This window comes from Glycine soja, chromosome 19 (genome assembly GCF_004193775.1).
Source record: "Glycine soja cultivar W05 chromosome 19, ASM419377v2, whole genome shotgun sequence".
Classification (NCBI taxonomy): Eukaryota; Viridiplantae; Streptophyta; class Magnoliopsida; order Fabales; family Fabaceae; genus Glycine; species Glycine soja.
The window spans coordinates 39,801,980-39,946,158 of record NC_041020.1 but is presented as its reverse complement, the minus strand read 5'-3'; the positions used below and the strand labels follow the sequence as shown (position 1 = coordinate 39,946,158).

The following is a 144,179-nucleotide window of genomic DNA, read 5'->3' as shown; positions in this document are numbered from 1 at the left end:
TCGCTTGTTTGTAGTATATCCAACACAATGCAAATTAGGGAACATGTCACCTGCATATTGATACGTACCCATCAACAAACACAAGAAGCGTCTTCAGTATATTCAAATTTCAAATGTCGATTGACAAGAGTCAATAGTAAAAAAATATCAAACTATAACAATAATTTTTAGCTATTTCTAAATTGAATAATTTTTTTATATAGAATTATCATTAGTTAAAATTAATCTTATATCAAAATTTAAATAATTTATTATTAATTTTAAATGTAACTTATATATTAAAAAATATATATTTATTAAAAATAAACATTTTTTAAAGCTAAAAAAAATAAAAACAAACATTTATACCTTGTAACACGCGATAAATTACTGGAATCGACGACGGTCGCTTCGGCGCCGATTGCTTCAAAACCAACTTGTTCGGCAAGTTTCGTTCCGCCGTCACTTCAAACGCCATGATAAGTCCCACCGACAAAGTCCTCGTTGCCTTCTCTGGTGGCCCTTCTTCCAGGTCAACACAAACCCAATCCCCTTTTTGTTGCTAAATTTGTTTGATTTAATTTAATTCGTGATTTGAAATGTTGGGTTAATTCAATTTTGGTTATTCCATTTTTATAGAGGGTGAAAAAGTGTGCTTTATTTTGTTTAGGGTAGCTTTGCAATTTGTGCATGACATGCAAGAGAGGGCTCAGAGGAACTTTGATGCGAGTAGGGATCGGTCGTTGCCGGTTTTTGGTGTTGGAGTTGTGTTTATTAATGAGAGTACCGTGCTGCCGATTCCTTCTAATGAAATGGAGGAAGCGGTTGGAGTTGTTAGTGAGGTTGTGTCGAGTTTGGCCACACCGAGGAAGGAGTTGCGTATTGTTCCTATTGACACGGCTTACTCATCGGATTCTGATGATGGGAAGGAGAGGATAGCCAAGGTAGTGATCCGACGGGAAGGGAGGATGTGTTGCTCTGTCTGCGAATGTTGGCACTGCAAAAGGTTTGTTTCTGGATGTCGATGTCGTATTGTTGTGAATTATATCTGTTTGAAGCTTGTTAACCCATGTTTGCTTGAGAGTGAGTTTGTTTGAAATTCTTTTTGGTTGTATAGGTTGCTTCTGAATTTGGGTATAACAGGATCATTCTGGGGTCATGCATTTCGAGGATTGCTTGCCATGTCATTTCAGCCACTGTGAAGGTTTGTTATTGGATTTGACTGAGTGACAGTCATTACTGTTATTAGGAGAGAATTAAGAATTTTCTGTCATGACTTGCGAATCAGCTTGCCAAATTGAATGTTCTCCACTCCACAACATTGCTTGCTTTTTGGATTTTCTCATGTGGTTTGTCTAGTTTATCTTAAAGCATAATATTACAAGAGTTAGTTGTTGAATTTATAAGCATACTTTTATTTGCATCTCATTTGTTGCATTAACTACCCATATAAACATTTTGTGAAGTGGATAAGAGACATTTTAGACTGTTAGAAATTTTGTTTTAAGGGGTAAAAGTATCCAGTTGCTGTGTCTACTGATCAGGAGTATCACTGAATGAACTTTTGCGTTTGGTTAGTACAATTCAATTGCTAGATTTCATTTATTTGAAGAATATAATATATGCCTGAGCTGCTATCAAGAAGCTTTCTCTTGAGTCTTGACTGATTCTCAATATAATGGGAGTGAAAATGCATGTTAAGTGTTAACTATGACAATTTGAAGTTTTGAACTGAGTAATCTTTGAGTTCAAGGTGACACATGAAATCGGCAAATCTTATAGCTTCCTCATACTTTTTCAAGTTAAGTTTTCTATAAGTATGTGGATTTTAGGATTTGTGTCTACATTGCTCTTGTCTCTCGATAAAATCAAATTGTGTTGCTTATACTGTGTAGTATTCCTTATGACCTTATCTATCTATCTTGCTCCTCTCTCTTTCATTCTGCTTAAGGAATGACCTTGTGTAATCGATTTTCATGTCCTTGTTTTAACAGGGTCAAGGATACTCATTACCTGCAGATATACAGTATGTTGATGCTAGATGGGAAGTTCCTGTTGTGCTTCCTCTGCGTGATTGTTTTGCCCAAGAGATCAACATGCTATGCCGCCTTGATGGGTTTGTAGTCCTCTAGATATGTCATAAACATGGAAGAGAATAAAAATTGGCATTTTTGTTTGTTCTGTTTTATGTTTTGTAAATTTCACATTATTTTTCATGTATGATCTTCTATGTTTATCTGACTGAATTATATAAATCTTGCGGAATGAATGCGTATCGTCTCTTTTTGGAGAGCAGTCTAAAGACTGTAAAGTTGTCTACAGATCTGTGCTCTAGCATTAATGGCCTGGTATCATCTTTTGTGGCTTTGTTGCAGGTATAATTTTTTGTGCTTCAACCATTTGATATATAGTGGAGACATTTAATGATATGTAAGGAAAGTCAGTTCTGACCTGTGGCTGTGGGTGTTTTAATTTGAGTCATTGGCTTTTTATGACTCCTCTCTCTGTCTTTTGCATCAAGTTCTCTCACTGAATATATCCCACATACTCAGTGATTATGTGTATGTGTATGTCTTTAAATACAATCAAAGGACAAATCTTGCATACTTATTGTGGTTCAGAATTTGCATTTGCAATGTAATTGTAGAGCACACTATTCTTTTACAAGGTCAAGAGGTTTCTTGATAGGCTATGATTTTGCACATTATGTGGCCTAATGCCTGCTTCTTTAATGGAATGGATTTTTCCAGTGTGCATACTCAATATAAAATTATAAGAGCTCACCCTTACGTGTTGAGATATAGGGCCAATTTGTTTAAACTTATTTGTCGAAATAAGTGTTTATTTTAATAAAATAAGCAACTTTTTGTTTTTTTGGTGTGTTTGTCTAAAATGTTTTTGCTTAAAAAAAACAGTTTTGTTCTGCTTATTCTAAGAAGCAAAATCTTATCTACTTAAAAAAGCGCTTATATAAAAGCACTTATTTTAAAGTTGCTTTTTTTAAGTTTAAACAAACTCACCCATAGAAGAAAACCCATCTCCAGAGAGCACAATTGAATAGAAACCTAAATTTAATCAGAAACCTAAATTTAAGCAGAAAGTCACTAGTTGAATACCTGTTTTGCAGGAAGAAAACCCATCTCGAGAGAGCTCAATTGTAAGAACAGCTGGTAAACTTACTCCCTTCCAATTCAACAGGATTCCAGAGATCATTGATAGTAATGTTCCTTTGACAACTCGAAGATGCCAGAAGAGATATAATCTCAAATCCAATGAATCTGTTTCCTCAGAATCCTTCTGTCCTCTCTGCAACAGCCCACTCGACAAGAGTGAGATTGTTGATTGGAGTAATATTGATAGCCACAGAAGTAGTGATATTTTTTATAATACCTGCTGTTCAAGTTGTCGGTTTCAGATACTTCCAAGTGATTCCACAACAATGGAACAATTTTATATGGATTTTCCTCAGTCAGTGGTCAGCCGACCAAAGCAAGCCAACAATGGTAATTTGAGTCTGCTAAGGTGAGTATCTGATTTGCTATCAACATCAGTTGATTGTATTTCAAATTTTGCAATAACTCATTAAGCCACTTGGACCTTGGCCACTGGCCTTGTTGAAAACACCAACTTTACTATCATATCAATGTAATATGTTTTCTTATAGTTAATTTTGCTAGTATATGTTGTTAAATGGAAGCATGGTAAAGGAAATTACATGAATATCAAAATTTTGGATTATCTGTTTCTTTGCCTTTGCTTGTATAGTCAAATAAAATGGATCCTTTTGGAAGCTTTGAGTCCATGACTGATAGTAAATTTTGAGGAAATGAAATTCCTGAATCAAATTGTTAGAAATCAAATTCTTTGACTATAATCGTGGAAATGACGTACTTTAATTTAGGTCACATAGTCCAGTTTTTGGGGTTTCTTTTACTGGTAAGGGGTTCTTTCACTTGTTCAGGCTTTGGTTACACTACAATTATGGAAATGACATACTTTAATGTAATGTTGCTTTTCTTCAGTGGAATTGCTTGGGTTATGTTCAATTTTTGTAATTGTGACTATGGTTTTCTTTTAAGTATCAAGTATGCTTGAAATTTTATGGTAGGAACTTTATGTGTCGACCTTTCTTCAAGACATGACATCAAAGGTTATGTGGCAATATACTTGTTTTGAGGGAACAAATACAAGATTGCCTGCTTTCAGACGGTGAAGATAAAACATAGGGCTCCTTTTGTACATTGAGGCTCTCTGTTGAAGGGATAAATACTGCTTGTGGTAATTTTAGTTTACAGTTAGTGACTGTGAGAGGTTTCTTTTGGCCTTTGGCTATACAAAAAGTGTTATAGAGCACTGAGATTCACTATTTTTTTAGAGCATAAGCATATTTAAGCAGGGATAGATGAGATAACTATTTTTTGTTTTGTATCCTTGGCAATTCTAAGAGAGATAAAGTTGAGTCCGGATACTCGTTGGGGGTATCAAGGTTATTTAGATATTGCTTTAGCATTTATTTGCGTCTATTGTATTTTATGGGAAGTGTTGGACCAAAACAACAGTAAAGAAATTATTTTGCAACTTGTGACTAGTATATATGATATTGTTTTACCCCATGTAGATGTTTCATGTCCGCAGGTGTAGTATTTGATATGTTCTAGATTGTCAATTTATCTCCTAGTGTATGTTTGGATTATAGCTTATTTTCGGAAAAGTGATAGTATATTGTCAATTTATATTTGCTTGGTGAGAGTTTTAGAAAAACCATTATTTCTTAATAATTAAGCTATACTAAACATGCTATTAGTCATTTGAATAGTTTTAAACAGAAGCCGTTGTCGGATTGTGCTAATCGTAAAAGGGGTAACCGTGAGTTAGAAGTTTGTGGTAATATATTAGCTTTACTTCAATAAAACTATTTTTTTCAACGAAATTGGCAGGCTTATCGTTGATGGGATCAAATAGTAAACTATAAATATTTTTTTGTCTAATTTTAATTCAATAAATCAATAGGGACGGCTATGACATTTACAACCAAAACAAGTACTGCAAATTTTTAATTTTGTTGCCGATGCTTAAATAAATTATTGTCTTTTTAATGACCACAAACTCCTTTACATAGCAACAAGAGGAAAAATAGGCACTGAGCCTGTTTTTCAATTTTTTTTATATATTTTTTAATAAATAGAAAATACTGAGGAATGTAAATAATTGTCGTGATTGAAAAGTTATTCTTATAATAACTGTTGTAAGTGTTTCTAGGATTTGTTTAAAGATAAAATAGTCTATAAAATTGCGTAAACCAAATAGTTGTATCTCTTTTATTATTATTATATATGTGTATTATATTATATAAAACTATTGAATATAATATTATGAAAGAGTATATGTTGGGAGAAGTTGAAAGAAATCCGTGTTTTAAATAGATTATTATTTTGAAATATTAGCGTCTTGTTCTGATTAGTTTGGGTTAGAATAACTAATTGCTTTGTCTGATAAGAGGAAAAGGAATAGGTGAGAAATAAAAAAATGAAAATGAAGAAGTTAAAAATAGGCAAATGGAAATAAATGAAAAATAAAGTGAATTTAGAGGTATTTGGTTCTAGAAAAATAAGAATACATAGAAATAGAACAAACTCAAATAGTGAGACAACTAATGAGGTAGGTGAGTGGATGTGATTTCAAGAAATGATGAAATGTGAAAATATAATCAAACACAGGATGTGGGTGGGTTCACCCAACATTATGAACTGTAAGTATGTGTAGAATTATGATGTAGTGCATAATTGATAATGTCATCATGAAAAATTCAATTATAGAACCATTCTTTATTTCTTCACCATTTCCTAGTCATTTATGTGTGGAAATAAATTTGAGTGGGATCCAACACTTTTCTTTTATTTCTTTTTACCTTGTTTCATGTACCTCATACTCTCACTTTTGTTGCTCCCTCCTACTTTCACACTTCCTCCCCAATGGATGCGTTTGTTTTAAGAGAATAGTAGAAATTGGATAGAAATAAGAGACGAATTATGGATTCATCTGACAATGCGAGATGCAAGTGAGAGTCAATCAGTAACATAATATTGTGCAAAATTGATTATATCATCATTTAAGATTAGATTTTAGAGTCGCTATGGTTTTCTTAATCATTTCTCGCCACTTTTGCGTGAAAATGAATTTGAGTGAGATCCAACTTTTTTTCCACCCTAATTCTATATATTAAACTCAAGTTTGCTGCTACTTCCTTTTTTCACGTCTCCTCGTCAAATTTTTTTTCATCTCTTCCCCACCAAATACAGTGTATACAAAAAAAAAATAAAAAATTGAACAAGACTGAATAATTGAAAACCCAAAATGTCCCCAAACCTATAGTGAAACGGTGCGTTAAGTCTTCTCCTCCTCCCCGAACAAAAAACACTGCTTATAGGAGGACTGGGATCGCACTTCAGAGGAAGTCAAGAGTAACATTAATTAGGGCACAGAACAAGCAGCATTTTGAGCTTTGGGTATTTATGAACTTCTCTCTTTTTTTACTCCTTGTGAAAAAGAATTTTCAGTTTTGCTATGATTGACACTTCAAGAATTTTGCATGTCTTGGTAGGGCAAATTCTGCAAGTTTTGTAGATTTTTTTTAACTAATTTGATGATGTATTTGGCTCTTGCTCTATAGAATTGTTAGTTTATATTTCTAATCTAGCTTCAGCAGCACCATACTTATATACTGTAACCCTCAACCTTCATTCCTGAGCTAAGAAGTTATTTTGAAGTTCTGAGTATAATTCAAGTAAACAAGGTTTTAAATTGCAGTTGCAGTTTCATCATGATCCTTGATATTGTGGGAAATTGTGAACAAATGCAGCCGAATCATCCGTAGTTGCAGTTGCGGTGACCCTAAATCGTAGATAGTTTTTTAGATTCTTGTAAGTAAATAATACTGAATTGTTGAAATTGCATGCTTACATTTCTAAATTCCTGGTTTTTAGATTTTTGACACGGTTGCTTTTCCTACAGGAAATGGGTGAACTATGTCATTCACGTGCTCCATTAGACATTAATTCCAGTGGGAGTGAGGAAAACTTGGTCTCTATTTCACCAGAAGAAATTAAGCTTGAACCCATTAGCTTTGATGGGAATGATGCTTGTCCTGTGCCACGGCCTGGAATGGTATTTAGTTCAGAGGCTGAGGCCAGATTGTACTACACAAAATATGCCAACCAAATGGGCTTTGGCATCATGACTAGAACCTCAAAAAAGGGACGTGATGGCAAAGTTAAATATTTAATACTTGTATGCTCTGGAATAACAAGAAGTGATGCTGCAAGGAAACAGTATTGTGCAGCTAGGATCAATTTGACTTTACGTAAAGATGGAACCTACCGAATTAATTCAGCTACTCTTGGTCATAGTCATGAATTGGGTTCACATCATCTACTCTCAAGTGATATTGACACGAGGGGTAAAAGGACATTGGATCAAGAAGTTGTTGACATGGGTGTTAAGAGGATATCAGACAAAAATGAATGCAGATACTACCTTCAGAAAGAAAGACATTTGATTGGGGAGAATGGAGATGGTGAAGCCCTTCAGAAGTATTTGGTGAGGATGCAAGAACAAGATAGAAACTTCTTCTATGTGATTGACTTGGATGATTTCTTCTGTGTGAGGAATGTTTTTTGGGCAGATGGAAAGAGCAGAGCTGCATATGAATCGTTTGGTGATGTGGTGATAGTTGATACTACATGTCTTTCTAATCGCTACAAAGTTCCGCTTGTAACTTTTGTTGGAGTTAACCATCATGGGCAATCTGTACTGTTTGGTTGTGGGCTGTTATCGTATGAAGACTCAGAGTCATTTGCTTGGTTGTTTCAATCATTGTTGCATTGCATGTCTGATGTTCCCCCTCAAGGAATCATAACAGATCATTGCTGCAAGACCATGCAGAAAGCAGTTGAAACTGTATATCCCTCCACTCGACATCGGTGGTGTTTATCAAATATAATGGAAAAACTTCCCCAACTAATCCATGGATATGCTAATTACAAGTCCTTAAGAGATCATTTGCAGAATGTTGTATATGACACACCTACAATAAGTGAATTTGAGCAGAAATGGAAGAAGATTGTGGAGGATTTTGACCTCAAGGACAATAAATGGTTGAAAGAGTTGTTCCTTGAGAGACATCGCTGGGCTCCTTCCTTTGTAAGAGGTGAGTTCTGGGCTGGAATGTCTATTAATCCACACAATGAAAGCATGCATGCATTTTTTGATGGATATGTAAGCCGGCTAACAACTCTGAAGCAATTTGTTGATCAGTATGATAATGCTTTGCAATATAAGGCTGAGAAAGAATATGTAGCTGACATACATTCATCAAGTAACAGTCAAGCTTGTGTTACCAAATCTCCAATTGAGAGGCAGTTTCAAGCTGCATACACTCATGCCAAGTTTCTGGAGGTTCAACATGAATTTGTTGGAAAGGCAGATTGTAATGTGTCTGTTGCCTCTGATGATGGTTCTATTTTTCACTACAATGTCATTGAGGATGGGATAATAGATGATAAGCCTAAGGAATCCGTGGTTGAAGTCATATATAACAGGGTTGATTGTGATGTAAAATGTAGTTGTCACTTGTTTGAGTTCAGAGGCATACTTTGTAGGCACTCGCTTGCAGTACTATCACAAGAGAGAGTGAAGGAGGTCCCCTGTAAATATATTTTGGATAGGTGGAGGAAAAATATTCGAAGGAAGTATGCTTATATCAAAACCAGCTATGGTGTTCAGCATTTTGAACCTCATGTGCAGAGGCTTGAACTATTATGCAATCAATTCAACAGTATTGCTGCTGTTGCTGCAGAATTTGAGGATACAAGTTCTTTTGTAAAGGATAACCTATGTAACTTAAAGGAGAAGCTTGAAGCATGGACAACCTTATTGAGGAACTCATCTCAGGTGGATGTAGAGAAATGTAATTATATGATGGATTGGGAATGAATTTTTGTAGGATAAAATAATATTTTAACTCATTTAATTATGATAAAATTTGATTTTAATCTGTAAAAAAATTCTGTAAAAAATTATCTTGGTTCCAGTTCTCATAAACTTCAGAATTTTGAAATGTATTTAATGAAGTAATATGTATTTAAACGTGCGAGGTACATTGTTTCGGATACATTGTATGTTATTTTAGAATGGTGATTAACATAACTTGATTGTATGTAATGCTGTTATAAAAGTTATGATAGAGATTATTTCTTAAAAAATAAAATTTATTAAAGCTATCATTGATCAGACATGTTACTAGCACTAGATTATTTTAATTTAACTATTAATTTTGAGTTTAAATTTTAAATATATAATTATGTTAAATATTTGAAAAAGAAATTGTAGCTTACTTGCTCAAACTGATTTGTCTTCCATGAAAAGGAATGCTTATAATTTTTATAAAAAAATAATTTATCAAAATTAAAATTACATTTAATCTAGTTTTTATGTACATACCACGAGTAATCTTATTAATTCTAGACTAATTATAATTAAAAGTAAAAACTGTGAGTCGCTATTATAAGAGTTTTAGAAATTAGAAAAATAACAATTAAAATTTTTAAAATAAAAAGTATTGTTATTTTAATTCCTAACATATACAGCTTACAATCGTTATATTCCTTAGTATGATTAAAATATTTCAATTTTAGAGATTTTGAGGTATAAAATTTTATGACAGCGCTTTCTTAAAAAGTTGAAAGCATAATTTAAAAAATTAAACTGATCATTCGCCTAGTTGAGATACTGAATTCATGAGATAGTTGAATCACTAAGAGGGCAAAGCAAAAAAAAAATAATAATAAATAAGCTACATATTTAACCATAGAATTAGACAGACCAAATTGAATCAACAACTGGATTTAATTAAAAGTATTACTAATCTTATTTTTTATATTCTTAATTAAAAATATTATTTAGAAAACATTCAATATTATTTCCTAAAAAAAAAAATTAAAGCTATATATTTATACGTCACCTTTGGTGTACTATATTTTTAAGTTGTATCATGACTTTTGTAACCTTCACCCTATGCCTGTAAGATGAGGGTTTGGGATTGTTAGTGGGTCTAGTTTATAATTTTCAAAATATTATTACATATAATGATAATTTATAACTCTTTATTTTAAATTAATTATTTTTAAATTTAAATATTGACAAACTTAAAACCAATTGAAAGGATCAAAATCAAAATTTTAAAATTTAATATATCAAAATAAGTCATATTAAAACATAATAAATCATTAGTAACGATTAAGCTAAATTTTATAAACATACACACTCGACTGCTTTTATACAACTTGGATCGCCGTTAGCAACTGTTATCTCTTCCCCTCCTCCTCCTCCTCCTCCTCCCCCGCCCTCCACATCCCCTTCCTCCGACCCTCCTCCGGCCTCGTCCTCATCGCCTTCGACGCCACGTGGAAGCACGCAAGGGAAATGGTGAGCGCCAGCGAGGAGTTCCTTAATGAGTTCGCAACTAGGGTTTGTTTGAGCGTGGATGAGAGTGCGAGTGGCGGGAGCATTTACGATTCCGAGTTGATTTATTGGAAGGAGCCTTTTTCTGGGTGCGTGAGTACCATGGAGGCGGTGGCGAGGGCACTATGCGTGCTCGAGCCCAATGGGCTCGAGACTGAAGAGATGTTGATTGGGGTTTTGAGGGAAATGGTGAGGTCGCAGGCCGGGTTTTTGAAGCCTGTGAAGTCCAGGGCCCAAGTTGTTGAAGAAGAAGGCTGAGGGGAAGGAGAAGAGTGAGGATTCTGATCAAGGTTAAGTTTTTAAAAACGGTCAGCGACCGTTATTTCAAAGTTCTTTTTAACTGTCTGCGACCGTACTTGTGACCACATCGGCCACATTTGTCCGTGATATCAACAAATCTGACCAATACTTAAAACCTTATTGGTCATCTCCCAGGTTACTTCTACTTGTAATGTAATATTAGCATTTGGATTTGTGGTTTTATGTGGTGACTAGTGACTCCATTTTTTTACTTTTGGAAATAAGTAATAACTCTAGATGTCAATAGCCTAACTAAGTGTTTCGATGCTTTTCCATATGGATGTTTGATTAAAGATGTATTCTAATGCATTGAGAGATTTGGTACTGTGGGCTGAATATATTTCATAACACTGCATTACAAGATAGTTGAGGCCTATATGCGTCATTGTGAAGGTCTCAAACAATTTGCTGGTTTCTTGTGTTCTCCTGAATTTCAAATGAAGTCTGTATATCGATCGTTTGAACTCAGATATATGTGTGTATTATTTAAATTTAAAAGTCACAGTGTCTTCTGTAATATCTGGAAAGTGGTGGAATATAAAAAGGGAAGAAAGGAGGAAAGTTTGTAGATTCTATCTTCATTAGTGAGTGCATGCTTTGTAATGAGGTAATTTGATTTTAATTTTCTTGTCTGTTGTTGATGTGTTGATAGAAGCCTATAATTTTACACAATAGTTTTGAAGTTCCATATTACTCTTAGAGACTAAAGTCATCAATTTCTTGATGAGGAACATTTTTAAAACACAAGAAATGCTGTTCAAAACTATGGTATGTGTTGAAAATCATAGAAGACAGAAGCTTACAAAGGTTACAGAAAGCTATAATTTAATTACAACAGAATACACAAGGTCCAATATCTTGTACAAACATCAAATACCATTTATTGTTAATTACAACAGAATACACAAGGTCCATGATTTGCTAATTAAGCCTCACCTTCGTGTTTTTACACCCAGAAGAAATAATATTAATAATCATGAACAGTTCCACTTCTGTTATCAGCCAATGCTGTGGATTGTACTTAGAAAATGCATTACCATTTTTTGCAAAAGAAGCCATACATCTTACTACTCATCATAACAAATAAACAATTTACATTCCCATTTGCAGCAATAAGCTATCAAAAGGCAGAGTGGATTCACTGGCCATGCATACTAATGTTGTAGTTCATCTCATTTTGAAGTGATACATATGTTTATAACATGAATAAGATTCATGTTCAAGTTATATATGTACTGAAACTCTAGAATCTTCATTGTTTTTCAGTTTCTTCATGAAGCTGGGATTTCACTTGCAAGAATTGATACAGTGAGAATATGGGCTTCTGGGACTAAAGTTGATTTGACTAACATAGTGTTCCAACCATTTGTTCTCTTTTGTGTGCTTTCCTTCAACACTTATGAATGCATATGACTTCATTACAATTCAAGAATAGGAAAGGAAAAAAAAAACAAATTTTGCTGATCAGAATTAATAAGAATGTGAAGAGTAGGTTAAGACATGAGAGTTGACTACTGACCGCCGACCATTTTTGACATGCAAGACATCCACAGGTATTGTCTTTAACTTTCTACTCATTATAATTGTACATTCCTTCTGTATATATTTCCATAATACCAAAGACTGATGGGGTGCTGGGCAACCTTCCTAACTTATGCCTTGTTTCACTCTTCAATCTTCATATATCAATTTAGGCATGCAAAACTTGTTCTTTTGCTTCTTGTTGTCGAACAAGGGATGAAGTCATCGCATTTATAGATAGTTTCAAACTAGTTTTGAAGTAAAGAAAATTGGAGAGAACTGATCACAACGATCTATCTATCTAATATATATATATATATATATATATATATATATATATATATATATATATATATATATATATATATATATATATATATATATAGAGAGAGAGAGAGAGAGAGAGAGAGAGAGAGAGAGAGAGAGAGAGTTTTATATATAACTTGTAATATTGTAGGTTAATTACTCTGTAAGTTAATATTTTTCCAACAAAAAGATACAAGGAAACCAATTTGCACTGTATAAGTCAAAATCAACTTAGTCCCAAATGCCCAGATTCTTCTCATCACTAATCTACCACATAAGATGCCAGCCATATTCATCATTTGTCAAAAAGAAAAAAAATATATATTAACTTCATGAAGTAGCAAGGGAACTGGTTTCTTAAGTATCCCACCTGGTACACTCTTGATGGGATGAGGATCTCTCATTCATAACAAACTGGGGACTAAAAATGAGAACTAACTGATAGAAAACTATAAAATGATACCATAGTTGATCAAAGATGGGTCACCGGTGTTTGCTATCTGCACCATCATAGAAACATGTCACGAACGCTGCTTGTTACAATCACCAGCGGATGATTGATATTTAAAGCTTGGTTTCCATGAAGGCTCCAGAATAGCACAGCAAACTATAGAAGAACTAAATTATACGCATTGGGGTAATCTGAGGATGACTCAAGCTTTAGTTCCATTGACATCAGAACTATTTTAATGGTAAACAAATTGCCAAATCCACCCATTCCTAAACACTTGAGCTCCTCCCGTATACTGAAAAGTTGGATCATTACTAATATGATAATGGGTTTAGTTGGATTCATTTGGATTTGTTACCAATGTGTATGGCTTAGGTTTAGGAAGTTATGATGTATGTGGAATGATGACTCTATTGTGGGTTTTTATAATGGTTCTAGAGCAACCGGCATCCTCTTGTGTAAACCTAACCAGGAAGCGAGGTATAATCTAAATCAACCTTTGAAGGAAAGGAATCAAGGATACTTGTCCAAAAGGAGGTGCTTTTGTCTTCATTTTTTAAGCTTTGTAAGGATTCATAGCTCAAAGATTTAGCAAAGTCTAAAATGTGATAAATTTTTCCAATGCTATTTTTCTTAAGGACATACCCCACTCGTGTAGAATCGGGTATGTCGTGACATACATGGCTACATCTTTTTTTTTTAATGTAATTAGTGCTTGGGTTCACGTGATGCACGATATAAGTTACCGATCTGTAATTATAATTTACGTCTATCTATCTGGTTAAAGTTGTCACATCAACTTTTGAAAATTTTATCTTTTTAAAATTCTTTTATTTATTTATTTTATTTGTAGGAATTGACTTCATGGAAATTCCTCAACTATTTGAGTTTCACCCCTCCGTAAAATTCTTTTAATTTATTCTTTCGTTGAATTTTCTTTCATTAACTTTTCATTTATCTTATGCATATGTACTTTGACTTTTTGTATTTTTAGCCTTTCAGTTTTTTTTATTAATTTACTAACTTCAATTTTTTTCTTATCATGAAAAATCAAAACAGAAATTTATAGGCTAATAGAATTTAAAAATAAATGACAATAGTAATTAATAAACACTTAATGAATGCACACACACATAGGAATATTAAGAGTGTGCTTGGAAGGAAATATGGAAATAATATTGGAGAGAAATTTTTTTTTTTTTTTAATAGAATTCACATTTTTTATACTTTACTTTAATTCAAGAAAATTTCTTATATTTTCATCCTTTCTTTTTCTGTCCTCTAAACCAAATATATTATAAGTATCACTGAAACTAGAAAAGGCCCCTTGTTCTCTCATTGAATATATACCACCTTACTTATACTTTTAGTGATGTCTCTCACCTTAACAATACTTTAATGTTATAGTTAAGGACTTAAGTAGAAATACAAAGCTTAAAACAAAATGTTGAACACTTAAGAGTTTCTACATAAGTTAGTGTTTTGTGCTTAATATTTTGGCTGTATCATGTAATTGATATTAATGATGCCTTACATATAAATATAATTAATAATTATGGTTTTATTTTTCCATGTACAAATTTCAGATAGTAAAGAGATTATTTGATGTTAAGGTGCAACGTAGCACCTAATAAATATATAAACGAGTCAAAGTGTTTTGTTTTTCCCACACGGGTAGGTTTGGCTGTCTGGAAGAGAAATAAAAAAAATGTTTAAATTAAAATAGAGAGAAAGTGGTCTGAGACCCACATTATTTTTAAAATTTTCCCCTTAAATAGTGACTTCTCCTCCACAACCAAACTATCCCTAAGAGTTCCCGTCTAAAGAAAAGGAGATACAAAGTATACAAATGTATAATTCTAATTTTTCACACCTTAATTTTTACGTCTCCATTGTATCACTCTTTATCTCTTTAATTTTCCATTACTTATCATTTTTTATTAATTTTTTTCCCGTCTTTTCCTTTCAAATGTGTTGTATACACCTTGCAAGGCTGTTTTGGTTGTTGTAACACAATTTCATATTACAAATATGACAATTGTTTTTTACTGCACAGATATGAGAAGTTTTAGTAACACTGATTAGTTTTTTTTTTTTTTTACAAAATTACGAATACAGTCCATTAAACAAAGAGTGAAATATATTTAATTTTGTGATTTTTAATAAATTTTAACCAATAATAAAATATGTATTACAAAGAGTGTATTGCTAGCATCTCAATATACATATTGTCAAGGACACAACTTACAAGAGAAATGCTCATCTACATACAATACTATAACTGTTACTGTTATTTTCTAACCAAACTAAACATTTCAATTCAGCAACTGTAATATCAATTTCAATTGGACAATATCACACTGAAGACAAATTATCAGTTTGATGTGAATCAAACCACACAAGTTGAAGTTGCTCATTATCTCTTCCATGCATATGGCCAATGTGGTGCCAAAGAAAATTCTTGATAACCATGATCACGAAAACAAAAGCATCGGCAGTGAAGGCATAGATTCCCTCTCCCTCCAAGCCCAAGTGCAATGTTAAAGTCAAAGTGGCATCAAGCAGAGAGTAGTGATGGCCAGGCTTCAATAAAATGATTATGCAAAGGGAATCAATAGTCAGAAAAGCACAAGTTAACCATGCAGCTACCTCAGAAGATCCATCTTGATGATGCTTCTGTTCAATTCCTGAAATGAGAAGGGACATGATCCTCATAACTACAAATTCTCCAAGAGACTTCAAGAAGAAATGGTTCTTGAACTTCTCGTATGCAGATGTGAAGAAGCTGAAGAAGAGAAGGAAAATCACAAATAGAAAGTGCACAACAGCCACAGAGAAAACCAGAAAAAGTGCATAATTATGGCCATCACTACTAACATATGTTTTGTAAAGCTCGGTTTCCATGAAGAAGCAACATGCTAACATGAAGCTTATTAGACTCACTATGAAACAAATTATACGCATTGGTGTCATCTGAGGATAGACATTTTGTGCTAACCATATTTGGGGTGGGGATGGAAAAGCAATATTATGATTAATAATAGCCCTCCAATAGTACTGTAATACTTGCCTAAAAGTGATAAGTGTTTGGTTTAAATTATGATTTTGTGGCATGGGAATGGTATGACTATTTGATGATACACTTGAAGCTGTTATATGGCTTTGAAAAGTGTTTCCAGTGTCAGGTGGAATGTTTATTGTAGAGTTGAGTTGTAGTGATGAACTTGACATGTATGAGAAAAAAGGGACAATAACAGGATTGGTTATGTATAATATTTAGAGATTTAGTGAAAAGGTTGTGGGGGTAATCGATGAAGGAAAACACAAGAGTATTATTGTGGAGGTTTCATCTAGACTCGTGCTAAGGGTCTTATAGTTGAATACTTTCATGCTTTCCAAAGCAAGGCATAAAAGAAGTTAAAAGAATAAAGTTTTCCCTGGTTTGCTTAATTTATTGATAAAGAAATGCATAAGGATGAAAGCAGCTGAAGAAAGTAATCTCTCTTTCTTGATATATGCTCTATGTCAGTGTTCACATTGGAACAAGTATCACTAGGTATCTAACTTACTGAGATAGTAGTAATACGAAGCAAGTGCAAAACCTTGCATTGATGCTAACACTACTAAAAAAAACAGTTTCTACAACACTTCATCAACATCGGTTTAAAAAAATTGTTATCAAAATTAACACAGGGACATTTTTGAAATTAAATCCAAATTGTCCACATTGGTTATCAAAAAACCGTCGTGGAAAGAACTTTTCAACATCGACTTGTTGTATAACCGATGTTGAAATGAGATGGTCAACATCAATTTATTTAAAACCGTCATTGAATGGGCTTAGATCCTATTTACTCTCTCAAGCCCTAACTTGCAGTGTTTATCTCTCTCATAGAGGTTGAGAGGAGCGACACCACCAAGCATCCTCGTGAGGAGCCCGCAACGCTCACTTGCTATGTGCGTCGCCGCCATGGCATCTCCAATGACGACAATTACAAGGGTGAGGGAGTGTAAGGTGAAACCGCGGGAACCTGACGGATCTCACGAAGTGGATCTTTTTGGAGCGAGAGGCAAGGATGTGGAACAATCCTGACCATTGGAGGCCTTGCATGATGTCGAGGACAATGATGTGGACGTGATCCTCACCATCCAAGCTTGGAAGATTGTAACATCCCATTCTTCATAAAATAAAATAAAAAGAGTTTTATTTAAAAATTAAATAAATGAGAGAAAAATGTTTTTGTTAATTAAAATAAGGATTTCATAGTGTTAGAAAATAAATAGAGTAAAATAATATTTTAGAAAATAAACAAATATTTTAATTGGTTATTTATTTAATGAAAGAGTAAAATAAAGTTCATTTTTATAAAATAAAAAAATAAAAAAATAGAGTAAATAATAGGCTCAAAGTATCCTAGTTATAAATAGAGACATATTAGGTCAGTTTTTACATTTATGATATGTTTGGCTTTCTCTTCCTCCCAAATTCATTCTCCCTCATTCCTCTCTTTCTCACACACACCCAAATTTATTTTAGTAAAACTACAAATCTAGACTCGTTAACTGTCGGATCGTCCTAAAATTTGGACACCACCTTCGAAACTCATTTTTGCACATTCTCACCGTTGGGATTTACAAAACAATGTCTGTAGAGAGAGATATTCCCCTCGCACAGAGACTATGAAATTAAGGCTCCAATCCATTCTCTGTCTCTCTAACGCTTGAAAATCCTAGCAGAGCAACCAAAGGAAAAGCTTGAGGAATCTTAGAGAACCGCTAGAGACGTCGCTATCGCTGTCGGACTACACACGTGATCGCACTTAAAGGTAAGAGATGAGTTTATCGCAATGAGATTAGAATAAATATGTGTAGGGATTCTTAGAGTATCAAATTGGAGTTTATTTTGGGATGTTTACTATATGATAATTTTTCCTTTATGATTATAATCACGAGATTGTTATGTTTGACAAGCCAATTGATGTCCTAATATGAATTGGTTGATAAAATTGAGTGCTCTTGGTGTTTTCGTGTTTTTGAACCTATAATTTTGATATGATTATGTGAAATTGTTTGAGGGATTTTGCTCCCCATGTTGTGAGAAGCATTTATGTATAATTTGTTTGTGTTTTGCACAAGATTTACTAAATTAGTGTGATAATTAGATTATTGGAAACATACACACACATGCGCGCACACGCACATGCACACACGCATACACACACATGTGAATTGTTAAAATAAATTAGGAATTAATATTTCAAATAATAAAATTAAATTGAAGGAAATTAATATATTAAGACTCAACGATAAATATTTTCAATGCATTTTTTAGTGTAATTATTTATTAATTCTTTTTAATTGAAAATAATATAGTTTGATTTAATATATGCATGTTTTGTGCCATGTAAATATTAATATTGCATGATGTTTATATGATTCATGAGGTGTGAAAATATGTTGCATTGAGATTATAATATTGTGATTGAGATTGAGTGTATGTGATAAATTGAATGTGTTGAATTGTAAGATACGTGCGTATTGATATTTTGTATGCATTGAGTTGTGAGCTTTGAACCATACAATCACACAACTGAAAGACCTTTTAAGGGTTATAATTTAATGCACGACGAGTATTGTGATGAGATCCATTGTGGAAACCCAACAAGTTGAATCGCTTTGACGTGCGACGAGTTAAAATGATTTTGAAAACAATTGAATAATTGTGTGTATTGTACAGTTCAAACTCCAGTGGCACATATATATTTTTAAATGTCTGTGTTTAATGAGATGATTAGTCACATAAACATAACATATTAATATTATTATTGTGTGACATGTATATGATGCATGAGGCGTGATAACATGATGTCTTAGGATTATGAAACTGTGATGAACTGTGTGTAAGTGACAAGTTGAGTATGTGTTTATTGTGAGATCACACGTGTATTGAGATGTTGTATGCATTGAGTTGTGAGCTATGAACCGTACAATCACATTACTGTAAGACCCTTTAAGGGCAACGAGTTAATGCACGACGAATATTGTGATGGGATCAACTGTGGGAACCCAACGAGTTGAATCACTTTAAGGTACGATAAATTAAAATTATTTTGAAAATAATTGAGGAGTCATGTGTTTTGTATAGTTCATAGATAGATTTTGCGTGTTAAAATATTTTTTGGGTTGGACCTAAATCAGGAGGGAGAAGCCCTAACGAACTCTTCAGAGTCTAGGCCTTGGGAGTAAATACACCTAGTTTGAGTGCTCCTTTAAGCCTATGTCGATCCCACATGATTAGAGTATTTTCACAAAATAGCATGACCCTGATTGGTCTCCCTATGATTTTATCTAATGAGAGTGACCTGACTTACCAGTGTGTGATTTGCCTTGTAATGTACTATTACGCCTCCGACAAGGTTTTTCATTACATGGTATCACATTGCATATAGGATTGAGTCTTAGTGTATATGTTGCATAATACTTGTATAATGATCATTGTGACTTGTTACATGATGGTGAGTAATGAATTGTGTAAGTGTGAGATGTTTTGTTGTACTTGAGATGTGTTATTTTGAACATGTGATTAATGTGAAGGTGTGGAATGTAATTTTGTGATTAAATCTTTAGAACAAGTGATGTTACGCAATGAGTGGTAAACTGATGTGAATTGTGCTAAGTTGAGCTTGTTATACTTATATTATATATGTGTGTGTCTTCGTTTATCTCTATCTGTCTAGGAAGATGATAACTCACTCCCTGTGTGTTGTTTGTGTTTAGATCATGTGATAATCTTAAACCTTGTGTTTGTAGGAGTAGATGATTAGGTGGATGGCTTTAAAAAACCTTATACTAGAGGACGCTGAGACACAATGTTATGATAGGATGTGACATTGAGGTATGAGTTTCTGTTTTAACTGTGATGTTTTAAACATGTTATTTTACTTTATTTTATTTTGTTGCTTAACAGTTATTTTGTAAACTTGAACGTCATTGTTTTGAGCGAAACTATTTCTAAGAAGTTTTATTTGACAACAATGAAACGAATGTGAATCTTTTACCCATCTGGATTTACTTACAATTTTATTGAATAAAATTGATTTAATTAGATTTCGTGCTTTATATGTTTTTTTTATTTATATGCATGTTGGGATAAAAAGTGTCACAAAGATCGCTTGATTTAGAGTGAAGTGTGAGAACTTCACTAGCAATGACACCGAGTTGTAGGATTGGAACACAATGTAGACTCATTGCAACTGAGTTAGGGCTACCGATTTTGCGGTCAGTGGCAAGTTGGAGCCGATGTTGGATCTCACCACGGGTGCCTGCGAAGTACGAGCACTGACACGCTATGGCAAGGTCCCGTACAGCGACAAGAGCTCCACGATCTCCGGTAATACTAATAGCGTTTTTGTGAAGTTGTGCTCTAGTAGCAAAATTTTTTTTTTTGCCTTTGGTATTAAATTAGGACTAGTATGCAGTATACAGTAACCAAAAAAAGTTAACTTTGATTTATTACCTGTGATTTTTTCCAACTGTTTTTTTTTTTTCAATTATATGATGATATATCATTAACTTTAAGTGTTTATAATGATCAAGCAATATATCAATTTGTAATAGTAGAAAAATTATTTGAATTGATTCAAACTAATTTAAAGGAAAATAAAATGGTGTTTCATTTCTCACCCTATGAAGATTTGTAAAGTCCGCTATACATATCAAATTAGTGACCCATTCCGTGCAGTTATAAATAAAATGAGAGGATTGAGCCTGATGAGAAGATTTCATCAATAGGGAACTAGGGATTATGGGTTTGGAATTGGAGAGAAATTGATTAAAGTTTAGTGATAACAAAAATTCAAATTATGAAATGGAAAAGAAAGTAATTTTTTTGTTATAGAACTATTGAATCTCTTGTCCATGAGACAAAATTTATCTGTCACAAAAAGGCAGCCTATATATTAAGCTGGACGCAACATTTTACCTTTTAACTTATCTTCTTATGAAATATATACAAAATGAAAAACAAAATAAAAAAACATATCTTAATTTGCAATATTCTGCGCGAGGCTAGAGTTGTGGTCAGTAGGCCATTGCTGCTACTATGAAGAAAGCAAAAATGCCACAATCCACATGATCTGCTGAGTTAGTGCTCTTAAAGCTGACTTAGTTGTCACTATGAAAATACTCATTCATTGTTAAATTTTAAAAGGAAAAGTTCATGTTTTTTAATGAGAAAAGTTCATGTTTTTTTAATGAGAAATAAGTTAGTAGTATTTTTTTTTTATGAAATCAGTAGTAAATTGATCGATCATTTTTAATACATTTATTATGACTCTGTATATTTGGATTTAATTAGTCTTTGATGCAAATCTTAAATAATTATGGGGTTGACATTTCCTCCTTATTCAGGGCATAACCCGAGCTCCAAAAATGATATTGAGATGATCCCAGTGCCTATTAAAAACATATGCATTTCTCACGAAGAGGTCGATCGTGAGCTAATTCAGCCTAAATTATGGATGAATTTCAACTATATTTGCAATATTTGAGGTGGTTATATATATGACTAAAATATTTTTAGTATGAAAAAATTCAATATATTTTTTGTCCTCGTAAAATTAACATGTGTTGTTTTTGGCTTGGAGCTAGGTTTGGACAAATCTAAACCTAAGTGTCCACTAAAAATTGGACACTTGGAGTTATGTGTTTTGCCTCGATCTACTCGAGCTATGCTTGATTAGTTCATGGAATACTAGATTTGTAGGGTTTGGGTGAGAATCATAGTGGGAGTGGGAAGAGGTGTTGAGGGCGCATGATGTTGGTGGTGATGTAGGCGACCTCAACGGTGTGGCGGTTATAGCGAAGGAGGAGTGTGGCTAGGTCAAGGGGTTTGAGGGTGGTGTTTTGTTTTGGTGGTGGTGGCGCTAGGGTGGTGTTTGGTGGTGGTTGTTATGGGTTTGGTTGGCGGCGTGACGATCATAGCAGAGGAGGAGCGTGGCTGGGTCAGGGGTTTTGATGGTGTTCAGTTTTGATGGTGGTGGTTGTTATGGATTTGGGAGAAAGGATTTTTTTTTTTTTTTGCAAAAAAAAAATCTTATAATTGATAACGATTTTTAACCCCCAAAAATTATCCTTTAAAATATAAATTAACAAAAATGTCACGTAAACTCATATTTATCTAAGTTTGACTCCGGGTAAAAAAGAAACAACACATTTTAATTTTACAATGAAAATAATATATTAAAAATTTTGTAAAGACGAATTTTGAATTTTTTTCATATTTACTGGGATTAGAAACCTATTTTAGCTTATATATATTGGCATTGAAAGAAGTTTGACAAGTTATAACCGTGGAAAGAAGTTAAACATTTATTTTATTTTCTAAAGTCTTAAAATTAATGATAAAAATATAAAATCATTAAAGTTTACTGCTAATAATACTAAAATTTATAATAAAAAAATATCCATGAAAGACTCGTCCATTGAACTTCGGGTTAAAAAATTATTTTTATCAAGATGTATTACACATTTAATCTCTTAAAATGGGGTATAATTTTGAAAAATAAAAATAAATTCAAATATTTCACAAAAAAGGTTGAAATTTACCATAAAATGAAAAGTCTTATTCAGAACTCGTAGCCATCTAAAACCAATGTAAACTTGATTTAATTGGACATCAATATCTACAAACACATACATATATAATTTAATTTGCAATGGACTAGCAAGATCATTTAGGAGTGTTGGCAATCTATTAATATGAATGATGTCCAGAAATCGGGTGAATAATGAATCATTCATATTTTTAACAAATGCATAAAACTTATTCAAACTATTAAAATAGAAAGAAAAATTATTATAAAAAACCTCCTCTCGGATCTTAGGATAAATAAATTTGATTAAATTAATGAGTCTGTTTTTATATTATTTCAGACTATATTATATAGTTCTTTTATTTATTATTTGTGAAATTTATTCCTCACATGATATTCATTAAATTATGAAATGGATTTTTATCTATCTCTAGATTTGAGATAAATGAAAATTTTATACATAAAATCTTTTTAATTATAATCAATATCTTATTACTAATAATTCTAACAATTTTGAAAGAAAAACTAACTTACTAATGATTTTATTAATCACATTCCACAAACTTAGAGCTGAAACAAGGATGAAGAATGGCCAGTTTTTGAAACCAAGGCAATAAGAATGTCTGATTTAGAGGTATCAGGAGTACCAAATTTGAAGGCACTCGATACCAACCTGTACACATCATCTCACACTGTCGTCCAAAACGTCTTGTATATGACAGTGTATGTGTGTGTGTGAGCTGGCTTTGTCACCCTTTCTCCCTTTCAATTATAAGGATTCAGGTATATTTGATATTTTTTTGTTTTAAAAATTAGTTTTTAAAATAATTTTATGTCACCAAGTAATTAATAATTTGTCTAAAATTTATTTTGTATTGGAAATTATTTTTAAAATTAAAAAAGTAAAAAAAAACAATATTGAGAGACTTCTATTTTGTAGTTCTAGTTCAAAGGCATGAGTCATCTGAATGCTGAGATGATGTAGCATGTGATGAGATAGTTTGGTGTGAGAGTTTTGAAAATTTAAAACATTTTTTTTAAAAAGAGAAATCAAAAGAAACAATAATCTTAACTATATTACTTTTTATGCTCATCAATAGAGGTAAAAAAAATAAATTATGAGTGTAGGTCGATTAAATGACCTAATCAATCTAAACCAAACTAAAGAAAAAAAATGAGTTGGTTTGAACTATCAATTTGGTTAAAATTTTAAAATTATAAACTTAGTGACATTTGTTCAAGTATTAGTTTTGGGTACGTGGAACCCTATCAACAACCAGAACCTATACCATTTTAGATTTTCTTTTTAAATTTGTAATTCTATAATTTTATATTATATAATTCTATAATTTTTACTTTTGAACTTATTCATTAATTTTGTTTCATTTTATTATAATTTTTTATTTTATTATTTTATTGACTGGCCCTATGACTAGACGACTCAGATCAATCTAAATGTAATTAACTTGATTTGAATCTATTTATAAAATAATATGTGAAAATTACTATTCAACCTTAACCAATTAACATTAATTGATTTAGATTTAAGTGTCTCTTAAACCCAAACCAATTTAAACCGTGACTATCCTTAACTTACCAAGAAATGTACGTCTATTAAATTTTTTATAATTTTAATTAATTTCTGTAGTCCTAGTGTCCCACCATGCACCATTGCTCTGCTGTCCCTCTCTTACATCGAATATGATTTGGGCCATACACGTATGTTGTTGACCCACGAAACTCTAGAAATATTAACAAATTAATCTCATGTATCATTATATGAAACCTTTCACATTTTATATATAAATTTATTACAATAATTAGTAGTCATCAACTCATCATTGTCATCTAAGCCCCATGAGACATATATGCTTTTAACAAGGATCAGTTTCAGGCCTAAAATATATAGATAAATAAATAAAGGCCTTAAATATTTTTTTAATTTTTGCCATATACTTAATTTTTATATTTCATCCTTGATAAAATTTTTTAACAAACCTATTTTTTATATTTAAAATTTTTTATTTTAAATATCTGTCATCAATTAAGTAATAAAATATCCATAAAATATTTGATATCCATCAATTAAGTGATTAAGTATCAGTAAAATATTTGATAATATAATTTGTAATGACGGAAGGATTATCCGTATTTAAAGTTTGATTTTAAAAATATAATAAAAAAAGTTTAATTTTTTTTTAAAAAAAAACATGTTGACTTTCACGTCTTCCCCATGTGCGCGACCTCCAATCAATGCCCACCGCGCGCCAGCCCTCCACCAAACCACCGTAAGCAACCAAATCTGATCCGCAACGCCTCCGACCGCCATAATCGCGAGCGCCACCACCATTTTCTATCAGATTTGGCCACACGGACCATCACGCCGCTGCAACCCCGTCCTTCACCTACCAGGCCAACTCCATTACCACCACCTTAACGGCTTAACCCACCCAAACAGCACCCACAAGTTCAGATCTGAGCCAAACACCAACACCCCACCCAACCCCTTCCACCAATCATAATTGTTCAGAATCACAACAGAGGAATTAGAACCAGAATTAGAAATAGGACCGACCAAGTTTGAATTTTGAGCGTAACCCAAAATCTGATGAATGGTGTTCGAGATACCCAATTGGTTCCTCTCCAAGGTTTCAATGTCAAGTTCGGGTCTTTTGCAGGATTTCCCGGAGGGGTCGCCGACACACGCGGTGGTGCCGTAGATGAGCACGAGAGCGCGGTGGCCGCAACGACAAAACTAGGAGAGGAGGATGAGGCCAAGGAGGTTGTTGAGGTGGAGGGACTCCGTAGCGGGGTCGAAGCTACAGTAGACCTTGAGGGGTGGCGGTGTCAGGCACACGCTGCGGAGCGCGTCACTGGTGATGGACTAGACCAGACTGCGCTCTTCGACGTTTGGAATGAAAGGGCTTGTGGCAGCGTTGCTGGAAGCTGTGGTTGTGTTGGGGGCAATAATGGGAGGTGGGACCGACGAGGAGGTTGAAGGTGTTGGAGGGGTGAGGGGGGTCGTAATCCACTGATAGTGGGGGTTTGGGTAGTTTATAATAATGCTGCACATTTTATTTTTCAAGTGAATTAAAAGATATTTCATAAATAATTCAATTCGATTTCAGTCATAGAAACAGTTTGAGTTCTGAGCAAAGAAATATTTTAGTTTAGTAGTCTTGAATCAGTCTGATTTAAATTTTAAAATACCGTGTACCAAACTAAAAAAAATAGTTTGACTTATTTGATTTGTGTTGAACAAAACTTGGTTTGCATGAAAATCATGAACAAAACTTGGTTTGCTTGAAGTCTAAGCTTTAAACTCTGTCAATACAAAAATAATGTCGTATGCTCACCTTTGGAATATTAAATTTAGCTAATCAATTATCAGTTAAATTTAAATTTTTTACTTTAATTGATTCCGACAGGTTTTAATCTTTAAAAAATTTAAATTTAATTTTAAAACAGATATGGACAATTTTTTGAACATTCACATATTCACATATCTGTTATTAAATATTTAACGAAAAAATAATCAAACACAAAAATTAAATATATACTGGAGATAAAAAAAAACATAATTAAATCATATATAAAACTAAGAAAAATAACTCATTCTTGTTGGCAAAGTGTTCTATCAAGAGTTGTAAGTAGTAACCCAGATTCGTCACTTCTTGTTCCAAGTGAAATTTAACACGTTCACATGATCATACATGGCACTCACCTTTCGATTATCTGAGATTAATTTAATTGATTGTTTTTACAAGCTTAAAAAAATAGTTTGTTCCGATTTATTTTTAACAAACGTACCATTGTATTGTTTTGACTTCTATTTATTAACAATATCATGAAAGTCAAATAATTCGTACTTCTTGCAGTTAATTTCTTTGTTACCACGACCCTGAACCTGCAAAATGCAAACCACACTTCAGAGTTGGTGTTAAGGCATTAGTGTAAAAATATTCGTGTTACGAAACCAAACCAATGAGAACTTTTACCTTACATCCAAAAAACAACACTATTAAATGTTTAACGGCAAAGTTAAGAAAAACAAAAAAATAATGAGAAAGCCCCATGCCACCAGTAGTTTATCTTTCCATGTTTTTTCTGTTCCTTCCCTTCTTTTACTTCAATTCTGAGTTGTGCCAAGAAGGGAATTCATCCCTTTAAGCCCAAGTGACTTACTATAGTGTCTTGGTTCGTTTATTTGGTGGTTCAACTTGTAGTTTGAAATATGGTTTTGCTTATGTAGATAGACTATAATAGTCAAGAATCTTATGTTAACTTTTATCTTTTCAATAAATGCGAGTTTAATTCCATCCGATGCTACTAAAATCCTACGGCAATCCTCCATAGAAAAATTTCCTGACACTCACAGATTAGTAGCATCAGACATAATTAAACCCACGTTTAGGCCTATATAATAATTTTCGAGATAAGTGTCTACTAGTGTGCAACTTCAACATGCCATTGGTGCATATCTCTCCGTTCTACAACATTTTGTGACTAACAAAGGAAATCTGTTTTGATTTGGTAAACCATGTCACTGAAGGAGAGGAATATTTCAAAGCAAATATATAAGCAACATCTAAAAAAATCCCAAGGTCATATACTATTTTCATGTGTTTATTGAAATTTTTTCAAAAAAGGAAACAGGAATACAGATGGACAGCAAAAAGTTTCTTGCCAGCCAATGTGTTGTTGACACTTGACAGTACAAGATTATCTACCTTTTTTTTTAATATTTTTTGCCCTTTTACTAGTTTTTACCACTGTTCCAATTTTATGACCGATGAACTGATTTTTAGATCCATATGTTTGTCCAATGTCAAGAAATTTTGTGGATTTAAATGACAATTCATTGTATAATTAAGCAGTCTTTAGTCAATACACATCAAATTACTTTATGACTTTATCTGATGTATTCCTTTAAACATAAAGAGCTACATTCTTTGCATCTTTGACCCCATTTGATTTTTGTGGTCTGGAGGTATCTCTTCCAACTTCGTGGTAGACCCTTCATCTTTTTTTCCACTTTTCTAGAATCCCTCACCTCTGGTATCCTACGTGCCAATATGCTCAGTCCTTTTATTTTTAGAGAGGTTTATTGATCTAACCAACATTTAAAAACTAAATAGAACAAAACTACCTTTTTACTTGTCTATAAGATTGATAAGATTTTTTTTAATGCTGAAATTCATTTAAGTGATTGATTTCTTCAAATACATGTTTTTTCATGCGTACAAACTAGGGATTAAACTCTTTATTACATGTTTAAGAGATTAAATTATCTACTAATCATGTCAGCTGGTGATTAATAAGAAAAATTAAATTACAAAAGAATTACAATTTTTTTTCTCAACCGGATAAATTCGTTAGAGATATTGCTTAATTTTTCGAAACAGTGGTTTTTCATGCTAACCGGTAATATGCAAAGTGCATAGATAGTAAAATGGTGATTATTTCTACAGCTATATATGGCACATTGGTTAGCCAAATCGTACAGTATTTTTAACATAAGCTGATGTACTAGTCTTATCAATTAATAACTAATAACTAGCATGTCCTTTGAAAGGTAGGTTATTAACTTTCATTCAATACATTGATAATGTAAAAATGGATATAGTTGGTGTTGAATCATTGACCAGCAAAAGTTCAATTTCTTTTTTGTTTGACTAATTTTCTTGATCTTAAGAATTTTTTATTGTTTTTTGTACAGATTCTGATCTAATACAAGTAATATAGACAAAGTTTAATTTATATACACTCGTCTAATAAAAATTTACTTTATCGTCGCAACATGTTAATAAATAGAAAGATGTAGTCAAATAATTAAATTTTATTAGGTGTATATATATAAAAGAAGGAGTCAAATTATTTCATGATAAGATTTTTATATTTATTCTCCTTGATAACTTTTTAGGGGAGACTTTGTGGTCAACGTTTACTTAGAAAAGTATATTACATATTAAAATAAAGTTGATTGATGAAATATTAAATAATTTTTAAATTATATGAAATTTTATATACATGACTTCTTAATGTGAACTCTCGTTACCAACGGTTGAATTAATGAAATTCTATCAAGAGTGTCTCCTCATTCTATTACTTTTGTCATTAAAAAATTAATGAAATTCAATATCTGAAAAAGGATTTATTAAATAAGCATTACTTACTCATCAAATAAGTTAATTTTTCTCAGCCACTGCAGGGTTGCTCTGTCTCATAAAACATTGTCAGTACACTAGCAGCTCCACAAATAACTCTCACTTACCAAATCTGTAAAAACTTTAAACGCATGAAAATTTAATTCAGTAGGTTTTATTAGGCTTACAATAGCCAACTTGAACCCTGCTTTTATCCCCCCCCCCCCCCCCTTTTTTTCGTTTTTCACTAACTTTTTATTGTCATTGTTCATTGAGCAATTAATTTCATCTAATTGGATGATGACATGATTGTTAAAAGGTTGAGGAGCAACAATGGGAGTTCTATTGGGTGAGTGCTGGTCTATCTTACTGCTTTGAGAAGTTCAGCGTCTTTATATGCAAATTAGATAGGCAATTCTATGTCACAACAAAGTAAACCTTCTATCTTCTACACCTTTGATGTAACTTGACTATGCAAAATTATCTTTAGACTCTTCCTGGCCTTTTAAATTGGTGAAATTTCACCTCCACATGCGATTTTCCTTTATGTTTCAACACGTTCTATCCTTTTTTTTTTCTACACTACATGTATTTTCACTAGAAATAATTCTATTTGAGTTGAATAAGACCATGTTTTATCTAATTTCATTTAATCTATCTAAGACATTTATATTCATTTAATTGGGTCTGCATCAGGGGTCCATCATTCAACTTAATAATAAATTTTGTCTATTAACTATTCTCAGAATTCATTTGGAAATTTAGTGAAGCAGTCAGGTTTATTCATCTCACAGAACTTGCCAGCTAAAGAATTGGTGGAGAATTGACTAACCAGTCCAAAACCAATAAAACTAGTGGTGAATTAGTTAGAATTTTTTTTTCTATTTTCAACTCAATTAATAAACTATTTTGAGGCAAATGAAGTTTCAATATAAATTTATAAGAGCCTATACATGAGACTCTCGTGTAAGACATAAGATGATTTGTTCGGTTTTAACTTTTATGTATGTTGTGAACATGAATCCTCAATTCAATATCTTAACTTTTACTCATTTTTACAAATTTTAACGCGTTAAGAAGTTTATTTCCTTTTTTATGCAGCAATACAATAAATTTCTATACCTCACTTTTTGTTGTATTTCAGTAAGTTCTTAATGTGATATTTCATAATTGATTATTATTTACCTTTTTAATTAATTTTTTTATTTTTACATGTCATATAATATGATTCAATTGTAATTAAAATGTCATAACTATATATATATAAGGAATAGAAAAAAAAATCTTTTAATTCTAGAGAAATTAAAGTTGAAACTGGAGTGGACTCTTTCTAACCATACTAAGTAATCTGTCCAACTGGCAATACATAATATTACAAATACGTAACACTGTTAAGTCGTTATCGTCTCCTAGGAATGTTAGTAACATTTTTATTATTATTAATTAAAATTTATTAAATAAAGTAAGTTTAAGTTATTCATTTTTGTAAAATTTTTTTGCTGAATTTTCATTTTTTAATAAAAATAACGTAATTCATTATTATTTGGTAAATTATAATAAATAATGTAGATAGACTTAGAATCTGGTAAGAAAAATTAATACAAATGCATTGTCATTTGTCCCCATAATTTTTTTTACACATTTAATATAAAAGTAAAAAGAATCCATCACAGTTACAGTTGGTGAATACATATAATAATGTAAAAAATATTTATTCTACGAATACATGAATTATTTATTCATAAAAAAATACTGAGAAAAAAATAGTGATACATCACTGCTATGACTTGAGCAGTGATAATAGATAAGGAGAGAGAGGGAGAGAACAGTGACACATAGTAAGGAAAATCCAAAAAAGAATCCATGTAAGCAACTAGAAGACCAAAACTAGCGGTTGCGCGAATCTTTACCTTAAAATAACGACTTTGCTTCATGCGTCTTATGTAATAAATAACAAATAACTATAAAAACCTTCTCTCCTCCTAGCTTCTTGCTTTCTTTTTTCTTCTTTTTTTATTTTTTTATTTTACACACTACAAAATTTCCTTGTTACGTTTTCTTTTTCATTCGTTTCACCAACTTGGCATTGGCCTTTCATGTCATAATGGTTTCATTTTCATCGTCGTCATAATTCATCCATACCCTTCTCTCTGCAACTCTGAATTGTTTCAAATCTCAAAAGGCTATAAAGAAAGAAAGAAAAAAGTTAGAGAGAGAAGAAGGCCACTCACTCACTCGCAGGCACAGCAATAATTCACACTTTTCTTTCCAACAAGTATCTTCTTCTCTCTCTCTTTATTGCCAGCTCTGCAACCTTGTACTCCCCATACCTTGTTTCTTCTTCTTCTTCTCTCTCTCTCTCTCACAAACCAAACCATCCTCACGCATTGAGATCTCAGGTACGTCCATTTTCTCTGATGACTGTTCCTTTTTTCTTCTTATGCTCAAATGTCACCTGAAATGCTCTTAATTTCTCAGCCTTGGTCTCGTGCTGTCATCGTTTTTTCTGACTCAAGTGTCTTGGCTGCTGATCTGGGTCGGTCCCATATTGTGGTAACTTTGATGGGTTCTTCTTGTTTTTGCCTTTTGTTTTTGTGATCACTTTGGTTTTTGATCTTTTGGGCACCACCCTCTTGTTTTGGTATTGGTTCACAGTCTTCAGCTCTTTGATCATCTGTCTCTGATTGTACTTTTGGTGATCTCGCGACTGTGTCTATTTGTGATGACATGCATTGTTTTGGTTTTGTTAATCAAGCTTTGATCAATGTCTTGTTTTTTGTTAGCTTTTAGATTGACTGAGAATTGGCTAAATGAGCATCAGATCTTACTTAGTATTCAACTTTGTAGCAACTAATCAACTCGATCCCCTACACTATGGTCCAAAATTCTTCATGTGTTTAAGCTTAGTTGCAGTGTTTACTACTTCATTGTCGGCTCAGAATCAGATCAAGTATGTGCTCAAAATTCCTTGATCTTTGGTAAAAGTTATTACGTGAACAGTTCTTGTCCAGTGCATAGCCATCGCGATCATAAATTACTTTTCGGCTCTTAGATAGCTTCACAGATTTCAGAAACTGAAAATTTGGAATGCTGAATCCATTTGGCTATCAATGGCTTGGACTTGATTTTAGGCATGCTGTATGGTGGAGCAAGCAGTGACTGAGCAATATATTAGCTGAACTCTTTGCAGTAATTCACATATAGAGCACTTCAATCTGATAATGCTGCTGCCAGTTTGCAGTACACACCTATTTGGAGAAGTGGACAATTTGCAAAGAGACATGGATGGGTTGCTGTGCTGAAAATTATACAGAAGTAATCTACACTTGGATTGATAATCGATATGAAAGGGACACTGGACTTTTTCTATCTGTCTGTTTGTTCAACAGTTAAACTTGAACAATATTGGATTGATATCTTTATAAATCCATTTAGTGGTGAAAAATGTGTACATTGTAGTTGTATACAAGGTGACAAGTTGGATTTAATCATAATTTCACTAAGCAGGGTAGACAAGGTGACTAGAAGGATATCTTGAACAATATTTTAGAAAATTGAAAAAGGACATCTCATGTATTGAGAGCATTAGTATTCAGATTCATTGTATAAGCTAGTGTCTAACCAAATCATGTAATTATAGTAATTAGGAAATTTTGTTAATGTATTGATTTCATCAATTCTATACAGCCAGCCTATGCTGTGTAGCTGAAACACACAATTTATTGCCTCTATCTCTTTTTCTATGTTTACTCTCAACATGGTATCAGCTTGGAGGGAGGCAATCTTCAATCCATGTTTCAACTGTGGTTTACTGGTCTCCCTTTTCTGTGTCGTTTTTCCAGCTAACTCCTCCTTCTCTGCTGTCTTCACTCCTCAGTCCTCTTCTCCAATGACCATTCTGGTCTTCATTTTAAATCCAAATGACTTTTGCATAAGGGTGTGTTAGACATAACCCGTTCATGATCCTTCACCTAACATCTTGAGCTTTTGGGATAGTTGGTTTGCAACATCATGATCCCAAATAGAATGGCAGGCTAAAGCCTTATATGATGATAGTCCTGAAGTAAGCTAGCTTATGAACCAAAAAACCAATTAGTTGTATTATAGATTCAGTGCAAGTATAGGACTGTAACCTTCATTTGATAGGACTAAATTGTATGTTCTAGTTAACTAATATATTCCCACAGATAGGTAGGTGTTTAAGTTGTGGAGATGATTTTTCCAGTTATAAGTAGTTAGTTTTGCTTTCTTCTGATATACAGCATAATGACGCTGCTCAGTGTGTCCAATCAAACTTCACATTCTGTTCTATTTTCCTTGGCTGAACCCCTTTTGGTTGAACCAAAATATACCATTTTTTAACACCGAGTCATGTTTTATTCTATTTTCATAAGGCACCAAAAGTAGAATAAAACACCTATCCCATTTTAATGGGTCTACCAAATGCTACTGCAATTGCTGCTACTTCTGTTCTCATGCTTGACAACTATACATGATTTTCTCTTGCTAAAACATTCTTAAGTCTGTTTCCTCTCACGCAATGGATTACTTTGGAATTTGTAGGTGTTAGCTGAAAAGACAGTATTTTAGAAGGAATTTTCAGCCATGTCTAGTGCTACAAAAGTGTTGGATCCAGCATTCCAGGGAGTTGGTCAAAAAGTGTATCCTTAATAAAAGGGTGATTTATAAAAGAAATCGTGAAAATTATAATTTTTTCATTTAATAATAAAGAAAGAACAGTACTTCTAATAGAATGATCAAGCACTAGCACTATGTAATTGATATTCAAATATAAGCATTATTGTTCTAGTAATAAAGAAAGAACAGTACTTCTAAGAGAATGATCAAGCACTAGCACTATGTAATTGATATTCAAATATAAGCATTATTGTTCTAGTTATATTATTATAAGTTGGATATATTATCTACTTGAGGAGTTTTAGACTTAGCTTTTTGTAGAGGCACTGAAATATGGAGGATTGAGGATTTTCAGCCAGTTCCATTGCCCAGATCTGAATATGGGAAATTCTACATGGGAGATTCTTACATCATCTTGCAGGTGTGAGCTGTATCCAATATTACCTCATATGTGTTTATACATTGCTAAACTTTGTGACTGTATGAAGACACTAGAGGCTGAATGCTGTGGAAACAGTTTATGTTTTTCTGTTTGGGCTGTGAACAATAAAATTGCATTTTAGTCCTTGTGAGATTGAAACAAACAATATAATGCCAATTATGGTATTGAAATTCTAGATCAAAGAACATACACAGTATAATAGAGAAAGTGACTTCTATCCACATAGATCTCAAAAGGGTGACTAATTTCAACTTATAATTCTAGGTGAACAGCACAGCTTGTATGATATATATAATAAGATAAATAAGGAAACCCTTAAGTCTTTAGCAGAACCCCTACTCTTACAAATGATAGTCTTCAATAAAATTCCAATATTGAGTGGAGATATATATTTCTACTTTTTGTTTTAAAAGTATTGGGTGTTGATTTCAAGTTTATTTGCAGACAACACAAGGCAAAGGAGGTGCTTATTTGTATGACATTCACTTCTGGATTGGAAAGGATACAAGTCAGGTAAGTTTGGACTTCACCCTCCCTTACTTCCAACCTCTCTCTTGTCCCATTCAGTTTTTCTTCATAGAACGCAAGAGGTAACTAAAATATTGAACCCTGTAATATAATGTTTTTAAGAAAAGTTATTGTTCCAAGTTTTGTGTTTATGTTTCTTCCAGTTTCACTCCTTTTCCCTTTCATTTTCTCTTTCTGGTTCTAAAGTGAGTTTATATATGATGGTTCACAATTTGGAAATTCTTGAACCAATATATTTGGATGGAAGAATAATCTCTATTGATATGGTGATTTTCCATTTAGGATGAGGCTGGAACAGCAGCCATTAAAACTGTTGAACTCGATGCATCTCTTGGAGGACGTGCAGTGCAACACAGGGAAATTCAAGGGCATGAATCTGACAAATTTTTGTCCTACTTTAAGCCATGTATAATTCCATTAGAGGGGGGTATCGCATCTGGATTTAAAAAACCTGAAGAAGAGGAGTTTGAAACACGTTTATATGTATGCAGAGGAAAAAGAGTTGTCAGAATAAAACAGGCACAATGTTCTCTATTCATGTACTTTTCAAATTCAGTGCACATTCGTTGCCTAAAAATGTGATACAAAGTTTTGCTTATGCAGGTCCCTTTTGCACGGTCTTCATTGAATCATGATGATGTATTCATCCTAGACACTCAGAATAAGATTTATCAATTCAATGGTGCAAACTCCAATATCCAGGAAAGAGCCAAGGCTCTGGAAGTTATACAGTTGTTGAAGGAAAAACATCATGAGGGAAAATGTGACGTTGCAATTGTTGGTAAGGGCAAAAGGCACATGTTTTCCCATCACTTGATGAAAAGCCTACCATGTGATTTTGAATATATGATCTCCAAGTGTGTATTTTGATTTGTTTGTGACTATAAAAAGGTGTCCCACATTGCAGATGATGGCAAGCTGGATACTGAGTCAGACTCAGGTGAATTTTGGGTTCTCTTTGGTGGTTTTGCTCCCATTGGGAAGAAGGTAATTAGTGAGGATGATATCGTTCCAGAGACCATTCCTGCTCAACTCTATAGGTATAGCTCCATAAATCTTCGTGATTGCAACTCAATAAAATGAGTAGAAAACTGTATATGATCAATTATACTTATCTTACATTTTAAAAAGGGATATAGGTAATTTTTGTTGGATCAATACTTCCTTCAGGAATTTTTTTTCTTTTCTTTGTCAATTTCATTTCTTATCCTCCCTTTTCTATTTATCACCTTAGAATATAAAATTTGATTTATCATTGCATTTTAAGCAGCAGATGCTGGTGCTGAGAGAAGTGCGTTATGTATTTTGTGCTGGTTGTGAATGTATTTTCTTTTTATGAAACATAAGAAGATATATTGATTGAAACTAGGGGGTTTGGAATTCTTCTCATTATGTCTGAAGTTGAAGATGTCATGTCCTTGCTGTTTGCTGGCTGATACTAGGACTGTGATTATTTTCTGCTAGATATATAATTTTAGTCTCTCTTTTTTTAAACTTTTTTTCTCCTTAATACTTTTAGCAGTATAGATTTTTCTTTTTTAGTTTCTGTTTAGTTTCTCTGTTTTATGATGTGTGCACTATGCATTTGAGTTTCTTAATCTGGAGGATATGACCTTGTTCCTGCAGTATTGCTGATGGTGAGGTCAAGCCTGTGGAAGGTGAACTTTCAAAATCACTGCTGGAGAACTACAAATGCTATCTATTGGACTGTGGTACTGAGGTATTTGTCTGGGTTGGCCGGGTAACACAAGTTGAAGATCGAAAAGCAGCTTGTCAAGCAGCTGAGGTAATGCAATTGCAAGTTCCATTTCTTCATATGCTGGTTTGAAGTGGAGTCATTAATGTTACTGATATGTTCAGGAGTTTGTCGCAAGTCAAAAAAGGCCGAAATCTACAAGGATTACCAGAATCATTCAAGGTTATGAGACACATTCTTTTAAGTCCAACTTTGATTTTTGGCCATCAGGATCTGCTACTAACAGTGCTGACGAAGGAAGAGGAAAAGTTGCAGGTGGATATTATTTCTTCTCACTTGGAATTTGGCTTGGCTTTTTTTACCGATCATTCATAAGAATGGTATTTTTTTTGTACTGCCAGCTTTGCTGAAGCAGCAAGGTATGGGTGTGAAAGGGGTGACAAAAACTACCCCAGTTGTTGAGGACATTCCACCTCTGCTTGAAGGAGGTGGAAAGATGGAGGTGATTTTGTAATTTTTTTAGTTAGTTTCTTACCTCGATTAAATTATGCCAGCTAACATTAATGTTATTTGATATTTCCAGGTATGGCAAATCAGTGGAAGTGCTAAGACTCCCTTATCTAAGGAGGATATTGGTAAATTTTATAGTGGAGATTGTTACATAGTACTGTACACTTATCACTCTAGCGAGAGAAAGGAAGACTACTACTTGTGTTGTTGGTTTGGAAAAGACAGCATTGAGGTCATTTCAATCCCTCTAATTTGAGATCAAAATATGTTGTGATAATTGTAATAATTTGTTTGCATTCACTTTATAGCGCTTACCTTATTGTTAAGACTGGCCTAGAATTTCCATGCTTGGCCAAAAATATTATTTCTTAGAGTGCTTTTAATGTCAGTGGATGTGATAACATTCTGTATATAGAAAAGCTCTACCGGGGAGTAGACTATGGAATTTTCTTGGCTTTATTAAATGGCAATAGTATAAAGATGATCAAAATATGCTGTTTCAATAAGCATACTTTATATGAAAGTGTCAAAGTGGATGGCATTCCACATCAAGCTAGCAATATGATGAGTCTTTTGTGTGTTGTGTGTTGTATCTGTGAGCTACTGCAATTGGTTGCAACCTGATATGACCTTCTGAACTTTTTGGGATGAAAATCCGTATCTTTTTTTCTGAATCATATAAGATTGAACTTGATTCTTTGGTCAGTAAAATTACTTAGGCTGAAAAATAAGATTGTTAAAGACCAGGGATCTATAAAAAGAATAAAACTAGCTTGTTACCATGTTTGGATCAAAGAACATAATGAATTTACTAAACATGAAGATTCCTAGCAAGAATATGTGCTGAGAAAAAAAAAAAGATAGGATGTAAAGGAAATCCCTTTTTCAAACTAATATAAGTATGGATTTCACTTTGACAATCCAATCATTCTGTTCTTTTGGAATTAATGTTTCTTTTCAATATCTTAATCTTGATCATGTTCTCTAAGAATTATATATCTTCCATGACTCATATCTGGATACATAATGAATTCCACACTAATACTTAGCTTGCAACTTACTTTCATACTAATAATAATCCAACTCATTGCTGTCCAGCTGCAAAACACATGATATAACAACCTGATTTGGTATTTCTTATTTTTCAGGAGGACCAAAGAATGGCTATTCGATTGGCTAACTCAATGTTCAACTCATTAAAGGGTAGACCTGTTCAGGTATCCGTAATGTGATATTATGTTGGGGATTTTGCTTGGAAACTCTGTATAATTGTAATAGTTTCTCGCAGGGTCGCATATTTGATGGTAAAGAGCCACCACAGTTTATTGCCCTTTTCCATCCAATGGTGGTCCTCAAGGTATCATTTGCAAAATCCAATGCTATTTTTATTAACATATAGAGATTGTCTGAAGTTAATTAGGTTACCTGACTTGTGTCTAACTCAGGGAGGCTTGAGCTCTGGTTACAAAAAATTTATAGCAGATAAAGGTTTGCCGGATGAGACATACGCAGCAGAGAGTGTTGCACTTATTCGGATTTCTGGAACATCCATTCATAATAATAAAGTGGTGCAAGTAGATGCAGTATGTTCCCTTTAAAAGTTAACTTATTCATTTTTTCCACCGTAGTTATTTTTGTAGGGCTACTTTCTCTACTAGCTGACAACAATTATGTCATTCTTGTTCAGGTGGCAGCATTGCTGAACTCTACCGAGTGTTTTGTCCTGCAATCTGGCTCAGCTGTTTTTACATGGCATGGGAATCAATGTTCCCTTGAGCAGCAGCAGCTTGCAGCAAAAGTTGCTGAGTTTTTAAGGGTAGCTTTACTATATTTCCTGCTCACTTTTTTAATTTGTTCCTTTCTGTTTTGTAGGAGTTTTTATCCTCTCCGTAGTTGCACTTCACCTATTTTGTGCATATATAAAAAAAGTTTCTGAACTAAAGGGTGTTCCACTGAATTATTCAAGAACAATCATAAGTTAAACCATAGCCAGGTTGTCACAATCTTATATGAGTCAAACACCAAGTTCCTAGTTTCTGGCAACTGGGATAGATTTACCTTTCAGGGAAGAACTCTTCTAACAAGAAAACTTAGAAAATTTGTGGAAATGGCTTTCATATTTCTGTTGTTAAACATTGTTCTTACATTTATATAGCATTTGTTACATCAAGATAAAGTCATTCAAATGGGCTTGGGATGACTATATTCTCGGGATTGTACTAAAGTGCATCACTTGCAATGGGCTAACATGTGGCTATGCATCACCTATTTCTTTTTCACCAGTATACTAATGATTTTTTTAACATTTAGGTTAATTCATACTAGTTAAATTATATGTTAACATATTACACATCTATGTCCAGCCAGGAGTTTCTTTAAAGCTTGCTAAAGAAGGAACAGAAACCTCAACTTTCTGGTTTGCACTTGGAGGAAAACAAAGTTACACCAGCAAAAATGTCACTAATGACATTGTCAGAGACCCACATTTGTTCACTTTATCTTTTAATAGAGGTAAAATTTCTTGTGTAGTACTTCTCTGTATAAAATTTTGTTATAAGATAGCATATTTGTTTACTGATATTTGAATGTTCTGACCAATTATTAATTTTGTATCTTCCTTTGCAACATGGATGTACCAGGAAAGTTACAGGTGAGTTTGTGACTGCAACTTCATTATGTGGACTTTCACACTACTGCTAGGAAACTTGTCAGCAGTGTTTGTCTTCTAAATCTATTCTTATATTGTACTCTTCAGGTAGAGGAGGTTTACAACTTTTCCCAAGATGATTTGTTAACAGAAGATATCCTGATCCTTGACACGCACACAGAAGTGTTTGTTTGGATTGGTCAGTGTGTGGACCCAAAAGAAAAGCAAAAAGCTTTTGAAATTGCCCAGGTAAACATGCTCAACAAATTAGAGCCTTCACTTCCCTTATTTCCTTTTACTTGATGTACTTGATGTATAATAGAAATTTTCTCTCAGAAATACATAGATAAGGCTGCATCTCTGGAAGGACTATCTCCTCATGTACCACTATACAAAGTAACAGAAGGGAATGAACCTTGCTTTTTCACAACATACTTTTCTTGGGATCATGCAAAAGCTATGGTACGTGCTAATACCTTGAGGAACTCCAATTTTTGTTTTCCTGTTTTCTTAAAAAAAATGTTCATTCTCACACTTTTTAATCATTGTGGCCTGTAAAGTTATAGTTTTCTGTATGTTTATGTTGATTGAAAACAGTATAAGGATGTGGACCACTAATTAGGATTATCATATTTTTAATTAAATCTTAATTAACTTCAGTTTATCTTGTTTCTTTATCTTTTCCCTTAATAAGATCTTGATATCAGAATCTGGTTTCATATTCTTATTTTATTAATCAGGATAATTTTTAAATAAGATCCTATTAATTAGGGATCTCTTTATTTTTTATTTTATCAATTAGGATCAATTAGAATAATTCTTAGTTATGATCCAATTGATTAGGAATCTCTTTATTTTTAGGCTTAATTGCACATTTTACCATCCAATTATCATGATTTTATGAATTTTACCATCCATGTCTTTTTTGCACATTTTACCAATCCCTTAAATATGTGACAAAGTATTGATGGATCCCTAAACACGATGTCGTTTTGTTATTCACATGATGGTAAAATGTGTAAAAATATAAAAAAAATGATGGTAACATGCACGAAAATTGAAAAGCGTCATGTTAAAATGCACAAAAAAAAAAACTTGGATGGAAAAATGTGAGAAAATTGAAAAAATGATGGTAACATGCTTAGAAAAAAAAAAGAACTTGAATGGTAAAATTCGCAAAATGATGATAGTTGAGTGGTAAAAGCCTTATTTTTATCCAATCAATTAGGATAATTGTTAGGGATATTTTGTAGCCTTTTCAAAAGGGCAAACTTGATTGAAATTTTATCAATGAGAAATACTTTTCAGTAAAACTTGTGTTAGTTTAGGAGAGGTTCCATCAAGGACGAGTCTGCTTCTTGTTTTCACTATAGGTCTGTGTCTAGGCCTATGACTCAATCCTACGCAAAGGTTCATAACATATAATTCTTGGCTAACTGGCTGGTTCAGTAAAAAAAAATTATTGGCATCAAATATAGCATTGACAACAATTTTGAAACACAAATTTCATCTTCAAAAGAAACTGCGGGAACTAAGATTACAAGCATAAAATAGCTGCTCCCATGTATGAACCTGTGCTACTTAGTGCTATTAGCCTATTAGTATATTTACTGATAGAAAGCGTATCAGATCTGTGTGATTTGTGAAATTGCTATATGTTGATCATGAGATTCTTGAAGAAGACTAAAGGCTAAAGTTTTTTCACCATCTCATATTCAAATCTTTGAATACAGGAAACAAAGTGAAAAAAGATGAAATTTTTGTAATTATTAGAGAAAATTAAAAAGAGAAACATAACATTACCTTTAATAAAACAGGCTCTTGACTTAATTTGTTGAATACCTATTCATTATCTTCCTGATGAAATGCAGGTGCCAGGGAACTCATTCCAGAAAAAGGTGACATTACTCTTTGGAACTGGCCATCCTGTAGAGGTATGAAACTGAACTTAGATCCAACAAAGGAGATTCTTATTCATGTATGATGCACCAATATGTGAAAAATGTCCGTGTATCGGTATCAAATAAGTATATGATACTGATCTGCTTCTGATACGTATCAATACAATAGCAAAACATCTTTAAAAATAAATAAATAAAACCTTCTGATACTTTGGTTCTTCCATTTTCTGATTTCCCAGTCTTTTCAAGTTCAAGCAAAAATATTCCTAAATTCCTTATTTTTGATATTTCTTTTCCTTCTCAAAATTACTAGTTGTATAAACTTGCGAAGATGCAATGCTGTTGGTGTTAGGTTTAATATCTAAATTTATTATTGCAGTTATTTGCTTAACTAAGTTACACTAAATGTGTTGACAGGAAAAGTCTAATGGGTCAAGTCAAGGAGGGGGACCAAGACAAAGAGCAGAAGCTTTGGCTGCCTTAAATAATGCATTCAATTCATCTCCTGAGACAACGTCCAGTGCGGTACAGCAACTTGTTTATAGATTATTTACTATCTTTTTTCTTTATTTTACAGTCAATGAAATTAAAATCAATACCAGATTCTCCTGATAGGAAAAGGAGGGCATAGGGTAATGACAAGGCATTCAACCCATATATCACATTGTATTCCTTATTTATTTTTGTTCATAGTTCTGACCTGTAATGGAATAATTGAGTTTGGGTAAGTACAGGTATGTTGAATTCTATATGTCCTAATTCACTTGGTGATCATAATGAAAGGACTTTCTTGGGTTTCATTTTGGAAAGTTAAGTCGTGTCATGATACTCAAAAGAGCTATAAATTTGGCTTATGTGTTTAAATTATTCCACTTTAATACTTCATCTATGAAATATGAATACAAGTAGGACAAATACACTATAGAAGTCTAAGCATCCCACTTTAAATTGCATATGGAAGTTATACTAATGTTATAGACATTTTTTGTTGCCATTTTTTCATAAATGGATTCAAGATAATAGATTCACACTAAAGCAGACTGTCATATTAAAGAAAATTAGCAGTAGTAGTGGCCTTCTACATCCTAGACTTTGTGACATTTATCCAAACTCCTAGACATCCAATTACATGTGCTAAAGCCTAAATGGATAAAGAAGCACTCATTTTTAAATAACATTTTAATATTTAATTAGGCCATAGATGATAATTGAATAAAGCAAACAATCTAATTGGTGCTCCTTTCTAACTTTTTCTACTCTGACTCTGACTGACACAGGATAAGTTGAATGGGTTAAATCGAGGTGGACCGAGACAAAGGGCAGAAGCCTTAGCAGCCTTAAACTCTGCATTTAATTCATCATCTGGAACCAAAGTTTATACTCCAAGGCCATCTGGAAGAGGTCAAGGATCACAAAGAGCAGCAGCAGTAGCTGCTCTCTCTTCAGTTCTTACTGCTGAAAAGAAGAAAACTTCACCTGAAACTTCTCCTGTGGCTAGCACTAGTCCTGTAGTGGAAAGTAGCAACTTTGGTGAGAAAAATAGCTCTTATTGGATATAGGTCCTATGTGATTCTTGTGATTATTTGACAAGTTTTAATTCTTGTTCTATTCCAGACACTAAAAGTGAAAGTGCCCCTTCTGAAACGGAAGTTGTTGAAGAAGTTGCAGATGTCAAAGAGACAGAAGAAGTTGCCCCTGAAGCTGGTACCAATGGGGATTCAGAACAACCAAAACAAGAAAATGTGGAGGATGGAAGAAATGACAGTGAAAATAATAATCAAAATGTCTTCAGTTATGAGCAATTAAAGACTAAATCTGGTAGTGTTGTGTCTGGAATTGATCTTAAACAGAGAGAGGTTAGTCTTGGTTTGCAAACTTTGCATGTTATTAATTTGTTTAATATGCTAATATAAGTGTGAAAAATATGTATACCTCCCTAACTCTTTTAATGAGACAATCACTATAGTTTCCCATGAATTCTATTAAATAATATAGTAGCCCAATATTTTTTGTTAATTGGAAGTCTTGATAATTATATCAGATATTGAGGGGTCTTTGTTATATTTGAAATCCTAAAGAGAGCTATATGATTATACTATGAACTTTTATGCTTTGGTTGATGATAATGTTTTTTTTTTTCGTCTCCACTTGTTGTTGCCTAGGCTTATCTGTCAGACAAAGAGTTCGAAACTGTATTTGGAATGGCCAAAGAAGCATTCTCTAAGTTGCCAAGATGGAAGCAAGACATGCTGAAAAGGAAAGTGGATTTGTTCTAGACTCAGACACAATGAGCAACATATATGCTGCTTTTGCATCCTAATATATCTTGAGATGCACTAATCTGTTGGGTAGTGTGGTTTTCTTGCTATATATACCCTACTTGGATTCCTATGCATAGAACTTTGCTTTTGGCCCATAATGGACATAGCTATATATGGTTAGTGTCCAAGTTTGAATGTGGCACTGCCTTGGAGAGTGAGTTTTAGTTTTCTCCTTTTAAATTGAGCATGCCTCTTCTTCCTCTTGTAATGTTCACATATTATTATGGCAACAAACACGGTGAACAAGTTCAATTCTTTCATTTTGTCAAGTTTGTATCTTAAAAATGTGGCTTTTTTGTTTTTATCCCTTGTTGCTATTGGTTAGGGAGGCGAGTGTATATGTATTGCATGTTATACTGAATCTCAATATAAAGAATGAAAATTTGTTTGTTTGTTATCAATGGCTATGAATTATGTACATGTGCTGCTTATTAGTTTCAAGAATTCCTCATCCATGACACATCAATGAAGCATAATTTATATTCACAACTAATCAAAAATCCATTAAACCAAGCTGGTTCTTTTCGCTTTATTAAATGATAAAGGGCATTTAAATTTACTAACTGTTGCTTACCAAATGGCTTAATATTTTTTGACAGAAGGATTAAGATTTATTTGGTTAAATAACGGATTAAGGTTTGATTCTTAATTTGTGACACTAAAAATTTTAATCAAGTTGATTTCATGAAATACTCATTTCAAACATATAAGGGACTTCAATCTAGTTGAAATGATTCTGGAAAATTAGAAGAGTCTATTGTGTTAGATTTCAACTTAAAATCAATTGATACTAAGTGAAATTGTCAAACAGATATATAAGCTGCACCCCAAGAACTAAGACAGGCGATGTGGGACTTCCTAACACATTGCAGCTTTTTGCTTTTGAGTATCTTATTAATGGCTCCAAGACCTATTATGAATTTATCCATTGTAAAACCTCCTTCACATAGTCCAATGCTAAGATGAATAAACCTGGCACGTGAGCTTGCTGTAGCGAAAAGCATCCCTCTTAGCTTCCAATCTCTAGCTTTAACAGAATACAACAACACACATTTTATAATCGCCAACAACACATTTCCGATAACCATAATGGAAACACCAAGCAACAAATTCCACACGACTAATACCAGTGGTGAATGGTTACTACCTTTTTGAACAAGCATGTTTGCGCCTATTATGGATGGTATAAGAGTGTTTCACTATTAGTATATGTCTTGAAACAAACATGTCTCTACATTTCTTTTTGGTTTTTAAGTTTTCACCAAGGATATTTCCTAATTCATAGTCAGAAACTAATTCATTTCGAGACATATAGATTATAGAAGTGAGTTACATCTCTTCCCGCAAAGTCTTTTCCGTACACATGACCAAGAATCGAACACCTCACAATATGCTTAAGGAACCTAGCTATATATCTACCAACTTTATTGGACCTTGTTGGTTACCATGTATCTACATTTTTATAGTATATGTAAAAAATTAAAAGCAACAATTGGTGGGAGTACATGTATTGTTCATGAATCATGCATGTGTGTAAAGTACAAACAAAAAGACATGCTAGGCGCCAAGCAAATGATATCTATGTGATAAGACATGCTTTAATCTTCCACTTAGTTGCAGTGTTGTTCCTCTGCTACCGCATAAGCCAACTTTTATTCCAGCATAGTATGATGTCCTTTGGCAATTTTGGAGATGTAGAGGAGGCCATTTGTGAGTTGTAACACAAGAAGGGATGGTTCAGTTTCCATTGGTTTGTCCAAGGCATGGATGTCACCCATGCATGCATGATTAATTACTTTTTGTTCTATCACCTTTTACAGATTAAGTAATCAATCATGCATGGATGATCAGTATGCCATCACCTTATGACCGGTTTTAGTTGATCTACTGGCTACTGTCATCTTTATTAGTGCCTACTATAACTTATCAATATAACATGCTGACACACTCTGGACGTGGCCGTTGGAATAAAATTTTATTATTGAAGGAAATATTTGACAATGGGAGAGATTAGAAATTTTGGAAGAAGAGACTATTTGTATAAATGATCACTTCTTGATTCTTGGCTTGATTTAACTTGATACAAATTCTAAGTCATAACCCCTATTTATACTAGTGGCTCCTCCTAAACCAATGATTAGGATTTTCTCAACACACTTAATTTAACGACTACAAATGACTCTCTAGAACTTTCTTCATAGATACAAACTTACACATTCTAGATCATTCTACATGTTACTCTAGAATTATCTTCTAAGGAGATTCTTCTACATGCTTCTAGAATTTTAGCTTAACATGTCTTCTAGAATCTTCTAGAACTTGAGCTTTTTGATAAGGTCCCAAATCAAGTTTATAGTTCGACAGCCATTAGATTAGGATTCAAACTATATTGAAAGTTTGGGAATAATATGATAAGTGTTATACATACGTCATTTGTATATTGAAATCACATAGCAATTATCTAATTTTCTTCTCTTTTATTGCTTATTTTGTGTAAAAACAACAAGACCTTAGTTTCTTCTGAGTTTTTATCCAGAAGATGTCAAAGTTAATGATTTTATAGTAATTTTGGTTATATCTTTTGTAGAGATATAGTAGAGGTATGGAAGAAGATTGAAGAACTCAAGTGTCACGCTCAGCTCGATATCCTCGCTTAGCGCATCAGGACCACTCAACCCAAGAAGCCCGCTTAGTGCAAGAGAAAGTTCAGTGTGAGGGACATTTCTTCCACCAAAGATATTATCTCAAAAATCTCGATGGTGGGTGTGTGCGAAAACATATTTTGAACCACGCTTTCAAATTTCACGAAGATCTAATGGTTAACGAATCTAAGATTATTATTTTATTGAGACAGGTTTGAGTGTATGTGAGAAAAAAAAAGAGGATTTTAGAAAAAGAAATGAAAGCTTAGATATCTCAAAATGATTCACTTAGCTATGGTTTGTTCTCCAAGTCCAGAAGTATGAGAACTATATTATTTCCTATCCAAGGAATGGGCGTTGATAATGAAGCTGTTTCGGATAAATGGATAACAAGATTCAAATACTCACGGATTTTAGAATCAAGTGATTCCTCAATTGAGACTACCTTATTCAATTGGTAAATTGGAGCATCAACGAGCTCTCAGTCTTGCAAATAACTGCAAAATAAAAAAATAAAAAAAAACTTCCCAATTCTATATGTAAACTTCAAAAAAAAAAAAAATTGTCACTCAGAGGATGCGTGGAACTTGAAACATTGCCTAAAGGATTAGGGATGTTAATCAGCCTTCGAGACTTGCATATAACCACAAAGCAATCTATTCTGTCAGAGGATGAATTTGCAAGCTCGAACAATCTTCAGACTTTGACTTTTGAATATTGTGACAATTTGAAGTTTTTGTTCAGACAGGCACAACTCACTTCCCTTGAAGTTTTGCTCATTCAATCATGTGGTAGCCTAGAGTTCTTACCACTTCATATTCTCCCTCGACTTGGTTATGTTTGTAATACGTTGTGAGATGTTAAACCTGTCATTGAACTATGCTAGCCAAATCCAAAGATTGAGGATGAAATTTCTGCATATTGAGCATTGTCCAAGGCAAGAGACTTTGCCTCAATGGATTCAAGGAGCCGCAGACACTTTGCAGACATTGATCATTTTAAACTGTGATAGACTTAAGATGCTTCCTGAGTGGGTGACAACAATGGCTCATCTCAAGGTGCTCCACATTGTTAACTGTCCTCAACTGCTGAATCTCCCAAGTGACATGCATCGCCTCACTGCCCTTGAAGATTTGAGCATAGATGGTTGTCCTGAATTGTGTCGAAAGTGTGAGCCACAAACTGGTGAATACTGGTCCTTCATCTCTCACATCAAACTCATTTCCATTGGAGAAAAAAGAGAAGGGTAGCTTCATTTTCGAATGGAGAAGCACATCCGGTTGAGATTAAGGGACTAGTAACAATAAAATGTTGCACAGGCATGGACACAGCAATTTGAAATCTTATCACGTATGAAATATTATTTTGTGAGTGAACTTTTTTACGTATTAAAAAAATATTTGGTATGGGAGCAAAAGAAATTAACAGTTCGTCATTTGTAAGTCATTCTTTGTAGGTATTTGAACTGCTAATGCTTGTTTCTTGAATACTTTAACTATTAATTTGAAAAAGGAAAACATTGTTTTATTTAAATTCTCATGATATCAAATGGGCACTACACAGAACCTTCAATCTTCAGTTTCTGGACGTATATATGCAAGCTATCCATTATTTTGAGCTAAATCTGTTTTGTTTTCTTTCTTGGTCCCTTATTATTTTCCTTTGATTTTTAAATCTCACCCCACTACATCTTTTGTTCTTCACTTCTTAATTGCTTTTTTCTCTTGTGCGTCTATCTGCCAATAACTAGAAATCTCCTTTGTGCTGCTTGGTTCAGTTAACATCATGTTCTTTCCCAACAACATAAATAAATACCAGCTCTATTTTTTAACTACATATTTTGAATTTGGATTACATACAGAGCAATTGTCATTAATTCATTCAGATTTCATCCATTTTAGGTCTGCTATATATCCATCATTGTGTGATGGATTAGAATTAGTTGTCTCAGCTGATTATGGGCCATGGTTAACACTATTCCATTGATCCCCTTGGCGATGAATGTCATACTATGTAAAGGCAGGGGATTCATATTTGCTATGTGGTAATTTCGTATGTTCAGTTTTTGTTTCACAAATAAGAAAAGAAAAAACAAAATCATATGTCATGGTATCAGTCATGTGCAATACACGATTGCAGCATAAGTCTTCGTTTACGTTTCCCTAGTTTGTTTTTCTTATGAAACCTTTCCATAGTCGCTAATTATATTAGCAACGTAAATTATACAGATATTTCTAAATTTAAACTAAAACATGTGATAAAACTACAGCCTAGGGAACAAAACACAAGACATATCTGCCATAAGAGCAAGATTCAAAACCGAAGGAGGAATTGGAAGCACAACAAAGGCGTCCTCTTGATCAACACCAAGTTTAGCCAACGAATCTGCACATTGATTTCTCTCTCTCTCAGGGAGTGCTGAAGAGATACAGAGAATGTCAGTCACATCTGAATGTCCCTAAAAGCCAAAGAGGAAGTTACCCCAATGGTCCCGCAAAGGCCTCCAAAATCAGATTCTGAGGGATCCTTCATTCATGACACTCCCATCAACATTGAAGCAATCTGACGAGCTTGCTTGTGAGGAGTAAAAGCCTACCCAATGGGACAGTTCTCTTGAACACTCATACCTCTACGACTAAGAACACCATCTCCCACCTGGACATTAGATAACCAGGCATACGCACTCTTGGTTGTGTACACACCTGACACACTATGATTCCAAATCCACATATCTGGAATTCCTTCCACCAAGCAAGGTTTCACAGGAGTCAAATCTTGAGTGATATTCTGAAGGAGATTCGTATATAGCATCTCTGAGTTCCGACCCATAACTCCCCAAAGATATCTAACTTTGAGGCCTGCATCATGGATGTCCACCATAAAGTTACAACACATTTTATAATTGCCAAAAACACATCCCGATCACCACAATGGGAAGACCAACATTGCTAGTGACAACAGATGAATGGTCACTACCTTTTTCCGGCAAGAATAATTGCGCCTATTATAGATGCTTTAAGTTCGTTTCACTATTAGTATGCACGTCTTGAAAGTTGAAACAACCGTGTCTTTACATTTCTTTTTGGTTTTCAGGTTTTCACAAAGGAAATTCTTCAACCAAAGGATAGTAGGAAACTAATTCTTTTTTAGACATTTAAGATTATCAAAGTAGGTTTTATTTCTCCCCACAAAATCTTCTCCATACGCATGACCAAGAATCGAATACCTGAACCTACTAGGATTGTTCAAAACCGAACCAATCGGTTTGTAAAACATCACACCTATAAAAAAAATCAAAAATAAGTATTAAATAATTTGTTAATTTTTCTTTGTTTTATAATCAAGATATATATTTTATTTTCATATGTTAAAAAGGATGTACTGTTAAAAAAATAATGTTAAATATCAAGTGATGCACAAATTAGTATTATGTTATAAAAAGAGTTGGTAATATTATTTTGGTTAAATTTCACGATTCGTATCTTTTGGTCCATATAGTTTGAATGTGATTTTTTTAGTTTCTATAGTTTACATTTTAATTCTCTTTTAGTTTCTATAGTTTAAAAGTGATCTTTTTAGTCCTTATAGTTTGTATTTTAATTCTCTTTTAGTCCTTATAGTTTGAAAATGATCTTTTTAGTCCCTATAATTTGTAGTTTAATTACCTTTTAGTCCTTACTACAAAAAAATATAAAAATAATTAGCTACAAATTAGTTATAAATTATCAACTATTTTTTTATTACAAATTATCCTACGATAAATTAATTACGAATTACTTGCTAATATTTTTATAGTTAATTGTAATTGATGATATTACTCATACTTTGATGGTAAGGACTAAAAGGAAATAAAAATAAAAATTATAATAACTAAAAAAATTACTTTCAAACTACAGGAACTAAAAAAGAATTAAAATATAAACTATAGTGACTAAAAAAATCATTTTAAAACTATAAGGACTAAAAGGTACAAAAGATGAAACTATAGGGATCAAATGGGTAATTAAACTTATTATTTATATTAATGCTAAATAGAAGCGAAAATAATAATTTTAAACTAAAATATGCTAAACAAAATTTATTAAAAAAATAAATTCACTTTTAAAATATTATAGCATAATAATTATGTAAGTTTAGTTGATAAATTTTAAATTATGATAATATATTAAAAAAACATTAAACCTAACTAAATCGCAAAAGATTTGTTTAATTTGGTTCAGATTTGGTATTATATTAAAATTGAACCAAATCGAATCGCATCTTTATTTTATGTTTGGTTTGGATGACTTTTTATCTAACAATCAAACCAAACTGTATCATGAAAAGGCCTAAAACCTAGCTAGTTATCTACCAAATATGTTTAATCTTATTGGTTACCATGTCTCTACAATTTCATTGAGTATATGCAAAATATTAAAAACAACAATTGTTGGGAGTACTGTTTGATATGTCCTTGACAAGCATACTAAAGTATCGTACAAATAATATAAAATGTAAAGTCTGAGTATCAAATCCACAAGAACTTGTTTGTACTTGTCTATTGTGCAAATTCTACAACTAGACAAAGGATAATTTGGTTTTTATGTAAGATGATTAAAAACATAACAAATTAAAGGTGAACAAAAACACAAAAAGTTGGTGGGCAAGAGGAGCTAAATGCAAAATAAATAAAGTGTTGGGGGTTTGGTTACTAATAACTACTAATTATGAGTATATTTTGGGGTTAAATTATATAGAAATTTGTAATTTTTCTCTCATAATTCTTTCTTTTTGAGAAAATAATTGTTAAATTAATATCATTTAAGTTTTTGTGCAAAGAATATTAAAAGTGATGAATTTATGATGCTTAGTGAATAAAATAAAGTTCAAGAAAGCAAGGCTAATTAAGAAAAACATGACTAATTAAGGGGAAAAAACTAATTAAGGAAAGCAGACTAATTCAAAATCTTGTTTGGCTAAGCTAATCTGCACCTATAAAAGAAGAAAAGTTAGAAAGAAAATGATACACATAAATTCCAAGAGAATATAGTTCCTTATAGAAGGCAAAGACTAGAAGAAGGAGAAACAAACATTAGGAGTCATTCATTCCCTTTATTTCCTTTCTTATCTTTTCCCTATTTATTTAATATTCCCCTCTTGCAATTGTAAAGCATTCATGACAATGAGAGGCTAAATCTCTTTTGTTGGGAATTTAACAGCCAACTACTCTTAATGTAATTTCTCTTCCTATCTATTTACGAATATTACATTTGCATTATCTTTTCTTGTGCTTTATATTATTATTTGTGGCTTGATCATCCATTTGCATGGTAAGTTTTAGGGATAGTGTTGGAAAACGTTATTTTCTAATAGAACTGGGAAATGGTATCTAAATAAAGTTATCACTAGTCTGTTATACATCTTTATTCTTAATGCAATTTACTATTTTAGATCTATAAATGAATTTGGGAGAGAAAATAGATAAATTAGATTCTTTCATGTGGGGAATCAAAGTTAGAGTATACTAGTAGATACAGGTGTAAATTAGAATAATTATAAATAGAGAACAATCATTAACATTACATCAAATAGTAGCTCTGGTAGGCTACATTCCCAACATTATCATCTTTTGAATTTCCTTCTACAATAATATTGGATTTTCTCATCTTTTGTCTTTAATTAATTAATTTAAATTCTTGTTTAATTTATTCTCTTGTTTGATTAAATTTTCTGCAATTTAAATTACTGTTTTTTCTCATAACATTTTCAAATCAATTTTCTTTAACTTTTTTTACTAATCAAATATTCATCTACCTAAATATAAACAAAGTCTCTGTGGATACGATACTTGAACTTTCATTTTAACTTTACTACTTGGGACAAATTGGTGCACTTGTCAATCCATCAACAACTACACTAAACTAATAATCTCAATAGTCACAACTTACAAAGATTTTCTTTAGTCAATGTTCATTCTAATGTTACCTCAACCTATGATAGTGCTCTAACCATGATCCCTCATACGAGAGAGTTTAAGTTGTTTAACACAACTCCTAATCTCTTAGCAAGTCAAGCCAAGCCACTTAGATTCAAGAACAAAAGTTAAACAAGGCTAACAAATGTTATCTCATCCCTAGATATAACACCCATTAAATGCTACTTTCAAATCTTAGTTAAAAAGCATTTTCCAATGGCATTTTAACTATGAAACATGTTCATATGGTTTATCACTAATGATACTGCTAACTTATTGGCAAGTGCACTAATTTGTCACAAGTAGTAAAATACTCGGAAGTCCGAGTGTCAAATCCACAGGAACTTTGTATGTACTTAGATTGATGTAAACCCAATTTACAAGCAAAAGATAAGAAATTTAAATGAAATTTAAAGAAAGTAAAAGAGAGGAAGGATAAGAAATTTAAAATAAAAGATTAAGAGAGAAGATAAAAATTAAAGAGATAAGATATTAAAATAAAAGATAAGAAATGTAGAAGATAAAATAGATAAGATAAGAAAAGTAAAAGATAAAGATAATGATAAAAAAGATGAATGCAGAATTTAATAATGTTGGGACCTAGCATGCCTTATTTGCCTAAGATGTATTATTTTAGATTTTTCTCTATCAATTTGGTGAATTTTTTCTACCCACATCTATTAGAATACTTGCTCCTCATGTTTCACGATGACAAGTCTATCTTACCTATCTATCTCCCAAATGTCTTTGCAAAGACTCAATAGATAAAATGCATGAAGTTCTAATTCTATATGTTTACTTTGATGCATGGACATAATGCAATCACTTTATGTCTAGTAATTATTTTATTAAGATACCTCTTCCTTTGAGTTCTATTAGAAATTACCCTTTTTTGAGCAACTAATCCCTAAAACTGATGCATATAATACCTTCCTTGTATTTCTACTAAGGATTACCCTCTTTCGAGCGTCTTAACCCCTAAATATGATGCAAGGATGAATGATACATAAAATTAAAATAAGAAAGGATAATAGGAAAGAAAACACATATTTGCATTGATAGATATGAAGCATACAATACATCTTTTGTCTTTTTAGGTCTGCTAGGCCCTAACTAAGGGGGTTTAGCCTTTCATTTTCATGAGAGACTTTACACTTTAGGGGTTGATGTAGATAGAAGAATAAGGATGGATAGAGGAAGAGAAGGGGATAATGGACATAGAAATAGGATTTTCCCTATTAGAGATACTCAGACTTAGGATATATTCATTAGAGAGCTCTGAGTCTCCGGGGTGGTCTAGGGATTGGTATCTCCGTGTATAGGTTGTGTCTTTCCCTTCTGCTTCCTACTCCTTTTATAGGCCTAAGGTAGCTTACTTTTCACGCTGACTTCGCGCTGAGCGTGGGCTTTCGCGCTAAGCACGCCTTTGGGCTTCGTCGTGGGTCTTCTTCGCGCTAAGCCTCAGTTTTCCCGCAGCGAAGATACGCGCTAAGCCTGGATTGCGCACTAAGCGAGTTATCCAATTCTTCTAATTTTTCTTCCAATTTTTGCATCAATTTTTCTCCAAAGCACTTGAAATCTTCTTCTTTTAAATTCTTCTAATCAAAATTGACTATCAAATTAACTCAAATTTCGTAGTTATCAGATACTAACAAACATTCATTCATCCCTAGATAAGGCATTCATTAGATGTTCTATTCAAAACTCAGTTTTCAAGCATTTCCCAATGACAATAAAAAAAGAATTAAAGCTAAGGTAATCAAACCATAAAGCAACCAACCAAAATGGAAAGAAGCAATAACATAGGAAATAACATTGAATAAATATAAAGATTAATTAAATGAGAGTAGTTTGGCCCACCAATCCCCAACAATGGATGAACTAGCCTTTCATTGTCATGAGAGACCTCAAAATTACAAAATGGAAGGAAGAAAATGAAGGGAAAAGGAGAAAAATGGAAGATGGGAGCTCCTCAGCCGTCGCACACAACCCTTGGTAGATGCTCCCCTTCCATCCTAATGAAAATAAGGTTTAAATAGGTCTAAAAAGATTGCATTATCGTTTCTGCAAAATGGCTTACGGGTTGAGCCCAGGGTTCATGCTAAGTTTGCATACAAAAGTAGCATTTGGTTAATTGAGTGCGCATTGAGCCCAAAGTGCACGCTTAACCCAAATCTTTAGCAGTGGGAACAATTTGCTCAGGGCACCAAGTTTCAAATTTCCCCCTAGCAGCCTCCAGATGCTTGTCACGTGATCTTCCAAGCTAACTCTGACGTGCTAAGTGTGTGCAAGCACTCTAAGCAAGCTACTTCGTTAACCCAAAAATTCTTCCTTCCTAATTGATGCACCAAAACTCTACAAAACACAACTAAAATTAATGAATTCACTATAATTAACTTCATTAAGTTAAAATTCCAAAAGAACACTAAATTCTAACTTATTGGGATCAAACTAAGCAATGAATGAGAAAAATTAAGATAATTGTTGTGAAAATTAAGTGCAAAAACTAAGCATGCACAACAATTATCAAGCAAGCATACCAAGTCAGGCAAATAATATAAAAGGGAAGTCTATATATCATATCCATAGAGACTCGCATAATACTTGACAAAATAGTAACATTCACTAACTATAGCCTTCATAAACAACAGTTTTAATTGGAATGTGATAATGTAAATAACAATAACATAAATAAACAAAAAAAAATTGTTTTGAGATTTTAACCGTTAAAATAATCAAGAATAAAATAGTTGGAATTAATTTCACTAAACCAACTCCTAATGCAAATAATGATCACTCATCTAGTTTAAGGTCCAATTATTATCATCAACTCATAAAAATACTTAAAATCAGTTTGTTGACTAGTCTAACTAAGTGAATATATTTTTTTTCTTGGAAAGTGAATATATTTTTAAAAGATATAAATCATTTTTTTAGATTTCTTTATAAAGAAACAAAGTATTTACATTACAAAATCTTGTCACTAAAGTTTTGTTTATTGTTGTGAGGCTTGAAAAATTATAAAAGCTTAACAAGTTATTTGATAATGATAAATACACATATCTCAATTCTCAATTTACATCGATTAACATGTATTTCCTATTTGATTTGATTTGATTTTTTCCCTGATGTACACGTAGATGTATTTGGAAGATGTCGGTTTATACACTGGTCATTGGCATATTGAAAAGCAGGTAAACATGATAGGGAGGAGGACCAATGACATACAGAAGCTTTTTCAACTGATGTTAGTCATTCATGTGCCGATTTATCCACTATGGTCATTGGTCACCTCTATGTTCACATTGGAAAACAAGTGTTATGAATAGGGAGGAAGAGAACAATGACCACGTTACAAAATTCAATCCGAACTACTTTCTGCTCTTTCCTGCAGAACATGGCCGAATATTTTGTCTTCGATATTGCTGAATCACTGTTAAGGAAGCTTGCTTCTTCTGTTTATGAAGAAGCTTCTCGAGCTTATGATCTGTATGAGGATGTGAAAGGCATCAAAGACACTTTGTCAATTGTGAAAGGTGTGCTGTTGGATGCTGAGGAGAAGAAGGAGCACAAGCATGGGTTGCGCGAATGGCTCAGGCAGATTCAAAATGTATGCTTAGATGCTGAAGATATCTTGGGTGGATTTGAGTGCCAAAACCTTAGAAAGCAAGTTGTCAAAGCATTAGGCAGCACAAGGATGAAGGTAGGCCACTTCTTTTCTTCGTTCAATTCTCTTGTTTTCCGTCTTAGGATGGCTCATCAAATAAAAAATGTTAGACGTAGATTGGATAAGATAGCAGCTGATGGGAACAAGTTTGGTCTTGAGAGGATTGATGTTGATCACAGACTTGTGCAAAGGAGAGAAATGACTTATTCCCATGTTGATGCTTCAGGGGTGATTGGAAGGGATAATGATAAGGATGAAATTATCAAGCTTTTGATGCAACCTCACCCCAATTGTGATGGCGATGGAGATAAAAGTTTGTGTTATTCCCATAGTGGGTATTGGAGGCTTAGGGAAGACCACACTTGCAAAGTTGGTGTTCAATGATAATAGGATGGATGAACTTTTCCCATTGAAGATGTGGGTGTGTATCTCCGACGAATTTGACATTAGGCAGATTATAATTAAAATTATCAACTCCGCTTCTGCTTCAGCTCCAATTATTGCTCTTTCTCACCAAGAAAACATTAATAGCTTCGATATTGAGCAGTTACAAAGTCGTCTTAGACACAACCTTTCTGGAAAGAAGTATTTACTAGTCAATGGATTCAAGGAGCTGCAGACACTTGAGGGACATTGTTAATTTTAAATTGTCATAGTTTTCAGATTCTTCCTCAGTGGTTGACAACAATGACTCATCTTAAGATACTCCATATTGCTAACTGTCCTCAGCTGCTGTATCTCCCAAGTGGCATGCATCGCCTCAGCGCCCTGGAAGAATTAAGCATAGATGGTTGTCCTGAATTGTGTCGAAAATGTCAACCACAATGTGGTGAGTACTGGTCCTTCATCACTCACATCAAACAGTTAAGATTGCACGATTAGTAAAGCTAAAATGCACACCATGGAGACCGCAATTTAAATTCTGATCATGAATGAAATATTATTTTGCTTCTAAAATTTTCAATTTATTAAAAACAAAATTGGCATGGGGCAAAAGAAATTAACGGTTCATCATTTGTATAGCCATTGTAGGCATTTGCATTTCTAGCGTTTGTCTCTTGAATACTTCAAGTATTAGTTTTAGAAAGAAAAAGCATCATTTTATATAAATTCTCATGATGACAGAGGGGCACTTCACAGAATCCTCCACCTTCAGCTTTTGTAATCTGTCCACTAATTTGAGCTAAATCTATTTTCTTTTCATCCTTTCCTTTTTTAGTTAATGTTAAATCATGTTTCTTTTTTTTCATAGGAATCAATGTCAGGGGTTTATAATAACTCACGCTTATAATAACTCACGCACCTGTTCAAGAATTATACCCCTCGACTAAATCATATTCCTTTGAATTTGAAATCTCACCCGAAAATTTCTTCTTCTCTACTTAATTGGGTTTTCTACTATGCATGTCTGCATATAACTAGAAATCTGCTATGTGCTGCTTTGGTTCTGTTAACATCATGCTCCTTAGGTACATAGATAAAATCATGTTCTATTAATTAACTACATATTTTGTATTTAAATTCCGGATAGAACAATTGTCATTAATTTTTTCTGAATTCATCCATTTTAGGTCTGCTGGTGTCCATCATTGTGTGATGGATTAGCATTAGTTGCCTTAGTACTATCGATCCCATGGTGATGACTGATGAGTACTATACTATATATGTAAACATTGAGAATTCTAAAGCATATGTAAAGTGTGTGCCAGCCAGTAAGTATCCAACTTATTCAACTATCGTAACTGATTTAATAATGAAAAATACCAGAAATACAGAAGTTATTTTTAAATATTGAAGTTGCCTGATTGATACCATAGTGATGACTGATGAGTGCTATACTACGTAAATATTGAGAATTCTAGAGCATATGTGTACTGTGTGCCAGCCAATAACTGTCCAAATTATTTCAACTACTCGTAACTGATTTAATAATGGAAAATAACAGAAATAACAGAAGTTATTTTTACTAACATTAAACTGAGTAAAGGGAAGGGCAATTACTTCCTGCATCTAATCTGGACTTCCAGATTAGTCTTTCTGGAATGTAAAGATTTACGTTAGGGAAATTAAAAGACTAATCTAAAATGTAATTCTACAAATTAGTCTTTCTAAAAGCTTAAACAGGTTAAGAAAACAATTATGGAGGTGTTGGAAACAATTGTCTAATGGTTTGTGGACATGTTCATTGCTATTTTCAAAAGTTTATTCAAATATATTTAAAATATCATTTATCTTAGTATTATTTGAAAGACAAAATTAAATATATTTAAATAGTTACAAGATCATTTTGAACCTTTTAATTTTAAGTAAGATGAGGTACTAAAGTAGATCTTTTAAAAAATAAATTATCATTTTAAATTTTTTTAAATAAATTAAATGATAAAGTAAATTCTTTAAAACCTAAAAGTTCATTTTGAACTAAATAAATAAAATAAATTAACAAAATAAGTCTTATTTTAAGGGGTTTGGGACTTTGACCACATCGGGTCAGAAAAAAAAAATATGGTTCTTAACTTAAAAAAAAAAAAAAAAAACAGTTTCGGAAAAGTTTTGACGTTCTGTACATATTAGGAATTAGGGATTGCCAATACCCAATAGTACCTTTGTAATTTAGCTATGGATCAATCATGAATTCGCAAATAAAGAAAACATCTTTATTTAAAAAAAATCTTTTGTTACGCACTTATTGTCAATAAAGAAAATTCATAAATAAAAAGAATCAAAAAGTTTAACCTGCCAAAATTTAAATTAGAAATTAAAAATAAAAATCTGAAAAAGTTTAGGAACCAACAAATAATAAACCCAAAATAATTTTTCTAGTCATCCACTAATCAATCACGGCTGATATAATTATATTATCTTAACCTCGCTCTTCGTATGTATCGATGTTTTAATAATATAAAAGATTATAATACACATGCGTAGCCTTTGTGACAACAAAAGAACACAGTCAAAGCTTGAAGATTTGGTTCTAAGATCATTGCCCCTTAAGTTTGTTTGCTTGCTTCATTGGGTGGTAGAACTGTTAGTATCTAGTGGCTGATTAGCAATGGCCCAATAACTACAACAAAGTTGATTGCAGTGGCTTCACCTAACAATGAAAATGAAGGATTCGATTATTTGGCATTGGACCGGAGGACAAAAAACCATCATTTCATTTAAAGTGGTGCATATATTGAAAGAGCTTTGGGGGGAATATTTCATTTGGAACTTTCCCAAAGGGCATAAAGTAAGAGGAGTCCACCTCAATAATAAGTAGCTTATCCAGAGAACCGACCAATTTCATATATAAGCTGACTATTACCAACTTAATTCCTTTTTTTTATATAAGTTTCCTTTTTAATGAACTTATTACTAACTTCTTTTACAGTGTGTTTGATTTAAATAAAAAAAAAAGGTAAAGAAAAGAGGAAAGAGATTCTAATGGAAAAGAAGAAAAAAGAAAGAATCCATTTATTTGGTTCAAGAAAAAGAAAAAGGGAAGGAGAAATCTCCTACTTGTTTAATTCGTAAGTTCACAAAAAGAAAAATTAAGTAATATATATCATGTTTTATTACTTTTATTAATATATTAATATAAGATAAGAGATCCAATTATTTTTCATTCTCATTATTTATTAAGATTAGTTACTCATTATAATAGCTTGACGTTTCCTCTTTTATTAAAATTGAGTGAGATCGAGTAAAACTTTTGAAAATTTTGATATCTAATTTAATTATTTCAGATTTATCCAACTCAACCCAATACTTTTAGTATAAATTGAGTTAGGAAAATGGACTGAACTCATAAATCATAATGCTACAATATATATTGAATCCGGTCAAACGGTGCTTTAAAATTAGGGTTGGCAAGACAAGCTTAGTGAGATGCTAGCTTCCACAGAATTTAATGGGAAAGGTGAGGTGGCCTAGAGGCTAGAGCAACCACAGCTGCAAGGGTTCACAAGAGATGTATTGTTGAAGGTAGCTGAAATTTTCATCACTTGTTGCTAACCTGCCATGTTGCTATTCGAGGAAAAGAGTTTATCACATAAAGAACACTTTGTAATGCAACTTTAACAAATATGTAATTGATTAATTCAAAGTTTAAATATATTTTTTATAATATACTTTAATTTTTTGTTTTAATCATTATGTTCTTGAAAAAAAACTTTTTAACTCTCATAATTTATAAACTTAGGTTTAGTTCCAATTTTTACTATATTTAGGTTTTAATCCCAAAAAATTTACTTCAATTTTTATTTTTATAGTATATACTTAATAAATATTAAGAGAATATAATAGGAAAATATAATATTGCACTTCAATTTATGGTCATAAAATTACCAACAACAGTTTGTTTGGTAGGTGACAAATGGTGGAAAAATAAGAGATAAAGAAGAAATAGGTAAGAAAAAAAATAAAAGATTGGAGTTACTTAGTTGTGCGGAAATAGTTGGGATGAGAACTAAAAAGGTGACACACCCAAACCTTTTTTTTCACTTCCTCACTCATGCATGAAACTTGCAAAATGCTTGTGTTTCCCTCACTAATGATCAATTATCATTTAGGAATAATCGATTATCAGTGTTATTGCACCTTAAGTATTTGTTTTACCATTGATAGTTAATTACGAAGAGAGAGAAAATAAATATTTTTTTGTTTTTTAATTATATTAAGTATATTTATTTCTTAAAATATTATGAAAATATAATAATAGTAGTAGTACAATACTATTACTCTTCAATTTATGTCATAAAATTACCATTAAAGGAGATTATGTTACGTACAAAATACGAAATTCTTTGCAGTTAAATTAACTAAACTTTTGCTTGGACCTATGCTCGCGCGGGTACACAAGGACACAGTTTGAAAGCCAATCTTGTATATATGTCCTGTTTTGTTTTTTATTCTTAATAATAACACTAAAAGTTTCCGTGCTTGCAACGGTGAAAGATTAAAGAAGACACATTGTAACTAAAAAGAGAACAGCTTAATTTATTAAACTAAACTAAACTTACTTAATGCAGTAGCTCACGCAACTGAAAAATGAAATATACCACTTAGCCCAAAAAAAAAGAGTATCAGAATTCATAAATTGACAATTTAATGACATTAGATAAAATACCAAGATTTCCTTCATACTTTAAATTCGAAAGTTCAGTAATCTAGGATTTTGAAATCCAGAAGCACATGAATTGATTTGTTAACTAAAATTCCCGCATCTGTTTGGGAAAACAAACCAAATGCTGATTTTATTAGTGAAATTGGCAAAGACATAATAACACAAAACTGCTTTCATTTATACAAAGATTTTGGCAGGCAGCTAGTAGTTTTCTAAGTGGGATTTTTCTTGGAAATGTGAGATGTGGATGTGGTTTACCAATTTGTTACGCCTTGTTTAGATTGAAACTTTAATTAACACGCATGCATTTTGATTAGGTTGCTCAAATTTGTAAGAGTAGGAAATATAGAAAATCAAATTTGCCATTTAATTCTTTTTTTCTTGAAATCTAATCTGTTTTGGATATACAGATGATTGCAATGATATAAGGGTTATTAATTATATATATATATATATATATATATATAAATATATTAAAATCTTGATAAGCACATCGTCATATATATTATATTAAATCCCTAGTCCCTAAACTAAAGAAATACGAAAATAAGTGGTTGATCTTTTTTTCTGCTGGTCACATTAACATTAATCCCTAACAAAGAACTAATTAGACTGATAATGACATATGTAGATGTCCAAGACAAAAACATATACGTCGACGACTCACGTTGTGTTTCTTTAGTGTAACAACTAATATGACAAGACATGTGAAAAATTAAAAAATTAAAAACGATGACAATTTTACGCCAATATTTTCTATTGAAATTTCTCGTAAACATATAATTAATTTGATATTATTAGTAACTCACTTCATTGAATAGAACACTAAGTAGAATAGGAGAAATAATATCACTTTCTAGTTCAAAAACTAAAATAAAAAATTAATACAGTTAAAATTAAATGATAAAATTAATAAAGTTAGGACAATTATAATAATTCATAAATAAGATTAGAAATTGATATTAATTTGTTTTAAAGTGACATAGCAAACTGGAAAAAAAAATTTAAAATCACCATAAAACTTTTCACATAAATCCCTAACATGTTAAAAAAAATTAATTGTATAAAAAGTTTATTTAGGACACTACGTAAATGAGTCCTACCCATATGCACGCTTGTTCTAAGAACATTAAGACCTTATTTTCCTTGTGGTACGTATAAATGGCTTTGTCCCTAGGAAAAAGACACCCACACAAATGTGTGATGCACAAAGTAAACCATTCAAAAAAAAAAAACACACTTCACAGTGGGATCACTATGAATTATTCAATTGCTTGAATGGAGTATGAGTACGGAAAATTATTTTTGAACATAGGATAATAAAATGTTGTATCTTTTAATTTTGGAGTATATTTCTAATATGCACAGACGTGTATATGAAGAAAAAACAGACACGAAATAATTATACATAAATCTGAATTTTTTATGTTAAAATTAGGAAACTCAATGAGAAACATGTGGGTGTAAATTTTTCTTACAAATACATATACAGATATTTGTTTTTTTATAATAATGTTAGTTTGTTAGAAATATTAGTTAAAAGAATTTGAATTCTTAATTTTTTTTCTTTTTTCTTATTTTTATAGTTTTTTAACTATTAAATCAATCTTATTTGTTTGTATATACTTGTCCATATCTATGTTTCTTTTGCATTACGTATGGATCGTTTACGGCTCAAGATTTAAAAATCTTCCACGTCTCCTCCCTGTCCTGTACGGTCAACCGACTAATCCTCTTCTTGAAATGGTCCAAATGGATCAATCATCTTAAACAAAAAAACATTGAAGAAAAAATCGAGAGAAAGAAAAAGAAAAAGAAAAACAACTGCAAAACAACCGTATGAGAGAAATATTTAGTGGGACAAAACTCACCTCAATCCAGCAATTGGCACGTATAAAATCTTTACACGTGAATTTTCTAATTGAGTGCCATGTTTATAAATTTTTTTATATATATATTTTGTTGTATCAACCGTAATGCAATAAGAAGCCAATTATTGGTGTCGGTGACCAAATTGGCTTTCTCAGTGGAAAGGTACAGATGATGGAGCATTTCATAAACATCCAAAGTGAAAAAACTTCAACCAATTCTTCCTCTCCTCTCACAATCCGTGTCCTTCTCTTCACATGGAGCCATGAAGTAACCCATAGGCCACAGCTAAGCTGGCAATAAAATGGGGACAAGTCAAGGTTCTACGAATGTTGTTGTAGTTGTATTTTTTTTCTCAAACAAAACAATGTAAAAATAATTGTTGGACATTTCATATCAATCAGTGAGATAATCAAAACAGTATATAGAAGTGGGGGTAAATTTCACCTCCAAATTAATTTTTTAGTTGAGTTAGATTCCAAAAATAATTTTTTAAAATAATATTAAAATTTATCCTAATAATTAGTGGGAAGGAATGCGTTTTAAGTTTCTTATCGAGTAATGATATGATTAAAATATATATATATAAACACAAAGGAGAATTTTAATAATTAATAAAAAATTTGATTAATAATTATTTTCGTTAAAAATCATATTTAAATAATATATGAACAATTTAATCTTAATTCTAATACATTAATATTTAATCACTCAATTGTAACTTTAAGGTTTTAGTTAAATTTAAGCTTAAATTTTAAAAATAATCACAAAATAATATTTGACTTCTCAACATCTTTTACATAATTGAAGGTAAATATCCACTCAAACAAACATTTTTCATCTAAAATCAAGAAACAAAAAATAGTAACGAATCATTAATTTTCACTGAAAAAGTTAATTGATCATTTTTAGTGAAATATTTTTTCTTTATCACATTTTTTTATCTACAAGATTTAAACTCAAGATGGTGTTTAGATGATCAAACTCAAGACCATTCAAACCAACAACCCTTAGTGTAAAAGGTCATTTAAGTGTGTTTTTTGTGATTGGTATTATTTATAGTTTTGAAAAGACAAAAAAAAGTCCTCAACAATCATATTGTGTTCAAATAGTATTAATTCGGAAGTTTGAAGACTACACACGACGCAAAACTCACTTTTGTTGAGCAATAGCAAACACGGAGTACACTTTTTAGTGTGTGCTGATAAGTGCATCCCTTTTCAGGGCTGCGCCATCCTCACAACCTCACATACTATATATCTAACATGGAGTACATCTCACATTCATCGACCAAAGCACACAAGCCCTAATTTAAAAAGGAAAATGCCACTAGACAGTGGTAGCCTTATTTACAAGCTACCATAAATGGTGTAAAGTCAACAACTACGACTACGATCCCTTCAATTTTGATACCCCATAACCAAAAAAGAAAGGAACCATATTGGGAGTGACAAACTCCTTCACATCCAAAGGCACACTTCACATTTTTCCCAAATCTTCCATTGCCCAATTAATTATAAATCAGATTAAGGAATACAAAAATCGACCACTCACACATCCAAATTCACACTTTATGATCTTTCCTAAATCAACCATTTCCCAATTAAATTATGAATCAAAATAGGATTGAAGAAATCAGCCACGTTCTTCATTAAACTAAACCTAAAATACTAGTACAAGTTTTGCTTTTACGCCGCACGAAGTAAAAAAGCCTCGTTTAAGTAGCAAAGCAAAAGACAGAACAGCGTATTAAGCACGTTTTTCTGCCCTTTTCTGTTTTTAGTCTTAGAAGCTGGAATTTTGAAAATATTGCTTTTATATTAATTGCCAACGCGTTCAATGCCGGAGCCAAGAAGACCACAAGCACATGCACTCATCAATGCCTTTCACGGCTCTCTGTTCACCCTCGCTTCTAAAAAAAAACTTAGTTCAATTTTTCTTTTTATACAATGCATTTTCTTCTCTTGATTTCTTTCGATGTAATTTTCGTAACTATATGCTCTGAAACACGAGACGTGTTATTAAAGGGGGAAACAAATTAATCTCAATAAGCTTCAAACTCAAAATTAAATTAATCTTCAAAATAGTTAATTAAAAGGAAAACAAAAAGGGGACGAGATGCTTAAGTAAGGTTTCCAGTGTCATGGATGAAACATTAAAAGAATGATTCAACTAAAATGGTTAACAGAAAATAATTATTAATAAAATTAATAAATATTTTATATCATAAAATAACGTGTTAAAAAAGAAATATATTATTTCGTACGAAAAAGCTTTTCTTGAAATATGCACGGGCCTTAGATTTCCGTAAAAACCTATTTTGCATTTCTTTAGTTTTTTTAATTATATTTATTTTGAAAAAACTGGTGTTAAGCCACGTACACAATTCGTGTGTAGGCTATTTGTACTGAATAACAGCTTTAAAAAAACCCTTAAATATGCGAGTTTAATTGAAAAAATATAATTGTGAAAAGACCCTATCAAAATGATAATTATTAATAAAATTGATAAATATTTTATATATGATTTTTTCTTTAAAAAAAACTCTTTTAAACAAAACAAATAATGTGAGACTAAACTTTCTGAAATGTTTGACAAAGTACAACATCATCTTCGGTCCAAACAACTAATAAAATATTGCAAAACTCAATGGTAAATAAACAAATACAAGGGCCCTAAATGAAGGTCCAAAATCAAATTATTTAAATGTCTATAGACAGAAAAAATTATATAACATTAACTGATTCCATTAGACCCTGATCAAAATATTATTAAACAAATATACCAAGTATTTGGCTGCATCGTCTTGCATGGTCAATCTTGTGTCAGCTCCATTCATATGAAACACAGGTCCATAACTTTTCCATTGAAGAATACAAAAAATGTAATTTCAAGATGAATGAGTGAGTATATACAAAGGTAGGAACAAAATTGGTCAGCTACAGGCAAACTTCCGTAAATAAATAAATAATAATAATAACATGAATTTCCTTATCATTATTATTATTATTTTCCCTTGGTGTTTTATTATTTTTCTTATTATTATCATCATTATTATCCTAACTATTAACTAACAATTAACAATAAAAAAATTAAAAGAAAAAACTAACAATCGCTATAGACAGAAGAATCTACCACAGACGAACAAATTTGCCTCATGATGACATAATTAAGGTCGTGATTACTCACACCACGTTGAACCATCGCGGAATCCGAAAACGACGTCGTTGAAGAAGCAGCACTTACACTTGCACTTGCACTTGCACTTGCACTTGTTAACTCGGGTATTGACTCGGACGAAGCTATCAAATTAACGTTCTTGTTTTTCCACACAAACTCGCTCCCGCCGACGAGTTGACTCAGTACAGCCGACTCGGACACCGAGTTTTTCTTCTTCCTGTGCTGCGTGGCGGCGCGGACGATCTCCACCACCACCGTGCCGGAGAGCCGCCGTACGCCGCGAGCTCCGCCCATGATAACGGAGGAGACGACCGCGCGCTGAGTTCTCTTCCCGTGCTTCTCCGTTTTCGTGAAGAGAATGACCGAGTCGGGGCTCCGATTCCTCACTCGGGCGAGAGGGTCCTTTAAAATCAAGAGGCTTCTCACGTCGGCGAGCATGACGTGTTTGAAATTGCGTCTGACTCGGCCGAGTAGCATTGGGTAGCACGCCCAGCGCCGGAGAGTGAGGGGGACTTTGTCGAGGAAACTCGAGAGCGAGTTCTCCGGGTCGAGTTCGGAGGCGTCGAAACTCAGCACCGATCCGTAACTCAGTGAGTGGGACCGGTTTGAGTTGGTTCTTGTTTTGGGACCCCAAAGTGGTTGTTGTTGTTGTGTGGTTTTGGAGATGAAGCGATTGGGGTCGAAGGTGGATTTGGGGTGTTGGCGCCAGCGCGTGGAGTTGAGGTGCGCGTGGAGGTGCAGCAAAGAAGAGAATGCGGTGTTCTCTTGAAGAATAATATGGGTGAATTTGATGGATGAGGAAGGAGAAGGGAAGAGGAAAACGACGTCGGATGAGGAAGTGAGGGAAGAACGGTGGAGGAGGCGGAGGAAGATGCGGAAGTCTTGGAGGGGGGTTTCGTCAGGCACGTGGCAGATGAGGAGGTCGGACATGGATTTGGTGCCTCTGCGGTGGAGAGTGCCCATGCGCTGGAGAGCCAGGTGGTGGGGGGTGGGTTTAGGAGGGTGAGTGGGAGGGGTGTGAGGGGTGTTTGGGAGGGTGGAGAGAGTAAAAAGGAGGAGAGTTGTGAAAAAGAGAAGGAGGCAGATTGAGATAGTGGATTGTGCTTTGGAGACAAGAGACTTAGAAGGAGAAGGGAAGTTGAACTTGGCTTTGTTGTCTTGAGGGAATAACACCAGGAGCATTGCTCTTGTCATTGCTGCTTCTCTGCTATGCTTCTTCTTCTTGCATTGCTTCGGACCAAGGACTCACTCACTCACACTCCACCTCTTTCTTCCACAACTACTTCTCCTACTATCTATCTCTTTTTTTTTAATAAACGACAATTTCAACCTCTGTATCTTAAAACGACAGGTTTTATTGATAAGATGAAATAAGAAAAAAAAAATATATATTATGATTAGATAAGAATATCATAAGCTCTTATCAAACAATAGATAATTTTTAACCACTGGAATATATCTTATTTTTTTATATTTAAGATAAATTATATAATATTTGAAATTAATATATATATATATATATATATATATATATATATATAAACTTTTTAATATAATTGCATAATACCTTTAAAAATTAATTTATATATTTTAAATTGAAATTTATATAAAAATTATGTTTAATATTCTTTTTAAAATTTTATACCTTATGCTACACCATAGGATTTCTCCAATTGTTAGAAATCTTACTCTTGGAATATAAAAGTGTATTTTGCTCTTGCTCTTGCTAGAGGCATGGTTTATATAGAGTTTTTGTAAGATTATTTAATTTTGGTAAATCATGATCATAAAATATATGATTATGTCTTTTTCTCCACAAAATATAGATATAAGATATAATTTGGGTAAGATATGTTTAGATATAGTTAATATATAATAACATATAATATGGTTACAATGATTTATATAAGAATTATTGAGTTAGATGTGGTCGACCCAATATAAATCAGAGGGTATATAGTCCTTAAGAATCTAAAATTTAAAAATTTTAATCTATTGGATTTGGCCAATGACTTACTCCATGAATTTGGTCTAATAGAGATGAGAGGATATATAACACTCAACTTAAAGCTCAAATACAAAGTATGAAGAGTTTAAAGCACGAAGTTCCTAAATTATTGGGTTCGGTCACTGACTTAGTGCATTAGGTTTGATCCATAATAACAACAAAAAAAATCTCTCTCTTCATAGGATAAAAATAGCCACCTCCATTCAACAAGATAAAATAAGACAATCATATTCTATCAACACAAGTATATAATTATACTTTTAAGAATTGTAAAGGACCATGCTCTAATCAAATTCACAGTTTCTAAAAATTATTTTCACATCTAAAGGAAAACCAAGAACATGAGATTTTTCAAGAAGGTGCTAATGTTAATAACTTTCATCATATTTTCATCCTCCCTATTTTCTTCCATGCTAATTTCATTTGATAATGTTGATGTTATCATTAGTGTTTTTTCATCTCATAAAGTTTGAAGAATATTTTTTAATGTTAATTTATGTATTTTGTTTTTACAGGTGATTAACATAATCTTATATGTAAAAAAATATTTTTCAATTATAAATGATAATATAGAAATAAATTAAATAAGAATATGATATATATATATATATATATTTGATGTTTTTATTTTATTTCTAAAATTATATTATTTACTAAATGTAATAAATATGAGATTAAATGCTTATTTTTTAGAAATATATATTTATATTTTAGAAAACTTGTATATAAGAAAATCTTACCAATTATTTTAGTCTAAGACCCACAAAATGTTAAGACCATCATTGATCCTAATGAAGAGGAGTATACATACATGGATAGATCATAAGAGCATCTCCAATACAAGAAACTCATTTGGGTTTCTTAATTATCTTTTTGTGGTCTCCGCATCACTTTTTGTGGTCCTCGCAGTGTCATGTCATTCATAAGAAACTCATATAGAATTTTACTCAAATGCAAGAAATTGTAAGAAATCGCAAGAAATTCAAATATTAGAGTTTCTTATATAAGAAACTTTCCTTAGCAACGAAGGAACCCACTTTGTCACGTTATTATGCTCCAATGCAGAAAAACTCACAAAAAATCGTTTTTTAGCCTAAGAAATCATGGAAGCATCCCACTGGAGATGCTCTAAATGCTTCAAATGGAGGTCCATTTTTTTCCATAATTATTTAAATATAAATTTTTAATAAATAAATAATTTTACAAAAAACACATTTACTATTAAGTTTATGTATAAAGTTAAATCAGATTTAATATTGTAGAAAATTGCCAAATCAACAACTATCTTCTTATTATTTCTTCCTATTAATTTTTAATTTAATTTTCTTTTTTTTCATACATATATATATATATATATATATATATATATATATATATATATATATATATATATATATATATATATATATATAGCATCGAGGGAAAGGGGGGCAGGGAGTAGGGCATAGATGTTTACATATATGACAATAAGGCACTTAACAGTTAACATGTAGTATAAGGTATGTTGATGACATTTTTGACGGAAAACGATGAAGAGACCAAATTAATTGTCATTTTACAATAATTTTAAAGACTATTTTAAAATTTTGTTAGTTTTTTAAAAGCCAATTTAACATTACCCTTCACTTTAAGGTAAAAAATCGAAAAATATTCACTCTGTTTATAATAATTAACATACTTTTAAAAGTTTCCTCACCTCCTTCCAAATATGTACATCAAAGTATTAGATTCATGTGGGTTAAAAACTTATTTCACCAGGAAAACAAAAACTCAGGTTAAAAAAAAAAAGTATTTTCTTTTTTGTGTGAGATTAGAATGGATCAATTGAGAAAAAAAAAAAAAAAAGTTGTATGGTCATGAATGACTCTATGGTTGAAAAACTAGAAGTACATGCCTCGGTAGTAGTATACGTGGCATGATTAATCTGAGAAACAGAACATTGAATGCTATAAAAATAAGACTGCTAGGGACACACATAACAACACAAGCACAAATCAATACTTCTATAGAACCAAGAACAAAAGTCACACAATGCTAGTCGTATTAAATTATTGATAGTCCCGCCGCAATGCTAGGTTAACAAAATCAACGAATCAATTAACTAAAATGTCAGAAGTTAACTATTTTTTAAGTTGATAAATTAATTAATTAAATTTAAAATATAGAATAAACATAATTATTAAATTAGTGTAAAATAACATAAAATGTTATAACTAATTATTTACTCACTAGTATTTTAACTTATAAATTGTACAAGATAAATATTTTTATATAATTAAAATTCACAATAAATAAATATCTTTAAATATATGAATTATATTTTAGATTATAATGCATTTAAATTATTATGAAAACTTAATTTTAATTAATATAATGATTTTTTTAAACTATTGAAATTTATTTTAAAAATGAATCTTTAACAATATATAATGACAATAGACTTTTTTGGTCTCCACTTTTTTTAAAAAATATTTTTACTCCTCAACATACACGTAATAATTGTTTCACTCTCCCTATGTCATAATTAAAATTTATCTCTCTTTTATTTTATGTTCTATTTATGTATAAATGTCTCTATTTCTCCTAATATAAAATAAAGTAGATTGAGAGTGACAAATATAAAATAATAGTTTGTAATGATTGAGAGATAATTGTGTTTCACTATCGTGCTAGTAGTGTGTGAATCATACATTTAAATGAGAGAATATATTCTAAATTATAATATAGGAATGAATAATTTGAGTTTAGTAATTATATATATACATATATATATACACGTGTATATATAAAAATAATCAATGCTTTTACCTTTTATATTTTAATTTATTTTGAATAACTTATCATCTTTAAAAAATTAGATCTATAATTTATCAATAAATTATTGATTCAAATAAATTCAGGTTCAATTTCCTTAAAAAATATTAAATTTGAGTCTTATAAATAAGAAAATGTAATTTAAAAAGAAAATCCTTCAAGAAATGACTAGTCAAATTCTAATAAAGATTAATGAGCGACATAATTTTTTTTTTCTCGATACAAATGATCAATATTATTAAGGGTATGATAAACCGCAAGTAATAATATCTTATTAAAAAGAATAACCATGTGTTTAAATTTTTATTGCAAATGACACTATTATTTTCATGTAATTACTAAATAGTTTATCAGAACACAACCAACAAATTAATAATATTGTTTACATATAAAATTTTCATAATACATTTATAAGAAAAAAGGTAAATATTTGAATTTTATTAGTATTTAGTAGTAATAAATTATGTAATGTGTACGGTGCGTGTGTCCCCGCAGTAAATACTAAATACCAATGGTATTTTGATTTTGTATAATTGGAAGAAAAGGCACCGTCTATTTTTCCTGCCGACAAAATAGGAAGCCTTGGAATTGCATACAGTATTACATAACATTATTACATTACTCCAAAAAAAAAGTATTTGTAATTTTGATTTTTTTTATATTTTCTTTTTTTACATCCTTTTAAAAAAAAAATATTTCTCATCGCATTATTTATTACAGTTTATATTTCTGTTTTCTTCACTTTTCTTTAATCGCTCATTTTTTCCGTACCCATCCCACGTTCTGTTTTACTTGTGATGATTTATCATGGTTTATCTCCTATAATATTAATTATTTATAAGTTTTTTATAACAATTTTTTTTCTAAAGCTTGTCGTATTTTTTTAACTTTAAAATAAAATATTTTTTTCTTTCTCTAAACTTTCTAACAAAAAAGTTAAGATTGCACAGCTGAGGGTAATTTTTTTTAATTATAAATAATGGTATTTTGAATTATTTTTGTGTGTGCGTGCCAAATGGAGTTAAGTTATAAAATAAGTTAATGTTCATCAATTTTCTATTGCAATTGTACTGGATTATTACTAAATTACAATTAGCTACGAGGAAAGAGTTTCAATTACTTAAATCATACAGCAATAAATACTTATAATATTCTTTATTTTTTTGTTATGATTAATAAAACATAATTTTTAAATAAAATTATGCAGATATCCTAGTTTCAATTTTAAAATATATTGCAAACCATGATTATTTATAACGAATTTCATAAATGAACTCAACGAGACTTAATTAAAATTCTGTAATAAGTTATGGTTGTTAAAACTTAAAAAATCCACAGCTATATGTACTTTGTTCATGTTATACAATAGTAATACTGTTAATTGTTTTTTTAAAGGAAAATAGTATAATATTTTTTTTGAAGGGAGTATAATACTGTTAATAAACATGTTTAGCTAAAAATAATTAATTTTCTTTCAACAGCTTGTGTTTTTATTGGTTAGATGGTTGTTTTACAATATTTATATTTAAATAATTTAACGGTATATATATAGTCTTAAAATGTGGCTTGTTAAGAATAACTTAAGATTTGATATCATCTTAAAATATGAATGCTGGCTTAATTTAATTTCAAAAGTTAATTTATGGAATGAGCATTACACCTAATTTATATATTGTAGATCTTATCTTTAGACGGAACTTGAGTTTTTTTCCATACACTTCCTCACGCTAACACTTTTTGACTGGACACTGAAATAACATAATAGGTGACCTATTTTAATGAATATAGGATAAATTCTAATAATATCTTAAAATATGAATTTAAAATTACCTCATCGGTTTTCAAAATTAACTCATAAGAATTATTTCCACTTATATATTTTATCTTAATTAACATTATTCATAATCAATATCACATTTGAATTTTTGTCAATATATACAATAACACTATTTATGTAAAAAACAACAAAGAAAAACTGACTTGTAGTGCAATAGTATTACGTACAATATAAGGTGGAACAATAATATAATATTTTCATGAAACACGAGGACCGATTATTGATCAGTAAATTTAATTGTAGTAAAAATATCCAGCAAGGCAGATATGGGCATGTGATTATATGTATAAATATAACGCATAAAAAAGGTAAAACTAAGGGAAGGAATTTAAAATAAAATAAAATTGCGCATCTGATGATGATGATGGAGCATGAAATAAAACCTTAGATGAAGATTTCTCAGACAAAAGATCCATGAATGAAGATATGCGTTTGTCGGTGCCAAAATCCGAAATAATTATGGTTATTTTCCCTTAGGAATGAAATGACATTTCAAAACAACGAAATAATAGTGGTAATAATTCGATGCTTAATAATTGAAAGTAATTAGAGTTTGATATATTTTTAATCCTTATAAAAGTCACTGATTTGATTTTAATTTTTAAAAAAATTTAGTGTTAAATTTTATAAATTTTGGCTTCAAAAAAACTTTTATAAATTTTAAAAATTAAGAATATTTTTTAACATTAATTTAAATACATGCTACATCGTTTCTGACTGGTCATAAAGGTTATTTTAAAAATTTAATTTCTAAGAGCCAACAATTTTTTGGAAGACTAAAATTAAAGTTAACCATATTTATAAAAATTAAAAAATGTTTAAGGCATACAAAATATTATACTCTTGTGGACTTAAATATAAAAAAAAGTTAGTTTGATGGATTAAAATATAAATAAATTTTAATTAACTCAATTGTATTTAATGCTAACATCCTTAATATTGAGTACTGTATAATAAATATGATTAAGAGTAATTTAGAAAATGTATTTTTTATATGAAATTAAAAAATTATACGCGCATAACTAATATCTTTTTTATATATTGGAATACGTTTATCTTATTTCATTAATCAACAAAATATCAATACAACAAGGAGCTAGGAGCATCAAAATATTGTGGATTAGCATAGAACGTAAGCATACATTCTTGTGAAAGCAAGACCAACTTGATTTGTTTGTCTAGAATAAAACTCACTCTAGATAGTTACCAAATTAAGGTAAGAATGTTGTGTTTGCATGCAGATAAAATGGATCCAATTAGAATCAAAAGTGATATTAATTATTGTAGCCCATCTAATTTGCCTCAGGATCCTCAGCAGGTGGGAGGATATATGCCAGCTTTGATGTTGTGTTATCATCACCAACAATGGCTCATACTAAACTCAGCTAAATCTGTGAAGATGGAGGTGTGAAGGCACGATGCTGGTGTCTTAACTAATATCTTAATAAGTATTAAATTAAGTCATTTTTGTTTATACTGTATTTAAGTTTGGAGAGAAAATGTTATACTCCAATTAGAAAGAAGTGAAAAACACACCAATTATATAACGCCTAGTCGCCTACAAATTTCTACACCGATTCAAAGTTTTAATATTAAATTAAGACAACTGCTAATCATGATTAATAAACTAAAAGAAGATTTTTTTATTAGAATGCATAAATTGTGTTATCTATAATTTTATTTTGCACACCCTTATGTTTTTCTACAATAATTTTTTATTTATTTCTTAACCAGTCCTTAAAATAATAATTAGGAAGACCCTTAAGTTAAGAACACTAGGAATAAATGACAATTGCTGTTATTATCATCTAATGAATGTAATTTTGTACTTGTAGAAGAGATTGTAATCAATCATATGTCCTAATTAATGGCTATTGTGGGCATATACAAGGATGGTTGCAAAAGGATGAATTAGTAGGTATAGAGTAAGTTAATGGTGGGGAAGGTTAAGGTCATGGTAGGAAAGATGAGAGTATTGAAGGTGGAGGGCCCCAAAGCTCTAGGCATCATGGGATTTTGTTCCACTTCCACAACACAATTTAGATGCGATGCAATGGAAGGTTCCAAGAAACAAAATACACGTGGTAAGAGGTTCATGGTCATGTACACTTTTTTATACAAAAGTACTGCTAGTCTACCAAACTACTACTCATAATAATTCATATTGCCACTGTAAACATTTACTCAAGCTTCTCTCAGCTGTCCCAGTGTCGGTTCCCTTGGAAAGCGAGACATCTAGGTTATTTGGAATTTGGCTTCTGGCCTGTTTCTTTCCATGTTATTTTTGTGCTGTTCATAAAATAATATTCTATAATAATTGTGTTAATATTTAATGATGACATTTAATTTTAAAAATTATATATAAAAATAGCATGAGAAGAGACAGTAAAAAAGCTAAAATGGGTTACTTGGTACTTACATGTTGCATCCCTTGGCTGCTGCTGCTAACAGCTCTATAGTATCATTATTATTTTTATACGTGAAGAATCGAAGATAATATGAAAAAAATTTATAACAATTTATTCAATTAATCAAAGTTAGACTCGTTAATTATTCTGTCATTTATTCATGTGCCTGTCAAAGATGAAAATGAAATCAATTTAATTAGTTGTACTTATAACATGTAATTGAATGTTTTTAATGTATTTTTAATTATTATTTAATAATGTATTTTTTTTAAATTATTTAATGATAATGAAATTTATTATGTAAAAAGTTAAAATAATGCAGTTGTTCATGCAAGTCATGACCAACTAGTACAAAGTTTCCTCTCTAACTTTGCTTGAGAGATTAAATGTATATTTAGATTAAAGTTTATAAATGCAAGTAAATAAATTTTAGCATTTTGTAAATTGAGTTTGTAAATTCATTTATGTCATGCTGACTTTATTAAGATCAAATTGGGACAAAGTTTACAGTCAGATTCAACTGAAAATTAAACAAAAGACTATTTTAGTTTTTTTTTTAATTAATGTACTTTGGAATCTGATAACCGAAAACCAAACACACCCTCGACTTAAAGAATCTGTATAAATTTATAGAAGTTGCATATTAATTATAGATTTAAATAAAACAAAATCAAGACAAAAAAAAAAGATTGATTAAGAAAGAGCAAATGAAATTTGTTTTAACTAATTGAATCAAAGAAGTTGTAAGAAATTAATCCTCCGCCTTTATCATATTGGCAAGCTATCAAGAGCGATAAAGTTTAATAGAATAATTATGTTGTAGTTTTTTTATAAGAAAACAAAACTCCCATCAAACAGAGCCAATATTTGTTGGCTTCATGTTTTGTAGGACCAACAAAATGTACAGACAATGAATTGAAACCTCAGGTGAATTTTTTAAATAAGCAATAGATTTTTGTTCATAAAAAAACACTGAAGTGGATACACAAAACCGTTGGGTAATATATATGATAATTAATAAATATGCTAACTAATAAATAAGACAGCTTTTTAAATATAAAGGAGCAAAAAAGCTTTTCCAAATAACTTCGATGAAACCTTTCTTGAATAATGACTATAGTAGGTAAACTAGGACTTAAAATACTTGAATAACTCGTCAAACATTCATATGACAATTGAAAAATTAATCACTGGCAACTTTCGAATTAGAATGAAGTGTGAATTGCCAAGTGAAGAAAAACATAAACTAAAGGAATCCTGAAACTCTGGGGTAATTAGAATTTGTTACCTGATACCATAAAAAAAGAATATTTTCTTCAACGAATTTTATTCATTGACTTGGAATATATATATTGTATAAAGCATAATCTTAGAAAATTAGAAAACTAATAACAGAAACTCAAAAACTAATAATACAAAGCATATATTTAGGAAACTAATTATATGCTTAACAAACTAAATATATACTTACCTAAAATATAATAACAAAATATATTCACATATATCTTAACATTTGTGTCCATGTGCATACAATGGCTGCTTCGTTGACAACCTTCACCAACAAGTAACTCCCAACCTATTATTTCTACTGAAAGTTTCTGTAATGTGTACAGCACTTGTGCAATTTGATGACCTGTTTGCACTGTTTATGAAGCCAACAAGTCAAATTGGCCACTCATGTGAGTTTGAAGCTGACCAAATAAGCACCGAATAGTGGAAAATTATAAACCATTGCTTGAGAAGGTTGCTAGCTAGAAATTAAGGTGTTATATTATAGTATTTGAGCACGTTTGAGGGCTAAAAAATCGCGGCGATTTGTCTTCCCCCCTCTTCCAAGTGTTTCCTTTTCCAATCAGCATGTGAATGAAACTTTGCAATTTGTTTTGTACAATTATTTGGTCAAATTAAGCTACTCCTCCTAGCCAATAAAAATGGTTTCAGGGTATTACCTTTATTCGATTTTAATTATCATTCTTTTGTTGGTGGGTCCTTGAGTTTAGCATCTATTCCCGGATGCTTGATCAATGCAATGTTATCCGTTTCTCATTCTTTTGTTTGCAAAACCATGTGTGTGATAGAATAAGCAAACATAAAGAAAGACGTAGGATAGGCTTCGTGGTAGTGGAATTTGTCATTCATGAATCATATGGTCATGATCATCTCCTTATGATTGTAGCTTATTAAGGTTTTTTTATTAGAAAATAAAACGTTCCAAGTCTTACGTGTTGCTACTTTACTTTCTTGATAATATTTTTCTTTTCAATTTGGGTGAGTAGGAATCAAACTATGATTGGATTGTCTTTGAGAAGATTAAAAAAATACTCTTCTATGTACTTACTCTACTTTCTGCCATTGCTAACAACAGGCTATGAAGATTATATATTATTACTAGATTACTAGGAGGTTTCCCTCATAAATTCAACGCAAGCAGTATTCTAGCACCAAGTTTGGCAAGAAATTAAAATCCAATTCCACCATAATATTGAATTCCAGTGGTAAATTTTCAAGCAAAATGTCTAATTTACAGTTTGCGCCCTTTAGCTTTATACATTATATTGCTTAATCCTTAAACTTTAAAACAAGCAAAGAAAAATCTCAAACTACTAAAATTAGAAATGAAAACATATTAGACTAAGATATACTTTATGAGGTTGAGTCTATTAGATCTAATGTTGTCAAACTCGTAACTTAGAAGAGGAACGAAAGGGGGGGGGGGGGGGGGGGGGAGATAAAAGATCCTAAAATGTGGGTAGATTGGGGACAAAATTAAAAGTGAGGAGGGAGTGCATTAGCATAAAAGAGAAGTGTAAATAGCAATTGCGTTTCATGACCGTTCTGCAGCTTCTTTGTTTTTTGGTCCGATTAGACTCGACGGAGGCTAAAAATTGATAACTTGGTAGAGTTACGAGTTATCAAGTTTACTCGCTTTTTTTGACAACATTGATTATACCTACTTAATATAGTTTTCCCTTAAAAGTCTGGTATGACCTTTTCAAAACTTTTTGCATGACTTGAAAATCTATTTAAATGCTTAATTTATATATTTAAAATATTATAAATTTTATTATTATTGTTATTAGTAGTAGTCAATGTCTCGTTTGGTTAAATTCCAAAACTGATTTGCTGATAATTTGTTTTAGGATTTATTTTCAAAAGTTATTAACTTTAACTTTCAAGAGAGACATTAGATCAATTTTATTTAATTTTTAGGCTTTTATTTTTCTGTACAAACTTACATTATTTTGATAAATTTTTAACAAATATCTTTTAGTTGAAAAAACTTTTCATAAAAGAAGTCAAACTAACAAACCTTAAAATGAGAAAAATTCACCAAAAATAATTATTAATATTAGCACGAATAATAAGCTAAATATGTCTGTGTGCCTATTTAGGCTTGTCAGCATACTTAGGCCTATGGATTTATTGACTTGTTTATGTGCCTTTTATAAAACATTCCATGTAAATAGCCTTTTATAAAACTTGGCCTTGGTTTGTTTCCACCTCGAAACATAAATTTATCAAGTTGTGGATACTTCTCTAAAATTTAGCCTTTTTTGTTGGAAGATTTTTTATTTTGTTCTTGATTTTATTGTTTTTTCTTTGTTAGTGAATGTTTCTTCCATGACTTTTTCTGTTGGTTTTTAGTTTGTGATCTCTATTTACTAATCAAAAAAAGAGTAATGATATTCATACATTCCAAAAATGGGTGAATTGGATTGGGATATAAATAAGACAGATTGGAAGAATAGAGAAAAAAAATAATATATGTGATAAAAGAGGGATATAAAGAAAAATATTAGATGAAAAAGAAAGTAAAATGAATAATAAGTATTTTACAAAGAAAATAATTACTCTATTCTCATCCACAAAGGAATTTTCTTTTTGCACCAACCATTTTCTTTTTTACTCAACATATTTTTATAATTTCAACATTATGTCCTTAGGTGTAACCTATATGGATTAACAATAGGTGAGATCAATCTGTATGGTCCATATAGCAGAAGCCCAATGACAAACCCAATAGAGCCGAAAAACGTGCCCAGAAGAACCAGAAGAAGTACTGCGCGCGTAATGATATGTACAATATGATGATTAGGTTGCACGCGAGGCATAACCGAACGGACCAGGCGCGTGGATTGTTCTTCGAGATGCAAGAGTGGAGGTATAGTGTGATTGTAAATGGATTTCGCTTTGTTTGGAATAAAGCTATACATGCGTATTTACAGGAGAAGACAAAATGAATTCAGATTCTCTTATAAATTAAAATGAACTTGTATATATCAGCTTTTTGGAGAAGTTGAATGAGAGAGTTTCTACACAAGTCAAGTGCATAAGTTGATTTAGCCTACGAGAGAAGCTGAATTAACTTTCCTTCTTGTTTTCTTCTCTTATAAATGCCTATGAAGAAGTTTATCCAAACAAAGCTTTAGTGCTGTGGAGGTTGAGTTTTTCCTGTGAAACCATTGAGCATGTTTTGCTGTGGTTTGTAGGTGTAAACCTGATGTTGAGACTTACAATGCTCTTATCAGTGCACATGGTCGAGCCGGATAGTGGCGTTGGGCTATGAATATCATGGATGACATGCTGCGTGCAGCTGTGTGTACTTTGTATTTTTCTACCCTAGTCAATATTTAGTGAGTTCAACTTGATGTGATCGGTTTTTTTTTTCCTTCTATTAATGGTGTTACATTGTAGTTAAGTTGAGCATGTCTGGTGAAGGGAGAGGGAGAAAGAGAGAGCATATTGTATGAGTGTTTCATTTTCACTACTTTGCTATATTGTTTTATGGTCACTAGATAAGTTTTGTTTGCAGGATCCAGTTTACGATGATTCATGCCTCTTTCAATCCGTGTTCTTAATGATTTAATAATCAAGATCTGTGTGCTTGACTGTATTACATTGTAGACTTTGCAATTTTATGTTTAGATACATATAAATTAAATTTGTTCCATTTGATGGTAGAAAATAGTATCTTTCTCTCTCGTAATGCTGGAAAGTGGGAACCGTATAGGTTTTGTTTTGGTTAGTGACTTAGTGTTGATATGTTCTATGCATCATATGGTTACCTGCATGCTACACTAGCTGGTCATGAAGTCTCAGTGCATGTTAGAACTGAGTGATTAATCCTGGTGATGAGATTTTTCTGATCAATGTGATCTAGCCAGCTTTTCATTTAATTTTCTCCAGACACTATGCTGTTGTAATCTGGGAATTTAAAAAATAAGCCCTTCAATTGTGTGCGAGACTGTGAGTATAGTGTAAGGGATCAGTCTCAATTGCATCCAAGGGGTTAGTAAGGGTAGCTTACAGCTGTCACTATAACAGCTGTCATTAGTCTTACAGCTGTCACTAGGACAGCAGTGTATATAAACTCTTCTCTGTGACTTTCTCTAAGGGCCTAATAACAGAAACACTTTGTTGGTATGCTAACTATAAGTGCTGTTTGTGACACTGAAATATTTTTGCAGATTCCACCAAGTCGGTCAACTTATAACAACTTGATAAATGCTTGTGGATCTAGTGGAAATTGGAAAGAAGCACTTAATGTTTGCAAAAAAATGGCATAGAATGGTGTTGGGCCTGATCTTGTTACTCACAATATTATTCTATCTGCGATTAAAAGTGGGGCTCAGTATTCAAAAGCTTTGTCTTATTTTGAACTAATGAAGGGAACTCATATTCGTCCTGGCACAACTACACTTAATATTGTTATCCATTGTCTAGTAAAACTTAGACAATATGACAAAGCTATTGATATTTTTAATTCCATGAGGGAGAAGAAGTCGGATTGTATCCTTGATGTTGTTACATTCACTAGTATCATTCACTTGTATTCTGTGTGTGGGCGAGTTGAAAATTGTATATGATGCTTGCAGAAGGGCTGAAACCTAATATAGTCTCATATGATGCACTAATAGGTGCATATGCTGCTCATGGTATGGACAATGAGGCACATTTGGTTTTCAATGAGATAAAATAAAATGGCTTCTGCCCTGATATTGTATCTTATACATCTCTCCTTAATGCTTATGGAAGGTCACAAAATCCCCAAAAAGCAAGAGAAATATTTGATAGGATGAAGAGAAACCAGTTGAAGCCAAATCTTGTCAGTTACAATGCACTGATTGATGCCTATGGATCTAATGGTTTGCTGGCAGATGCAATTAAAATCTTGCGAGAAATGGAACAAGAAAGAATTCAGCCAAATGTTGTCTCAATATGCACACTCTTGGCTGCCTGTGGACGATGCAGTCGGAAGGTGAAGATTGACACAGTGCTAACAGCAGCTGATATGCGAGGAATTAAATTAAACACAGTTGCATATAATGCAGCTATAGAAAGCTGTATGAATGTAGGGGAATATGACAAAGCTATAGGCTTGTATAAATATGAGGAAGAAAAAAATCAAAACTGATTCTGTTACATACACTGTGTTGATAAGTGGTTGTTGTAAGATGTCGAAATACGGTGAAGCCCTATCTTTTATGGAAGAAATGATGCATCTAAAACTTCCTTTGTCCAAAGAGGTCTACTCATCTGTGATATGTGCCTGTAGCAAACAGGCAAGTACATAGGTTAAGAAGCAGCTCAATGGTGTAAATCCATGAAATTTGAGACTTCTGTTTCTTTTTCTTCACACTTTTTTTTTCTGTGATAATGTTTTAGGGCCAAATTGTAGAGGCAGAGTCTGCATTCAACTTGATGAAATCATCATGTGTTGATGGATTGACAAGTGCACCAATGTGTTCCAAGTAGTAAAGTTAAAATGAAAATTCGAGTATCTTATTCACATAGATTTTGTTTGTACTTAAGTAGATGAATATTTGATTAGAAAAAAGATTTGGAAAGGTTGTAGAAAAACAGTAATTTAAATTGACATAAAATTAAATCAAATAAGAAAAAGAATTAAACATGAATTAATTAAGGACAAAAAAGATGAGAAAATCGATATTATTGTAGAAGGAAATTCAGAAGATGAAAATATTGAGAACTTAATCTACCGAGTTACTATTTGATATAATATTAATGATTTTTTTTTTATAATTATTTTAATTTACACATCTGTCTACTAGTATATTCTAACTTTGATCTCTCATATGAAAGAGTTTAATTTATCTATTTTTTCTCCCAAATTTTTCTGTAAAGCTAAAATAGTAAATTGCATTAAGAATAGAGATGTATAACATGCTAAACAAATATCAACCTATCCCTAGTGATAACTTTATTTATATACCATTTTTCAGTTTTATTAGAAAATAACGTTTTCCAATGTTACTCCTAAAACTTACCATTTAAATAAGTGATCAAGCCACAAACAATAATATTAAGCACACGAAAAGATAATGCAAATGTAATATTCATAAATAGATAGGAAGAAGAATTATATCAAGAGTAGTTGGTTGTAAGGTTATCAAACTCGAGAGTTTATACAAACTCGTGAGAGTTTCATAAACTTAACTCGTAGACTCATAAGAGTCTATTTCAAATAAAAATAATAACAAAATATCTATAAATAACATAACAATTAAACATTTCAATAATATAATAAAGTAAAATATAAATCATAAATTTCACAATACTTAAATAACCAAGTCTAGTAATGCATCATTATTAGATAATAACTTGCAGATGTTATAATAGTGATAGATTATTCCAATCAAGGGTATGATGTTATTAGAGAACAAAAGTTTAATGTTACTAAAGATGATAATTTTTTTTTTATTTAGGAACAACAAACTAAATGAAAGTATGTTGAATACTAAACAAACAAAAAATAACACAAAATGACTTACACTTTGGTCTAATTTTTTTAACTTATTGACTCGTTGACTCGGTGGTAAACTTGAGATTTTACCGAGTTTACTTATAATTTATAGAATCTACTCAGACTCTACTAAAAAGAGAGTTTACACATGAGTCAACTCCCAAAGGGTAAGTGAACTTGTAAACTCGTAAGAATTAGCAAATGAACTTAAGAGTTTGATAACTATGATTGACTGTCAAGTTCTCAACAAAGAGGATTTAGTCTCTCATGGATACTTTAGAATTGTAAGAGGGAAATATTTAATAAAGGGGGAAAAAGATAAGAAAAAAAATGAGGGAAGGAATAATTTCCAATACTTGCTTCTCCTTCTTCTAATTTTTGCTTTTTATAAGAAATTGTATGCTCTTATTTATGTGTGTGCTTTTTATAAGGAATTGTATCCTCTTATAGTCTGATTTCCTTAATTCGTCTTTATTTCCTTAATTAGCTTTCTTCCCTTAATTAGTTCACTTTCATTAATTAGTCTTGTTTTTCTTAATTATTATGTTTTTTTTCTTAATTAGTCCTCTTTTTCTCAATTAGCTTGTTTTCCTTAATTAGCTTTGATTTCCTTAATTATTCTTACTTTTTGGGTTTTATTTTACTCAGTAAACTTCATAAATCCACCACTTTCTGTACAAAAATTTAAGTGATATTAATTTAACAATTATTTACTCAAAAAGAAAAATTTAGAAGAGAAAAATTAAAAATTTTTATATAATTTCACCCCAAAAATATCCTGATGTGGTTACGTACACCACCATACTTGATGCGTTCAATGCAGCTGGTAAAATAAATTTTTAACGACTGAAATATTAGGATGTTATTTTTAAATGTATACCTAAATAACAATATTTTGTATTAGAGAATTTGGCGAAAGCTTATGCACTCTTTGAAGAAATAGAAGCAAGTGGCATCAAGCTAGATACTATTGCCCGTGCAGCTCTAATGAGATCTTTTAATAAAGGCGGCCAACCAGGAAGGGTTCTTAGTCTTGCAGAAATTACGAGAGAAAAGAAATTCCTTTCAGTGATACCATATTTTTTGAAATGGTATCTGCCTGTAGCATGTAAGTTCAGATTTGATTGTATATTTTTCATTTTAAAAAAAAAAGTTATGTACTAAACTTGTCTTTCCCTGTTTTACTTTTCATGGGCTTTCTTGAAACTTCTAAAAATATCCAACTTACTACCATAGTGTCTCCTCTGTTAAGTCTAACTTAAGCTAATCGAGGCTGAAATTAGCTAGTATCATCCTGATCAAGACATCATGGCACTTTTTCAATCTGATGCTAAATTTTTATGGCTAATTTTTTTCATAATTAGAGTTTATTATTTGCCACTTTGATTGGTGTATATGCTGTAGAACAGTATAAGAGATTTATTTTAACATTATTCAATCACTTTTCATAATAAATATATTTCTTCACAATAATATTAAGATTTTGTTATTTTTTAATTTATATCATTGGTGTAACTTGAAGTGGAATAGTATGGTCTTATGATGTATTAGTACATTTTATGACATTTTTTATATATTATGAAATTTTATACTTTGATACATTTTTACTCGCTAAAGCTCAGAGGATTTAATGAGAAGAGTGGGCAAGAAACAAAAGGACAGATGCCTATTACTCAAATTGCTTTGGTTTGATAACTATATTTTACAGCATGTTATTTTTTCTTCAGTTAATGTTTCTAATTGTTATATTCCTGTCAAACTGAATGTGTCTTTTGCCATTAGATTACAAGATTGGAGGACAGCTGTTGATATGATCAAGTACATAGAGCCCTCACTTCCTGTAATTTCATCCGGATGTTTGAATCAGTTCCTGCATTCTTTAGGAAAAAGTGGAAAGATTGAACTATGTTGAAGGTAAGTCAAATTTTCTCCCACAGATATTATGTTACCGAGCACAAATTATATGTTCCTTTGAGTAATGGAACCTGTTTAGGTAAGCTTATCCAGGACTTCTAGGATAAAAAAATAAGAATAAAAAATAAAACGAGCTCCTCCATAAGCTCAAATTAACTCAAGTACAAGTTAATTTGTAGAAGTTCTTTCATCTTTCAGACAAGCTATATGAGAGAGCTTCTACAAATTAACTTATACATTAGCTAATTTTAGCTTATGGAGAAGATCATAGCATTTTTTTTCTCCTAAAAGTTATTTGGGATAAAGTTATCCAAACACGTCATAAATATGATTTTCCACCACATTGATATCTTTTACACTACCCTGCTTTCTTATTATTTTATTTTCCATGCCCTAAATATGATTTCCCACCACATTCATATCTTTTACACTATCCATCTTTCTTATTATTTTATTTTCCATGTATGCAGGTATTCTTCAAAATGTTGGTTGGCATCAGGTGCTGATGTTAACTTAAACACTTACTCTATATTATTGAAGAACCTTTTATCATCTGGAAATTGGAGGAAGTATTTAGAGGTAAGATATTGATCTTTCTTTAAGATTTAATTTAATGGTGATACACACAAATTGTATGTTGCCAACTTGACAACAATAGTTTGTTAGGTTTGTTGCATGCAGAGAAGTTCATACCTATGTAACTTGGACAAATATTAAAAGTATATTTCACAAACATAAAGTATATATAATGAAACTAAAATTCCTGTTTATACCAAACATCTAGGTGTAGGACGATTACTACTAGCCCTAAACAGGAAAAAAAGAAATCCCAACTTGAAAAGAATCCTAATATTCAAATAAACGGTATCTCTTGTTGCCAAAGTGTCTCCAATGCCATAGTATTTCCGGGTCTATGGAGAGTTGTTATGCATCTGGCAAGTGTAGTAGTTTGTGAAAAGTAATATAGTGAATGCCAAGAATCATTCACATGAGGATTTATGTTAATTGTTTACACTTAATCAAGCATTCAAACCATAATTATAAATCTTGGATAGTGACATGTAGCAACCTATTTGAAACCATCAAATCCTAGCTAAACGGATTTAGCAATACTTGCAAAAAAGAGCAAAAAACATCAAACAAGAAAAAGGTAGAGAATTCCTTAGCCATCTTCGAGACATTGAAGTCTTCAAGAGAAATCTTCCAAGACCTTCTTCAAGCTAGTTTTGATCTAAAAAGTATTACAGTGTATTTTTTCTGCTACAATCATAGAGGATCTTTTATTTAAGTATATATGATAAGATAACAAAAGAAGAGTAAAATAACTACAAACACCCTAAAAACACTAAAACCTTTTTATTCCAGTCCAACTAGTTGCTGTGAAAGTTGGCAAACAAGTAGTAAATTTGAACAAAGCTATTACATGAATTAGAACCATGCATTTTTACAGAACTATCAAAACTTATGTTTTTTCATGACTGTACTAGATATTTGGCCATGTTTAATTTCATTTTTTTTGTGTATTTTACATTGTAATAAACCACATCTGGAAAATCATGGAAATCCTGATGCAGATATTGCAATAGATGGAGGATGCAGGAATTCATCCATCAAATGCAATGTACCATGATATATCCTCCTTTTCACAAAAATGCTGTGGGGATGAAAATGCTGCTGTCATAAAAGAAAGACTTGGTATGAATATTCATGTTGTATTGAGGATTGTGTTTTCTTATGTTCATATGCATGCGCTTTCATTCTTTTAATATGCTCTGCTATTTATCCTGGTCATATATTTGTACAGAATCCTTGAAAAGAAATTTGGGATCAAATTTCCACAAGGCAACCATGTGAATCTCCTGTTCTTAGTTGACCACTGTCATGGAGTCACATTTTTTTTTTTGCTTAGCTGTGACACACTGTTCCAAACTGTTGTGGGAGTTATGCCTATGAGATTTTGTGAAGATTGAAGTTGGAACTCAATTTATTGGATCATACGCTACTCCTGCATAAAGATTATTTTTCATGTTATGCCTGCAATTTGTAAATTATCTCATTTTCCATCCTGTGTATATCCTAGTTCGTTCGGACTGTACTGTAACATGTAAAGCCCAAATAGGATTATACTAAAGAATACGTATAAACCTGATCAATGGCTCGCAGCACAAATATTTAGCTGTTACAATAGCCACTGTTAGGAGAAATTAGTTTGTTACTAATATTAGTGGGCTGTTATTAGTTTATTAGTTCAAATAAGCTCTCTATAAATAGAGCTCATACACACTGTCAGTTGAATATTTTATTTAATCAATTACAATGCATTTTTGATATTCCTCTTGTCTATTTTGAGCTCAATGGTGTATGGTCACACTATATTGGAGGGGTAAGGTGTCACTTGTATTTTCCCTAAAACCATCTCATCTCAGATTTCTGATAGCAACTATGGTTTTTTCTTTATTTTCTTTTGGAGGGGTAAGGTGTTCCTGCAGTATCGTGCTTCTTTAGTCATTTTCCTTTGGTCAGACTCGGACCTTGTATGATGGGAAATAAGAACGAAATTGTTGTAAATGTGGGGCTTTGCTGTTTTCAACTAAGGCAAGCCTCACGTAGTTTAAACTTTACAGTGGATTTTAACGGAAACTACTTCATATTTCCTTGACACATATACCTTTTATTACCAGCGTCAACATCATATTTGGCATTGGACATAGGTTTTATTTAAAAGGAAAGTAGTTATTCGTGTCAATATTCATGAAAAAGTTTAGCTACAAATAATGATTATGTTCACAATATTTATTAACTTTTTAATGTGACAATATTTTATGAAAAAAAGATTAGGAACTAAAAAGTTTTACATAATCATTTATTTATAACTTATTTTTTAACTTATAAAATAATTATAATAAAATAATTCAAATAATAATTTATGATTAAATCTCCCAGAAATAAATATGACTCTATTTTCCCCGTACTCGAAGATGCCACTCTTTCGTGGTACCATATGACATTAAAAATAGACCGTTGAAAATTCTTAAAATACTAAACAATGTTCTGACAAAGCTTTGGACTAGTGCAATTTAAGGGCTAAGGTGTGTTCTTTGTTCAAATTTTCATACAATAATTAAGAAATGCTTTTTGATAAAATTACAAATTTGTAATTGAAAAGTAAAATGAATTTTTCTGTTAATTTATGCACATTAACATTATCAATTTTACTGCTTTATCCCTGGTGCGAAGGTTATTTAAGGAAAGCTGTCTGTAAAAAGTAAAAAACACTTGCTCAGATGTGGGAACTTGGTGGCACCGCAAAAGGATAAAGTCAGCATGTGATGTGAGCCCTGGATTATTTTTTCTAAAACCAAGCGTTACATCAAACCGTTAACTAAAGTTTTGCATGCAATCATATAGCATCTTGAAAATTTAGGACCTATCATCCGGTTTGCCAAAACTAGTCAAAATTATTCCCCCAGATAGTAATCAAACAGAATCATTCTCTGAAATGTCTGATCAACCGGTCCTTGGTGTCTCGTGGGTTTGATTTTTCCAATGACTTCATTTATACTAGACTAACTCTAATAATTTGCCATGCTTTACCATTACATGAAACTTAAAGAATTGCAACCTCCATCTAGTTTTAATTACTTATTTAATCTTTATAAACGATTCATATCTTTTTAGTTATTATAATTTTTTTTTAATTCTTATAATTTATATTTTAATTCTTTTTTAGTCTCTATAGTTTATATTTTAATTTTTTTTAGTCCATATAATTTAAAAGTAATTTTTTTAGTCTTTATAATTTTTATTTTAATTTCCATTTAATCCCTATAATTTGATAGTGATCTTTTTAATTTTTATATTTTAATTTCTTTTTAGTCTTTGCCATCAAAATATGAGTAGTATTATCAATTACAATTAACTATAAAAATATTAGCAAATAATTCATAACTAATTTATCGGAAGATAATTTATAATAAAAAAATAGTTGATAATTTATAATTAATTAGTAACCAATTATTTTTATATATATTTTTTGTAGTAAGCACTAAAAGGTAATTAAAATATAAATTATATGGACTAAAAAGATAATTTTTAAACTATAGGGACTAAAAGAGAATTAAAATACAAACTATAAGACTAAAAAAATCACTTTTAAACTATAAGGACTAAAAGATAATTAAAATATAAATTATAGAAACTTAAAAACTCACTTTCAAACTATAAGAAATAAAAATGTATGAATCGTGAAACTATAAGGAACAAATAAGTAATTTAACCCTTCCAGTATAATAAGGGTGCACATTAATTTTTGAGTTTTACTATTTTCTGATGGAAGGCATTTTTAGAACATTTCTTTTAATATTAAATGAAAAATTATATTTTGAGCTAATATGGATTCTCTTTTTAATAAATGTTTAACGGAGAAGAAGCAAATTAATTAAGGAAAAAACAAAGTATTTTTTTAATAGGCTAAAATCAATTTACAAGACTTTTAAAAAGGTTAGATGATGAGCTTCTAAAAAGGTTTAGAAACACGAGTTGATTTAATTTAGAAAAGAAACTTAATTTGTTTTATTTTTTATAAATACTTTTTGAGAAGTTTATTTAAATTGTCTCTTTATATATTAGAAATAAATAAATTTATATAAAAAAATCTAACAAAATATTTATTTGGACGATTTTTTAATTTAGTTTTCATAGACGTTTTCTTATTTAATTTCTTCAAAAATTAAGTTGTATAAATCGATTTTAGCTTATGAAAATACTTAATATATTTTACCTTACTCTTTTCTTTTTCTATAAATGCTCATGGAGCTTATTATTAATTTCTTAATCGTTGCTCTTAAGGTATAGGATAGTAAAATTAATACAAAACTAATACTTTTTTTAGTTTATTATATTATATCAAGAATTTCTTTACCGAGTTTAACTTTAATGCATTGTTAATATAATTTTTATACTATCATCTAATGTTATATTAGTACACCAATAACATGTTTACACTTTTTTGGTAGTGAATATATAATATATTTATTTCATAGTTTGGCTATACATTGTTATATAATCATGTGAAAAACTTTTACTATATCAACATTAAATAATTTATTTTCTAATACATATGTGCTTTCTGATAATTATTTTAAAATACTTCAAGGGTATATTTAATTCTTTTGTACTGTATGCTGTGGGTAGACAATAATTAAACTACTACTTTTCTTATCTATAGGCATGTTCTTTTCTTTTAAAAGACTGTATACGCATTTTACAACACTTGACTATGAAAGTAGCAGCTTAACGTTTATTACAAGTTACTTTCACCCTTTCCGCTTGTTTCAAACCTACGCAGCACCAAATTCAAATCAACTAAACTCCATCTTCTTGTTGGCATTTCAAATTTGTCTAATATTCAATGGTCGTCTCTAAACTTATTCGGAGCGTATTCTATTTTGTTCTTTCTTTTTGTAATTCTCGAACAAGTTAGTTCTCAACTAGCAAAGGCTTTCTACTGGGTCTATCATTTTCAAAATAGAGGTATTAGGTAAAGATGAGGAAAGGCAGTTTCATAAGAGATTTAACATCTGAGATAAACGTAAAAGTACAACTCAATTCTTACCACTAGAGTCTGCTGGGGGCCAATATAATAATGAATTTTTGAAAAGGAAAATTCCAAAAAAAAAAAGATTTTCTTTCTTTGTATTTTATTTATTTATTTTAGTTTTACATGCTTTCTTTAAAAAAAAAGACTTATACCTTTCAATTAAAGTTTCCTCGTTTGTTTTTCTCGAACAAATTAAATTATTATTTGCGCCCCTATTGAAATCTTAAGAAGTTCAATCAAATGGATAAGTACTTGTACCTGTAGGGTACCTAATTATCTTCTCTACATGTCCTAACCCTTGTTCTTTTATGCTAAAAACAGAGCACAACCTAGACATTTTTTTTCCATTTCTTTTTCATCAAAATTTTCGATAGAGGTTCTCATTTACCCAACCAACTAAACCCAATCAAAGTTTTTTTATTGGTTAGGAAGCATTATTTATTTGTATAGAAACATAACATGTCTAATCATATTGAGTTTGACCATTAAGGTATTGATCTAATTTTTTTTATAAAGTTAGGACCTTTTGAGAGCGATTATTAGTTGTAAGTTTTAAAAATTTTAAAAATTATCACTAGTTTTTAGTTTAAAAAAATTAGTTTTAGTTATTTTTTTAATTTTTAATTTCAAAATAATCTTCAAAAGTTTCCTACATGTTATAATTAGTTTAAGAGTACTTAACAATAATAATGATAACAACGATATAATGTAATGACAATAATAATAATGATACTGATGATGATGACATGATATTGGTGACAACAACAATAGAAAGAATCAATGTTAAATTTAACAAATATTTTTTTAAAATTAAAAATTAATTTCTCAATTTTTTTCTTGATTTTGAAAATGGTTCGAAAGGTGTTTTTGAAATTCAGTCAAAAACCATTGTAACCAAATACATTTTATTTTTAAATTATATTTGATAACCAAAAATCCAAAACTCAACTATTCCAAAGGAGATATTAATAAAAGCTAACTCAATTTGAGTAAGAAGTTTCTTATATTTTAAAAAAGATAAACACATTGCATTATGTTTTGGGGCCAAAAGACTCATAAGGAAATTAATAGATCAAATTGAGACTTTGATTTTAAATTTTTGCTTTAGTCCCCATAATTCATTGATATTCTTCTTTATGCTTTTGTCACCATTGATAACACTTAGTGGGTCATTGACTATTGAGGATGGATCCATGTTTAGTAATATGGGATAGGTATTGACAGGTCTTGGTTTGATCTACCTGCACTCAAGCTACTTCACGCTCAGCCACTCATAACTTTCGGGACTATGTATGGACAGTTCCTTTGGTAGTCTTCATGCACTCAAGCTACTTTGTGCCTAACCACTCATAGGTTTCGGGACTGTGTTTTGGGTAAGTCCTTGGTTGTCCAATTAATGCTCCCAATATGCCCATTAGAAGTGGAAACCCCAACTAATCCAGAGGCGTTAAGGAATCCTATATCACTCACACACGACTAGAAAGGGAACCCTAGATCATCCTCCGCCCCACCAGACCCATGAGCAAGACAAATATGCCGAGGATTGCGCCAAGCATTCCAAGAAAATGGCTTTTGCACCATAGTACTTTTAGGACTTGAGTAGAATATGATCATCATCTTCATACACCAAAATCGTAAGGGCTTTGCTAGGATTCATAACTAGGTCAATTTCCCTTAGAAGGTTTGTAAGAATAATTGTCATTGAAATTTTGCCACCAATCATATTGATTTTGTCAGACTATTTAGTTAGCTAATATCATTTAACATATATAATTTAGTCACAGATTCAACTAACTGAGTCAATCAAATCACAACTTAAAAGTTTCCTTGACCTATTCTCGAGTCTAAGATCTAAAACAATGATTTTGAAAACTAGAGGAATATAATCAATATATCAATTTACAATTCACACTTATACCTTTCATTGGGTGACAACTATTTTAGTATATTAACATTTTAGTACAGAGCATTTGCTATAAGGGAGTTTCAACAGAATCACAATTTTTTTTGGAGATGTTGACATTATTGATTTTTAATCAATAAAATTATCATGTTATTTATCTTCTCATTAATTAAAGAATTTTTTTAATTTTAACTTAGTCCTTGATTAACTATTTAAAAAAAATTAAAATTACAACTATTTAAAAATAAAATATGATTAAACTTAAGTTTAAAATTCTAAACCCTAATCTCTTTCATCCGGTAAATCATGTTGATTCAATGATTACTATAGAGTGATTGTTACATTCAAGAGAAATAAAATTGTAATTCTATCTCTTCAAAGTTTACATTCACATCAACAAAAGGGTCTGATAGAAGAAGAAAAATGAAAACAACAAAGTATTATTATTGGACTATTGACAAGTGTATCAAATTATCATAAAGAGTAAAGTTAAAACGAAAGTCTGAGTATCAAATTCATAAAGACTTTGTTTGTACTTAGATAAGTAAATATATAATTTTTCAAGCAATAAATAAATTGGTTTAGAAGATTGTGAAAAAACAGTAAAATAAATTGGCATAAATTAAATTAAAATAAACAAGGAAAACAAATATAAAAGGGAATTAATTAATTAAAACAGAAAAGATGAAAGAAGTCAATAATATTACAGAAGTTATTTCAGAAGATGAGAATGTTATGGACTTAGCCTACCAAAACTACTCTTGATGTAATGTTAATGATTTTTCTCTATTTATGTTTATTCATATTTTCACCTGCATCTACTCATATATTCTAACCATGATCCCTTAAGTGAAAGAATAAGCTAATTTATCTATTTTCTTTCTCAAATCCTCTTGCAAATATAAAATAGTAAATAGTAAATTAAGGATAGAGATAGATAACAGGATAAACAAAATCAACTTATCCCCAGTGATGAATTATTTAAATATCCTTTTCCAATTTTATTAGAAAATAATATTTCCCAACGCTACTCTTAAAACCATGCAAATGAGTGATCAAGTCACAAACAATAAAATTAAGCACATAAAAGGATTATGAAAAAGTAATATTCATAAATAGATAGGAAGAGAAATTATATCAAGAATAGTTGGTTACTAAGCTCCCAACAAAAATGATTTAGTCTTTCATTGTCATAGGAGACTTTATAATTATAAGAGGATAATATTTAGAAAATGGGAATTTGAGAAAGAGAATGGAGAAAATGAATAATTTCTAATGATTATTTCTCTAAATTCTAGCCTTTGCCTTTGATAAAGAATTGAATTCTCTTGAATTTTCTGTGTATTTTTTTCTTATTCTCTCTTCTTCTTTTATAGGTGCAATTCAGCTTGATTTTCACGTAACCTTCGCGTTAAGCCTGATTGTCGTGCTTATCGAGTATGGTGGTATCCTCACGCTAAGTGTGTGAATTCGCGTTCCAGACTTTTCCATACTTTTTGACGCTAAACATGCTTTGTCTGCTAAGTGACCGTATCACGTTAGGCGCCTAAGATACACTGAGCGAACAATTTCAAATCTTCAATTTTGCTTCTTTGGACTTTACTTTGTTTCTCTGCATCAATTAGTCACCAAACACTATAGATTTACAAACTTTTAATGCTTTTTGTACAAAAACTTAAATGATATTAAAATTTTAATTATTCACACAAAAACAAGAAATATGAGAGAAGAATTAACAATTCCTATATGATTTAATCTCAAAATATACTTATACATAACAATTATCAATCATCTTACTCGTCTCCAATTTGAATCTTGGCTAGTATAGAGAAACTTGAACTTCAGTAGAGATTTGAGAGCTTCACCCTTCGTACTTTCTTTACACAAATTGATGGTTCTATTTGTAGTCAAAGTGTGCCTAATAGTAATACTAACAAAAACATCTAAAAGAGACGAAAGTTTCATCTTTCTTCAATACAATTATGCTTTTGGAAGTGAATCACAATTTTATATGAGGAATTTTATAATGCTAGTAAAAGTTAATTCTGCATACACAAGAGTAATATATTTGCAATTCTATTTCTCTTGAGTGTAGTAATCACTTTATAAGAACTGGCGTGCTATATAGGGCGAAAAAAATTAGGATCAAACTTCAAAATTTATGTTTAATTACATTTTTAATTTAAAATAGTTGTAATATTAATTTTTTAAAACAATATTTTAACTAATCAAAGACTAATTTTTTAAAAAAGTTTCTTTAATTATTGAGAAAATAATTACGTGATAATTTTATTGGTTAAAAAATCAACCGTATCAAAATCCCTAAAAATTTCGAGTATACCACAAAAACTCTCATTGTTATAATTATAATTCTCACATTTTCATTTTCTATATTTTTATATAACAACAAATAACATTATCTTTTTTTATAAAAAAAGTCCATGGTGGCAGGTTAGTAGCATGGTGAGGATGGAAAATGGAATCAGGCAGGAGCAGACAACAAGTGGCACCGAACAATCACAATTGTCATACTAATAAAAACGAAGCGACGAAATGACATCACTACCCTCAAGGTGTCCTAGCCGTTACATCGGCTCACAGTACCAAATTCCACAATCGTCATTTCAAAACAAGGAAAGGGCATTCCGGTAATTAAACCCACTCACCCTCACTCCTCCTTCCTCGTTTGTAGTTTTCCCCCTCTCACTCACTCAACTTCACTCCATTCCACTCCGAACCAAAAACAAACAACTCATCTTCCCAAATTCAAATCACACACTCTTTTCTCTCTGTCTCTGAGATTAGAGTTAGGGTTTGTGTTTAGTTCGATCATGGCTTCGTCTTCCTCCGATCCAGGAAAGTCCGCGGAGACGTCGGAGGCGGCGGTGGTGGTGGCGAACGACCAGCTCTTGCTCTACAGAGGATTGAAGAAGGCCAAGAAGGAGAGAGGTTGCACGGCCAAAGAGCGCATCAGCAAAATGCCTCCGTGCGCCGCCGGCAAACGCAGTTCCATATACCGCGGCGTCACGAGGTAGTTAGCTAGTTAGTTCCTGTTTGGATAAACTTATAATAGAAGAAAATAAAATGAATTGTGCTTTTTACGAAAGTTACAATCAATTTATGAAGTGGTTGGAAGGTTGAAATGAATCTATGGCTTGTTAAACACTTCTAAGAGAGAAAAAAAATGAAAAGAGCTTCTATATAGTTTTTTTAGCGCATGTTTGGAGATTTAATTTTAGCTTACGCAGAAGCTCTTTTTTTTTTCTTCTTATTTTCTTCTTCTAAAAGTGCCTTACCCAAACAGATGTCTCGGATTGTTTCTAACGGAATTTTGTGAATTGATTATTAGGCACAGGTGGACTGGTCGTTATGAAGCGCATCTTTGGGATAAGAGTACGTGGAACCAAAATCAGAATAAGAAGGGAAAGCAAGGTTCGTTTCGGTTTTGTTCTGTTCTGTTCTTCGTTTCGGGTTTCAACATGTGTAAGGCTGAAATTGCTTACGTGTTTCGTTTTTTTTTTTTCCTGTTGTTCGTGAATTGGTTGGTTGGTTGGACAACGGTTCGTGATTGGTGGCGCCAGTTTACTTGGGTGAGTTGGCAATGCGATGCTTAAAGCTTCACTTGTTCTTTTCTTTTGGGGCGCGTTTGGATAAACTTCTAAATAACCACTTATAGGACAAAGAAAAATGGCAAAATGAATCAAACTTCTTTCAATTTATGCATCTCAACTTTTGGATAAATTAGATGAAAGAGCTTCTGTAGAAGTTAGATGCATAGCTTGATTTTAACTTGCCGAATAAGTTTGATTTGTTTTCTTCCTTTTTATGAAGAAGTTTATCCAAACAGGGTCTTATTCTTTCTTATTATCGTTATCATTGAACTTGCTGGAGCTGCATCTTTTCTTAAGATAATGATTTTTGTTGTTGATGGATTCTGGACAGGGGCGTATGATGACGAGGAAGCAGCGGCTAGAGCATATGATCTTGCTGCTCTCAAATATTGGGGTCCTGGGACTCTCATTAACTTTCCTGTAAGTTTATGAAAATGGTGTTGGTGTCTTACTAGTTTTATATGTTAACTATTGATTGGGTGTAGAATCTAATTTTCTATTATGCCTTCTTTGCCCAAGGTATCAGTTGCATCTGATGGAAATATTTTATTGGTAACTAGGTTTTGACAGTGGAGACAATAGATCTGGTCCTTGATAGGAAAAGGGTGTTGTTAGTTATTCTCTTGTGATGAATATAGTAATTGTCTGTAGTACTTTTGATGTGTGTGCTGCAGGTGACGGATTATACAAGAGATCTTGAAGAAATGCAGAATGTGTCAAGAGAAGAGTACCTTGCATCTTTACGGCGGTGTGTGTATACTTCAAAATGTTTTCTAACATATATCTATGCTGCTGCTTATGCGTGATGCTTTCTGCAGGAAGAGCAGTGGTTTTTCAAGAGGACTAGCAAAATATCGTGGACTCTCCAGGTGTGAATCTATCATTTTTTTTGCTGAAATTGTTTGGCAGTTAAATTATTATTTGTATTCACATCTGAGTCTGTGTGGGGTATGTGTGTGTGGAGCTAGTTCTTCTGTGCTCTGCTACACAGCTTCAGTTTTTTATGATCTACTTTAGCTGTCATAAAGTACATCGATTCCAACATGGATTTGACTGCTAACTTAAACTCTTCATTTCATTTTGCATGTGTTGCTACCAAAACTAGTCGATGGGATCCATCGTATGGCCGTATGTCTGGATCTGATTACTTCAATAGCATGCATTATGGTATGTTCTAATCAAATTTTAAAGTTTAAATTAATCTTCTACTGAACAATTATATGAACCACATTCATTTGTGCACCTATGGCTATTGGAGAAATAAAAATAGTTTTCAACTATTTCCACCTGTTTTATCTGCTAGGTCACTATCATCTCATTGTTTTACAACATTAAAGGTGCAGGGGATGATTCTGCAGCAGAAAGTGAATATGTAAGTGGTTTCTGCATAGAAAGAAAGATTGATTTAACAAGTCACATCAAATGGTGGGGATCTAATAAGAGTAGACATTCTGATGCTGGGACAAGATTATCAGAAGAAAAGAAACTTGGTTCTGCTGGAGATATTTGCATTGAAATTAAGCAATTGGAGCAGAAAGTTCAACCTACAGCACCTTACCAGATGCCACAGTTAGGAAGGCCCCAAAATGAGAAAAAGCATAGAAGTTCTTCAGTTTCTGCCTTAAGTATCTTGTCACAATCTGCTGCTTACAAGAGCTTGCAAGAGAAAGCGTCGAAGACACTGGAAAATATCATAGATAATGATGAGAATGAAAACAAAAATACAATCAACAAGTTGGATCATGGCAAGGCAGTTGAGAAACCATCAAATCATGACGGAGGCAATGACCGGCTTGACATTGCAACGGGAATGAGTGGAACAATGTCTCTTCAAAGAAATGTTTACCCATTGACACCATTCTTGTCTGCACCACTTTTAACAGCCTACAATACTGTTGATCCATTGGTAGATCCTGTTCTCTGGACATCTCTTGTTCCCATGCTTCCTGCTGGCCTTTCTCATACAGCTGAGGTTGGTATAATGATTAAGTGTTTTACTTTCTTTTGGACTGTTGAAATTACACTCTAATTTATTTAAACAGCGCTAAAATAGTAGAGCAAATAATGATCTATGTTATAGATCATGTCCAACTGAGATTCAAAAGGAAGAATTCATTGAATTAGAAAGAAAAACCCAATATAAAAAAAACAAAAAATGATCTGCATGAGTTTGTGTATGTGTGTCTATCAATTTGTTCTCACTAAAACCTTATTTGAATTATTACCTATAGTTCACCAAAATCATATGTGTGTATCTATTAGGCCAACAAGGTAGTGTCAGCAAATTTAGTTTGTTATCTCTTGGACCAATATGATGAATGCAAGTTTAAGCTAAAGAATATTATGAGTTCTTATCTCTCGGTGTTGACAAAACGTGGAGAACCTATGGATGAAGTTTTGAATTACAGAGCCAGAAAATTGTAATTTTAGATACATCACTACGATGTCAAGTCTTCTGTTGCTTCTTGGTGATTTGGTTGCCAATATTTTTCTGATTATCATTTAACAATCTATAGAAGAAAATCAACCCTATGGCAGTATAACTTTATCAGACAATAATAAGGTGGCGGGGACGATAATTGTTCACAATTCAAAATCATCAGTTACACGAAACAATTGATATGGTAAGATAAGAACTACTTGTCACATTCTTGTAAATTCACCTTAGGAAGAGCATTTGGTTTGATGTGTGCAGGTTACAAAGACAGAGACCAGTTCAACGTACACGATGTTTCGGCCAGAGGAATGAATGGTTGGGCATTTGGATTTCCAATTGAAGAAGAAAGGCTCAAAGGCAAGCATCTGAAAGCTGAGCTTGTATCGAACAAAGAACAGAATATAGGTCTGAAGTGCTCAACCAGGTCTAAGAATTCTCCCATGGCTTTTTTTTGCAAGATTACATGGGTTATAGAGGTCAGAGAAAAGAAAAATATTACAATGGTTTTACATCGATGATAAATATAGAATTAGCACGAATCTTGTCCTTTTATGTTGGATATGTATCAGTTAACATCTCTATCATGTATATCAGTATATGCAGTCAGAGATAAATTTTAGTAATAAAAAGTAAAGAGTTAGATAAATTTTGAATTTACGCGGAATATTCTGTACAGAATAAGAGGTGGAGTTATGCAAGGATGCTGTCATTAATTGATTAGCGTATGAGTTTTTCAGGCGCTATTTTCTTGTTTATTATTCAAATTGATTTCAGAAATTTTAACTTTGGAATGTGTAACAGATTGACTTCTGAAGGTTTAATTTTAGAATGGGTAAGAAATGGATTTCTGGAAGGTTAAATTTGAAATATATTAATAGACTTTTGGATGTTTAATTCTGGAATATAATAAAATAGACTTTTATATTTCTGAAATTAAATAGGTATAGGCATTCAAAATTAAATTCTAGAACAATGAAACCAAATTCATGTATAAAGAGTATTATAATAAAATTTGACCAAAAGATAACTTGAGGTGCAGATAACAAAATTGAAAGAACAAATAGCAATAACCGTTCCTGATTCATCTTGGATAGCATCTTTGTTGGAGTAACGAGTAAAAAATAGGAAACAGAGAATTACAAATAATCACAATTTGATAATGTTTTGTGAAGTTGATTCACCTTTTGTTTGCATGAGCATGCCAGTCTTAAGCTGCTGCATGCCTCTTCGATTTTTATCTTTATTTTTAGGAGGAAGTGTCAAAACAAAAGAGTTAAAAGTATAATAATTTATCAAATTAAAAGATTTTAATTATAAGAATCTCGTTGAGCATTTTTAACTAGTAAACGTATTCTTATTCTCGTGTACTATTTTTTGAAATTGTGTTTTTCATGGATCGCCAGATTTATAATAAGTTTGTCTTATTCTTTAAGTTTAAAAAATAATAATAAGCACATCTATCCCAAGTAAAGCACATTAAGGAGAGAAAGAAAGGTGATTCGGACTTCAAATTTAAGTGAGATTAGATGGAAGTATATGTGTCAAAAAAGAATCAAAACAGAATTGCACATTTTAATTCACGCTTTAGCTTTGGTACAACTAACACTATTTGTATCTGTGATCGGAGTGAGATGAGATAATTATTAGTATCTCTTAGACGTTCTCAATGACTCTCATTTATGTTGTATTTATTGCCAAAATGCCAATTTTCTTTTCTTCATTTTCTTGCACTGTACAGTGTCTCGGCAAGTGCCAATTTGCATTACCAAATATATGCAATTGGTAGAAAGCCAAATTTGACTCACCAAACCTCAATTGGTCGTATGCTACACGCCACAACCCCCACTCTATGAACTTATAGCCGCCCCACAAACCCACATACAACTTTCTTTTCTAAGAGAAGTCTTTATGTGATGTGGAAAGTTTGGTAGGAGCAAAACTAAATAGAGATTAAAAAAAAAAAAGACTTGGTGAAGTTTTTATATTTAAATTCAGAAAGGTGAGTATTTTTATTCACATGGTTTTACTAAATAAAAAAGATAAGAATAAGAACTGTGATTATTTGAGTATCAATTAGCTTTTATACTAATCAATAGTATTTATTTTTTATCTTCAAATATAATTTTTATATTTTTTCCTAAAATTAAAAAAAATCTCTGTTCAAAATATCAACTTAAAGTTTATATAAGTTTTTTGAAAGTTCTCTTTTTTTTTTTGCGTTACCAATTTATAGATGTAAAGTATGAAAATATTTACTTATTTTGTGGATAACCAGAGTGAAATCTCTCCTTTCAAGATTTAAACTTATTGAAAACTTAAGATTTTATTTAAAAAAATCAAAACTTAACTTATTCAAGTCTAATTTTACACATACCAATAACTAGTTGGTTTATAAAAGTTCTTTTAAATACTCCTACATTATATTTGTACTGAATAATATTGAACATGAGGTTCGTTTGACGAAATTAGGAATGTGTTTGCCTTGGATTAGTTAAGAACAAGCAATAGTCAATTTTTCTTTCCCATCTATGGTAAAGAATAAAAAAAAATATTATATTCAAATATACTATTAACTTAGAAGACTTTGTTATAATAAATAAGATATTTTGAGTTAGAATTCAAGCGGTTTTAATGGATATATAATTCATATTCTCACTGTGTTTTTTTTATTATTGACATTGATTTATCATTAACAAAAATGAAGAATGAAACCTCATCCGATTTTTTTAGACACAAATTTAAGACTCGTTTAGAGTTCAACGTTTGGAGATAGATGTGTGAAGCTTAAAAAAATGTTTGAAGATAAGGAGGGAACAGTGTACTCATAATACAAACTCGCACTAAAGATCGACAAATTGGACTATATGTCTGTTTCTTCTTATCCAATCCCCTCCAACTTTTAATCATCACGGTATTATAACTAAAACAACCGACCAAACGTGATAAATTATTAAAAAGAGACTTATTTTTATTTTATTTTGCAGTTAGACAATTACTTCATGCATCCAACATTATTTTGTGCACCCAACAAATTATTGTAAATTCTGGAAATATCCCTACCAGATTCATAATTCGTAAGCTGACGATCCATGAAGATTCGAACTTGTGACTTTCATGTTATTGATACGATCCAATTGAGTTAATAGACCAATTATGTTATAAAATAATTAATGTTATTATATATAACACTAAAAATTTTAATGTATATTTAATGCACATATAATTTTACATAATAAATTTTTGATAATTAATATTAATCTAATAATTAATTTGTTGACATATATAAATTCTTATGAAACCTATGATTTTAAAATTTATATATATATAAAAATATATTATTAAATTAAAATTAATTGTAATAAGACCAAAAACTTATTACAATTAATTTTGATTTAACAATATTTTATATATATATATATATATATATATATATATATATATATATATATATAAATTTTAAATAAAAATCACAGGTTCACATATTCAAATCTTGGATTTTCATGGATTATGAATCGGTATGTTTACTAGCAGAGTTACCTTCAAAAAATTTACAATAATTTACTAGGTGCACAAAACAATTATATTCTTAATGCTACAAACCAATTAATGGTTCTCACTCTTGGTTGCACACCAAAGCTTGGTTATGGCTTAGGAATTTAGACAAAGACTTTGATTTACCATACCATACTTGGACCAGCAACATTAGAGCTGGACTCATGTATAGGGGGATATGGATCATTTTTTGTTGAGGGCTTACCCATCCTGTGCTAAGTTGCGAACAGCTTTGGTAATGTCAATATATATCAAGAGGACTGATATGTATTTAATTAACTGAGCAGGTTTGTGGACAGTAAGGTTGGCATGTTAATACGAAAGTACCTCTGCTACTAATTTTAATATTATATACTAGATACATAGTTCTGTGGATAAAAAAAACTATTTGTTAGGTATTCAAAAAAAAAAAAAACAAACGCCATACAGATATGAAAATCCCACCTTTCTTGTATTTTCTCCCCATTTCTTTGGTAAATTTAGAAACCGCATTAACTATCATTGTATGTTGGTTACAACCCCAGTTCATCATTTATTCATAAAAAGCTCTAAAAAAATAAAATAAAAGAGCTTTATTTTGACGAAGAAAACATTAAAAAAAAAAAGAGGCTTTTAGGTAAACTAATTTAAGAGTTTCTGCTTCCTTACTTTTATCCTAATTTCATCTCTATTCTTGCCCTCCTCTTCAGTATCTGTTTTCTGCCTCACTAATCTCCCTTAATCTCCTTAATCTAGCGCCTATGTACTGCTGATTTTTTTTTTCAGAAGAAATAAATTCAGTTTTTTCCCATATGTATTGTTGAAAATTACGCTAAATCTGCTGGAATGGGAGTGAGAATACCACCAAACAGAGGGGAGAGGGTGGAGGCAGCAAGGCCTTGGTGCATGAAGAGGAAGCTGGTATCAACGGAGTTTCAGGGGTTCTCCTTTGGGCAAGGAAGCAATCCCAGATTTGATTTATATCGAGTTAAATAAATCAATTTAATTCTACTTTAGATGTCATGAACCAGCAAATTCCAAACACCAAAGTTGTTGGGTGAAAGTACATGAATATATGGTTTAGAAGTCATGTCCTTCATGCGAAGACCCTTTGGACAAGAAGCATGGATAATGTGCTAGCCTACCCTTTAGCTAAAATTTAACTTTTATTTAAAAGAATGGGAGCAACAAAGATCAAATTCTTCTAGATCACATGGTCTTGGAGGCTTTAATATAAAGTTATAAATCAACTATCCCAAACACTTAAACTATTGGGTGAAAGCCCATGAATAGTATTATTCTAACCAGGGCAGTGAGGGCACCTAATGGAAGGTATGCCTTTCTGCCCCCCTGTGTGATTTGGGTCCTTCTTTTACTTGAAACCTATGTTAGAGATTCAAAGTGAAAGAACAAGTTTAAATTAAAAATAAACGAGAAAAATAGATCTATACCTTTCTCCAACATGATTACAATGTAACCTGAAAGGTATTAAAGCTTTTATCAATGCTGAAGTTTCCAATGTTGACTCAGAAACATCCAAGAATGAGTGAGGAAGAGATGTGATTGAATTACCTGGACATATACTAGTTTGATTTTCACAGTTGATTTGCAAAAGTCAATAGGTCTTATAGAATTTGTATAGAAACTGTGTGTCTTAGATCATCACACAAAACCTTTATTTATAACGAACTTATAACGAACAAATAGGATTAGTATTAATTACATAGGATCAATCTAATAATGAGAGTAATAGGGAATAAATCTCAATCGCTATGTAATACTAAATAAGAGAATATTATGTAATTTAATACTCTCCCTCAAGCTTAACATATATGTTATATAAATCGAGTTTGTTACAAATGTGGTCAACCCGATAGAAACTAAAGTTCCTTGGAGACGCGTCATGCGTCGTGCACCTTCACGTGCCAAGACCCTACTTGGGGCTGCGTGCGGTATTGTTTTTAGTTGGCTATACATGTGAACAGCGTGACAGTCTTCGATGATGACAATGGATATTGTTCACCCATGAAAAAAAACAAAAAGATCCACTGGTGATGCCTTTGTTGTATTTTGGGTAATTCAAATAAAGTCACATGGTGCTAGTAGCACCTGATAGCATCACAGATAGATATTAATTGATATAGTGCATTTCAGTTTATATACTATTTTTTTCTGTTTTGAGTTTGTTATAGGTGTAACAGAATTACACCTGGAGTCATAGAATATATACTTCAGAAAATGAGCTGTAACTGTAACCAATTCATTCATCAATAAAGATTCAGTTCCTCTCAATTCTTCTCAACCTTCTTCTCTCTGTTGGTGAGTGATGGATTCCAATTGAATCCAACAAATTGGTATCTAGAGCGAGTGAGATTCTGGGAAACACGAGAGCTGCGTGAGGTGCGTGTGATTCAAATCGGAAATTCGCATTGAATTAAAGATTGAAATCGAAGAAAATCACAATTGATTTTCTAGGGTCAGGGAAACACGAGAGAATTGTGAGGTTCATTTGAGTGAAGAACAGAGTGAGAAGATGAATGGAAACGGTGGATTTAACACTCACTTACCAGTGTTTGATGGTAAGAACTGGAGTCGTTGGTCAATACAGATGCGTGTGTTGTTCGGAGCACAAGATGTGCTCGAATTTGTGAATGACGGAGTTCCGGATTTGGCGGAAAATACGACGGAAGCGCAGAGGAATTTGCATCGCGAAAAGAAGAAGAAGGATCAGAAAGCCTTGTTCTATATTCACCAGTGTGTTGATGCAAAGATCTTTGAGAAGATTGAGGAATCGACGACGGCGAAAGCTGCTTGGGACACGCTTGTGCGTTGCTATGGTGGTAATGCAACTGTGAAGAAAGTCAAGCTTCAATCACTGAGGAAGCAGTATGAGAACCTGAATATGAAGCACAATGAGAAGGTAGCTGATTATGTGTCTCGCATAATTACTGTTACGAACGAAATGAAGACCTGTGGTGAGACAATTTCTGAGCAGATGATTGTTGAAAAGGTACTGCGTTCCTTAACTGCTCAATTTGATCATATAGTTGTTGCTATAGAACAGTCTAAGGACACTAGTACAATGAAGATTGATGAATTGCAAGGTAGTTTAGAAGCACTTGAATTAAGAGTAATTGAAAGAGGAAATGGAAAAGAAACAGATCAGGCTTTGCAAGCAGCATCTAAGGAAAATTGGCGTGAAATTAAGAAGAAACAGTGGTTAGATAAGAAGGCTAAACAGAATCCCAATAGTAGTGATAAGGATAAAGGAAAATCACTGGCTGATAAGGCAGAATCATCAAATAAAGGAGGTTATAACTCAAAGTTTAATAAGAAAAAGAACTTTGATAAAAGGAAAATACAGTGTTATAATTGTGACAGATTTGGTCACTTTGCTGATGAATGTTGGTCTGGTGCTGGTAAGTGGAAGAAACCAGAGAAAGGTACAGAGCAAGCTAATCTTGCTCAAGATAGTTCTGATACAGAACCTGTTATGTTAATGGTGACAACCAATGATGCAGGCGTAGTAGTAGATTGGTGGTATTTGGACACAGGTTGTTCTAACCATCTAACTGGGAATAGGCAGTGGTTGATTAACTATGATTCCAGCAAAGAAAGTAGAATCAGGTGTGCTGATGATGAGTACTTGGTTGCTGAAGGAATGGGAGATGTGCTGGTAGAATTGAAGGATGGTGGAACTGTCTTGATTGAAAATGTGTGGTATGTGCCTGGCATGAAGAGTAATTTGATGAGTGTAGGCCAATTATTGGAGAAAGGTTACTCAGTAACTATGAGAGATGCAGTGCTGCAGCTGTTTGATAATTCTGATAAACTGGTTTTGAAGTCAAAACTGAGCAGGAACAGGACTTTTAAATGCAATGTAAAAGATTCTGGTGTGAAAGTATTGAGTACAGTGACTGAATCACAGAGCTGGCTATGGCATAGGAGATTTGGACACTTGAATTTCAAGAGTCTAACTCAGTTGAGTGAGAAGGAGCTAGTGACAGGTATGCCAAAGATTGGTGTGTGTGACAAGACCTGTGATGTGTGCTTGAAAGGCAAGCAAACCAGATTGCCATTTGCTGATCAGTCACCTATGAGAGCAAGCTCTCCACTACATGCAGTGAATTCTGACATTTGTGGTCCTATTGAAGTGCCAACACTTGGAGGTAATAAATACTTTATTACTTTCATTGATGAGTTTACTAGAATGATATGGCTGTATGTCATCAAGCAGAAGAGTGAAGCATTAGAGGTGTTCAAGAAATTCAAAGCTGTGGCAGAAACACAGAGTGGCCAGAAATTAAAAATATTGAGAACAGATGGTGGAGGTGAATACACCTCAAAAGCATTTGAGGAATTTTGTGAAGCTCAAGGTGTTGTCCATGAGGTCACTCCCCCATACACACCACAACACAATGGACTTGCTGAAAGAAGGAATAGGACCTTGCTTGATATGGCAAGGAGCATGTTGAAACAAAAGAACATGCCTCATGAGTTTTGGGGTGAAGCTGTAACAACATCAGCTTACATTCTCAATAGGTGTCCTACAAAGAGCTTGAAGTTGAAGGTACCTATGGAGGTATGGAGTGGCAAGAAGCCCTCAGTGAGTCATCTAAGGGTGTTTGGATCTTTGTGTTACAATCATATACCAGACGTTAAGAGAACTAAGTTGCAAGACAAGAGTGAAGTCATGGTATTGATTGGATACCACTCAACTGGTGGTTACAAGTTGTACAATCCCAAGTTGAAGAAGACGTGTATTAGTAGAGATCTCTTGATCAAAGAAGATGAGTCATGGGACTGGGAGATAGGGGAAGTGAAATTCAAGGCTGCACCAGAAATCGATATATGCAGTGACAGTGAGAGTGATGATCACAGTGCTGCAGAAGTGAATAATGATGGTGTGAATGGTGTCGTAGCACCTAATGATGATGTGCCTGGTGATGTAGTACACGATGTGCCCGCTACTCCAGCAGTGAGACCACAGAGGCAGAAACAATTACCAAGGAGACTGCAAGATTGTGAGGTGCTGCCAGATAGTGCTGTGACTGACGAAGGTGACTTGATTCACTTCGCTCTCTTAGCAGATGCAGAGCCAGTCAACTTCACTGAAGCATTGGAGATTAGTGAGTGGAGAGCAGCAATGGAAGATGAGTTGAGATCAATTGAAAGGAACCATACTTGGGATCTTGTTCAATTGCCTAAGAACAAGAAACCAATAAGTGTAAAATGGGTATTCAAGTTGAAATTGGATCCTGAGGGCAGAATTGTGAAGCACAAGGCTAGGCTTGTGGCTAGAGGTTTCTTGCAGAAACAAGGAGTTGATTATACAGAGATCTTTGCACCAGTTGCACGGCACGAAACTGTGAGAGTGATTGTCTCTCTAGCAAGCAATAAGGGGTGGAGTTTGACACATCTTGATGTAAAATCTGCATTTTTGAATGGGGCACTAGAAGAAACTGTGTTTGTGACTCAACCTCCTGGCTTTGAGTTAGAAGGCAAGGAGGAAATGGTATACAAGTTGAACAAGGCGCTCTATGGGCTCAAACAAGCACCAAGAGCATGGAATAGGAGAATTGATGCATATCTTGCTCAACTTGGCTTCAAAAGGTGTGTGGTAGAACATGGAGTTTATGTCATGTTGAAGGAGGATAACAAGGTGTTAATGGTGTGCCTATACGTTGATGATTTACTAGTGACTGGTAATCATACAACAGAGATTGATAATTTCACTTCACTCATGATGAGTGAATTTGAAATGACTAACTTAGGGAAATTGTCATATTTCCTTGGGTTAGAATTCTTGTGGACTGAATATGGGATTGTCATGCATCAAAGGAAATATGCTGGTGAAACTCTGAAGAGATTTGGGATGGAGGATTGCAATGTTGCAATCACACCGGCAGAAACAAACCAGAAGCTTGAAGACAAGCCTGAGGAAGAAGGTGTTGATCCAACTGGTTACAAACAGTTGGTAGGCTCACTGCGATACCTCTGCAATAGCAGACCAGATATCTGTTATGCCGTAGGCGTGCTGAGTAAATTCATGAATAGGCCAAAGAAATCTCATTTCTTGGCTGCCAAGAGGGTTCTAAGGTATGTGAAGGGAACTATGCAGTATGGTGTGATGTTTCCAAGTAGTGTTGATGGTGCTGAGATGAAATTGATTGGTTACTCAGATGCTGATTGGTGTGGGGACAGGACAGATAGGAGAAGCACATCTGGTTACTTGTTCAAATTTGGTGGAGCTGCTGTGTCTTGGAGCTCAAAGAAACAACCAGTTACTGCTCTCTCAAGCTGTGAGGCAGAGTATATATCTGGTTCCTTTGCTGCTTGTCAAGCAATTTGGTTGAAATCACTGCTTGATGAGTTGAAATGTGAAGTACAGATGCCACTGTCATTACTGATAGATAATAAATCAGCAATTAGTCTTGCTAAAAACCCAGTCTCACATGGGCGTAGCAAGCACATCGAAACAAGGTTTCATTTCATCAGAGAACAAGTGAATAATGGAGTTCTGAAATTGATTTACTGTCCCACTGAAGATCAGTTAGCAGACCTGCTAACCAAGGCTGTTAAACCAGACAGATTCATAAAGCTAAGGGAAGAGATTGGAGTCATTTGTTTTGAAGATTTGAATTAAGGGGAAGTGTTGTATTTTGGGTAATTCAAATAAAGTCACATGGTGCTAGTAGCACCTGATAGCATCACAGATAGATATTAATTGATATAGTGCATTTCAGTTTATATACTATTTTTTTCTGTTTTGAGTTTGTTATAGGTGTAACAGAATTACACCTGGAGTCATAGAATATATACTTCAGAAAATGAGCTGTAACTGTAACCAATTCATTCATCAATAAAGATTCAGTTCCTCTCAATTCTTCTCAACCTTCTTCTCTCTGTTGGTGAGTGATGGATTCCAATTGAATCCAACAGCCTTGGGGCGGAGGGAGAGAAGATCAGTATGATGCTAGCTAGAAAGAGATGAAGCATGATGGTGCGGTCAGCCAAACAGCAGCAAAACAGAACCAAACAAAGGCTTTCTTTTGCATAGAAAAACTCGTTTTTCAGTTTTGTTGCATGGAGTTTGTTGTTGACACAAGCTAAAATAGTCTTGTACGTTATTGACACATTAGGATTAGAGGGCTCTTGCATGAATCGTGAGTATGATAGAGATGTAAAATAATTCATGATTCTTTACCTGATACCTTAACCTTTTAGGAGAGTTGGTTATTGACGGTTTTGATATCTTGAATAATGTCAAACGTATCTTGTCATTGAAGCGGACAGAACATTTGCTTATGCATGTGAATGCATTGCATCCAGGCACAATTTTACAGTGCATATAGTAATTCATCTTTTGTTTACTGCAGTTACCATATAATGAAGATTTTTCCCTAGCAGATGTTTTTGGACTTCTTGAACGAAACAGGTAAATACAAGGGCCCTGTTTGTTTATTTCCATGCTCTTGTTAAGCAGAGTGACTAAATTCTACCTAAATATCTTTTACAGAAATAGATTAGGGATTGCAGAGTACAGCATCAGCCAATCAACTCTCGAGACAATATCTAATCATTTTGCAGCTAATCCATGAAGTGTATCAAAATGATGACATTCTTTCACTTCCCCGGCTAGAATTAAAGACGACCTTCGGCGAGATTCTAAGGCCATGTATATTGTACAATCGATAATTATAATGCCATTAATTGTAAATAGATTTACCCTTAATCAATCTAACTGCTCTAGAAACTTCAGCTTTGTTGAGGATAATCCATATTAGGATTATCTTCAATTTATTTTGTTTTTTTCCAACACCCAATGGTTGAAAATAGGGAGAGTTCGGCAGAGTCATTTTCATCTTCCCTTGCTGAGATAGTTCTCCTTGCTTGTTGCGAAGCACAATGCAGCCATCTACTGTTCCTGCCAGAGTACTGAAAAAATGTGCTCCAATCATAGATGCACTTCTTAATTCTTAGGCAGATTATTATTAAAATCATCAACTCTACATTGCTATTGCTATTGCACACCAAGAAAACATTAACAACTTAGATATTGAGCAGATACAAAGTCGTCTAAGATGTAAGCTTTCTGGTCAGAAGTTTGGATAGAGTTATAAGATTTAATACAAGTTGGAGCAATGGGAAGCAAAATCTTAGTGAAAACATGAAGTAACTCAATTGCTTCAACGATGGGCACTGTTCCCACGTATGTTTTAGAAGGCCTTTCAACGGAGAATTGTTTATCTCTGTTTGTCAGGAAGGTGAAGAAATAAAATATCCAAATCTAGCGGATATGTGAAAAAAAATTGTGAAAAAGTGCCGAGGAGTTCCACTAGCAGTGCGAACTTTAGGATGTTCTCCGTTCTCAAATTTTGATTTAGAAAGGTGGGACCTAAAACAAAAGGAAAATGACAATTTACTTGCCCTTCAGTTGAGCTATGATCAAATGCCATCCTATTCAAGGCAATGTTTTGCATGCTTTTCCCTTTTTCCTAAAGATTATGGTTTTTCTGTTAATTGTTTTGTTTATTTTTGGGGATCACTTGGATTACTTCGGTCTCCTACTGGAAGTCAAAAGCTAGAGAATATTGCAAGACAATATATACATGAATTACATTCAAGATCATTTCTTGAAGATTTTGAGGACTTTGGCCACCTTTATTATTTCAAACTACATGATTTGGTACATGACCTTGCCCTGTATGTTTCGAAAGAGGATCATCTAGTTGTAAACTCCCATACTTGCAATATACCAGAGCAAGTAAGGCATTTATCATTTGTTGAAAATGATTCACTTTGCCATGCTTTGTTCCGCAAGTCCTGATATGTGAGAACTATATTATTTCCCATCCATGAAATGGGTGTTGATAGTGAATCTCTTTTGGACACATGGATGACAAGATACAAATACTTACGGGTTTTATATTTAAGTGACTCCTCTTTTGAGACTCTACCTAATTCAATTGCTAAATTGGAGCATCTGCGAGTTCTTAGTCTTGAAAATAACTACAAAATAAGAAGCCTTACTTATTCTATATGCAAACTCCAAAATTTGAAATTTTTGAATTTCAGAGGACGTATGGAGCTTGAAACATTGCTTAAGGGATTGGGGATGTTAATCAGCCTTCGAAAATTGTATATAACCATAAAACAATCTATTCTGTCAGAGGATGAATTTTCAAGCCTAAGCAATCTCCAAACTTTGATTTTTGAATGTTGTGACAACTTGAAGTTTTTGTTCAGATGGACAGAACTCACTTCCCTTGAAGTTTTGCTCATTGAATCATGCGGGAGGCTGGAGTCCATACCTCTTCATATTCTCCCTAAGCTGGAGGTTTTGTATGTGATACGTTGCCAGATGCTAAATCTGTCATTGTACTGTGCAAGCACAATCCAACGATTGAGGATGAAATTTCTGCATATTGAGCATTGTGCAGGGCAAGAGACAGTGCCTCAATGGATTCAAGGAGCCGCTGACACTATGCAGACATTATTAATTTTAAATTGTGATAGTCTTAAGATGCTTCCAGAGTGGCTGACAACAATGACTCATCTTAAGATGCTTCATATTGTAAACTGTCCTCAACTGTTGAATCTCTCAAGTGACAAGCATCGCCTCAGTACCCTTGAAGATTTGAGCATAGATGGTTGTATGAATTGTGTCAGAAATGTGAGCCACAATCTGGTGAGTATTGGTCCTTCATCGCTCACATCAAATGCCTTTCTATTGGAAAAACAAAAGAATTAGGACGACTACAGTCTCAAATAATATCACAACTGAAGTTGAGATCGCGCAATTAGTAAAACTAAAATGTTGCACACCATGGAGACCGCAATTAAAATTCTGATCTTGTATGAAATATTTTTTTGGTTGCTAAACTGTTCAATTCATTCAGAAAATGTTTGATATGGAGCAGCAAGAGAATTAAGGCTGCAATGCAGCGTATGTAAAGACATTCTCTTGAGACATTAAGATTTGTGATGTACATCAGTCTATTTTGTGGTGTGTGATTTTACTTTTATGTTTTATGTAGTTTTTGGTGTAGTTTCACTGTTTCAAACTGAGGTTGGATGACTGTACCTTCTGGACTTTATACTGCAAACTATCCACTACTTTGAGCTAGATCTATTTCCTTTTCATCGTTCCATTTTTTATATTTGGTCTAAATCGTGTCCATTTGATTTGTAAATCTCACCCCACAACATCTTTTATTCTTCTTAACTGGTTTTTCTACTGTGCCTTGTAATCTCCTTTGCGCTGCTTTGGTTTGTTGTTAACATCATGTTCTGTCCAAACTACATAAATAAAAACTGAGTTCTATTTTTTTTAATTCTTTTTTATCAACAATAATAAAAAATAAGAAAATATAATAACTCACACACCTTACTCTATCAATGAATGTGTATTTACATATGCGTTTTGTAAAATTGATTTTAAATAAACATGATTTTGTTATAAACGTGACTTTTATTAAAATATTATATATTAGAAAATTGATTTTGTGACACATAGTTGTTTCAAAACTTGGAACCAATATTGATTTTGAGTATATAATTACCAAAATGAACTTAGTATCCATGTATACTTTTATATTCTATTGTAATTGTTTATATATGTAGACATATATAATTTAAAATTAAATAGCTTGATTTTTCTTTAAAAATAGAAACTTGGAAAATAAATTAACATAAAAATCAAATACTGAGTAGATAAGAAAAAAAAAGATAAAAATATGAGAATCTCCATAAAATAGAGGCATAAGGATTAAAATATAAAAAAATGTTTGTATAGGACTAAATTTAGAATTTTTAGGCATATGATTTAAAACAAATAAATGATGTAAATATAGTGACAAAAGATTAATTAAACCATTTTTATTACACTTTTTATTTTTATCTTTTAAAATAAAAATTATTTTCAATTTTATATATGAAATCCATAAATATTTGTAGAACTCATTATTTATTAAATAATTTAAAAATTACATATATATTTGAATACAGACAAAGGAATTAGAAGAAAAAAAATCTGTAAGCCTCCCATAAGTAGTTTCTGGATCTGTCCATGCATGTGAACTACTGTTTACTTCATGTTACTTAATTTGTCACATTACAAAACAATAAACTAACTAATTAACGGCACTTGAGCCTATTTTAATTATTTTTGATTACGTGTTATCGTTCTAAACCACATTACATAACTACAGCATATGCTTGAGGGGTGTCTTAATTAGTTTCTTGATGCACCCAATATGATAGCCAAAATAACTACAACACTGGGCGAAAATACTCTTTGCAAGCCTAGCAAGCTAATTAATCAAATATTTGATTATTACTCTTCAGTATCTATACCCAATACTTTTAAAAAGCCTCTATGTATGATATCATATCTAGCTATTTGCATGACTGAGACAACATAATGCTTGTGCTTTCACTCATCTCAGCCCTATTCCTCTTCATCTCCCTCCCTCCTTGAACCTCTAATCTCACTCCAAACAACATTGGCCTTTCATCCTTTTTCTCCTCCTTTGCATGTGATGAATATGTGGCAACCAAATCAAGCAGTTCCTTGCACTTCCTTTTCATGCTTGTGAGCTCAGAGTTCAGCACCCCATTCTCCTTCTTGAGTCGCTTGTTTTCATCCACAAGAGTAGTGTAACCAAAAGATGATGAGGTTGATGAGGACCTTTGATCCTCATCAGAGTCTTGGGGTGTGCCTTGGTTTGGTGCATTAGGTTGTTGCTTGCTGCTCCAAGCTTTCCTTCGCCGAATCTCATGTAGAAGTTCTCTTTCACCTTTCTTGAACTTGTCATTGAAAAACTCCCATCTGCTTGTTGCAACTTTACGAAAGCCCTAAACATGTGTGCAAGATAGATATACATCAAATGCTTTGTCAGTTTTGGTGTCAAAATAATGTTAATATATATGGACCAAAATCCAAATCAGAGATGTGTGGAAGAAGCCCTAATAATCTGTGCACCAATGGAAGTAGCAAGGTCTAAAATCATACAGTGAATTTAATTTGCAGATACAAACTTACGGTGATGCTTTGTTCATATAATAAAAAAATAAAAGAGAAATTAAAGATAATTTTATAAATAGATTAATATGATCAAGGAAGTAGTTATAACTAATAACTCAAATGGTCATATTTGGCCTTTTCATTCTTAAGAAAAATATCTATATTTTTTAACCTATATTTTTTCTCATTAAATAGATAGATAAAGTATGCAAGATAAATATCTGTGAATAAAGTCTAAACAATTATATTGATTTTTGTATGTGTTTTTTATCAAATTTAGTTAATAGAAAAAAAATGTTAAGCTAGTCATGCACGACTCCACGCCCACTAATGTTGATTTTTGTCTGCGTAATGTTAATTGGATGAGCAGGTATGAAATTCATTACCATGGATCGGCTTTGACCAAACATCTTATCAATACACATACCGCGGGAAAAGATGTAAGTGGGTAACTATAAAAACATTCATAGCAGTATTTTTATAATGTCTTAATCTAGAATTTTTGATTCAGTCTTTTCTAGGAGACTTCACAGTTCACACGCAATTACAGCCATATGTACATCGAAAAATTATATTTTTTTATTTTTTTTAAAATTTTACATTCTTTTCTTTTTTACCTTTTCTTAATTGTAAAAAAATATATCATAAAAATGTTATAGGAATGGAATTACTACCTGAAAGGTTGAAATCCTGTGTTGATTGTTGTCGACAAACATAAAATATATTTTCTATATATCTTCTGGTTCCGTCGTTTCTTAAATGAGAAACTTAACATCAAGCTCTTCCTTCATTTCTAATAATTAAAGAAGAAAACTATAAACTAATTAAAGCCTATTCTAGGTCAAACGAATATTGTTAACCTGTTCCATCAACAAGAACTCAAGAAAACTATTTTTTTTTCTCAATAAAACTTACTAGCCAAAAATGTTATTTGGAAGGTTCAATTCTCTTAAAGCAAGAAACAAATATTTAAAGTGATCAGAAATTCAATTGTATTTACCATTAATTTGACTTAAAAATTTCATAAATAAAATTCTTTTTAAATTAAAGATCGATCAAATATATATTTTCGTCATCGATCCCACTGTACACAACTTTTTGTTTAATAGAAGTTAAATCCTTAATATAAGTTCAAGTTGCTAAAACAATAACACTAGGCAGAATATCACCATGCAATCATATGCTTATAATTATAGAGTGCAATATAATTCATACTCACACGTACATAAGTATTGAGCTGGCGTACAAAGCTAGAGAAGTTGCTGTGCTTGAAGAGTGTTGGGAGGAGATCCCGAGCAAACTCCGGCGGCTGCCACACCACGAACGCCGTCCCTTTGGCATTCCACGAAATGACGTCGTCGGTGGCCGGATCCTCCACAAGCATATAAGTCTTCAACAAAAACGGCGGTGGAGTGCACTTCCTTCCACATTCCAACAACCCCTTATTGCTTGTTCCTTCCATTTTTTTATTTTTATATTTTTGCTATGTTTTTCTTTGGTATCTTCTTTATTTGTATAAAAAGAAATTGGTTTTTGAAGAAGAAGAGGAAGAAGAGAATGATCAATAAGGTTGATGAGAGAAGAGAAGAAGGGCAGTTAAGAACTCCCAACCCCAACAATAGAAACCCAACACGACTCCACAGTTCATGAGAATTGCAAGAGCTTTAATATTTTCCTCCTTTCTCTTCCTAGCTTTCTCTCTATGAATAAATAGTTGAAACGTACGCACTAAGCCTATCCGTTTTACTTTATAGAGACATATTTGAGGCTTCATGGCATGCATATTCTTTTACCATATAGTTAAAAAAAAATGCACAACCATATGACACTTACACCCAATAATATCCTTTTTTAAAATGTCATAAACCAACTTGACTAACTTGATTAAAATATTGAGAGAAACACCACCCCATTATAAAAGGCGTTGTTAAAATTAAAAATTTGAATGGTGGAGAAGATGAACTTTGCACGTGGGAGTGTTTGGTGGGATTGTCTATAAGTAACATTTTTTTCTACGAAAATAAAGTTAGTTTAAGCCATTTAGGTGTGCTGATACTTTCTACATTATATAAATAAATATATTTTGTTTCATTATGTATCTTTCGTGCAAATTCCTCCATCCAAGGCTTTTCACTGGCAGGTTGGGTACTTGGCTTTGATTTCTTCATCCAATGTGATCTAATGCTTTGAGGGTTTTCCATGAAAGGAAGCGACTTCGTTTGACTTTGTGTGCTATTTTAGATGCAAAATTTCTTCCATTCAAATACGACTGTTCTGTCCTTGTACAAAGCCAACCGCGTGCAGAAAAAAAAATGATATTGACTATGACATGGCAAAAAATTAATTTAATTAATTAGAATTAGGTGACGTCTTTTTTGCTTTGATAGAAAAACACCAAGGCACAAGATTTACATCTTCATGCTTTCTGTCCCTCTCCCTAGATCACTTTATACCATACATAAACCTACAAAATTGCGTGCTGTGGGAACTTTAATTTTGTGACTTACTAGTCACCTACGCAAGTATTTAATTAGTTTATGAGTTTAATTTTCAGGTGATGTGAACTAAAGATTTTTATATAGCCAGTTAATTAGAAATTATTTTAGATATTACTTGAAAAATAATTATTTTAGACAACTTTAAAAATAATTATTACAAGACCTATTCATTTTATCATACATGGAAAAAATAACTTTTTCATTATCAGTATATTTAAATTAAATTCTTATTTTATTTATAAAAATAAGGTACTAAGTGTATATTCGGTTTAGTTTTAGAAACAAGTTTCTCAGAACTAAAAAATAAGAAGGAAATATTAAATCTCAAATGAACTAATTGGTGAAATTTAAACACTGATGATCTAAATTTATTTTTATCGGTGAAATTAAAAGGGCATGTAGCAAAGTATAAAGACAAGGACTAATTGAACTAATAGTCTAATACACCCCTTTTTAACAACGATTTTTATAATTAGTTTAAATTTAGCATAACTGATTTTAATAAACAATTTTAGAAGTTAATTTATGCTTCAATATGTGAAAACAATTATTTTTAGCAATTAATTTATTTAGATAATAGAATAAAATTATCTTGATATTATGATAACAATATTTTGATAATAATGTTACACACTTATTCTTAAAAAAAATGCTTATCTCAACATCACATCCTTTTCAAGTGAAAAATCCGAAGGCCATGGTTACTATTGAATAGTCCTCCTTTTTGTCGCAATTGGTTTGGCCACGGGCCATTAAGTAGCAAACAAAACTAGAGTGAAGCTTTAACGAATAGGTTAATTGATGAAAGGAGGCAACCCCTGGAAAAAAAAAAAAAAAAACAGAAATCAAATCAAAGATCGCAATGATAAGAAATACTATTCATTTTTTACAACCACTTTTTCAGTTTTCCACCCTTCTCTCATACTTTTTTTCTTCTTTATATAATTATATATCTATATGAACTTTGTTGTTATCTTATTTAGTTAGGAAACTAAGATATATTAATACGACAGAGCATCGATCTGTTTATGAGCTAGCGAAGTCAATTTTTGTACCTCGAAAAATTAATGTCTAGTTCTTGGCCAATGATACTCTAACAACAAAAAAAGAAACTAGTTTATGAGGTAAACTAATATTTCCATTTATATATCCATGAAGGAAAGGGCGGAGGGGTTATATATATATATATGACTAAGGTATTAAATAGTAGTTAGTACCAAACAAGAGACATAGTACCATATATGGGACAAAAAAAAATGTCGATATGAAAGAAAATATATATTACAACTCTACAATTAATGACACTTTTAACAAGATTTACTTTTAAAAAGTCAAAATCTTCGTTCGCCGGAAGAAATTAAATTCTGAAATTATTGATAATTCATCATGTAAAATGTAATTAGTCCTGGCCAGAGAAGTAAACTTTATTTGCAAGGTAAAGAATTCGAATTCTAGAACTTTTATCCTAGAGGATTTTACCTAAAACTTTTATCCTAGAAGATTATACCTAACCACTATCCTCAGTTCTTGGATTAATCTCACTTTTACCTGTGTAAGACTCTCTTATTAACGATTGTGAATTTAATTAAAATGCACGAATAGTGTAAAAAGATTATACATTCACCCAACATGATTGTTATGTATGATAAAATAAAATTAATAAATTTTATAAAAAAATTAAAAGTTAAATTTGAAATAATTTATAGTTGGTTAACAATAAAATTAAAAATATTTATACTGTCTGCATTTTAAAATTAAACTCGTAAATTGTGAATATAATATGAGTTTTTATTTGCTGGATTTTATCTATCTAATGTAAATTTAAAGAAGGTAAACCCTATAGTTTGTGTTGTTTCTTGACTGCGAACATTAATTGCCTTTTCTTCACCCTCATTAATTTTGGTTCTTGCATTAATTAAATGTCTGAATGTTCATTTGATCATTAATTATGTTTGATTTCAAGAGTCCATCTCATAAATTACTGTAATTCTCTAGGAATTTCCATACACAGTGTACGTTAAAAATCAGGTCAGGATGTTGTAAGATCTCTTTACATTATACTAAAAGTATTTTTTTTAATATAAATAAAAAAACATAAGCAGTTTGAAATGAATTAAAAATAAGCCAAAAAAACTTATTTCAAAATATATGCAGTAAATATTTAAGACAAAATAATTGTATGAAGTATAAAATTATAAAAAAAAATTAAAGGCGAGGTTTAAGAATTTAAAATGTTAATCTAAATGAAAATTTTTCACATAAAAAATCTTTGCATAAAAGAAAATCTTGAAATAAATAATAATTTGAGAATTTAAAATAAAATATAGAATAGGTATTAAATAATTATAAACAAATATTTTTATCTTTAAAAATCAAAATTTAAATATATAATATAAAGATTTCATGTTTTGGTATTCATTATTTTAAAATGGAGGTTAACACTTAAAAATATTAAGTTTATAAATTAATAGGATCAAATAACCGAAAGGAGTGATCATTGACTTGCATTCATTGCAAGTCACTCTTTAATTTGAAATGAAAATGATGTCAGATGCAAATAAATGTCTTTACTTACCACTGAGCTAAAATCTTTGCATAAAAGAAAATCTTGAAATAAATAATAATTTGAGAATTTAAAATAAAATATAGAATAGGTATTAAATAATTATAAACAAATATTTTTATCTTTAAAAATCAAAATTTAAATATATAATATAAAGATTTCATGTTTTGGTATTCATTATTTTAAAATGGAGGTTAACACTTAAAAATATTAAGTTTATAAATTAATAGGATCAAATAACCGAAAGGAGTGATCATTGACTTGCATTCATTGCAAGTCACTCTTTAATTTGAAATGAAAATGATGTCAGATGCAAATAAATGTCTTTACTTACCACTGAGCTAAAATCTTTGCATAAAAGAAAATCTTGAAATAAATAATAATTTGAGAATTTAAAATAAAATATAGAATAGGTATTAAATAATTATAAACAAATATTTTTATCTTTAAAAATCAAAATTTAAATATATAATATAAAGATTTCATGTTTTGGTATTCATTATTTTAAAATGGAGGTTAACACTTAAAAATATTAAGTTTATAAATTAATAGGATCAAATAACCGAAAGGAGTGATCATTGACTTGCATTCATTGCAAGTCACTCTTTAATTTGAAATGAAAATGATGTCAGATGCAAATAAATGTCTTTACTTACCACTGAGCTGTCCTCATGCTAAGAAAATAGTGATGACTTTCGTTTGCATGATTCATTTCCACCTAGCACCCATGTCCTAAGCTCCTGTTCGGTAACAACTTTTATATGAGAAATGGGATAAAAAAGTAATGCATCGAAAGGTTTTCAATTAACCTATTTTTATAATAGCCAAAAGATTAATAAGTCGACTCGAGTATAAGTCAGGTCACATGTTAATGGCTTTGAATCTTCACTCGTTTCTTTAGGGTAAAAAAACATATAAGTACTTAGGTAGATATTAAGTTTAGAAGTAATTAATTTTTATCACAAGTGAAACCTAAAATACATTTTAAAATATTTTTTTTACTTTAAATGTAATCGATTTTTTTACCATCAACAAGATCTTTTTTTTACTTTATAAATATTAATAACAAATATTTTTTTGTTAATGAGTCTAAAGCATAAGTTTTAATTGCTTTATCCTACCTTGATTTTGATATATGTTTCCCAGGCTTATTAATTAAATTATTTTAACAAAAAATTTTTATTTTTTTTCTAAGATCACATATATTTATTACGAAAAATAATTATATTCAAATAAAAAATATTCATAATATGATCATTAACCAAGTGATCTTAATAACTTAAAGAAGGAACCAAGTGATCTTAATAACTTAAGAAGGAATTGAGCTATTTTAAAATTATTTTGCACTCAACCTTTAATCCCAATGAAATTTGATTATATTCAATTGTAGAAAAAGTGAGTTGTTTTATCCAAACCCTACAAAATAAGCAAATAAATGCACTTAAAGAGTATAAGTTAGAAGAGAATGCACCAATATTTTACTATTCGGTCTTTGAGTAGCAACTTAAGATTTTTTACTAAGTTCACAAGTTACAGAAGCTAATTATGTCACCACCTATGATGACTCTTCAAATGGACACTCCCTTGAACTTTCAATCTAGTCCCTGGAGATCACACACCATAGTGAATCTGACAAAAAAAAATAAGATAATTATGTCACCACATGTGACAATCCCTCGAATGGACTCCCTCCCCTTCCCCTCAGATATAACCCTTAAGCTCTAAATCTTTGATTTACAATATGCTAACATTCACTTTCCATAGTTGGGAATAATATCTCAATTAAGCACTAACACTTTCTCTTTCTCAACTAGGAAAGCATCAATGATTCAAGCTGTAGGAACCTTTTTTTTTTGTCTTTGCAACGGATATTCCTTAGCCCACTAGACTAAAGATTAATCCTACTTGCAGTGCTGTAATTGCCGCTAGCCTGAAGGATTTCAGGGATCGAACACAAGATTTTCTACTAAATAGATCGTTCCCACAACGTATGAGCGCAGGATGCCTAACCACTATGCCAACCCATCGGGTTCGAAGCTATAGGCATGCACCTAGCTCTCCTCTAACTGTTCTGTTTATGCTTGGATTTTTTCTACTGTTCTTATGCATTTATCTATTAAGGAATGTTTCTTATTTATAGTGAATTGTATTTCTGAAAGACATGAAAATTTTATCCTTAATGTCATTTTTGTTTTTTGGGACCAAGTATTAGTACTTTGCAATTTAATACGCTAAAGTTAAAGGCTTCTCTATTAGAAACTATAAGGTAGATAGATTATGCTACAAGACTTTTTATTCAGCGCGCTATTCAACGAATTGAATATAACAATTTCCACATTTTACATAAGCAACTTTACAGATAAAATGGAAGACTCAAGGATACGTAAGTATATATGTAACTAAGGAATGGAAGACAAAGCATGAAGTTATTAGGAAAAGTGAAAATCAAGAAATTGGAGAGTAAGGACCCTCTTGAGCTTACAAGGGATGCAGAGATTGACGTTGCTTCGAAGAGATATATCTGTTCTTCAATCAGGGTCTTCTGAGTAAAATGTTTAGGATAGTTCTTTTGGTGTGTAATAATGGTGAAACTCTCTGATTGTACTTAAGAACCAAGAAAAACGGGAATCTATAACATATCATGAAGCAAATCAGAACTCCTAAGTCCCACCATTTCGAATTCCAAACATATTGTTAAGTATCTCTTCACCCTTTATCTTGGTATCCCCAGGCACCTCTGGTTCAAATTCAAGACCAATCAGGTCATTCTTGAACTGACCCTGTGTTTCACAGTAAAAGAGCATAGTCTAAATATATAAACAATGCATAGGCCAATTATTCTAGTGGGTTTACTATTTGGAAATGGTAGTTGTAGCTGATTTATTTTTTAAAAAAAACAGTATAATTATTGAATAAAATAATCCTATTTAGTGAAACAATCAATTATTTTAATAATGGCATCCATACAATCACTAATGACATTTTGTACCTGTATTGACCATGTAGTGTAGCTGATATAGGACATAGGATAGCGCCAAAAGAATTTTGGAAGGTCTGCTAGACTTCTGAATATATTAGATGGCACCATCATGAATACCTGTGTGCACAACTTTATGTCATAAGGTAAATAAGACTTCAAATTCATGATAATAAGGAGGATGATCTTTGAATATGCTCACAATTGCACCAGTTGCAGTTCCCATTTGCTACCAATAGGTCAGGTGCAAGTGCTGCAAAGAATAATGTGCAGCCTTCTGTGACAGCAATGAGGCAAAATATACTCATGCAAAAATAGCAGTATCGAGACCAGACTGGGTGAAAGTTCACCATGTGGTAAAGTATTGTTCCTGAAGAGAGGGAAATTGCAAGAACAAAAGGGAGAGATCAGAGGAAATGTGACAGCACAAACATGGCCTCGCCGTAATGATTCCAAACCTTTCACGTTTGAAGACCTGGTTTTTAAGGGTCATGAAAAGAGTGAGCTATATTTTATTTATTTATTTAACTTAATCTTACAGAACCAAAATTGAGATATATGCTATCTTAAGTGCTTTGAGTACCTTTAATTCCTCATGGTAAAAGGGTACGCCGCCTAAACATATGTAGATCATTAAGCCAACGAGGAATCCATCACACTTGCCTCTAGTTAAGATTGCTTCAGTACTTGTTCCTATGTTGAAAAGATGGAAACCAGCCCTAACTGATATCAAGATATAGAATACAATCCTTAAACAATAGTAACCAATGTCTCTGGTCATATTTAGGATTGATCTATTTGTCAATGTGCATAGCTGCTTCAGCCTGCTGGTATCATATATCTTCCCAACTAAAGGTTCTTCCTGCAACATAGTAACATATGTGCCTTCAATCAGCATAGTTACTTGAGTGAATTGTACTGAAGGAAACAAAGACCAAAAGAAAAGAAAAAAGGGTAAAAGTAAAATATGGCCAATATTGTAATTGTCATTTCCAGCTTTTGCTATGTGCCTAAAAGTCATAAACAGGGAACAGGACCAACAAAAAAGCGAGAAAGTTTAATATGTGGCCTTATACAAATTTATCTTACACTTCGTTTGATTTCTCTGATTTTTTTTCCTTGCATTTTCTGAATGAATGGAATTCCTGTAGTACTTTATGAGTTCTGATTTAATCACTTCTCTTGTCATATTCATTAGAGAATTCCATGAAGATGAGGCTTCCTAAACACAAAATTCACCAGCAATATATACAAGCAACAAGAAGCCACAAAATCATGTTGAAGAAAACATGAAAATATTGAAACATATTATTGCATGAGTTTTATATATTACTGACACTAACATTTTTGGACTGTATTAAGGCTGCAACACCATTGAACTCTGAGCTAACACAACCAAGGAAATGCTCAGGAGGACTTTTTCTTGTTGGACAAGGGAACCCTGCATCTGCAAAGAACTGAACAGGAAGAAGAGAATTTAGACTTCATAAAATAGTTATTCTTTTTTTCCTTCTCAAGTGGTGAAATTCAAAGAACTTTCTCTACCTTTACAGTCATAGTTGCTTCTCCAAAATATACAGCTTCACCTCCTGAAAGGAGGACCAGATCGTCAAAAAGGTTGAAAACTTCACCTCTTGGCTGGTGAATGCAGCATATAACTATTCTTCCATCATGTGCTATGTTTTAACAGAGAAGAAATCACATAGAAAGCAGCTGCACTACCCAACCCACTAGTGGGTTCATCCAGAAACATCACATGAGGTTGAGTTATGATCTCAATGCCTATGCTAAGCCTTCTTTTCTCTCCACTACTTATGCCTCTCAAATGCCAATTCCCAAGTCTGCTATCTGTACTATCTTGCAGACCCATTTCAGCTAGTATCTTGGTTACCACCTTGTCAATCTCATTTTTAGTCATATGTTGATGGATTGGCAAGTGCACCAATGCGTCCCAAGTAGTAAAGTTAAAATGGAAGTCTGAGTATCGTATCCACAAGGACTTTGTTTTTACTTATGTAGATGAATATTTGATTAAGAAAAAAATTTGGAAAGGTTATAGAAAAACAGTAATTTAAATTGACAGAAAATTAAGTCAAATAAGAAAAAGAATTAAACATGAATTAATTAAGGACAAAAAAGATGAGAAAATCCAATATTATTGTAGAAGGAAATTTAAAAGTTGAGAATATTGAGAATTTAGCCTATCAGAGCTACTCTTTTATGTAATGTTGATGAATTTATGTAATGTAGAAAGAACCTAATTTATCTATTTTTTCTCTCAAATCCCTTTCCAAAACTAAAATATTAAATTGTACTAAGAATAGAGATGTATAACAGGCTAAATAAATATCAACCTATCCCTAGTGATGACTTTATTTAGATACCATTTCCCTAGAAAATAACGTTTCCCAACACTATCCTAAAACTTACCATGTAAATGGGTGATCAAGCCACAAGCAATAATATTGAGCACATGAAAAAATAATGCAAATGTAATATTCATAAAAAGATAGGAAGAAAAATTACATCAAGAGTAGTTGGTTGTCAAGTTTCCAACAAATGGAGTTTAACATCTCATTGTCATGGAGACTTTACCATTGCAAGATGAGAATATTTAATAAAGGAGGAAAAGATAAGAAAGAGGATGGATGGAAGGAATGGCTCCCAATCCTTGCTTCTCCTTCTTCTAGCATTTGTCTTTTATAAAGAATTGTATTATCTTGAAATTTCTATGTGTCTTTTATTTTTTTTCTCTTCTTTTATAGGTGCAGTTATTGAGTTTCTTGCACTAATCATATTTTCTTAATTATTATGAACCAGAATCGTATTTATGCATAGGATCTAGTTATTACAATTGATAAAACTTAGATGCAGTTTCTTATGAGTTTTTGGTGATGCACTCTTAGGATGCACCAAAATAGGAATGGGACATATATGGATACGAGAAGGGAGACAGGAAACTGTAGATCTAGAAATTTCAAGATATTAGTACGACTAAAAAATGATAATTTTTTTAATATTTTTTATTTTTCTCCATCTCTTTTTCTATCATATTATAAATCTTATCATATTTTCTCTTTTTTCGATCTCTCCTTGGATGTTAAATGGTATTGTAGGTGCCTATTAAATATTTTTCATTTTACATAGGGACATAGACCTAATTTGCTTTTCATCATCATCATCATCATCATTATTATTATTATTATTATTATGAAAGAAACAACTTGCTTGCTTGTAGCTGTACTTGTTAAGAAAACCCAAAAAAATTAAAACAAACATTTATTACTAAAAATGCGAAATATATATACTATAAATAACGTAAAAGACATCGATAAACATTAAGTTTCCTATGTTTTTGTTGGAGTACTAGAAGGTCTATTGGCAACAAGCTAGCAACAGAGGAGAAGAATCAAAATTCACAACTGAAGCAGACATGGCCGAAGGAAGAAATGAAGCCAAAGACAGAACCATGGAAGTGCCTTCTTCTCACAACAAACTGTCTCGTACTCACCATCGGCACCTCCGATGGGCCCCTCGTGATGCGTCTCTACTTCCTCCATCGTTGCTACCGCGTTTGGCTCTCTAGCTTCCTTGAAACCGTCGGCTTCCCCCTCAAAATTTTCCTTTTTTCCTTTTTCTTTAATTTTGGATTGCGGTGACGTGCATGTAGGCCACTATCGTCCCCAATATGTTCCCACAAAATGGAGTCGTTATCCCCGTTTTGATCAATCGTACCCAATAAGTCCACGACATTTCCTGGTTGTCTTCTGGCATACCCATCCCATCCTCGTCCCCATGCAGTACCAGAAAAAGGAAACACCACCTAGCAGGTGTCCCGTGCTTCATTGATGCTCTCCAATCAAAAATAGGGCTTAAACCTTGTAATCTATGTAATAAAAATTTGCATTAAAAGCAACATAGATTATTAATGTTATTGTCGTTGTCACCACCGTTGTTGTTAATGTGGAATATGACTCAAAATCAACAAAGCCACAAATGTGAAGGATTGAATTAGTTGATGTCATCCCGGTAGACATACATGACATAAATTCAGTTGTCATACCTGAATTGGTGACTTGACGCCAAAGGAAAATCTTTTGCTCCTAAAGCTAGCAACTTGTGTCTATAAATACTTGATCATGTAATTGAGAAGAGAGAGAGATTTTCATAGAGAGAAAGAGAGTTCGAAAGGAGGTGGAGAACTAGGAGATTCGGAGAGATTTTGTTAGAAAGAAACTCAGAGAGCTTAAAACTAGTCTCTGCTTGTATTGAACTTGTAATCTCCATGATGAATGTGATGATGATGAGCTGCACTTTCTCGTGGATGTAGACACATTATTGAACCACATAAAATCTTATTGTAGATCTTGACTTTGTACTTTGTTGTGCTCGTTTTTGTTTTTTTGATCTTGTGAGGGTCTCAAAGACATTAGAAAACCAACAATTACCATTATCATTATCATTATCACAATTCTCATTATTGTTACCATCATTGTCATCGTATATAAATAATCAATATTAAAAAAGATATCATACTAAATTTTAAGTTATTTTATTTGTATTGCACACTTAGCATGAAACAATGGACAAGATAAAAAGTTGTCCAGTAACATGAGTGTTTTTATTACTCATATACTGTCACATAATGATAAGTACCTTCTAGAATTTCATTCAACCTATTAGTTTTCCTAAAATTTTTAAACATGTTTTAAGGTTTTTTTTTATATCTTCATTTAATCTTTAGGCACTGTTCTGTTGCTAAACTTACAATATCTATGCTGCCTGTACTTCTGGTAGTCCCCTTGAGTAGTACATTTCCGGTCATGCCAACATTGGTGGGAAGTATCCCTGTTGTAAGCCGAATAGAATATGTTCATTACAACATAATAATATTGCTAAAGGAAATATAACAGAATGCAGAGTCTTGTATGATGGAGCAAATTCGGTTTTGAAATGTTTGCTTCTGCGAGCTGAAAACTGCAGAAAGTATATGGGAAATTTTAATTTACGCTGAGAAATTTTGGAACAAGTGAATTGATGACTCCTACAACGCAATTTTTTTGTATAGAATAACTCCATCTGTGGCTGTTAAAGTTTGGCCAATGATTAAACAGAGTCATAATTTTATTATTATTATTATTATTATTATTATTATTATTATTATTTTATAACACTATCGGTTAGAGTGTCTACAGGGCTTCAAATCTCAAAAATGAAGTATTGGTTAGGGTACAAGTAACACAACCTAAATATATTTTCAAAAGAAAAAAAACCTAAAGCATATTTAAACCTTTTAAAGGAGTGAAAACAACCTAAAACCCAGATTAAGAAAAAAAAAAACTCAGATCAAGAAAAGTTTCAAAGGTCGACGATGGCCCTCTGCCGTTGCACTTGCATTCTAAAGGTGAACCATCACATTTTTCCCAGATCTCAGCACGCAAAGTTGCGCATGCAATTTCTGACCTCACACCACCCTTTGTAGTTTTTTACTTTTAAAAAAAAAAATTCTAAGTCAGACAAAAATCACACATGGCATACTTACTTGGCAGTTAATAACCACGTAAGCAGATAATGAATTCCTACTGACGACAAGAATCTCAAATATTACGAACCAATCAAGAAACAAAAATATATTAAGGATCAAATGCAAAAAAAATAGATTTATCATGGACAAAAATATATTTAAACCTTTTAAAAATTAACAAACTTATTCAACATAAAGATTTGTGATTCTTAGATAATCATATGCTTAATGGTTTGAACTGTTCCACAAACGAAAATCAAATAGGCAAAAACATTAGCTCATTATGAATAACAGATCTTATTGTTACAATTCTAAAACCAAATTTACATCATTATGTCTACAATATTACATTGCAATTTTTTTGTCTTAGACGATATGGATGCTGAGCTTCTTGCTATTCGGTCATGATTCAAGTATTTGTGTGGACAAACTTTTCAACAAATACATATAAATAAGAAAATAAACATACGAGAAAGTGAAATAAATTAAATTCCTCTCATAAATTAAATAATTTATATATCCTAAAGTATTTGAAAAATTAAGATGTATAAATTAATTTTACCTTATGAGAGAAATTTGATTTGTTTTTTTTCTTCTATCAGTAGTTTATTGAGAAATTTAACACTAAATAGACATCTTTCTGCAAATTGTAGACTTTCCCCGGCATCTATGAAACCACAACATGGGTGATGTCGATGATCTTTTGCTATACCGAAGCGCCAAGAAAAGAAGCAATCTGTGAACTATTAACAAAATAATCAATGCTGTTAAGTCCCACCATTTGCCATGATTCAACGGGACACCAAATAACAATGTTAGGACTTGCTCCCCAGTGAGTTTTGGGTTCCCAGGTAGCAGAGGATCAAATTCAAGCCCCAGCATGTCATTCTTGTACTGTCCCTGTAGATGAATATAACATGGCAGGGTTTTATTATTATTATACTGCAAAATGAGGGATTTGATCATATCAACTGTTAAGACTTAAGAGTATTAGACTATCATAAGTAATTGGAACTTATTTTTTACTTTCTTACTTTGTACAGACACAATCCAGGTTAGAAGGTATACATTAGGAATATAATACTACATCCTAGGGTGTTTTATATTTTCTTTCACTCTGAAAAAACGTGATTATATTTCCTATTTTTAATAATAATTAAAAAATAAAAATATGGTGGCATTGTTTTTTTCTTATGTGAATATGATGGTATTGTTAATCATTAGAGTTTAATTTTTACATATTTATAGTGTAAATTTCACATTATCAACTAATATAAATATAATTTTTTAAAAAATTATTATAAAAGTCAAATGAATTTATATTATACGTAAATTTATGATTAGAAATCGGTGTAAGTGTATGGACTATGTTCTCTTATTATTATTATTATTAAGACAAACAAAAAATAATATAAAAATATTTTTTTATTAAATGACTATTTTAGTTTCTTAATGTGTAAACGGATGATAAAATAGTTCCTAAAAAGAAAAAAAGAATTCTGATTTAGTCCTTCGATATGTAAAAAGTACACAATTGTATCTTGTTACTAGGTTTTGTGATACCAAAATAAGAATTGTAGTATTTTTTTATAAATTTAAGAACTAAATCAGATTTTTCGTTTTTTCAATAACTAAATTGTCAATGGCTGACAAATTTAGAGACCATAATTAAAACCAACCGTCCAACCGTTAAATTAAAAAAATGACATTGTACCTGCACTGCCCATGTAGTAAAACTGAGGTATGACATGGGGTAGCGCCAAAAGAACTTTGGAATGTCTTGCAGTGGTCTGAATAATAGAGAGGGCATCATCATGAAAACCTACAGCAAACAATTCAATTAAAATAATGATCCAGTTCTTACAAGTTACAATCATGCCTCATATGAAGAACAGAGAAAATTAATTGCTTACAATTACACCAGTTCCTGTTCCTAAGCCCATCAGCACATTGGGGACCACTGAGGCTACAATCATCATGCAGCACTCAACAACGGATATGCAGCAGAATAAGTCGATACAGAAAAATGCAAAATTAGTTAAACCCGGATGAAGTTGCACCATGAAGTAAATGATTATTCCAGACGAGAGAGATGTTAGAACAAGGAAAGGGAATGATGATATGATGTTTGAAACTACAAATGCAGCCTCTCCATAATGCCCTTTGGACCTTTCACCATAGAACACCTGATTTTTTGTTTTGATTAGATACAAAGCAGAATATATATTGTATGAATTTGGTATCTTTTGGAGTAAAAGGAACCATTGTTTTACCCACCTTCAATTCTTCAATGAAAAATGGTAATCCTCCACATGACAAACAAATATTGAACCCATAGATGAAAGATACACACTTTCCTCTATCCAATATTGAGTTGTTGGCTGTGCCAATATGAAAATAGAGGGTGCCAACAGTGATTCCTATCAATATGTAGAATACCATCCTCAGCCAGTAGTAACCAATATCCCTAGTCATGTTTACGAAAGATCGCTTGGTCAATGTGCACAATTGCTTCCACCATGTGGCACTGCTACCTATGTTGGGCTTAATTTTTTGCTCCTCCTACACATTTGCATCTCTTAGATCAGTAAGATATAGAACAATTTTCCTATGCTTTTTTTTTTTTATAAACCAAGGTGGATTGAAACTTTACAACAAATTAGGTTGGCACCTCAAACGCAATTGTTGGGAATTATGCTTCATTCTAAATGATTATGTAGTTGGTAAACAATATACCAGTTTACAAAAGCAGATAAATGCAAGATAATCAAGGTAGAATTTGTTTAAAAAGAAAGTTATACTATGAATACTAAAAAAGGAATAAGAAACTGTTACATTAGGTTTCAGTTGTTGAATTCTTCTTCTCGCATTGATCATTATCCCTGAACCTTTATAACTTCGAATGAGTGTCTCTCTAATCTCGGCTTTTTTTGTTCCCAGTGCTGAATTTGATGAAGATGGCTGTCAATCAGGATATTGAAATTCACATTTAGAAGCATTGTTAACAAAAAAAAAAAAAAAAAAAGTAGATGAAATAAAAAGGCTACAAGATGCAAACCAAATCTAACTGTGATCTTGCTAGAGTTGAAGTAAGCAGGTCAAAGTCCAAATTGATACACAGAAGGAAATGATCTGAAGGATTTCTTCTAGAAGGGCAGGGTAACCCTGCATCAGCAAAAAACTATTCCCAAACTTCATTTAGTGACTCAAAATTTTCAACTAACTTTATTGAACTGTTTTTGTTTGTGTGACCAAGTTGTTTACCTTTAGAGCCATGTTGGCTTCTCCAAAATAAACAGTTTCCCCAATTGAGAGCAAAAGCAAATCATCAAATAGATCAAAAGTTTCACTACTGGGTTGGTGAATGGAGCAGATAACTATCTTTCCATTGAGAGCAATGTGGCATAGAGATTGAATGACATAGAAAGCTGAGGCACTATCAAGTCCAGTAGTAGGTTCATCAAGAAGTAAGACATGGGGTTGTGTCAGAATCTCAAGGCCAATGCTAAGTCTCTTCTTTTCACCATTACTAATACCCCTACAATGCCAATTTCCAATCCTAGTATCTGCACAATCTTCCAGACCCATTTCCATTATTGTTTCTTCCACCACTTTGTTTATCTCTTCTTTGCTCATTTTAGAAGGAAGCCTCGTGTTTGCTGAGTAAGTTAGGGTCTCTTTTACAGTCAAAGTACCCAAGAAAAGTTCCTCTTGTGCAACGTAGGACTGAAGATTCAAGAAATAATACACAGCCACTTATGTCTGGTGAAGATTAATCTAAAAAAGTGTAGATGTATAATTGGTGGTCCATTATCTAGAGAGTTCTACACCTATGGAGATGTTGTAGTGTGTAGAAACTTCTTGATGGATGTAAAAAAATATCTTATTATCTAAAGTCATAGAAGTACCTAGAATATTATAAAGATGAATGGTAGATGATAGATGAGTCTAGAAGACTCTAGGACCAAGTAGTATAGAAGTGTGTAGAAATCACCTATGTAACCTATATAAAGACATAAGTTGTAGCAAGCCATGTAATATAAGTAAAGAAGTTAATAAGCACAATTCAAGTTAAGGTGTCAATTTTCTGAAAACTCATCATCTTCCTACTCCCATCATTTCTATCATACATTTCTACCATATCCTTCCATAAAAAAAAAAAAAACGTAACCACGTCCCATATCCTAACAATGTCATCATGTGGATATTTCAAAGTAAACAGAGAGAAAGGATAAATCATAAAGCTATTACTATCACGTGATTAGAATCATCTGGCTTTCTTACCACTTCCTTGGAATATAAGCTTCTCTTCCCGTTGATTAGAATGTTCCCGGTTACAACAACATTTACAGGAAGTCTTCCTACAGAAGAAAAGATAATGATATATGAACAGTACTAATATATCTTTGAAACATTATCACTCATTGTGTTTTTTTTATTTCTCTTCCTCTCATATCATATCACATATTATCAGAAATGGAGCCAAGCATAGAAGATGGGAGGGGGTTCGGGTAAAACCTAATATTTGGTTTGTTTTGCGAAAGTTTATATAATAACCGTTTAGACTCGTACATGCGCAGCCCATACTATCAACCACTAATTCAGTACAAAATGTTTTTTTTATATACTTTCATATTAATTAGAGTATCTCCAATCTATACTTTTTGAGTATTTTTTCTATAATAAATGATTAAGGATATAATAAGAAAAAATGTGTAAAATAAAACAAAAAAAATGCTAAGACATCAAACAAAGTTTAATTAACAGATAGAATAATGTGTTAATTAAAAGACCCATTGAAAACAAACTACACATATATTGTGGTAGAAGAATTCAGTTTTCATAAGAAAGATAGTATAATAGACAAAAAAGGGAGAGAGAGACCAGCCAATGAGTCGAGGAGGGTGGTTTTGCCAGAGCCAGAAGGACCCATGACAGCCATGATCCTACCAGCTTCAGCAAAACCAGTGATTCCACTAAGCAACTTCTTCTTGTCTTCCAAAAAACGGTGCTGGACGGTTATATCTTCCCATAATATCACCATAGTATAGCCTTACTAGCTACAAATTAATCATATGGGAGGAGTATTATGTTGTATAGTTTACTTCTCCCCCTCGTTTTATATATATATCATAATAATCCATACTTACAACGCGTGTGATATTGCATAATAATATGATCTGTCTTTGTACGTACACGTACGTTATGTGATAAAAGACTAAGAACTAGAACAAGAAAATTAAAAGCTGACTTTTCCTAACATGGTTGTTTATCAATATTCAAGATTTTGTCCCCTTGAACCCAAACCAGCAAGGAGGTCATAAGTGTTTAATATTTTAGTTGGAACTAACATGATAATTAATTTAAAGTTTAATAACTAAGTTTTTAGTTCCTAAATTTTTTTAAAATTTAATTTTTAGTTTTTAAACTTTTATTTGACAAGGTGAAAGTTTTTTAATTTTTTTCATTAAAGTTTTTAGCACTTAAATTTTTATTTGATCCGTTAAGATACCCAAAATTTTTAATTATTTAATCCCTAAACAAAAGTTTAAATTCATTATTTTTAATTATTTAATAAGATTTCAATGATTAAAAACTGAATTTTCAAAAATATAAAAACTAAAAATCTTAATAGAAAAAAAATCAAAGAACCTTGATTACACAAACAAAAGTTTAAGAACTATAAGTTAAATTTTAAAAAAGTTAAAAGACTACAAATTTACTTAACCCTTAATTTAGTCGTATTTAATATTTTGGATTAATTCAACACCATTACACATGTAATGTACGAAGAAAATTATTATATTGTTTAATTTAATGAATGTTAAATTATTTAAATTTATTTATACTACTTTGTAAAAAACACTTATGCTCTATTTAAGATAAAATTATTATAATAAAAAATAACTTAGTTTCATTTTATCTCAAAGTAAATTATTTTATAGACTAGCAATTTTGCTATCAATAACCAGGGACCTATTTCTTCCAAGAAACAAGCTCAGCATCCATTATCGTCTCAAGAGGGTCTTATGTCCCCAAACCTTGCAATATAATACTTTGATACTATTGGGTTCTGCGTAACCATTTAGCCCTTCTTAAGTTTTAACAGTTTCCTTTATGGACTATTGCTAACATTTGATGTCACCCAGTGGCGGACTTAGGTTCATTTGAGGGTACACTTGCATCTTTCACTTTTTAAAATTGATTAAATTTATAAATAAAATTTTATATTTTTATATTTTATTTTATCTATATTTATATAATTGAACCCTTAATTTTATTTTTTATAATTTATATCCACTAACTTAAAGTCTTCGATCAGGGATCCGTCACCGATGCAACCACTGTAACTGCATTAACCAGCAAAGCAGCAACTACATTATCTTCTAGTACAAAAACAACAAAGTCTGGTTTATTTCACTCGGTAGATATTATTTAGTCTCTTTTGAGGATTTCTTCCAACATTCTTTTAGGTCTCCATCATCTCTATTCACGTATATTTTACTGAAACTAAAGTTGTATAATTGCATTGTTCGGTTTCCTTTTACTGATAAGGGGTAATTTTTTTAAAAAAATATATCAAAATGAATAGATTTTGAATTTATTAAGCGGGTATGAGCAAGTTGAGTTTTAAATAATTAAGGGGGCGTTTGATACAATGTACTATTCCACCGAGCCATGCATGCCCGTACGTACCACAGCGTGGAGTTTTCAAGCAATTAGTGTTGTTTCAAGCATGAAATTAAAATGAAACCTACCGCAATTAAACGAAATAATGAATGATGAAGTTCAAGAGTAATGTACAATGCTCCTCATCCGCATACCTTTACCGGTAAGCATTCGAGATATCACATGATACAAACCTGTTTTTATTTCAGATCTAGGACAATTCAATAATATTTTGCAATATATGATTGGGCAAGTATTTAATCATATACTAGAGTACTAGTAGTTGGAAAGGGTCCCTTTTATTCCCAAAATAACATTTAATATATCTACTTATATGTTGTATCTTCTCTTATTGCAACGTCAAGGTGTTGGTTTTGCCCCATACAGGTGACTAAAATTAAATATGTACGTTCTTCTCACCCTCTCAACTGTTTTATATACATTTTTAGTGTACACTAAAGTATCCATCGCATAACATGCAACCACTATACATATAAATGGCAATAGATATATAAAGGGCCTTCAGTTTTCAGAATCAAGATTTTACAAAACTAATTAACTACAAAAACCATATACATTAGTACATACGTACAGAGAGAGAGAGAGAGAGACACACCAGTGATAGAGTCAAGAAAGGTAGTTTTGCCGCAGCCAGAAGGACCCATGACAGCCATAATCCTAGCAGGTTCAGCAAAGCCAGTGATTCTATTAAGCAACTTCTTGTTATCGTGTGCTCCAAAACTTGCAGGTCGCTCAACTGTTACATCTTCCCATATCATCACCATATATGGCTTCTGTTTTGGCCAATTCTATACTAATACTACTACTACTCTGCTTAATTACTCACTTCTCTGCTGCGAGTGGGTGCTATATATGTGTACTGCACTTGCATTCTATATATTATGCATCACAAGGCTTTTATTTTACCTGTACATCGTGTTTAATTACTTTTAGGAAGGGCAAGAGGTCCGAATTTAAAGCACCATCCAGTCAAACATATTAATTATAGTTTAACATCTAACTGCATGTGAATAGTTTAATTAAATATTGACAGTGTAATGATTTTTGTACTGTCATTGGATTCGATTATATACGGTTGTGTATAGTACTCCCTCCGTTTCAAAATACATGTCCATTTTGGAGAAATTTTTTGTTTCAAAATACATGTCCATTTGATAGTTTAAGGATGCATTTTGACTATTTTGCCCTTGCCTACTAATTAATTGGATTCTAGTTTTTTGTCCACAATAATTAACTCTTATATATACTGAAATTATAAGTGTTTTTGAAAAAATGGTGGGAAATACAAATTTTAATTTAACTTTGGTGGTAAACATTTTAAGATTAGAGTATAATTAATAATGGAGGGAAGTTTTTTCAATTGAGTTTTAAAAAACTTTGATAACCGAACTATGCCAATTGAGCTTTTCAATACCAAAGCAAAAATAATACTACCATTTAGTAGTATTGGTATTGCCAGTATGTATTGGTATTGTAATTTGATTAACTTTAATTAATTTTGGAATTGGGAGTAATTATGAGGTGGGATAAATAAATATAAAATGGAGAAAATAAAGGACAAGGGTAAAATAGGAACTTTTGTGTCAAATTAGCCTGTCCTTGGTTACCGCAATTTCTCAAAAATGGACATGTATTTTGAAACGGAGGGAGTAATTTTTTTCACTTTAATAATAATTATCTTAAAAATTATTTCTTAAGTCTCGAATATAAGTAACAAAAGTCTCTTAATTCTCAAATATCTATATAAATAAAATGGTATTTAAGTAAATATTCATTAGCGGGTAGCATGTAGTATGATATCCATCCCTGCCTTGATTAAAAATGGATAGAGAGAAAATATGTTTAAATTACGTATGGGTACCTATTTAGACACTCATTTTCTATTCGTGGTGGATTTTACCTAATATAGGTAGAGATTTTTTTGTCATCCCTAACGGAGAGGATGAGAATGTTTCAAGAATCGTATGCATTAGCAATGAAAAACCTTATGTATGTCATAATTTGTACAAGACTAGGCATAGAACAAGCAGTGAAAGCGGTTAGTATACTCATGGAAAATCCAGGTAGAGAGCATTGGAATTAATATTGTTAAGAGGATCTTTATATACATTAAAGGAACCTTAAGTGTTACATGATGTTTTGAAGGATCATAATTTGTTGCCAGGGGGTATGTAGATTCAAATTTTGCAAGTGATCATATTAAAAGAAAATCTACTAACACTTGAAAAAGGGGTAATAAGTTTTTCTTTTGAGGTTGTCTAGTTGTATTATCCTATTTTCTAGAGAGAGTGCTATTGTACTCTCTTTGTATTTAGAGGAAAGTGTGTAATTTCTTCCACTCAGTGAAATTTTTATTGAGTTGCATGTCTTATCTTGATCTCATATATTAAACATTTTAGTTTTTTGATTTTTTATTCTTTCAAATATATTTCTTAATTTGGATTTTAAATTTAATTTGATTTAATAACTACTCAAAAAGTTTCTTTCTCAACCATCTCAAATTACTTTTCTTTTGTCTTTATCCCCTATATTTTATTTTCTTAATTACTTATTTCTTTCAATCTATCCTTTTCATTTTCATTTCCAAAATAAATTTTAATATTCTTTTAATAAAATTATCAGTAATTAAAAATAAATTTGTATCATAATACAAATTATTTACTATAAATCTAAAATATAATTTATTTGTTTAAAATATTTATGTATTGATAACTTTAATTATAACATAATTCATATATTTAAAAAATAAGTATAATTTATACAAACTAAAATACTAATTTAACTAAAATAATAATAATGCATACTTTTTTTCAAGGCATCAAAGTGAACCATTGTCACACAAGGACTTGGATAAATGTTTCTTTCGTTAGTTTTAGTTTTAGGTCCTTCATTAGTTTAAGGGTAATATATTTTTTCGTCAAATATACTACTTTTAGTCCTTCAAGTACTACTTTAACAAATTTTTGTTTTTCTATAAGATGTCATCTAAACCACTTTAAAAACAAAAAAAAATTATGTATTTTAAAATTAGAAGAAAAAAATAAAATCAAACTTCAAAAATTTAAAAGAATTAAAAACATATGTTATTGTTAGTTTTAGATCCTTAGTTTTTAAAAACATGCTATGGCAGGTTAATCGATGGATCAGCGTCTCATGGAGACCAACTCTTGCATTGAAACTTCACGTGATAAATGAAGAGTTGGACAAAAAGTAGGTTTTTTGAGGATGCTGTTGATGACCCCACGATAGACAAATTCTTAAATATTCGTATAGTAGTACTACTAATTATAGTTATGAGATCATAATAAAACACATTTTTAGGAAATTATAATAGAATCACCTAAAATTTAGGAATTCTAAAATTCCCGGACAAACCAATTGTTGCGAACCATCACTCATTAATATGACACACTCTGTTTTGTTCCCTCACAGTCTCACCCCACCTATTCATTCGACCCAAAAATAACCCATGCCTAATTGTCTATCATTTTCAACCCCTGCCCTACACCTCATCATTAATGCAACGGCCATTGACCAATTTGGCCTACGCTAAAAGATCACATCAAGCTGGAATAACATTAACTCAGTTTATGAATGAAATACTTCCTCCAATTTTAAATATAAGAGCAAAAAAGATCTCATTTGTTATAGTTTAAATAAAATATAAATGAATTTCAATTAATTTCACTTTATTTACTGAAATTTTCTCTAATTCAATTTTTGTTTTTAGGAACCTATTTGATTGTCTTGATATCAATCATATGACTTTTAAAATAGAGCAAATTATTTTCATTTCAAATATTTTCATAAAGTTGAAATCTTCTATCAAATAGCATGAATAATAGTTTACATAATGAACTTCATTTTTAAATGGAATTGAGAAAATGAAATGAAATTAACTACCTATTTTAATCATTATAAATTATATAAGGTAAAACTAACCTATAAGTCCCTATACTTTTATCAAATTTTCAATTAGGTTCTTAAATTTTTCTTTCTTCTAATTGGATTCATGAACTTCTAATTATTTTTCAATTGAATCACTCGTTAACTGTTATGAAATATTAACCGTGAGAATTTTCTGTAAAGTTTCTATCTTTTCATATCAATTCAACCTAAGTATTCCTTGAAAATTATTTGGCTTTGCACTATAATTAATACTAATGTTATAAGTTTCTCAAAAACACTTGCTTGATTTTAATTCCTTGATTATTTCACAATAAATTCCCAAAAAGCGCATTTTTCCAAAATAAAAGTTTTCTTCCACACATAATATTTAACTAATTCATTACTTCTTTATCAACATTTCAAAAAAAAAAAACCTTCTTTATCAAAAATAATTATCATTTTTTTTCCTTTGGTAGGATGTCCCCAGAATTATGAAACCCTCAAGTCATTCTAATTAATTGCAGCTCTCTAAAATGACAATTAATTCGAACTACTAATATAACAATCCACCCACCTACCATTGTCGAGTAATTAAGAATTTCACTACAGGTAACCTTCAAATTTCACTTGCTCTGAACTCCGTGGTCATCAACTAAATGTTGATATGCTTAAAGGTTGGGGTAAAAAACTCTAGAACTGAAATGCTTGCAAATCACCCGCATCCTCAGGAAGCTCAATCTCTTTCTAAATTAAATTCATCAATATTTACATGTTACAGCAAAATTTGGATTGAAATACATATAGCACAAAAGGGAAAGAAGGAAAGGTAGGAGATCTAATACATGAGAAAAGGAGGGGGGAAAAAAGAAGATTCAATCCACCTTATGACACAGGCTTGACATTCGGGACATCATCGAGAATGAAAGGTCCAAGCTTACCGGTCCTGAATAGAGTGAGGAACTTCTTGGATACCATTAACCGCGCTTCTGAAGCCTTGTGAGGTATCTTCAATGCCTTCTGGAGTGCACTAAATTGCAGGTCAATAAGGCTCTCCAGGTCACTCTCATCTTCTACGTTCCCATCGAATTCTGTTAAAGTTGAATAGAGTGCACGCTGAACTCCCATTACAAGATCCTATTGTAGAATGGGAATAAATGAAAGTCAAGAAAAAATGTGACAAACATGGGTAAGTTCCATCATCATAAAGTGCAACATCAAATGTGAGAACGAGAAACGTAGTTTAATAGAACCTTTCTGGGTAACTTGTGATGCAAGACAAAGTAGAACTAAAGAACAGAGTTAGACAGCAAGTCCTTCCAAAAATCAAATTATGTGTACTTGCAGACAAAATCAAGTGTGTTGTCTTAGTTTTAACAAGACTGCTGCCATTTTTAGGAACCACGGTTTTTTTGTTACTCTTCTATTAGCTTCTAACAGTTTTTCAAATAGATGGCCCCATAAGGATCATGATGGTGCACAACATTTTGCCTTTATGCTATCAATGGATTTTAAATCAAAAAGTAATAAGCCAACATCATCCAACAAAAAAAGTGACGAAATAACTCAAGATTAAAACCTATGCTACAGTCAAATGGCAGAGCATCTAAAGCAATAGATTCCTAGTGAAATGTTAAACTTAGGAAGTGCAATTGGGACTTTATCAACCAAGGTGCAAAAATTTCCAGCATTGGTAGTTAAAACTTAAAAGCACCATATTCTATTACAGATATAAGAAAAACCACAGAAAAATGCTCATTGTTACCTCAACATAGACCAAATCAGATCTATTTGGCAGATTTCTTCTCTTTGGCTTAAGATTTTTCAGACTATATTCAGGATTTTCCTCAGCTTCATATTCAATCCCATCTATTCTCCTGTTATTTAGGTGATTCCAGTGAAGTGGAGTCCCCCGGGTATCCAAAACTGCCAATAAGTATTGAGCAATACGTTCCTCACCTACTACTGAATCTTTGACAGACCCTGTCAATGCAACAACCAAGTTTACATGACAAAATATACCAGGACATGTGCTACAAAGGATATCATGATTAGAAACCCAACAGATGCAGATGCCCCACATAGACCCATTTAAAGGTAAGTTACATGCCCCATACTCAAATGAGATATTCAGTTTCCAAAAACTGCTCTGGGTAAATAAGTAATGGTGTAAGATGTAGGACACAAATTAAGAACTATCTATATAGGCTGCTAGAGAACAGAGAGATTATTAGTTTAAAATATGACAATATGCCACATTCAAAGAACATCTAATTCACAGTCATTCCAAGAAAATTAATATTGAAAAAAGAAAGAGAGAATAATTAAAGTCATTAAATCCCCTAGTGGTTTAAAACTACATAATTTTGTTTTATTTTGACATAAAAGTTTTTCACCCATTGAAAATGGCCACCTCTATAGCTGCATTGTCCTGGAGTGCCCTTAATGCCTATTAAGTAACATACAAGAATCAAGAGTATGAACTATGAAGTTCTAAAATGTTTTTCCTTTTCATAAATGCAAAGTAATATTCACACACTAAAACCAGCCCTGTGCTTTATGTTATCATGATAAAAATTTAGAACCTCAATAATTATTGAATTATAGAAGAAATGAAATTCAGTATTTGTGTGTGTGTGTGTGTGTGTGTAGATAAGGCAAAATTCTTTAACTTAAATAGAAAGTCATCATCCAATTACTTTGTACACAAAAGAAAACAGGAAATACAGAACAAGGAAATTGATTGTGTGATATGCAAATAATTTGAACAAAAATCAATATACAAGAACGGGACTACAATACAACTATAAGAGTTCAGCGATCAACAAACAACTTTTATATCCTACCTGAAGTATCTGTATGAAAACATTAATCACAACTTCAAAATAAAATCCACAGAAATGCAAATAGATCAGCACTATAAATCGTAATAGAATCAATTTATATAGACCTAGTCGCAGGACAAGTAAGAATCCTTCTTGCAACCTATAGTGCATTGGGAGAAGCATACTCATCCTTGACAGAGCCCCTTCTAAGACTGACTAAATTGAGAGAATAATTGATTGCCTTTATTGAATACCGACAGCCTTTCTATGGACTGCTGATAACAAAAGAAAGAGATGATAAGGGATAGAATCTTGACTAACTAAGGAACTAGATTTAAAACTACAGGCCCTTAATCAATTAAAGGATTCTACTGAATATAAAATTCAACCTATTAAAGAAACAAACTAAAAAAACACTAATTAGGAGATTAGGCAGCATCTGTTGTTGCTGTCCCACACAGGCATCCACATCAGTTCATTAAATGCAATAAAATAGTAAAGAGACAATGTGTTTGTAAGCAAAACATAAAAGCAATAAGAGAAACAACACAAATAATGAACATTATTACAGAAGACTACTACATAAAAATTTCAACATTCTTTTTAAGTTAAAACTTTTAATAAAGTTGACTCGGTCTTTCAAAAAAAATAAAGTTGACTTGCCAAAACATCAGTAAGTCCTATTCATCTGATATATATAGAAATAAGAAACAGAGATTATAGGTCATATCCTTCATAACAATATCTTTCTTGCATGACTCTATAAGGTAATTCATTTTCAGCCATTTACAATTTGCAAATTAGCTTGTAGACATATGGGAAACTGAGAGGAAGAAAAAATCAAATTAAAGCAAAGACTCAACTTCCAAATCATAATTCACAATCCACAGAAGAGGCTTAGACTGAATCCACAGGAATCAAAGATATGGAGATGAAACAAATGTAATTTCAGTAATTACTTTTAGATAAAAAAAAATTTAAAAAAAAAGCCATGAATTGATAATATCAAATTTCAAATTTTATTAATAACCAAAAAAGTATTTAAGATGGATAATTTTAATAGATATAGTACCTGCCAGAGCCAGTTTTAACCCTGTCTCTATGTCTGAGATACTTGGAACCAGAACCCCTGGGGTATCTAGGACATATATGCTTGGTTTATGTGCTATCTGAAACGTCAGGTCAAAGTCATAGTGTAGCTATGGAAACCACCCACTCAAAATAGAAACAAATAACAGATCAATAATAATAAAACAAGATGCAGGAGATGGATAGAATATGCACTGTTTTCTTTCTACCTTATTTTTTGCAAATAATTTTTTCATTCAAGTGCCAAATAATAAATATTCAAGCCATTACTACAAACTTTCAGGATTAGGACCGGACTAGAATATAATCTCTGAAATATATTCTAATGAAACAAAAATAAAAACCATTTCCAAAACACAGTAAGCCATATGTGGTACAAATGCCAAGTATGCAGTACATGGGGGTACAGTTAGTAGGTATTTGGGTTTGATGTGCATTTTGATATTTTGATAGATATACCTCACTCATACATGATTGTATTTTGCTCAAAAAGAAATTATACTAATAATGTATGATCTTAAAATTGCTTCAATTATTTACACTAGTATTTTAAAAGAATTTTCAACTATAAGTTAAAAAGGCAAGCTTTTTTAACGTTCATGCGGGTGTTATATGACAGAAATTAATTAATTGTGTTTTCAAACTGATTGAAATCATTAGTGCATCTAGTCTTGGGACACTTCCTATTGTGATGACATAACAAAACAGGACACATAATACATTGTCTTTAATTTTTTTAACCAAAAGTTAAAACAAATTAAACAGTATATCACAAAGTTGTTTATCTTCCCCTCTTCTCACCAGTCCATATAAAAATAATGACCTTAAATTACATAGTATCTTAGTTTAATTCTATATTTCACATTAACGTCTGTTAACCAGACCTTGAATCCAGCAATGTCTTGAGTAACACCAGGTAGCGGACCCACAGCAGCACGCTTCATCTTCTCCTGCACTATCAAACAACACCACTTCAATTCCACAACATAAACCCCTTCCAATTCATTCATTTCGCGAAACTCATACCAGGAAACCGAGACTTTGCAATTTGATGAATGGAGTTAATCAAAGCAGACTTGCCAACGTTGGGAACACCGACCACCATCACAAGCAGCGTGGGTTCCCTGCAAATCACTTCCTTCAACTTGAACTCCACCACCTCCAGAAGCTTCTTCACGGAACTCATGCTGTGCGCGTTTATCGCAACGCAATTCTGATTACAACTCTCAAAATAATGCGTCCATTTCTACAACAACACGAGGCGCAAATAAACAAACAGGTAAACGACAATAACAATGATGGTGGTGGATTATGATTTTACATGCATGATGTTAGGGTTGGCGAGGTCTTTTTTATTGAGTGCGACGACGCGTCGTTTGGCGGAGAGGTGGGGCTGGAGATCGGCGTTGGCGGAGGAGAAGGGAATGCGAGCGTCGCGGACTTCGATGACGAGGTCGGCGAGTTTGAGGCGGTGGCGGATGGCGCGTGTGGCGGCGGCCATGTGGCCGGGGAACCAGGTGATGGCTCCGCCGCCGGCGTTGAACGCCATGTCGCCTAAACCTAACCCTTTCTTCAGCAATTCCTTCAGCCCTGACATTGCTATCTCTTCTCTTTCGGTCACACCTTCGCATTTTCAGTCGCCGGAAATTTCAGATTTCATTACGCCCAGTAATGGCCCAACGGGTTTTCAGCTGAACCCAAGCCCAGTCCGAAAAGGAGGAGAAAAAGTGAAATAGAAAGGATTTTTTATACTAAAAAAATAAAAAGAAAAAAATGTTATTTTGTTTAAGGGTGAGACAGTTTTATAAATACTATTGATAAGATTTTTAAGTCATTTAAAAAGTTTTTTATACCTAAAAAATCGACCTATTTAAAAAACATAAATATTCATTTTTGTATAGAATAGAAACATAAATATTCATTATTGTTGTCTTCGTATTGCAATATGTATTTTAGGGTTGGCGAGGTCTTACACAAAATAATGATATCTGCATGTGAAAAATCTATATTGCATTAAATCTTACATTTATTTTGTATTTTTTAAATATGTTAATCTACGTAAAGAATTAAATTAAAACTTGAAATTAATTTTAGGAAAAAGATATATAATACGAAACAGTTACATACGAATTGCACGAATTGTATTTTGGAAAATTTATTGGAGATAAAATCTTAACTGACCCTACCATGTATAGTATTACAACCAGCGAGAGTGGTTCAAGTATCTATTGGTTGTTTTCGTACGAGTATATTTCGTATCAAATAACAAAGCTCTTAATTTTATTGAAAGATAAATTTATGATTTAATTAAAAATTTTATTATAAATATATTTTAAAATAAATTATCATGAATGTTATTTT

The 144,179-nt window shown here is 31.9% G+C and overlaps 8 protein-coding genes and 4 pseudogenes across 13 annotated transcripts; 7 read left to right on the top strand and 5 right to left on the bottom strand.

Moving 5' to 3' along the window:
* The first annotated feature begins 365 nt into the window (after positions 1-365).
* Positions 366-4,609, top strand: LOC114398828 (annotated as a pseudogene).
* Positions 4,610-5,780: 1,171 nt separating this feature from the next.
* LOC114399157 (protein FAR1-RELATED SEQUENCE 6-like) lies at positions 5,781-9,134 on the top strand. Its single transcript, XM_028361283.1, has 3 exons — positions 5,781-6,485; positions 6,787-6,899; positions 6,991-9,134. The coding sequence occupies exon 3, from the start codon at positions 6,994-6,996 to the stop codon at positions 8,968-8,970; it is 1,977 nt and encodes a 658-aa protein (XP_028217084.1). The 5' UTR covers positions 5,781-6,485; positions 6,787-6,899; positions 6,991-6,993; the 3' UTR covers positions 8,971-9,134.
* A 1,156-nt stretch (positions 9,135-10,290) lies between these two features.
* On the top strand, positions 10,291-11,429 carry LOC114398827 (annotated as a pseudogene). The gene has a single exon (XR_003663613.1). The product of XR_003663613.1 is annotated as an uncharacterized LOC114398827 (transcript).
* Positions 11,430-30,848: 19,419 nt separating this feature from the next.
* Positions 30,849-43,898, top strand: LOC114400284 (villin-3-like). Of its 3 annotated transcripts, none has more exons than XM_028362653.1 (25): positions 30,849-31,213; positions 31,293-31,350; positions 33,378-33,475; positions 33,774-33,873; positions 34,339-34,407; positions 34,705-34,941; positions 35,026-35,203; positions 35,330-35,462; positions 36,049-36,208; positions 36,283-36,433; positions 36,520-36,620; positions 36,702-36,860; positions 37,777-37,845; positions 37,917-37,985; positions 38,074-38,211; positions 38,316-38,444; positions 38,992-39,139; positions 39,268-39,278; positions 39,384-39,524; positions 39,612-39,737; positions 41,147-41,209; positions 41,594-41,701; positions 42,454-42,706; positions 42,791-43,032; positions 43,339-43,898. In XM_028362653.1, the coding sequence occupies exons 3-25, from the start codon at positions 33,420-33,422 to the stop codon at positions 43,450-43,452; spliced, it is 2,955 nt and encodes a 984-aa protein (XP_028218454.1). In that variant the 5' UTR covers positions 30,849-31,213; positions 31,293-31,350; positions 33,378-33,419; the 3' UTR covers positions 43,453-43,898. The 3 variants fall into 3 exon arrangements, with proteins under 3 accessions (XP_028218454.1, XP_028218453.1, XP_028218455.1); XM_028362652.1 differs by having other exon boundaries at positions 31,293-31,367; XM_028362654.1 differs by lacking the exon at positions 31,293-31,350.
* An 11,379-nt stretch (positions 43,899-55,277) lies between these two features.
* LOC114398975 (putative disease resistance RPP13-like protein 1) lies at positions 55,278-56,977 on the top strand. Its single transcript, XM_028361070.1, has one exon. It carries the CDS (start codon positions 55,436-55,438, stop codon positions 56,141-56,143), a length of 708 nt encoding a protein of 235 aa, XP_028216871.1. The 5' UTR covers positions 55,278-55,435; the 3' UTR covers positions 56,144-56,977.
* Positions 56,978-65,837: 8,860 nt separating this feature from the next.
* On the bottom strand, positions 65,838-67,106 carry LOC114398826. Its single transcript, XM_028360955.1, has one exon. It carries the CDS (start codon positions 67,104-67,106, stop codon positions 65,838-65,840), a length of 1,269 nt encoding a protein of 422 aa, XP_028216756.1.
* A 9,405-nt stretch (positions 67,107-76,511) lies between these two features.
* Positions 76,512-81,773, top strand: LOC114398825 (annotated as a pseudogene).
* A 13,078-nt stretch (positions 81,774-94,851) lies between these two features.
* On the top strand, positions 94,852-98,863 carry LOC114398974 (AP2-like ethylene-responsive transcription factor At2g41710). 2 transcript variants are annotated; one of them, XM_028361069.1, is made up of 9 exons: positions 94,852-95,191; positions 95,510-95,592; positions 95,742-95,750; positions 96,103-96,191; positions 96,446-96,519; positions 96,590-96,640; positions 96,877-96,938; positions 97,109-97,743; positions 98,467-98,863. In XM_028361069.1, exons 1-9 carry the CDS (start codon positions 94,992-94,994, stop codon positions 98,518-98,520), a joined length of 1,257 nt encoding a protein of 418 aa, XP_028216870.1. In that variant the 5' UTR covers positions 94,852-94,991; the 3' UTR covers positions 98,521-98,863. The 2 variants fall into 2 exon arrangements, with proteins under 2 accessions (XP_028216870.1, XP_028216869.1); XM_028361068.1 differs by having other exon boundaries at positions 94,872-95,191; positions 97,115-97,743.
* Positions 98,864-112,788: 13,925 nt separating this feature from the next.
* On the bottom strand, positions 112,789-115,565 carry LOC114399072 (heat stress transcription factor B-3-like). 2 transcript variants are annotated; one of them, XM_028361174.1, is made up of 2 exons: positions 114,987-115,565; positions 112,789-113,598 (listed from the first exon to the last, which is right to left on the bottom strand). In XM_028361174.1, exons 1-2 carry the CDS (start codon positions 115,227-115,229, stop codon positions 113,140-113,142), a joined length of 702 nt encoding a protein of 233 aa, XP_028216975.1. In that variant the 5' UTR covers positions 115,230-115,565; the 3' UTR covers positions 112,789-113,139. The 2 variants fall into 2 exon arrangements, with proteins under 2 accessions (XP_028216975.1, XP_028216976.1); XM_028361175.1 differs by having other exon boundaries at positions 114,993-115,565.
* Positions 115,566-121,488: 5,923 nt separating this feature from the next.
* On the bottom strand, positions 121,489-123,723 carry LOC114398824 (annotated as a pseudogene).
* Positions 123,724-127,876: 4,153 nt separating this feature from the next.
* Positions 127,877-132,395, bottom strand: LOC114398107 (ABC transporter G family member 15-like). The gene is made up of 9 exons (XM_028360251.1): positions 132,214-132,395; positions 131,614-131,690; positions 130,594-131,055; positions 130,388-130,510; positions 130,165-130,290; positions 129,607-129,891; positions 129,243-129,515; positions 129,044-129,151; positions 127,877-128,229 (listed from the first exon to the last, which is right to left on the bottom strand). The coding sequence occupies exons 1-9, from the start codon at positions 132,371-132,373 to the stop codon at positions 127,954-127,956; spliced, it is 1,890 nt and encodes a 629-aa protein (XP_028216052.1). The 5' UTR covers positions 132,374-132,395; the 3' UTR covers positions 127,877-127,953.
* Positions 132,396-138,628: 6,233 nt separating this feature from the next.
* LOC114398163 (short integuments 2, mitochondrial-like) lies at positions 138,629-143,540 on the bottom strand. Its single transcript, XM_028360322.1, has 6 exons — positions 143,140-143,540; positions 142,845-143,064; positions 142,703-142,773; positions 141,802-141,898; positions 139,670-139,887; positions 138,629-139,041 (listed from the first exon to the last, which is right to left on the bottom strand). The coding sequence occupies exons 1-6, from the start codon at positions 143,413-143,415 to the stop codon at positions 138,790-138,792; spliced, it is 1,134 nt and encodes a 377-aa protein (XP_028216123.1). The 5' UTR covers positions 143,416-143,540; the 3' UTR covers positions 138,629-138,789.
* Positions 143,541-144,179: the final 639 nt, after the last annotated feature.

Bases quoted from the DNA above. Each gene is read 5' to 3' on its own strand.
- LOC114399072 (XM_028361174.1), bottom strand. From the start codon at position 115,229: ATGGAAGGAACAAGCAATAAGGGGTTGTTGGAATGTGGAAGGAAGTGC. The intron at 113,599-114,986 runs GTGAGTATGAAT...ACACATGTTTAG, and splicing joins AGCTCAATACTTATGTACGT to GGCTTTCGTAAAGTTGCAAC.
- LOC114400284 (XM_028362654.1), top strand. From the start codon at position 33,420: ATGTCTAGTGCTACAAAAGTGTTGGATCCAGCATTCCAGGGAGTTGGT. The intron at 35,204-35,329 runs GTAAGGGCAAAA...CCCACATTGCAG, and splicing joins ATGTGACGTTGCAATTGTTG to ATGATGGCAAGCTGGATACT. The intron at 39,738-41,146 runs GTACGTGCTAAT...GATGAAATGCAG, and splicing joins GGGATCATGCAAAAGCTATG to GTGCCAGGGAACTCATTCCA.
- LOC114398163 (XM_028360322.1), bottom strand. From the start codon at position 143,415: ATGTCAGGGCTGAAGGAATTGCTGAAGAAAGGGTTAGGTTTAGGCGAC. The intron at 142,774-142,844 runs GTATGAGTTTCG...GTTGTTTGATAG, and splicing joins TGCAAAGTCTCGGTTTCCTG to TGCAGGAGAAGATGAAGCGT. The intron at 139,042-139,669 runs GTAACAATGAGC...ATTCTACAATAG, and splicing joins CTGATTTGGTCTATGTTGAG to GATCTTGTAATGGGAGTTCA.
- LOC114398107 (XM_028360251.1), bottom strand. From the start codon at position 132,373: ATGGTGATATTATGGGAAGATATAACCGTCCAGCACCGTTTTTTGGAA. The intron at 130,511-130,593 runs GTAAACAACTTG...GTTTGGGAATAG, and splicing joins AAGCCAACATGGCTCTAAAG to TTTTTTGCTGATGCAGGGTT. The intron at 129,152-129,242 runs GTAAGCAATTAA...TGTTTGCTGTAG, and splicing joins GAACAGGAACTGGTGTAATT to GTTTTCATGATGATGCCCTC.
- LOC114398974 (XM_028361069.1), top strand. From the start codon at position 94,992: ATGGCTTCGTCTTCCTCCGATCCAGGAAAGTCCGCGGAGACGTCGGAG. The intron at 96,939-97,108 runs GTATGTTCTAAT...ACAACATTAAAG, and splicing joins CTTCAATAGCATGCATTATG to GTGCAGGGGATGATTCTGCA. The intron at 97,744-98,466 runs GTTGGTATAATG...TGATGTGTGCAG, and splicing joins GCCTTTCTCATACAGCTGAG to GTTACAAAGACAGAGACCAG.
- LOC114398975 (XM_028361070.1), top strand. From the start codon at position 55,436: ATGACCACGTTACAAAATTCAATCCGAACTACTTTCTGCTCTTTCCTG.
- LOC114398826 (XM_028360955.1), bottom strand. From the start codon at position 67,106: ATGACAAGAGCAATGCTCCTGGTGTTATTCCCTCAAGACAACAAAGCC.
- LOC114399157 (XM_028361283.1), top strand. From the start codon at position 6,994: ATGGGTGAACTATGTCATTCACGTGCTCCATTAGACATTAATTCCAGT.